This window comes from Corythoichthys intestinalis, chromosome 13, assembly GCF_030265065.1.
Source record: "Corythoichthys intestinalis isolate RoL2023-P3 chromosome 13, ASM3026506v1, whole genome shotgun sequence".
In the NCBI taxonomy this organism is placed as follows: Eukaryota; Metazoa; Chordata; class Actinopteri; order Syngnathiformes; family Syngnathidae; genus Corythoichthys; species Corythoichthys intestinalis.
This window is the reverse complement of record NC_080407.1, coordinates 21418392-21560303: the sequence shown is the minus strand read 5'-3', so window position 1 is coordinate 21560303 and position 141912 is coordinate 21418392. Positions and strand designations below refer to the sequence as shown.

At 40.0% G+C, this 141912-nt stretch overlaps 3 protein-coding genes across 6 annotated transcripts in view; 2 read left to right on the top strand and 1 right to left on the bottom strand.

Annotated features, from left to right (window-relative positions):
• Positions 1-18354, top strand: part of LOC130928021 (oocyte zinc finger protein XlCOF6-like) — a 22052-nt gene extending 3698 nt beyond the window's left edge. The window contains exons 1-3 of one of the 2 annotated variants that reach the window (XM_057854198.1): positions 2818-3041; positions 4889-5281; positions 12316-18354. In XM_057854198.1, the coding sequence (XP_057710181.1) occupies positions 3035-3041; positions 4889-5281; positions 12316-14129 (2214 nt within the window). In that variant the 5' untranslated portion in view covers positions 2818-3034 and the 3' untranslated portion in view covers positions 14130-18354. Of the gene's footprint in view, positions 1-2817; positions 3042-4888; positions 5282-12315 lie in introns of those variants that run through there. The other variant, XM_057854197.1, reaches the window with a different exon arrangement.
• A 26429-nt stretch (positions 18355-44783) lies between these two features.
• Positions 44784-93318, bottom strand: LOC130928073 (oocyte zinc finger protein XlCOF6.1-like). Of its 3 annotated transcripts, XM_057854299.1 has the most exons (5): positions 93042-93318; positions 88861-88908; positions 83657-83740; positions 60900-61022; positions 51871-52162 (listed from the first exon to the last, which is right to left on the bottom strand). In XM_057854299.1, the coding sequence occupies exons 1-5, from the start codon at positions 93145-93147 to the stop codon at positions 52011-52013; spliced, it is 513 nt and encodes a 170-aa protein (XP_057710282.1). In that variant the 5' UTR covers positions 93148-93318; the 3' UTR covers positions 51871-52010. The 3 variants fall into 3 exon arrangements, with proteins under 3 accessions (XP_057710280.1, XP_057710282.1, XP_057710281.1); XM_057854297.1 differs by lacking the exons at positions 60900-61022; positions 88861-88908 and adding an exon at positions 44784-45914 and having other exon boundaries at positions 52040-52162; XM_057854298.1 differs by lacking the exon at positions 51871-52162 and having other exon boundaries at positions 59299-61022.
• A 17270-nt stretch (positions 93319-110588) lies between these two features.
• LOC130928014 (zinc finger protein 271-like) lies at positions 110589-131196 on the top strand. The gene is made up of 3 exons (XM_057854188.1): positions 110589-111047; positions 123043-123435; positions 128647-131196. The coding sequence occupies exons 1-3, from the start codon at positions 110912-110914 to the stop codon at positions 130965-130967; spliced, it is 2850 nt and encodes a 949-aa protein (XP_057710171.1). The 5' UTR covers positions 110589-110911; the 3' UTR covers positions 130968-131196.
• The last annotated feature ends 10716 nt before the right edge of the window (positions 131197-141912 follow it).

Here is a 141912-nt window from a genome sequence, read left to right as displayed (position 1 = left end):
AAAGTTTAATTTTTGTTAGTGACATATTTAGTTTTGCTGATGGGAAATAAAACCGCAGTGAAAAGGCACAGCTTGCGGCAGATAGTACTCTGCCGCACTGAAAGGGGGCGTACGTGAAACTGGACTTTCCGTCAAAAGTGGACGCGATTAACAACACCGGAGCTAAAAGGTTTGCTTCAAACTACGGGACAGAAGATAACTCGCGCTTTTCAAACGGACTGGTACACCCGAAAAGACTGGCCATGTGGCTGTCCTTCGAAAAAATAGGCTTTGCTGCTTTCCCTGCCTTTTTTTCCTCAACTTGTACCAATGTCTGGACTAACACGAGATATTGTGACATTAAAAAACTACCACGAAGCCTCAGCAAACATGAGAGCTCGACCACTCACATTCAAAGCCTGATTGCTTTAAAAACTTTTGGAAGCTCAAGGATCGATTTGGCTTTGACGAACAGCGGAAGCTCAACGGTAGCATCCAGAAAGCTAAGGTAAAGAGTTTGAAATACCTCATTAATGCAACCTGCATCCTAGCTAAACGGGAGTTAACATTTCGTGGTAACGATGAGCGTGTAAGCTCTTCTAAACGTGGCATATATGTAGAACGATTACATGGTTTTGCTAAGAAAGATGAAAGGTTAGCTAGACATTTGGACACATCCACTGTGTGTTCTGGCTTGTCAAATAGAACACAGCGATCTAATTGAAGCAATCCTCTCCATTGAGGTGGAGAGATTTTTTTAAGTAAAGGAAAATAAGGAGGACTTTTACAAAAAGGGCGTAGGTTTGCATAGGGACGGTAGGGACATAACACTACCAACTTTTCAGGATGCTAAAATTGTCCCCACCAACGTTTAAGCAACCTTACCTTTTTTGCATGATATAATGTTCAGTTATATAGAGAATTTAGATCTTTCAATAGTTCCACATGTTGTAAGGATAGAATTGACCCTACCATTACTAAGTAAATTATTTTCATTATGTTAATGCTAATAAAAACCAGACATTTATTCAGGAAGTTTTCAAAATGTTTTAGTATTTTTTGAAAACAAAGGTTTGAATCGAACAGTGTATCATCTGAACCAATGCACATAAAAGTTATTATCAGTAGATAAGGATTTATTTTGCATTGATCATTTTGCCTATTAATTAACTAGGTTCATATAGACCCTACTCACGTGACGTCACAGCCACGCCCCCGTGCCATGTTGTCCGGATACTAGTCATGTTAATGCATTAGCGCTTCGTAAATTCCTCCTATTATGGCGTGTTTTTCTGCTCGTTAACATTAATAATCAAAATGGTGAAGTCGTGTGTGGCGGTCGGTTGCAAAAACAGAGAAGATAGACGGAGAGACTTGAATTTTTACCGTATTCCGAGAGACCCGAAAAGGAGACCGCGATTGACTGCTGCAATTCGACGAGAAAACTGGGCTCCAAACGACTACCACAGATTATGTAGTAGTCATTTTATATCTGGTAAGATGCATTTAATATATATTTAGAGGGTTTTGGGCTGACAACCACAATTAAGATCATTGCTAGGCTAATCGCCGACAACATACACGTATGTATGTAGTGAGTGCTATCGCTAAACCATATAAACATTAAAAGCCCATTGACAAATGACATGAAATACATTAGACTTGACAGTGGATGTTAGCAAGAACAAAAGATTTTGAATTGAACATTTCGTAACTCACCTTCCGAGCACAAGATTCCTGCCGAATTTTCGTGTACGAGGACGTGTTTCACCCAACCAGCAACGTAGCATTTATAAGCCTCCAAGCTCTTAAAGTTTTTCAAACTTTCGTGAGAATAGGCTGATTTTGTGTGGACAAGATAGTTGTAAATATCAGGATATCAGATGACAGGCGAAGCCAGCGGGTCGAAAAACATCGATTTAGGCATCAAATACGGATCTGGCGAATGGATAAACTTAAGCTTTTCCACGTAACGCCTTTTATGCAACGGATCCAATGAGTTTACAGCGTCAGATAACACCAGGGCTTCCATGAATTGCTCTATAACTTGCTCGACTAATTGAAAACAATGAGAATAGGTCTGAAAAAGAGGTACAATATGGCGGCCGGAAACAGCGACACGCCCATTTTGTGACGTAGGTGAGTAGGGTCTATACATGAGAAATGTGGCCCTTTGCCCCCTTCATCCAATCTGTTTGGTCTTATTAATGTCCCGTCCCCAGCAAAAAGTGTACCTACATGCAGGTTACGCTGTTATATCGTCCCTACGAATGTTGAGACCAAACCTATGCTCTTCCAAAGTAACGGCGGTTTTTGTGGTGAAGGACAGGTGCAAGACCACAAACAGTTTTCATTTCAATCTTATAAAAAAAAAAATTTTTTTAAAGAGCTTAGACTAAGAAAAATACAATAGAATATTTAAAAACTAAATTTTGGCCTTAAATAAAATATTCTTTGTTTTTCTTTTCACACTTTTTGTTTAGCAATCTGTAATAAATTGATTAAAGTATCATAATTACAAGTTTTAAAAACAACTGAATATTTCATTAAAGGTCAGAATTGAATTCTGTGGTTTTGTACACCACTCTTTACTCTCATTTATGTTGCATGAATTATCGCAAATGCATGTTATTTTCTTACTTTTACGTATCGATAATATGTACCGTGTGTGCGTGTTTTGTGAAGAATGCTGATGAGATATGAAATAACCAGTAGCCAATTGAATAAGCTACCCTTTTTGGTTTTATATTTGGAAATCTGACACTAAAGGAGTCAGTGCCTCACCAACCATGAACCTCACCGCACGTCACTGCCTTGATGAAACATTGTACAGGTGGTCGTACTTGCAGACCTCTTTGATGATTTCGGGCTGAACCGGTGTTGTTCTGGAAACAACAGTTAAGCGGACCACTCACAGTCAATTTGCGTCACGTCAAAGTCAGGATTTTGTGGAGGTAAACGTCAGACTACGGCGGAGGGTCAAAAAGGGCTGGCTTGACAGCGTAGGTCCGCCACACAAGCATAAACCAGCCTGAAGCAAATATCAAGTCCCAAAATGTCAGGTGAGTAAGGTGACTATTGACTCAATTGTCTGGCAAATACTATACTTTTCAAATTGAATGTTTAAAGAAACAAAATGTATGACTAGTGCCTTCACGCAGCACTCCATTTATGGCTTTTGTTCTGTCTTTACAGTTTTTTTTTTTTTTTTTTTCCCCCGACCGTCCCTTACTAATTTTAATGTGATCTACAACACTTTAATTAAATTATTCTCATGTAACAATCTATATATTTACTAGGCCTGAACGATATTGAAAAAAAACTATGGTTGCGATTCTACGGGGGTTTGCGATAAATTGCGATATTATACTGCGATATAAAAAAAATATATATACATACATATTTCTTTTAAGAAATTTTCACTAGACTACTTGAATGGCTGTTTGGAAATACTTTGGATGACACACCGTGACCACAGTGTATTCATATAATACCATTTAATTTGTGAATGATGAAGATTGCTGCATGAAGGGATCCAGGAAGCCATGTCTGAACAAAATAGATGATTTATTGAACACTTTATTTTACACTTCAACAGCAGCAAATACATTAAATGACAAATAAAAGAGCAGGTGCATTCGTCCCCTGAGTTGTTCACAAAATATAACAATAAATATAAACTTCTGTAAAATAACAACAAAGTTGTAAACATATTTGAACAAAAATATTAAATATGACAAATAAAAGAGCAGGCACAATAGTCCCGAGTTGTTCCCAAACTATAACAATAAAAACCTCAGTAAAACAACAACAAAGTTGTTAAACATATTTGAATTTAAATATTAAATCTGACAAATAAAAGTGCAAGTGCATTAGTCCCCTGAGTTGTATACACAAAATATAGCAATATAAAACTGCAAAATAGCAACAAAAATTTTAAATATAAAAAAAAATATGTTGTGCTGTGCTGTGCCTTTGAGTTATTTGAAAAATACAATTTACAATAAATTTAAATATAAAAGAAACAAACTGAATTGAACTTGTAAAAATTTGAACTGAATAACGAAATAGCTGTGATGAATAACAGAACCATTTTAACTCCCAAATTTCCTGCCTTTCTGATAGCTGTCAAAGGAATATAAAGAAGAAAATACATTCCTGCAGCTGTGTTATGTATTTGTCTGCATATCGGCCACCTTCCTTGCTCAGCAATTCTCAACTGGGTTTCATAGGTTTTTGGGCAAGACTACTGGTTTAACCACCATTGCGGGCTTGAGACAAGAACGTTGGCACGTAACAATGTTCCCACTTGTACTAAAAAGCTTCTCTGATGGGGAGCCCATACCAGGAATGCATAGATACTTTTGTTTCAAATGGTCCAACATGTTCGACATATTACTTCTTGTTAAGGCAACCACGGAGAGGCACTGTCGACAGGGCTGTTTTTTGTTCCTTATCCTCTTGTCGATAGCCAAAATACTTCCAAATTTCGGATGTTGACATTCTTTTCGTCCTCCCTCCGCTCTGCTGTTTGGCCCCTCCTCCCTCCACTGCACTGTTGCAGGGGGAGGGGCCTTTGACTGCTTAGCTGGAGGGAAAGAGCCGTACAGCCACTCTCCTTCCCCAAAACAAAATTTTGTGGATTCAAAAAAAAAAAAAGAAAACTATCGCACGTCCTTGTTATGGGACAATTGCGCATGTGCACATCGCGATGGTGATATTTTAACGATATATCGTTCAGGCTTAATATTTACCAATCGAAAATGGAGAGACGACCTTTCAGTAACATCCGACTAGGATGGAATATTAGGAAGGATTATTTCTGAAACAGTAGATATTTTGGGGACAGAACATGGCAAATAAAGAAATAAAACTTGGCTCATGTGTGATAATGGTCTTGGTCTTGCAGATGTCAGGCAAGTGCATCATCCTGAACGCCAGGAGTGTGCGCGCATGAAAGAAGAAGAGGAGGAAGAGTCGCCATATGTGAAGAACGTGGAGGAAGAATTGGTCCACATTAAAGAGGAGTATTTCATTAGAGTTGAGAACCCCCACTTTGAGGAGCAGCAGCAACGTTATTCCCTCAAAAAGGAGGACGACGACCAGCCATATGTTAAAGTGGAGGTGGTGGACATCCCCAAGTGGACCGATGAGACCTTGAAGGGTGAAGATGGAGATCCGAGTGAGGCCAGCAGAGGGGCGGAGCTTCTGAGTGGCAGCAGTTCAAAAGAAGGATTCCAAGCAGACAACCTCATCGCTCGACCATCAGAAAGTGACGACTTCACATCACGCTCGCTGTTCTGTGAGTATCATGTTATTCAAATTGAGGGGAATGCGGGTCTCTTTCTGAAGAACTGTCATTTTGTGGCATTCGGTCAATCCATTTAGTCTTTATGCGATAGTGTGTCCAGTCCGTGTTGTTTGACTATATTACTTACTCATTATGACGTCGGCACATCAGGGCGAGTTTAAGGTGCAATGCATGTGTGTCTAAACTCATGAAATGGAAGCGCGTATAGACCCTACTCACATGACGTCGCAACCACGCCCCCGCGCCATATTGTCCGTCAACTCGTCACTGTTGATGCATTACCGCTACGTAAATTCCTCCTATTATGGCGTGTTTTTCTGCTCGTTAACGTTAATAATCAAAATGGTGAAGGCGTGTGTGGCGGTGGTTGCAATAACAGAGAAGATAGACGGATAGACTAGAAGTTCTACCGGATTCCGAGAGACCCGGAGAGGAGAGCGAGATGGGCTGCTGCAATTCGACGAGAAATTTGGGCTCCAAACGATTACCACAGATTATGTAGTAGTCATTTTATATCTGGTAAGATGCATTTAATATATATTTAGAGGGTTTTGGGCTGACAACCACAATTAAGATCATTGCTAGGCTAATCGCCGACAACATACACTCAGACGTTGTGAATGAACTACCTGAAAATATATAATTATAAGGGGATAATAAGACAGTTGTCATACAATTAATTTACAATTTCACTATTGAGGTCAAAAGCCAAAAAATAAATTCAACTAGGGACAATCTGGAGTAGTGCTATCGCACTTCATATTTATTACATATTATATATGTATATAGTGAGAGTGCTATCGCTAAACCATATAAACATTAAAAGCCCTAGCTCCATTGACAAATGACATGAAATACGTTAGACTTGACAGTGGATGTTAGCAAGAACAAAAGATTTTGAATTGAAAATTTTGTAACTCACCTTCCCGAGCACAAGATAGATTCCTGCCGAATTTTCGTGGACGAGGACCTGTTTTACCCAACCAGCAACGAAGTATTTATAAGCCTCCAAGCTCTTAAAGTTTTTCAGACTTTGGTGAGAATAGGCTGATTTTGTGTAGACAAGATAGTTGTAAATATCAGGGTAGCAGATGTCAGGCAGAGCGGCGAAGACAGCGGTTCGAAAAACATCGATTTAGGCATCAAATATGGATCTGGCGAATGGATAAACTGAAGCTTTTCCACATAACGCCTTTTATGCAACGCATCCAATGAGTTTACAGCGTCAGATAACACCGGGGCTTCCATGAATTGCTCTATAAATTGCACGACTAATTGAAACCATTGAGAATAGGGCTAAAAAATGACGGTCAATATGGCGGCCGGATACAGCGACACGTCATTTTGTGACGTAGGTGAGTAGGGTCTATAGAGTGACCATCTACAGAACATGCATGTGTGAAAGACGAGCACGTGGCGGAAAACACTCAGGTGGCTTGAAGTTCCATTCTGAGACCCCCAATTTCGCCAAATTTAAAAAAAAGTCAACATGCATGTGTGATACATCATTGGAAAGTTTAAAATAACAAAGTTTTGGACACCCAGACTGGTACATATTAAATAACACTTCAAATTAGATTTTGCAGCTGAAAACTTATTGGGATGATGCCAACGTCTTCATCTTTGCCGTATGCATTGACACTTCTTGAGGTAACGCACGGCACCATTGTCATCATGGACCTTCTGGACCTTCTGGTGGAGTGTGGGAAAACACGTAGACAAAAATGGAAATTTCCTAAAAAATACAATGATTACCAGCTGTAAATCGAGACAGGCTTTCGAGCTGCCGGATTTAGATTACCCGGACCTATTGAATTACCTGATAAACATGAGGAGTACTTGCACCCACCAAACTTTAAAAGCCTTCAAATGCCTTGAGGGCTAGAAATACTTCGTAGCAGGATTTGTCAAGGAGCTTTGATTGGCGAAAAACACGTCAGATGTTTACGTTGCCGTCAGTAAGGTGAGTACATTTTTCATGCACATTGCTCACAAGTACAGTAGATTAATTTCAAGCAGTTAAATACTTACAGAGTGGCCGTAGCCCAGGTTTGGATGGTTTTCCGTCTGAGTTCGATAAAATGTTCTGGTAGCCATTAGCTCCATATTTGTTGGGAGGTGTTTACCGAGGCTTTTTAGCTTGGCGCTCTCCCTCAAGCGCTAGATCAGGCATGTATCTCCGATTCTCAAGAAGCCCATTAAAATGCAGCTCTTATCGGGTTTTCTATGTTGTGTACAACCACTCAACCGAAGCTCGGTCAGAGGCCTTTTCGGCCTTAGATGCTGAGAAGGCCTTTGACTGAGTGGAATGGGATTTTTATTTTTTGTTTGGGAAAATTTGGGTTTGGAATGAAATTTGCATCTTGGATTAGGTTTCTGTACTCGTCTTCACAAGCGTTAGTTAAAACTAATTATACTAATTCCGAATATTTTCACTTATTTCGATCGACCAGGCAGGGCTGTCCCTTAAGCTTACTGTTTTTTGCGGTGGCCATAGAACCACTATCAGCTGCACTGAAATGTCACCCTTAACTATGTTGTATATTGCGACATGGTGTGGAGCTGAAAGTTGGACTTTATGCTGACGATCACCTGTTATTTTTGTCAGACTTATCTCGTTCCATTCCTGCGGCAATTACTGTTTTAAGTGATTTTAGTAAAATCTCATGGTATAAACTAGGCCTGAACGATATTGGAAAAAACTATTGTTGCGATTTTTTTTAGGTTTGCAATATATTGCGATATTATATTGCGATATTAAAAAAATAAAGATCTATCTTTTTTAAAGAAATTTTCACTAAATGACTTGAATAGCTGTTTGGAAATACTTTACATAACACACCGTGACCACAGTGTATTCATATAATACCGTTTAATTTGTGAATGATGAAGATTTCTGTATGAAGGTATCCAGGAAGTCATGTCTGCACAAAATAGATCATTTATTGAATACAATATTTTACACTTCAACAGCAGCAAATAAATTAAATGATAAATAAAAGAGCAGGTGCATTAGTCCCCTAAGTTTTTGACAAAATTTAACAATAAATAAAAACTTCTGTAAAATAACAACAAAGTTGTCAACATATTTGAACAAAAATATTAAATATGACAAATAAAAAAGTTGTTCACAAACTATAACAATAAATAAAAACCTCAGTAAAACAACAAAGTTGTCAACATATTTGAACAAAAATATTAAATATGACAAAAGAGTTCACAAACTATAACAATACATAAAAACCTCAGTTAAACAACAAAGTTGTCAACATATTTGAACTTAAATATTAAATCTGACTAATAAAAGTGCAAGTGCATTAGTCCCCTGAGTTGTTTACACAAAATATAACAATATAAAACTGCAAAACGGCAACAAAGTTGTAAAAATATTTCAACAAAAATATTAAGTATCAAAACTTTATGTGCAGCTGTACTATATATAGTTATTTGAAAAATACGGTTTACAATAAATTTAAATATAAAAGAAACAAACTCAATTGAACTTGTAAATAATTGAACTGAATAACTGCAAATAACTGTGATGAATAACAGAACCATTTTAACTCCCAAATTTCCTGCCTTCCTGATAGCATGAATAAAAAGAAGAAAAGACATTCCTTCAGCTGTGTTATGTATTTGTCTGCATATCGTCCACCTTCCTTGCTCAGCAATTCTCAACTGGGTCTCATAGGTTTTTGGCCAAGACTATTAGTTTATCCACTATAGCAGGCTTGAGACAAGAACGTTGGCACTTAACAATGTTCCCACCTGTGCTAAAAAGCCTCTGATGGGGAGCTCGTAGCAGGAATGCATAGATACCTGCGTTTTAAATGGTCCCACATGTTTGACAGATTACTTCTTGTTGAGGCAACCATGGCGAGGCACTGTCGACAGGGCTGTTTTTTGTCCCTTATAGTCTTGTTCTTGCCAAAATACTTCCAAAACTCCTTTTGGATACAGTCTTCCTTGCTCCTCCAACGTGTTGATTGCTTGCTTTCACTTTGAGAACGGGCCCTCCTCCCTCCGCTCTGCTGTTCGGCCCCTCCTCCCTCCACTCCGCTGTTGCAGGGGGAGGGGGAGGAGCCGATGACTTGCTGGAGAGAAAGAGAAGCTGTGCGCTTTTTTCCCCCTCCCCTTCCTCAAAACAAACGTTTGTGGATTAAAAAAAATGAAATTAAAAAACTATCGCACGTCCTTGCGATGGGACTATTGCACATGTGCACATCGCGATGGCGATGTTTAAACGATATATCGTTCAGGCCTAGTATAAACTGAATCTGGGAAAGAGTGAAATATTTCCTGTAAATCAGCTAGCCAAGGTATATCCATTAGAAACATTGCCATTTAAAGTATCTAAATCAGGTTTTGCTTATCTTGGAGTTTATGTGGCGGACACATTGAGCAATCTTCGTAAGATGAATTTTAAATCGCTGTCCGCACAGCTCAAACAAGACTTCGAAAGGTGGTCCTTGCTCAAGCTCTGTGTTCCAGCTCGGACATTCTTCCTCGATTTCTTTATTTGTTCCAGTGTATGCCTCCGTGAAGTTGGCCCCCCATCAGACGCAAATTTATATAAAAATTATGTCAATCGTTTGTGCTATGATTGTGCTGGTTTGTGCTGCAAAAAGTTTCGTTTGTGCCATCATCGTTTTGCAGTTATTAAACATTGTTTTTTAGGTCATCCAGAGTTCACCCAGCCCCCCATCTGTGGCGGAATGGAACCCCGGTGGTGTCATTTGATTCTGCCTCGTTAGTGCTGGATTGTGCTGCAAAAAGTTTTGTTTGAACTGCTACGGTTTCACGGAGGTCCAGTGTATTCCGATTTTTCTTCCTCTTTCCTTTTTCGAATTGGTGGACATCCTTATTAGGGATTTTATATGGAATAAAAAAAAAACCCAGGTTGCGCTATCAGACACTCCAAAGACCCAAAGAACTAGGTAGAATGGCTCTTCCAAATATTTTATACTATTATTGGGCAGCTAATATTAAGAACTTGATGTATTGGCGCTGCTCTGAGAGTACTGATAGCACCCCATTGTGGCTTGATGTTGAAGCCAATTCAGTTAAACCGGTGATACTGAAATCCCTATTGTTTTCACCGCTCTTGTCATCTACCGGTCAATATTCACAAAATTTTGTTGTATTCTCCTGTCTCATAATTTGGAACCAATTTAGAGCATATTTTGGTCTACAGGCGCCTTCCACTCAGGCTCTAATTTCACCTAATCATGCTTTTCCCCCTTCTCTACTGGATAACACTTTTACTATGTGGTCTAGGCTTGGCATAGAAACATTCAAGGACTTATATCTGAATTGAACATTTGCTTCCTTTCAACAGCTATCTGAAAAGTTTTCATTACCTACCTGCCATTTTTTCAAATATCTTCAAATTCGCAGTTATGTTCGCTCACTTTGGCCAAGTTTCCCGACACTCCCTGCGGCCTCTGTCTTAGATACTTTTTTAAAACCTTTGCCTTCACTAAAGGGTGCAATAACGACAGTATATTCAAATATTTACAAAATCGGCTCAGACTCCACTTTAAATGCCCTTAAGGCGGTATGGGAGTCGGGTTTGGAAATAAATCCTGTGTAGGACACAGGATTTCTCAATTTGTGCTAAACCCAGTTTTACTCAGTGCAGGATTCTACACAGAGCACCTTATACCAAAGCTAGGCTGGCCAAACTATTTGATGCAGTCTCCTCCACTTGTGATCGATGTAAGCAGGCTCCGGCCAATTATGTACACGTTTTGGTTATGTAATTCTCTAACTGCATTTTGGTCTGACATTTTTGCTGTCCTATCAAAAATCATTGCTCCAAATGCCTTGAGTGTTCTATTTAGTATGGTTCCAGCAGCAAGTTTTCTACCCTCTCAGAAAGGGGACCTTATAGCATTTGCAACCTTGCTGGCTAGGAGGCCAATTCTTTTAAGATGGAAGTCTCCAAGCCCATTGGATCAGAGAGATGTTATATTTTCTCAGACTTGGAAAAAATTAGAATGACACTCTGTGGATTGGCAGAGTCCTTTAAGGACGTCTGGAACCCTTTTTTGTGATGTTAGAAGCACAGAATGCCGTCTTTGTGTAGATGTTTGAACTTTGCCTGGGATATCACCAAATATATATGTATTAGTTTTTCTTGATCAGAGCCCTTTTCCCTTCTAAAGGGTAAACAATAACCATAGTTTGTTTTGGAGATATGTGTCGTGGGTAGTAGGGGGGGTTGAGGGTGTTTTTTCTTGGGGTTTTGTTTTGTTTTGTTTTGTTTGTTTGTTTAGTTTTTATGTTTGCAAGAGGGAAAAGGCTCAATTGTCGCCTCATTATGTCATGAGACTCTTGTGACCATCAAACAAAGTCTACCAAAAAAAAAAAAAACTTCGTGCACAACTATCAAATGTCACACATTGTGAACATATGACGGGTACGATGGCACATTTTCATGTCGTTGTCATATCGTTAGATGTAAATTGGTCATCTTTTCATCACGTTCGTTAACGAAATTTTTTCGTTGTCCTCATTGTTGACGAAAACAACACTGCTTGATACCTGAAAATACTTCCAAACCGCGGTCATGTTGGCTGTGAGCCAGGTATTTTTGCAAGACTGCGTCAGCCAGCATTTTCCTTCTCGCTGTGTTTTAATAACATCATCACAAGAGGACTAAGGTTCTTCACACAATTCAATGGTAAATTTTTGGTCTTCAAAACATTTTTGACCGAAATTGCATTCTCGAAATTGCCATTTTTGGCCGATAGCCTTCGGCGCTGAATTTTCGGTCTCATCTCCATGTTAAAAAATGTCTCTTGTGCCTCAAAATTAAATGACGTGTATTTTTTCACTTTTAGTTTTTGATAAATAATTTTTGAAACCCCACAATGCATTGAATCCACGCAACGTGAACCGCGAAGTCGTCAGGGATCACTTACTCGTACTCGTCTTCTCCAAGTTTTGCACAAATTAAAAGTTCGGCCGATGAGACCGTGGTGGTCCATAAAATATATCAGTGGTTTTCTTGTGTCATGCAGGTTTCAGAAGATTTCTTGGTGCTGAGCCAGAATCTCCTGGTGTAAAAGAGGATGTTGAGCTCCCCCAAATCAAAGAGGAGGAGCCAGAGCCCTGTCAACAGAAGGAGAGAGAAGAGCAACTTCCACTCAAAAAGGAGGAGGAGGAGCTGCCATATGGTAAAAAGGAGGAAGACGAGCAGCATATCACCAGTTCTACTGGTGAGCCCTTGAAGAGTGAAGATGGTCTGAGTGAGGCCAGCAGAGCGGCGGAGCCTCCAAGCAGGGGGAGTAGCATCAGCTCAACAGCAGGATTGCAAGCAGACATTTACATTGCTCCATCGGACAGAGACGCCACGTCACACTCAACTTCCAATGATGGTGGTCATAAGACATGTGGTGATGACAAACTCTGCAAATGCTCTCAGTGTGGGAAAACCAAGAGCAACTTAAATCAACACACAAGAACCCTGACTGCCGAAAAACGTTTTTCCTGCTCAGTTTGTGGTCAAAAATTCACTCAGAAGAGCCACTTAGACAGACACACAAGAACCCACACTGGTAAAAAACCTTTTTCCTGCTCAATATGTGGAAAAAGTTTTGTTCAGAAGGGAGACTTAACAAAACACACAAGAACCCACACTGGCGAAAAACCTTTTTCCTGCTCAGTTTGTAGTCAAAGATTTGCTCAAAAGCAAAACTTACTAAGTCACGAAAGAACCCACACTGGTGAGAAACCTTTTTCCTGCTCAGTTTGTGGTCAAAGATTCGCTCGGAAGAATAACTTAGAATGTCACGAAACAACCCACACTGGTGAAAAACCTTTTTCCTGCTCAGTTTGTGGTCAAAGATTCGCTCGGAAGGAAAAGTTAGAAAGGCACGAAAGAACCCACACTGGTGAAAAACCTTTTTCCTGCTCAGTTTGTGGTCAAAGATTCGCTCGGAAGGAAAATGTACTAAGTCACGAAAGAACCCACACCGGTGAAAAACCTTTTTCCTGCTCAGTTTGTGGTCAAAGATTCGCTCGGAAGGAAAAGTTAGAAAGGCACGAAAGAACCCACACTGGTGAAAAACCTTTTTCCTGCTCAGTTTGTGGTCAAAGATTCGCTCGGAAGGAAAACTTACTAAGTCACGAAAGAACCCACACTGCCGGAAAACCTTTTTCCTGCTCCGTGTGTGGTCAAAGATTCACTCAAAAATTTAGCTTGAAAATACACATAAGAATCCACACTGGAGAAAAACCTTTTTTCTGCTCAGATTGTGGAAAGAGATTTGTCCATAAGGGAGACTTAACAAAACACACAAGAACCCACACTGGAGAAAAACCTTTTTCCTGCTCAGATTGTGGAAAGAGATTTGCCCATACGGGAGTCTTAACAAAACACACAAGAACCCACACTGGCGAAAAACCTTTTTCCTGCTCAGTTTGTGGTCAAAGATTTGCTCATAAGCAGCACTTAAAAAACCACACAAGAACCCACACTGGTGAAAAACCTTTTTCCTGTTCAGTTTGTGGTCAAAGATTCGCTCGGAAGGACATCTTACAAATTCATGAAAGAACCCACACTGGTGAAAAACCTTTTTCCTGCTCCGTTTGTGGTCAAAGATTCACTCGAAAAATTGGCTTGAAAATACATTCAAGAATTCACACTGATGAAAAACCTTTTTCCTGCTCAGTTTGTGGGAAACGATTTGTTCAGGTGGGAGACTTGACAAGACACACAGGAACCCACACTGGCGAAAAACCTTTTTCCTGCTCAGTTTGTGGTCAAGGATTCGTTCGGAAGGATTGGATTAAGAAACACTTTTGTTTTGGTGTGACAAGCTGTGGCCAATGAATGTTTTACCTGTCATACAGGCTGGCTTCATCAGATTTTGCATGGAGGACAATTGTATTCTGTAGAGCAGGGTTCACTAAATCCGGACCTCAGTGCCACTTTTCGTGTGGTGTTTTCCATGTCTCTCTCCCCTAACACACCTGAATCAAATGATTATGTCATCAGCAACCTCTACAGAAGCCTGATAATGATCCTGATTATTTTGATTCAGGTGTGTTGGAGGAGGGAGACATGGAAAACACGACAGGAAAAGTGGCACCGAGGTCCGGATTTAGTGAACCGTGCTGTAGAGCTTCCTCAAATCCTGTTGAGGCTTGACACTTTTGGTGCCTTACATGTGCTTTGTCTAATCCTTGTATGATGTGCATCCACACTATTGCCAAAAGTATTGGCTCACCCGATTTAACTCTCAAGCGCCATTATATATATACAAATCAAATACTCTCCCTCTTTCAAACTACACTTTTCACAGATATTTGAAACCGTCGACACCAAATTAAAAAAATTCAAAAGTTATTCTAAAACGCAGCCTCACGAGATGCTTTCATTATTGTTGACTTTAGTGAATTAATAATTAATTGTTATTATTGATTAATTGCTAATTGCAGCTGTTGTCCACCTTTCAGACACAATAACATCATACAAATGGGTAGTAGTGGCACATATGCTCCTTGGGATCAGAGGTGGGAGTCTTTGGGCACCTAACGATTCAATTCCGATTCAGAGGCTCCGATTCAATTATAATTCGATTAATGATACCCCCACAACCCGCTTTTAAAGTTTTGTACATTACTTCCAAAATTGTTTAAAAAAATTTCTCTGGCTAAACCAAACTACTATTTCAGTATCAAGTTAATGGTTAAAAACAACAAATAAAATAATCAAGTCCCAATTCTGTATCAGCAGCTTTAAACTACGTTAAATTAATTTGTTGTCAATCAACCGTTAGTTGTTAAAATTTCTCCCGTTATTCCATAATTTCCCTTCTTTCTACTTTCGACGCGTCAAAGTTTTAATACTGTTTCATCATTTAAAGATAGATACAAGTCAAGATTTTGCAGATTTAGGAGTATTTTAGAAAAAAAGTTAATTAGGTTCACTACAACAGAGACAACCGATCGCTTGTGAGAGGGCAGGTTTGCTGGAGGTCTCTTTTGATGGGCAAAATAAAAAAAAAACGCTTTGAACGCTTTGATGTCGCAACTGGTACCATCCGAGTGAGATAAGTCCGATTTCCCACCTTCCTCGAATGCAGCCTGGTTACGGGTGGCCGAAGCAGTCCTCTCTATTGTGGTCCAATTACACATCTAAAAAAAATAGTCCTGCAGAAATAAATGAATGACGGCAGTTTGGTGTAACATTGTTTTGACCCCATTTGTACTTTGAACAATGATCTGAATTTTGAATTTATTTGACTTTGTTACATCTGTTAATATCATGTTTTATTGGCATGCTACGAAGGGACCATTGACTCGCGCTAGCTTAGCCACTCCGGAGCCCCGAAATGATCAAAACACATACAAACTACACGGAATTTGTTGAAATCAACTGCAAAGACTAATTAAACCCGCGCTATGAATGGCCGAGTCAAAGCCCAGAACTTAATCCCACTGAGATGCTGTGGGGTGACTTGAAACGGGCTGTACATGCAAGAAACCCCTCAAACATCTCACAGTTGAAAGTATTCCGTGTTGAGGAGTGGGCAAACTTTCTTCAGACCGATGTCAGTTAAATGGCTACAAAAAGCATCTCACTGAAGTTATTTCAGCCAAAAGGTAGGTATTAGGTACTAGGTATTAGTTAGTTGGGTGTCTTTTTTCCTCAGTTAGAATATGCATTTTTCATGATATATTTGGTCTCATGAGTAAAACAATGTTTCTTACATATCCAAGAGATCCATATCAAGCTGTGAACTTGTATATGCACCTAAGAGAGGCCATATGTGCAACACTGTAAATCACAGGTATTAATTTTTTATTGGGGGCCTGAAGGTTGAGCTGTTGGTGGGAGGATCGGCTTGCTTTTGCTAAATGGTTGAAAATACATATTTTGTTTTTAGTTTAAATCCAAACAATAACTAAACTAAAATGCATTTACTTTCTGCTTGAGCTATGAAATAAAATACATTATGGAAAATAAACTTGTGTTACATTACATATTAACTTGATTAAAAGCTTAAACATAATCGGTTCATTGTTACAATTCATCAAATGCTGGAAATGACAAAAGAACTTTTTTGATGGGCAGCAGCCATGTTAATTTAAATGGTTGGATTAATCAATAGACTGTATGTAAAAACTGTATTTTTCTTCATATGCAACTTTTTTTTTTTTTTTTTTTTTGCTTAAATAATAAATAAATGCTTTTCCACGGGAAGTGAATTAATCCACACCTTCTAAAGCAACAATTGGATGTTGGACTATTTCTGCAGATATACTGTAATCTCTAGAGGTTTTATGAACCTACATGCAATGAGAGATCTCCATTATCATGTGATTAGATATATTCAGGGGTGAAAGTGGGCCAGAACGGTCAGGAACGCAGTTCCGGTATAAGATTCAGGGCCGGAATGCTGTTCGGGTACACAGTTCTTTGATTCGCAAAATATGACGGCAACTGTCAAAACGCTATGTTAAAAGGGGAAAAAAATGCTAAGCTGCCACACATGCATTTCATCTCCAAGAAGAAAACCATCGACCAACATCAGATTTACATACACAAGTGTTAACAACAAGCATTCTAAAATGCTTCTGTAGCGTAATCCATTTCCACCGATATTTATTATGTAGTTTATTCCACGAACGGCATGGAGGTTTCCCCAGCTGCTGCAGTTATCTGAGTCTGACGATGATGAGTCACGTCAACGTGCGAATGCATGCAGCAAAGAGATACGCCTGGACTCATTTATCCGTTCAATTGGCTGACATACTGACATCTGATCAGCAGAGATAGTTAGCTCCGATTGGTTCAAATGTGCATGTTTTCTGGAACAGCGAAAAAAAAATAAAAAAATAAAATGTTTGTTGAATAGATGCGACAAAAAAAGGACAATGCAACAGAAATGGATCCAATTTTTAAGCGCAGGGAAAGAGTTGAGGCTTATTTATCATATTTAGTTTTATTTGCGCTGATGGGGAGGTTCATGTTCATATCTTAGCTGTCAATGTGCACTTTGGACTTAAATTTGTTCATTTATGTTTGGCTACCTATTCATTTCCTTATGATTTAAAAAAGTCTATGTTTGTGCGATCTTCAAAATATATTCCATTTCACTCTGCATAATATAAGTCATTTGTACTTATTTTTCTGAATGTGTGTTACTTATATCTTCATTTTTAAAAAACAACAAAAAGTAAATGTTTACATTGACTTCAAATTTAATATACATCCTATATTCTTAAATCGTTAAAATTGAGATTTGGCATTTAGTATGTGAGGAAATGGGAAAATAAAAAGTACAATTTGAATGAAAATCAGTTTTTCTACGTGCAATAGAAATAACTGTGCCAAAACAGTTTTCTTTGCATTTCAGTATTTTTAGGAGGTTTGACCCCCACCACCCGAAAAATGAAAATAGATAAATAAATAAACAAAATTTCGGCTCTGTGGCGACCTTTACGTCGGGGAGTTCCGGCAAGAAATTCAAGCCACTTTCACCCCTGGATATATTCCAAAACATTTTTTTTCCCCACAGAGGATCGGAATCAAGTGAAAAAGATGACACTCTCAAAATGCATATGTATTACTAATTACTCCTCAATTTGGTCAACAGGTGGTGTCTTTGTTAAGAGTTAGGCTTTAATACAACAAATATAAAAATTTATAATACAAAGAGTCTTACAAATTTCAATTTGATCTACAGAAACGACTATAAGTCCAAGTATGTGTGTTGAAAAAGCCTTTATTGTGAGCATTTCCTAGAAATAGAAAACATGTTTCAAACAAGGAGACTCTTTTCTGCTACCAATGCAAATTTTCAGAACTATTCTCAATACAACAGATTAACAATTAGTCCAGTGACGACATAGCAATACTAACCGTGGGTCCACCCAAAAAAGGCAACTATCCCAAAAAATAACAATAAAAAAGGATGAGAGGCGTTTAGTTTCAAAGCACAATAACCAGAAAAATACCTTTTTTTTCCTAAGTAGAATAACTAGGTTGCCTCGGTACCCGTCCACATTTTGTGTGTAATTACACTTTTCAAATGCAATTGGCATCATTATTTCAGACATCCAACAAAAAAGGGGGGGGGGGGGTAAATTTACTGGATAGTTTGAAGTCTTCTAGGACCCCATGATACAGAGATAAAAAGTCACCACATTACTCCTGCATGAAACCTAAACATTCCTTAAAAAAAAAAAAAAAAAAAAAAAAAAAAAAAGCATAATTTTAAGGAGCGCAAACTCCATGAATTATGCATAATATTTAGTAACAAAAACTTTCCCGCTTTCCTGTTTCAAAATACAAAATGTCAGTGTAACAAGAGGTCTTGTCTTGATCATTCTTAAGAGAGTGGTGCGCGTGGGGATTAGCAGTCTTTTTTTCTTTCTTATTTTTCCGTTGTTGACATTTCTTTAATGTGACAATGAGGTAAGAATGCAGGCTTTGTAAATTCGAGGGGGGGTGATGACACCAAAATGAAAAGTCCTCATCATCACGTTCCTCAATTGTGCCCTGAAAGCACTTCTCGACAACTTCTCTATGAGAGGAAGGTAGTTAAGAAATGATGACATTAGAGCATCCACATCAACTGAGTCAATGCAATGGATGCAAGCTAAGATGAAAGCCCTTGAGCGCCTCACTGGAATGACACCATGATCTAACAATCCTTTCATCCGGATCCGCACTATTGCTTGCCATTCAGCCTCACAGAAATTTGACCTCAACCTTGGAACTCACTGTTTTCCCTTCACAGTGTTCAAGAAACTCTTCCCAAAATGCAGTGTAAATCTCTCTTGACACTCCGGCATCATCACCTGCGCTTTCAATGACTAAATTAAATGTTAGATTGAACTTCATTATGCTACTGCCCACAAACACAGACAACAGATCATCACCAACCTTAATCCTACAAATGGATGCGTGTCGTGTGCGCTTTGGTTTTCCTTGGTTGTCAGGTGAGGTTGACAGAGACAGCTAGGTGTCTAAATCTAAAGGCAAATCTTGTGAAAGATTCAGCCCACTCTCCTGTAAGAAAAAAACATTCAGGCCGAAATTTGTATAATCAATTAAACTGATGTAATATGTTTACCACACTAGTGTGAAGCCCTATAGAATACACCCCTACAATTACAGTGAAATAATACATTTTGCAGTGTGAATTTCAGAGTACATGTGTTAATCAAAATATTGGAATGTCATGAAACATTTCATGTCACTGATCCCATTCAAAAACTGAAACTTTTGTATTATATTCATTTATTACACAGAGTGATGTGTATCAAGTGATTACATTTTTTTATTATAACTTTCAAATAATAAAATCTACAAAATGAGTATCTCAGAATATTAGAGTATTGTAAAGAGGTTTAATATGAAAGACAATTTACTGAACTTAAAACACCTGCAAATGCCTTTAAATGGTCTCTCAGTCCAGTTCTGTAGGCTTTGCAACCATGGGGAAGATGCAGGCATGGCTGTTGTCCATAAAACAACTATTGACCCCTGTGTCTATTGATGTCCCTGGACACAGGGACATCAATAGACCCTACCCACGTGACGTCACAACTCCGCTCTCCTGACTGGTGCCGCCCACTTGTCCGTCAACACATCGTGTTGACCTGTTACGGCTACGTACATTCCTCCTATTTACAGCGTGTTTTTCTGCTCGTTAACATTAATAATCAAAATGGTGAAGGCGTGTGTGGCGGTCGGTTGCAATAACAGAGAAGATAGACGGAGAGACTTGAAGTTCTACCGGATTCCGAGAGACACGGAGAGGAGAGAGCGAGATGGGCTGCTGCAATTCGACGAGAAAACTGGGCTCCAAACGATTACCACAGATTATGTAGTAGTCATTTTATATCTGGTAAGATGCATTTAATATATATTTAGAGGGTTTTGGGCTGACAACCACAATTAGGATCATTGCTAGGCTAATCGCCGACAACATACACGTATGTATGTCGTGAGAGTGCTATCGCTAAACCATATAAACATTAAAAGCCCTAGCTCCATTGACAAATGACATGAAATACATTAGACTTGACAGTGGATGTTAGCAAGAACAAAAGATTTTGAATTGAAAATTTCGTAACTCACCTTCCGAGCACAAGATTCCTGCCGAATTTTCATGTACGAGGACCTGTTTCACCCAACCAGCAACGTAGCATTTATAAGCCTCCAAGCTCTTAAAGTTTTTCAAACTTTCGTGAGAATAGGCTGATTTTGTGTGGACAAGATAGTTGTAAATATCAGGGTCAGGCAGAGACGGCGAAGGCAGTCGGTCAAAAATCATCGATTTAGGCATCAAATATGGATCTGGCGACTGTATAGAACGAAGCTTTTCCACATAACGCCTTTTATGCAACACATCCAGTGAGTTTACAGCATCAGAAAGCACCGGGTCTTCCATGAAATGCATTTTAAATTCCTCGATCAATTGAAACCAATGCTAATACAGAGACAAAATGACGGACAAGTGGGCGGAACCATACAGCGAGCACGTGGTTTTATGACGTCGGTGGGTAGGGTCTATAGACAAGCGAAGGGAAGGAAAAGATGTGGTAGAAAAATGTGGACAAACAATAGGAATATTCTCAACTTGGAGAGGCTTATGGGACAAAGGTTCTAAAACGTGGGGGAGATTCACAAAGAGTGCACTGCAGCTAGAGTTAGTGCTTCAAGTATCACCACGCACAGAAGTATGGCGGAATATTAGTACAACTGAGTATTAGGACTACGAGATTCAAGCCGTACTGTTACGAGAAAAAAAAGTCGTACCATTACTACGAGAAGTATTATGATGTAGGGGCAATGTAGGTGAATAAACTGCTTACTTTACATAGTGCTTCACCTCCATTGAAAACCAGAATATTGAAGCATGTTGTCTTTTAGAATCGGTTTAAAAATAGGGAAATCCTTAAAATTTTGGCTCAAATAGTACATAAAATTATAATCAATAGAAGTATTTATACAAATTATAATGACTATGCTGCATCTCCTGAGTAGATATTTTAGAATCTTATAATCAATAGAAGTATTTATACTAATGCTTTGTCATAGCCCCCAGCGAAGATCCCTGTACTTAAAGTGCGTAGCGTCTTATTCAGTTACATTATCCCTAGGTAATAATATTACATTGCATTGCATTTTTTTTTTAAACACTTAACGATGCATGCTATAACTCAATTTATATTACAGACACAACGGTAGCGGCAACATACAGTATGAGGTGTCCATATCCATGCTGTTGTTTTGACATCGATAATGTTGACAGTGTGAATACACACCTTGTCTGTTTTCATGTGCGTAATATCCCTGTGTGGAAAAAGTCTTGAAAGCAACAAGTCATCCTCCATGTCGTCCTGCTTCAACTTCCAAAACTAACTGACCTGGAGGCACAATTAGCTTCCAAGATTTTTTTTTTTTCTGTGTGCTCTGATGTAAACTTTTTTTTCCCCATGATTTTTTTTATTTATTGCTTTGATATATATATTATATATATTAGGGCTGTCAAAATTAATGCGTTAACGGGCGGTAATTAATTTTTAAAATTAATCACATTAAAATATTTAACGCAATTAATGCATGCGCGGAACGACCCACTCAAGCATTGCCGCGAACAGACTACAATGGCGCCGTTTGAAGTATATTGAGAGCTCAGGACAGAGACAAGCAAGTGGAGTGGACGCAGGTGTTACCGGCACCCGCCAAGGGGGCCGCTGTTATTTTCAATGTGACCGGCATTTTCAGATTGAGCAGTAGGGATGGGCGGATCGATACCAAAATATCGATATTTCGATCCAGCGCGTTGAGTTTTAGGTATCGATCCCCAGGCAAAAGTATCGATACAGTGATACCTCAGCTCACGAACATAATTGGTTCCCAGAAAGTGTGTGTAAGGCGAAAAGTTCGTCTTCCGAACATTTATTTCCCATAACAAACCATTAAAATGAGAATAATCCTTTCCCAGGTCCCCATAAAACATAATTTTCCACTAAATAAGCCTAAAAACTACACAAAAATATACCTTATTTTATGTATAATAAATGTGCTTTTGTATTGTAATTAAAGAAATAAACTGTACTGTCTAATAGTCGTTTTATTTACCTTTGTGATGGCTTGATGGAATGGAGGGAGGGAGGGAGGGAGGGAGGGAGGGAGGGAGAGAGGGAGTTACTGTTGCCGTGCTTTCTCGGCGATAATACCCTCACTCACACTGTCCCCTGCTAGCTGCTTTTCATTAATCCAAATCAACAGAAGTTTTTGAACGTCTTCTATTGCCTGAGACCGTTGCATCCTTGTTCTTAAGGATGGTAGCAATGGTAGATTTAGCGTACTGGTACTGGGACGCTAAGTCACACAAACGCACACCTCGTTCGTGTTTTTCAATGATCTCCTTCTGCTCGATCGTAATTTTCTTTAATGTCTTCTTAGGCTTAACACTAGCCTGTGGTGGGGTCTTTTTCGGTCTCATAATAGCAAAAGTACACTCAATATGGTCCAAAATGTCTATCAAACACAAACCACGTCCGCACTCAACGAAAGGTAGGGGACGAAGTGGGACGCCGTGAGCGTGCGTCAGCTTCTCGTGGCGCTGTTCGACCGCGTGGTTTGGTTCGTCCGCCGAAAACTAGTTCGTCAGCAGAGACTATATGCTCGCGAATTTAATGTTCTTGAGGCGAAAAGTTCGTGAGCTTAAGCGTTCGTGAGCTGAGGTATCACTGTATTTGGAATATATTATATTTTCTTCGTCTATTTTTTGGGTATATTTTTGTGCACACTTTTTGTACTACTTTTCCCTCAGGCTCACACAAATTGGGAATTATTATTTTCCTGTCCAAACTCAAAAATACAAAATACATATTTTATCTTATTCCACAAAAAAAAAACAGGTATAGGGACTTTAATAAAAGTGTTAAGTGAATGGTTTGTTAAATATTTAGAGATTTAAACTATCCTGCTGCTGACTTCAAGATTCTCAAGGAAACTCACTGACCTAATGCTTTACTTGACCTTATTATTATTTCTTATTCATTTATTATTATTTCTTGTTAATTTATGTTCAGTGTTTATTTTGTTTAATATTTTTCCGTGAATTATATTTTTCCATATTGTTTTGTTTCAAACAATTAAATGCTTGATTTCTTATGTTTTGTTGCTATTTATTTTTATTTTGTTAAAGGTCTGTTTCAATTATTTCAAAATCAGTTTGAAAATTGTGTTAGTAAAATAAAATTCAAAAACGGCAAGTGACTTGTTTATTGGATTTGTTTTTAATGATCAACCATTAGAGGGCGGTAACATGCTACTATTAATTCGTTCTTTAATTAGATCAAAAATATTTAACTTGGGTAGATTAAAATTTGATCAAATACAACGTGTAGCAGGGAAATCTTCTGTGCATATGAATTTAAGGGTCATGATTAAAGAGTGAGACTGACCAATCAGATTTTATTGATAATGGATTGGTTTGTGAGTTTGTAGGGAAACTGCTTTGCCCATTATTAAAAGCAGCAGTTTTTTCATTGCAATGCATATTTGACACAAAGAGACTTTTAATAGTTTTTGAGTACTTGCTGTAGTTGTACATTAGATATCATCAGAACGGCTGAGAACTCGGCAGGGTTGTGTGTATATATAATATATATAAGATATGAACTTCCGGTATCGATATCGGATCGGGATTGCAATATTTGGCCTTGGTATTACCTGGTATCGGATCGAATCCAAAATCACTGGTATCACCCATCCCTATAGACCCTACTCACGTGACGTCACAGCTACGCCCCCGCGCCATGTTGTCCGTATACTCGTCATGTTAATGCATTAGCGCTTCGTAAATTCCTCCTATTATGGCGTGTTTTTCTGCTCGTTAACATTAATAATCAAAATGGTGAAGTCGTGTGTGGCAGTCGGTTGCAAAAACAGAGAAGATAGACGGAGAGACTTGAAGTTTTACCGTATTCAGAGAGACCCGGAGAGGAGAGCGAGATGGACTGCTGCAATTCGACGAGAAAACTGGGCTCCAAACGACTACCACAGATTATGTAGTAGTCATTTTATATCTGGTAAGATGCATTTAATATATATTTAGAGGGTTTTGGGCTGATAACCACAATTAAGATCATTGCTAGGCTAATCGCCGACAACATACACTCAGACGTTGTGAATGAACTACCTGAAAATATATAAGGGGATAATAAGACAGTTGTCATACAATTAATTTAGAATTTCACTATTGAGGTCAAAAGCCAAAAAATAAATTCAACTAGGGACAATCTGGAGTAGTGCTATCGCACTTCATATTTATTACATATTATATATGTATGTAGTGAGAGTGCTATCGCTAAACCATATAAACATTAAAAGCCCTAGCTCCATTGACAAATGACATGAAATACATTAGACTTGACAGTGGATGTTAGCAAGAACAAAAGATTTTGAATTGAAAATTTCGTAACTCACCTTCCAAGCACAAGATTCCTGCCGAATTTTCGTGTACGAGGACCTGTTTCACCCAACCAGCAACGTAGCGTTTATAAGCCTCCAAGCTCTTAAAGTTTTTCAAACCTTCGTGAGAATAGGCTGATTTTGTGTGGACAAGATAGTTGTAAATATCAGGGTCAGGCAAAGACGGCGAAGACAGCGGGTCGAAAAACATCGATTTAGGCATCAAATATGGATCTGGCGAATGGATAAACTGAACCTTTTCGGCATTACGCCTTTTATGCAACGCATCCAATGAGTTTACGGCGTCAGATAACACCGGGGCTTCCATGAATTGCTCTATAACTTGCACGACTCATTGAAAACAATGACAATAGGTCTAAAAAATACGGACAATATGGCGACACGTCATTTTGTGACGTAGGTGAGTAGGGTCTATTGAGCAGTGAGGAAGAAAGTGGTCGAGCGAGAGAGGGAACGAGAGAGTAGAGAAAGTGCGCAGTTAGCGCAGGCCAGAGTGCTGTTTTCCCCACATGCTTTTGTTTTGTTAACAAAAGTATTCACAAAACGCCATCTAACGCCTCCCGATATTTATATATACGCTGCCTTCTTCCTCAGGAGGTAATCGGATGAACCTGGCCATCTGACGACAATGAACTAACATGATTTACCGGTACAATGAGGTCCATAGCACTACCAATTTTCTAACAGGATGTATTGGTAACACAGACGTATTGGAGCCACGCTATTCAACGGGTTATGCATTAGCATCTCTTCCACAATTGCTATAAAAATTGTGGCAAGCAACATGGCTGGGTATAATTAGAGCTGATCATTTACTTAACCATTTATTGTACTCAACGCAGAGAAGATATATCCTTTGCAGCAACCACTGTGACTCATGCATTTGGGCAGTTAAGAACATTCAAATCGCTACAGTATCATTTAGTGAAAGCACAACAAAAATAATATTCCTATCTCTCAAAAATAAAATAATGTTCACAAAAAGAAAAGTGCTCAATGCAAAGAGATCTGGCATTCCCAATCAAAATAGCTATGCAAAATAATACACTATTCAAACATTAAGTTTAGCTAAAAAAAATACACTAGATGGCAATATTTAGTCACAATATACAAACTATCAAAATTACTATAACTTGTATTCACATTTATCTTTTATGAACTAAAAGTATTTCTATCCGTGGATCCCTTTCACAGAAATAATGTTAATGTTAATGCCGTCTTGTGGATTTATTGTTATAATAAACAAACACAGTGCTTATGTACAGTATGTTGAATGTATATATCCGTCTTATCTTTCCATTCCAACAATAATTTACAGGAAAAATATGGCATATTTTAGAGATAGTTTGAATTGCGAATAATTGCGATTAATTATGATTAATTAATTTTTAAGCTGTAATTAACTCGATTAAAAAATTTAATCTTTTGACAGCCCTAATATATATATGAAAATTTTTTGCATTGACTTCTTTTTTTTTTTTTTTTTTTTAATTCCAAGGTGGGTTCTTGTGTGCATTTTCAAGTTTTGGTTTTGAGTGATTTTTTTTTACCACAAACTGAGCAGGAAAAAGCTTTTTTGCCAGTGTGGGTTCGTGTGTGTATTTTCAAGCTTTGCTTTTTACCACAAACTGAGCAGGAAAAAGCTTTTTTGCCAGTGTGGGTTCGTGTGTGTATTTTCAAGCTTTGCTTTTTACCACAAACTGAGCAGGAAAAAGGTTTTTCGCCAGTGTGGGTTCTTGTCTGTCGTTTTAAGTTGCTCTTGTGACTGAATTTTTTTACCACAAACTGAGCATGCAAAAGGTTTTTCGCCAGTGTGGGTTCTTGTGTGGATTTTTAAGTTTACCTTCTCAGTGAATCTTTGATTACAAACTGAGCAAGAAAAAGGTTTGTCACCAGTATGGGTTCTTGTGTGTCTTTCAAAGGTGTTCATTTGACTGAATCTTTGACCACACACTGAGCAGGCAAAAGGTTTTTCGGCAGTGTGGGTTCTTTTGTGTTTTTTAAGGTTCTTTTTTCAGCGAATCCTTGACCGCAAACTGAGCAGGAAAAAGGCTTTTTACCAGTGTGGCTCCTCATATGTGTCCGACAAGTATACTTATTAGCAAAGGTTTTCCCAGACTGAGAGCATTTGCAGAGTTTGTCGTCACCGTGAGATGTCTTATGCCCATCATCATTGTAAGATGAGTGTGACGTGGCGCCATCTCTGTCTGATGGAGCAATGTCTGCTTGCAATCCTTCTGTTGAGCTGCTGCTACTCCCCCCGCTTGGAGGCTCCGCCCCTTTGCCGGCCTCACTCGGACCATCTTCACTCTTCAAGGGCTCACCAGTCGACCTGATGATATTCTCCTCCTCTTCCTCCTTTTTAATGCATGGCAGCTCTTCCTCCTCCTTTTTGATTGGAAGTTGCTTCTGTTGAAAGGGCTTTGGCTCCTCCTCTTTGATTTGGGGGAACTCAACATCCTCTTTCATGCCAGGAGATTGTGGCTCCTGCCGCTCAGCACTATGGTATTTTCTGAAAGCTGCAAGACACAAGAAAACATTGATATATTTTATGGACTACCACTGCATCTTTCCTTTTTGCAAAACTTGGAGAAGACAAGCACAGTGGTCTCTTGCGGTTTCGTGGATTCAGTACATGGTGCGGTTTTGAAAAGTATCCACAAAAAATAGTGGGAAAAAATATGCAGTTTCATTTTGAGCAGCAAGAAACAGTGTTTCACGTATAGATGCGTCCGAAAAATTCGGCGCCGAAAACTATCTCGGCCAAAAACAGCTAAAAATCCAATTTCGGTTGAAATGTTTTAAAGACCGAAAGTTCACCATTGATTTGTGTGAAACACTTTCGTCCTCTTGTGATGAGGTCATTAAACTACTGCTTATGGAAGCTTTGTACTCGTATTTACATATTTGTGTACCTATATAAAAAATTTGTTCTCATTTTTATGCATTTGTGTTCGTATTTAGGCATTCGTATCTGAAACTACCAAATTCTGACGTTGGATTTTTTTTTTGCGGGTGCGTGAACTTTCTTTTCGACGACTAGGAATCTTGTCTGTGGACTATTTCAAGTTTACCGCTACGAATTAAAAGCGTTGAAGGCCGTCAAGTCGATCTCGGGGAAAACTAATCGATCCATGAAAAAAACAAAAAAAAAAACTGTCTGACTGCAGTGTTGTGCGCGGAGCTAACTTGTCAGTTGGAAGCAATGAATCACTGGTAAACACAATAACGTGTATGTCCAATATCAATTGGTTGAATATAAGCATTTGATTGTTACTAAATGTTTTCTATTGTCACTGCACGATGCCTTTGTATGTCAGTGTACTTGATATTATGTTTATAAAACATTTCTAAATGATTAGACCAGGGGTCAGGAACCTTTTTGGCTGAGAGAGCCATGAACACCACATATTTTTAGATATAATTTTGTGAAAGCAATACAATGTGTTTAAAAATAAAAATACAATACGTGCATTTTATGTAATTTCAACATTTTTAAAGTACAATAAGTCAATAAGTCTAAGAATTTGCATTTTAGAGCGAATAAGACTACAAACTTACAAAGTATCACAATATACCACCTTTTTGATATATTTTTACTAGAGGTGGGAATCTTTGGGCACCTCATGATTCGATTACGATTCAGAGGCTACGATTCGACTATAAATCGATTATTCAAAAACAACACCCCCCCCCCTCCCCACGCCACGCCCCCCACCCCAGCTATTAGCTGCTTTTAATGTTTCGTACATTAGTTACAAAAATAGTTCAAAAATCCTCTTGGGCTTAAATGAATAACTATTTCAGTATCAAGTTAACAGTTCAAAACAGTAAATAAAAAACTCAAGTCCCCATTCTGTATCAGCAGCTTTAAACTACATTCAATTAATTTAATGTCGTGAATTAACTGTTAAAGTTGTTAAAATTGCTCCCGTAATTGCAGTAGTTCCCTTCCGTCTACTTTCTACAAGTGAAATTTTTAAAACTGCTTCATCATTTAAAGATACAGTAGATTCAAGTCAAGATTTCGCTGATTTAGGAGTATTTTAGGTAAAAAGTTAATTAGGTTCGCTACAGCATAGCGTTAAGATGTCTGTCATTTCACATCTAGTTCTATATCCATGTGATATCTACCGTAGCATTATGTGGGCGTAGTTATTAGCAACGTGGGTGAAGTTTGTAGCAACCGGGCGTTGTTTGTAGCGGCTGTCGGAGGATTTTTATCTAGCGGCATGAGTTGTGGTGGATGTTTACTCTTGGTCCATTCCTTATTGCGTCCCGAAGACCGCGCTGACTGTGTTTTAGTTCCAATTTACGTAGCATATTTAAATAATCGCAATTTGGATGTTTGTAAATCCTTCTCAAATCTTCAGTGGCCGACTCGCGAATAATCTAAGAACCAGATATTTCACACACCTTTAACTGTCAAACCCTATGAGTAAATGTTCCACTTGATTTGGTGTGATTGGAGTGACCAGATGTTTGCCGTCAGTGTGTTTGACACAGCGTTACGCACTTCTTTGCGCAACTCAGTGTGTCTGTTACACACTTGAAAAGCACGACTAATGAAAATACAAGGGGAAATATCAGCACACATGGACATCAAACTGCAAAATATTCGTCAAACTACAGGGTGACCCAAAAAAAAGTTTACACTGCCATAATACAACTTAAATGCCATGTTTATTCATCTTAGAATTAGAATTTAATCACAAATTATACATTATTGTAAAGAACATGTACAGTACACTCTATTTTTCAATGTGTCCTCCCTTAAGTGTCACAACAGCCTCCAGGCGCCTGCGGAACGCTTGACAGGTCTTTATGTAGGATGCTGTCATCTTTTCCCAAGATCTAACAATGGACCTCTCCAAGGCTGCCACAGAAGTTTGTGGCTTCTTACAGGCACTGTCCTCCACAGTTGCTCATATGCTATAATCCAGGGGATTGGGATCTGGACTCTGGGGTGGCCACATATCACCTTGTCAATTAACTTTTTGGTCCGCACAGATCGGCACTTCCAGACCCAGGTTTTCGTGAGGCTGTTCCAGTATCTTTCAGCTTCTTTTTAACTTTGTAGACTGCAAATCTGGATATTCTCAGATTTGCTGCAATCTTAGTAGGTGTCAGACCGGCACGCAGCAATTCAGGTACAGCTAAAGTTTTTTTTCATTTTCAGCAGAAGCACAGGAATTGTAGAGACGAGAGATTACCAGCTGCATTGAGTGACCTTAATGAATCACTTAAGCATGACAACCTATTTAGATATGTTTTGTGACTAGGTTTACACGCAGTGGTGGCAACCTCTCGTCCGTGCGTGGTCAGTGCGTGGAAAAATAGAAAGGACTGCGTGTCTTGTAGTCAGCCTTCACGGGCGTATTTATTTGTGCATTAAACTTACAAATGCAATAACAAAATGCTGACCTTGGCGCGCTCCACACAGCTCTCTCTCACTCTGCTGGGGAGGACTACGTCACATAAAGAAAAGTGAAACTCAAATTCAGCCACTTATCACCGTAATATACTGAGTAAGGGCGCATATTTAAAACAATGCTTAACACCCCCACTCGCACTTAGCTCAATTTTGTAAAACACATTTTTATACAAATGAAATACACTTTGTGAACTGTACACTTAAACACCAAATAACTCTGGGTAGAACTTCCTCAGCTTTAACTTAGTTGCTGGTTTTTTTTAACACGTCCGCTACCATGTTTTCAGTAGGGCAATATTCCAAAATGATCCTTCCACTATTTATATGTTCCCTAATGAAATGGTACTTGATATCGATGTGTTTACATCTTTGCCTGCTTACTGGGTTTTTAGCAAGTGCTATTGTACCCTGATTGTCTTCGCACACTTTTGGTTTTGTATACTGACATTTGTCAATACCTTTAAGTAGCTATTCTAAATAGATACATTCTTGTATCGCTGATGCCAGAGAAATGTACTCGGCCTCACAAGTAGACAAGGCTACTGTCGGTTGTTTCCTAGTTTTCCATGACATGAGGGCACTTCCCTCACTCATGCTGACGCAATGTCCTGTAGTACAATGCTCGTCTGTCGCATCAGATGCCCAGTCTGCATCACAGTACACTTTGAGACCTAGTTTCTCTGTGTCATTTCTTTTGAAGAGTAAATTTAGCTCGGTTGTACCTTTCAGATATCTAAATACGTGTTTAACTGCACTCCAGTGTTCTTCTGTCGGATTGGAAAAATATTGAGACAGTTTACTGACCGGATAACTGAGATCTGGTCTTGTGCATGTTGAAGAGTAAATTAGACTCCCAACTGCTTCTCGATATTTCCTTGGTTCTCTCATTTTTTGAGCGTCTTCTGAGAAATCAAGTTTTGCCTCACATGGGGTCTCTCTGGGTTTGCAATTTTGCATGTCAAATCTTGACAGAAAAATGTATGAAGTACAACATACCAGTTTCTGCCTGACTGCTTCAGTCCATACAGAGACTTTTGCAACTTACATACCAATTTTTCACCATTTTCAGAATGTTTTTCATAACCTTGTGGTTGCTCCACATATATTTCACAGTCGATTGGTGCGTGCAAATAGGCCGTCTTAACGTCCATCTGGTGTAAGACAAGATTCTCCTGCGCTGCCTTTTGCATAAGAACTCTCACACTTGTCATAGCTGCAGTAGGTGAGAATGTCTCTTCATAGTCAAGTCCTTGTTTCTGGCTGTAGCCCTTCGCTACAAATCTTGCTTTATATTTATCTGAACCATCAATGATAGCATAAACCCACTTAGCCCCACTGCCTGTTTACCTGGTGGCAAATGGGTAAGGTTAAAAGTTTTGTTCTCTTTTAGTGATCGTATTTCTTCGTCCATTGCATTTTTCCATTGTGCCGAATTTGTTGATGCTATGGCATCCTGGTAAGTTTCGGGAATTTCACATACAGCTCTGTAACAAGAATCCACGCATGTTACTAGTTTGTCAATTGTGTCATCAGTTTCAAATTCCTGAAGGTAACTTGGAAGCCGCCTATTTCTCTTAGGATTCCTTCTGATTACGCTATCACTAGTTTCATGTTGTGGTGTAAGCTCAATTTTGTCTGGTGAAATTCCAGAGATATCACTTTGATCACACCGTTTTGATATGTTTTCACATTCATCAACATTTTCTTCTTTGTTGACGCTGTGATGTACATCTCTATCACTCAATTCTATTTGTGACAGGGGCGTCTGCGTTTCTTTTTCTTTGGCTACTTCAGGTGCAAATTTGACCAACCTGTGTTTGTGAATCTTTTCAGTGTTTGGATAATACACCAACAAAGCTGGACTATTTTTATCGTAGCCCACAAATACACCCTGTTCACATTTCGACTCCAGTTTGTCTTTGTCTTGTTTGTAAACAAAACAGACTGATCCGAATTTTTGTAATTTGGCTACATTTGGTTCGTTGCCATTTAGCAATTGATATGGTGTTTTCTTTGTACGTCTACTGTAACACCTATTTCTCACATAGGCTGCTGTTTGAATTGCGTAATTCCACAATTCGTCTGGAAGTTTGCTCTCTATCAAAAAGCATCTGCCCATTTCATATAGTGTTCTCCATCCTCTCTCCGCAGTGCCATTTTGGTGCGGTGAGTAGGGTGAAGACGTTTCATGTCTAATCTTATTTTTTTGTCAATAGTGCTTGAAATTCTCTATTTGTGAATTCAGTGCCATTGTCTGAACGAAGACATCTGACTTCCCCATAAGGTGCTATGTCTGCCAAAAAAATTTCGGTCGATTGTACGGTGTCACTTTTAGACTTTAGAAAATACACCAATATGGTACCGGAAAAGTCATCGGTAAAAGATTGTGCATATCTATGCCCTTCTATGCTTGGTGTTCGCATAGGACCTGTCAAGCCAGCTCTAAGGGTTTCTTAGCTTTTCTATCTGGCTCCCTATTTCTCGATTGTGTAATTTTTCCTTTTGTACACACTTCACAAAATGTCGGCTTTGCATTGCTCATGATTTTCATACCTTTGACAACACCTTGTAATTTTTGTACATCTTGGTAGTTGCAGTGGCCCAAAATTTCGTGCCAGGTCTGTATATCATGGCTCACACATTGTTTACATTGATCAACAACATTGTTTTCAATAGTTGGTAAGTAAAACAAGTTGCCACTTTCATGGATGTCAAACCTGGTACCGTCCTTGGTAATGATGTGACTGTTCTCCTTTTCAAAGATGATTTTGGCTCCTCCATTTGTCGCTCTTGCCACTGAAAATATATTGTGAGGATATGAAGGCATGTACAGCGCCTCCCGCAGGTGCGTTGTGTGTCGACGTCCGTTGCTGTCTTGGAGGTAGATCACCGCTGTTCCTCTGCGTTGCGCTGTTCCGCTGCATCTTGTTCCATCCGCCAACTCCACTGAATGGGATTCCGGCTTGAATGAGTCGTCGAAACTTTTAAATTTTTCGATGTCATTCACGATGTGCGATGTTGCTCCTCCGTCGACCATAATGCCTTTCTTCTTCACGTTGTCCGCTGGTTTCTCCTGCTTTCTGTGGTCGACCTTGAAGAACTGGTCCTGGTCACTCGTTTCTTCCTCAGCGACTTGTCTTGCTCCATCTTGAGCTCCTTTTTTCTTGCAAATTGATTCGTGGTGAGTGTTGCTCTTACAGTGTCCGCACCACACTTTTCTGGAACATGTTCTTGATTTGTGTCCTTTTGTCCCACATCTATAACAGATTATGTCAGCAGCATTCTCATCGTTCTTGGTGCTGGTGTGCTTCTTGCTGAAGTTTCGTCCTGGCTTCACACAAGTTTTCATCACATTATCCGCACAGTCTGCTGCTGATTTCATTTTTTCTGCTTCATCATAAATCCGCAGTCTTCTCTTGAAATCAGTGAATGTGATATTGTCTTCATTCTGCGTTACGTGTACAGCAAGGGGTTTGAAGGACTCTGGTAGGCCGTTCAACATCATGGCTCTAGTCAGCCCATCACTCATTGTCTCACCCGCATCTCGCAGAGCAGTAATGAGGTTTTCTGTTCTTATCATGTAGTCTGTTACAGTCTCATTTTCAGCCATGCTTAACTTCGTCAGCGAGGTATACAAATTTATTATTCTAGGTTTACTTTTACCTGAATAATGTTCCCTCAGGATTTTAAGGGCTTTTCTTCCATCCTCTGCTGCCTCATGTCTGATCAGCGATAGGCTTTTATCATCCAACAGCCTTATTAGCTCAGCATAGCAATCTGCATTTTTCGCCGTATCTTCAGCAAGCTGTTCAGCGTTGGTGCCATCCCCGGGCTCATTCAGAATTGTCCCTTTCAGCTTACGAATGTGCAAGTGGCCCAAAAATCTTGTTTCCCACAACTCATATTTGTCTTCTGAACCGTCGAATACAAGCTGCGTCGTGATTATTCCAGCCATCAAACTTGCCGCCATCTTTACTGACTCGCGCCGTCGCCGCCTGAGGCCCGTCAACCGTTAGCTTGACTTTCACTTGTTGCGCTAGCTCGTTAGCATTCACGCTTAATGACACGCCACTTTTTCCGTGATATTTAACAAGTCCACTTATCTCCACCTTGATACACGTAGCTTTACTGGTGGTCACTCTCACAGGAGTTCCACGTCTCTTCTTCGCGTTAGCTCCCTTGGTAACTTCGTCCGACGAGACAACTTTCACTTTTGCTTGTGTTCAGGCTTCGCACCGTGCTCTGGGCCCATAACCTGTGACGAGGTTACACACACTGGTGGCAACCTCTCGTCCGTGCGTGGTCAGTGCGTGGAAAAATAGAAAGGACTGTGTGTCTTGTAGTCAGCCTTCACGGGCGTATTTATTTGTGCATTAAACTTACAAATTCAATAACAAAATGCTGGCCTTGGCGCGCTCCACACAGCTCTCTCTCTCTCTCTGCTGGGGAGGACTACGTCACACAAAGAAAAGTGAAACTCAAATTCAGCCACTTATCACCGTAATATACTGAGTAAGGGCGCATACTTATAACAATGCTTAACATGTTTCAATGGCTTTTAAACAAGCAGTCAACTGAGTGTAAACTTTTTTTTGGCTCACCCTGCAAATGGGACATCAGAAGAAGCCAAAACATTGGTCGTCAGGAGCATGGACGGGGTCAGGTATGAATGAGCAACATGGACTGTGAGGTATGAGGAAACACACCATCATGACACAACCATCACGATCTCGAGACAACAGGAATATATTCCAAAGGATTGCTGATCATGGGAAATTAGGGCTCAGATCATTTCAACATGCCGACCATATATCACTGGATCTGGAGTATGATATAGATCCAGACAATAATTTCTTTTTTAATAACAACATCAACTGCGGCTATGACACAGAGGAACAGTGCAACTCTACCATTAAATGAACAATAAATTATCAGTAATACAGCAGAAGTATGTATGCTAACTTCAGTAATATGAGAGAATATCTGAATCAATTTATAAAACCATTCAGATTAATTTCCATATCTGAAACATGGCTCAAAGCAGACAAAAGAATGGATTTTGAACTGGATGGTTATGAATTTAACTGTTTAAACCAAAGGTTTAATGTCAAAATCTGCTGTATATTTCGAGCACCAGGCTCTAGTATTGAAACATTCAGGGACTGGATAGGAGAAATGTTTTCAAAAGCCATTCAAAAGGTTGTTCATTTGTGGGGATATCAATATTGATTTGCTCAATTCGACCAATGCTCAATTCGACCAAGCACAAATCGGTTGATGAATTTATCAATACCATGTACAGTATGAGTTTGTATCCAAAAATCACCAGACCGAGTCGAATCACAACCCACAGTGTGACTTTGATAATATATTCACCAATGACATTAAAAGTAATTCAGTAAGCTGACTTTTAATTAACGATACTAGTGATCACCTACCAGTTTTTACAGTTTATAACGGCACCCAGCTAAGAAATTACAGTACAGGCGAGTGAGGACAGAGGAAACTCAATTAAAAAGGATTTCCTGGCACCAAATTGGGAAAATGTATGTAGTGGAATTGACATTGACTTGGTATATGAAACATTTTTCAATATATTCACACCATTATATGATAAAAACTGTCCAATACAACGGTACAGCGGAAAACAAAAGTACAAAGATCGACATGGTTCACGAAGGGATTACAAAAAGCTTGTAAGAAGAAAAATACACTGTATAGATAATTCATAAAACAAAGAACTACAGGGGCAGAAAAAAATTATAAAAATAAACTGACCAATATCATAAGGGTATGTAGGAAACAATACTATCGTAAAATATTGTATAACAACAAAAACAACATGCAAGATCTAGCATGAGGGACAAATGCATGTTTCACCCCCCCAGCAACAGTTGCTAATGAATATTAAAGGGTATGATAACACCTGGGGAAATGCTAATATTCCATCATTTATCCATCAACGCATGCCTTTTGAATTCATATCATGCCACTTCGTGTAATTACACACATCGCAACACCAAGAAAATGATAGAAATTAGGTCGATTGTCAAGCTAAAAAGACCCGCCCCCGAGATGCCGGAAATCTAGCATATTGTGTGCGTGACGTCACTATAGGGACACAACCGGCTCAGTGCTTAGTACTGAATGGCGGCGATGATGGCGGACAATTTTATTTCTATTTGCAGCAATGAATCCGACGTAACGAACATTCTTCTAATGGTGACGAGGAGAGTTATGAACCTTTCTTTGATGTTTTGGGTTAGCAATTTGAGCCCAAACAAAAGCCAATGCAGCCTAATGAAAGGATCATTGAGGGGAGCAATCACACTGATGAAACACCGGCGGCAACAGAATCACCGAATTTTTTTTTTTTTTTTGTGAAGCTGATACACCGTGACCGCAAAATAATGTATAGAATAATTATCATTTAATATGCTATCATCGGTTTCGCTCTGCCAACCGACACAAATATGAATGGGATTAGAGGATTTGTTCTATATAGTTTACGAGCGATAATTTATACATATATCCAATGCGTGATATGTTTTTTATTATAAAAGAGTACTCACTCTGGCCATTTCCCTCCTTTGCTTTGCCTGGAGTGGTAAGGTGGTCTCATCAGAGCCAGTCATCGTCCTCTTTCACCGGGCACCGCATCTGCTTTCAGCAGCAATATCTTAGCAAAACATGATTTCATTTGCCCATAGTTCGTATAGCTTTCAGGTGTAAAATGCGCACCTTACAAAACCGTGCCGGAGGCTGGGTCTGCAAAATTAGCCCTCTTAGCACTGATGAACTTTACTCATTGTCTGCGTAGTCCAGCTCTTTTTCTCGCGTTCGGGAACTCATGGGTACTACATTGCGGCAAATGGCTATTTGTAAACCACATAGCATGACAGGTTTGAACCATTTTAGCGATTTTTTGATATAACACGAACGCAACTCTCTCGTCGATAAACAACGATGGCACCTGCCTCGACCTTTTGTGTCCTTGTTATGACGTCTCCGCCCAATTCGGCTGTTTCCGGAACACTTTCGGAAATGTTCGTCATTTTCGATCTATTTTCGATAATTGCTTATTTATGTGATATATTCATTCATTCATTTTCCATGCCGCTTATTCCTTATGTGATATATGTTTTTGTTAACTTAATCAATATTTGTTATCTTGGCACATAACGGTTCTATTGATGTCTCACACCCCCTTTGCGTTTTCATACCCTTTAAAAAATGATTCACTCGCATATTTTAAACAAATGACGTCACAATGAAAAAACATGGTGTCAGTAAAAAAGTCACGGATATCTACCTCATAACTATCGCTTAATTGTATTTTTTTTGTTACTGTCGCATTTCCCCCGATATGTCAGATGGTAAATAATCGATCCAAAGAAAAATTGAAAAAAAAAAAAAAAGTTTAAAGGATAAATATATGAAAATGAAAATCTCGACCACTCCTTGATGTATGCGATTTCTGCATCGCGACCCTTGTTGTATCACCATGTTTCACCCATAAAATCCCCCCAAAATCCGGCAGTGGCCATTCACAGCTGTGTCTTGACACTCTGTGATACATGCTACATTGAGTTTTTCGATCGAAACAAGGTAAGTACGCAATAATATCTCGTTAAAGTCATGGCGTCTGTAATTTTGCTCTCGCGTGCTCTCACCTTCAGATAGGGTTTTGCTGTTTAAAAAAAAAATTTTTTTTTTGAAATGCCCTCCTGTTCAAAATTTTTCTTTCCCCAGAAAATTGAGATTTTGAGCTTTCTAATGATGTATCACACATGCATACGGGACAATTTTGAAATTTAGCCAAATTGGGGGTCTCAGAGCGGAACTTCAAGTAACCTGAGTGTTTTCCGCCATGTACAGTGCCTTGCAAAAGTATTCGGCCCCCTTGAACCTTTCGCCACATTTTAGGCTTCAAACATAAAGATATAAAATTTTAATTTTTTGACAAGAATCAACAAGTGGGACACAATCGTGAAGTGGAACAAAATTTATTGGATAATTTAAACTTTTTTAACAAATAAAAAACTGAAAAGTGGGGCGTGCAATATTATTCGGCTCCCTTGCGTTAATACTTTGTAGCGCCACCTTTTGCTCAAATTACAGCTGCAAGTCGCTTGGGGTATGTTTCTATCAGTTTTGCACATCGAGACTGACATTCTTGCCCATTCTTCCTTGCAAAACAGCTCGAGCTCAGTGAGGTTGGATGGAGAGTGTTTGTGAACAGCGGTCTTCAGCTCTTTCCACAGATTCTCGATTGGATTCAGGTCTGGACTTTGACTTGGCCATTCTAACACCTGGATACGTTTATTTTTGAACCATTCCATTGTAGATTTGGCTTTATGTTTTGGATCATTGTCCTGTTGGAAGATAAATCTCCGTCCCAGTCTCAGGTCTTGTGCAGATACCAACAGGTTTTCTTCCAGAATGTTCCTGTATTTGGCTGCATCCATCTTCCCGTCAATTTTAACCATCTTCCCTGTCCCTGCTGAAGAAAAGCAGGCCCAAACCATGATGCTGCCACCACCATGTTTGACAATGGGGATGGGGTGTTCAGGGTGATGAGCTGTGTTGCTTTTACGCCAAACATATCGTTTTGCATTGTGGCCAAAAAGTTCAATTTTGGTTTCATCTGACCAGAGCACCTTCTTCCACATGTTTGGTGTGTCTCCCAGGTTGCTTGTGGCAAACTTTAAACGAGACTTTTTATGGATATCTTTGAGAAATGGCTTTCTTCTTGCCACTCTTCCATAAAGGCCAGATTTGTGCAGTGTACGACTGATTGTTGTCCTATGGACAGACTCTCCCACCTCAGCTGTAGATCTCTGCAGTTCATCCAGAGTGATCATGGGCCTCTTGGCTGCATCTCTGATCAGTTTTCTCCTTGTTTGAGAAGAAAGTTTGGAAGGACGGCCGGGTCTTGGTAGATTTGCAGTGGTCTGATGCTCCTTCCATTTCAGTATGATGGCTTGCACAGTGCTCCTTGAGATGTTTAAAGCTTGGGAAATCTTTTTGTATCCAAATCCGGCTTTAAACTTCTCCACAACAGTATCTCGGACCTGCCTGGTGTGTTCCTTGGTTTTCATAATGCTCTCTGCACTTTAAACAGAGCCCTGAGACTATCACAGAGCAGGTGCATTTACACGGGGACTTGATTACACACAGGTGGATTCTATTTATCATCATCGGTCATTTAGGACAACATTGGATCATTCAGAGATACTCACTGAACTTCTGGAGTGAGTTTGCTGCACTGAAAGTAAAGTTTAAATTATCCAATAAATGTTGTTCCACTTCACGATTGTGTCCCACTTGTTGTTGATTCTTGACAAAAAAATTAAATTTCATATCTTTATGTTTGAAGCCTGAAACGTGGCGAAAGGTTGCAAGATTTAAGGGGGCCGAATACTTTTGCAAGGCACTGTATATGTGTATATATATATATGTATATATAGACAGTGGGGAGAACAAGTATTTGATACACTGCCAATGGGTTTTCCCATTGACTGTGTATTAAATACTTGTTCTCCCCACTGTATTATTTATATTAAGGGTGTAACGGTACATGTATTTGTATTGAACCGTTTCGGTACGTGGTCCTCGGTTCGGAACGGGGACGTACCGAACGAGTTTCTGACATAATGTAAAGTGCTGTCAAATTTAGCGCGTTAATGGGCGGTAATTAATTTTTTGAATTAATCACGTTAAAATATTTGACACATTTAACGCAAGCGCGGAATGCCCGCTCATGCTTCCCATAATCCCACTGTTACGTCCCAGGGACGCCTGCTAAGGAAGTAACATAAAACGAGCCACGCACACAAGTTGCAAGTGGACACAAATTTATTCACACAAGTCGAACTCGCAATGAACAAAACATACAAAATGCGGAAGAAGCTGGCTTCAGCGTAAGCCCAGGCCAAAACAACAAACAAAATGAAACTACACTTGAACCCCACCCGCAAAGTAAACCTTGATCGTAAAAAAGAAAAAACAATACAGCCACTACCCTGGCTTCTACACTAAACAAAACAGGTTGAACGAAAACGGCAGTTTACCTCTACTGCTGTGGTGCTCTTATTTACAGTGGTGAACATAAACAATCCAATAACGAATGAACACAAAATACCTCACCGAAAAAGCGTGAGTGTAACAAAATAGCGATCAAATGCACAGGTGAATGAATGGTGAGCAAACAGCTGGCGAAGAGGTATGCGGCACGTATGCTGTCAAATGCGAAGTTGCGAACTCTGAGTGTTGACTGTAAAATGACGAACGGTCAGATGACTTTTGTTAATGCTGCCTTTACTTGGTTAACAAGACTCAAGCACAATACAACACACACGCGGGTATGCAAGCTCAAACAACGGCTTAATAGTATTACGCAGAGCTGTATTACCGTGTATCGGATTCGCTGCCGGAAAGCAAGTGTTGAGCGCTGCATAATGGATACATGTCAGACAGCGGCTAGTTCGGGTGGCCCGTCAGCGGCGGTGACATCATCTGCCCGTCCGGCGGCAATCAGAGTATGCCACGTTGGGAGGGGAGGCAGCCAGCTGGCGGACGCGGCGATCAGATGACTGACATTCTCAAAAAAGATAACAATTAAACGGCCAGGGCCGTCGCACCACTCAGAAGTGCAGTGAGCGGCGTGGGTAACGGTTAAATGTTAACATGGAAGATGGTTGGCCCTCTGGGTGGGGAATTCAATTTAAAAAAGAATATAGATGGAACAACTCTTGACTTCAGTGTTGCAACTGTTCAAGTTTGCACATCAGATATTTATTTTAAAGAAAAAGTCTTAGCCAAAGTTATTTTTATTTTGTTTTTCAAAATATCTACATTTCAGAATATTGTATTTTCTATTTTTGAGCAGAATTCTAGCTTTGTGTAGGCTAATGTTCCTATTGTTGAAAGCACAAAAGTGTCTAATAAACAGCTAGCACATTTATATTTTGCATTTTGTTTTCTTACTGTACCTAAAATGAACCGAACCGTGACCTCAAAACAGAGGTTGCGCTAGACTTTTTCGTTGTCTGTCATTTTGACTGACAGGGTCATAAAAATCCGGTCATAATCTATTTTTACCCGTCGCTTAAATTTTTTAAATGATGATAATGACATTGTGGTGACCCTTTGTTTGGCATAATTCACCTTCCGTACTTGTGTGTCCATTTGGCCGAGCGCGTTACCGGCTACGACAGTCACGTGACAGACACTTAAGAGCCGCGCGCGGTTCGCTCACTATCCACTCGCTCTTGCTATATGATTGGCCGAAGAGTCGAAATGCTCTCCCGTGAAATGCCTGTTTAAAAATGTTCCCATTGTTACTTCTTGCGTTCGCTTATAAGTGCCCATTTAAAAAGGAAAAGCAATGGATGATACTACACACAGAGCGTATTATTAACAAATGTTAAAGTTGTATAATCATATAGCGAGAATAAGGAACGTCACTGACAAGCGCAGGCCCCCGCGAGTGGAAAGTGAGGGGAATAGGATAGTGCGCCTACAGCTAACAAGACTCTTAACATTGCAAACCGCTTCAACATATTCAATAGTATTTAGTTTTCATTCATTTTAAATTAAAATTCTGTCCGAACAAGCTTAACAGAGAATCCACACCGTGCCATCACACATCAAGCAGATGAATATGTAACATTTTCTCGGCAGTGACAAAAACAACTGACTGTGGCCCCATTAGGTAGGTAGCCTACCATATGTAGCATATAGAACAATGAAATTAACAGTTCACCTGCTGTGGCCTGAACGTTGTCTCACTTTCCTCCTGGTGCGCATGGACTTGAATTGCATGCCCGCTTGTGCAGTCCCTGTTTTTTCACCTCTTTTATCAACACCATCGTCATTTTGGGGCTTTTTGAAGAAACTTCGGACACTCAGTTGCCTTGACATTTTTCAGAGTAAGGCCAACGACGTCATGCATCAAGAGAGACAATAGCTAATTAATATGCTCACTCGCCACCCTGTGGTCTGGGGTGTGAATTGCAACCGGTCAAAATGACGGATGGACTTGTTTTTTCCGTCACTGTTTTTAAAAAATCGGTCAACGACGGAAAATATTCAGTTAACGCGACCCCTGCCTCAAAACCGAGGTAGGTACCGAACCGAGATTTTTGTGTACCGTTACACCCCTAATTATATATATATATATATATATATATATATATATATATATATATATATATATATATATATATATATATATATATATATATATACACACACACATATATATATCAGGCATGAAAATGGGTCAGGGGTTAAAAAGGTGAGAAGGGTGTGGAGGAAATATGTTCCAGTACACTGTACACCCCAACAAAATATTGAGCTCTGTCGACCCACACTGTGTTTCAGCAGGGCCGTGCAGAGACCGGTGGAGGGGCGGGTGCTCGTAGATCAAAAGGGGCACATGAACAAGTATTTAATACACCTTAAAACAACATAACTTCAATTTTAACCAGCTTTAGATAATAATTGGCTGCGACTGTGACATACTTTAATTGGGAGGGGGCAACAGTGAATAGAAATCAAAACTGTCATCAACACTTTCTGGCTGTGACTCAGTCAGTCTGCCTCTTTTCTTCCTTCAACCTCTGCATCAAAACTTCCTTCCTCAATTTGTTCATCTGAGAACAAACCACATCAGATGGTCACTGAGCCACCAACAGCACAGTTTTCTTAAAACTATTATTTCATTATAATCCATACTTAACAACTCTAGCACCTAATGATCAATAAAGCAATGACATAAAAATCTTATAGAAAAATAACATTGTAATTGTGTTTATAATTGTATTTAATACCCGACTATCCTTGCAAACTTGTTCTTACCAGGTCTGCTATTCACCCAGCTGATGAGGTATCCACTGCCTTTAGCAGCCTCATCTAACTCCTTTTTTTATCCCTCAATCTCCCTTCCCTACGACGCATGTCTATGTAATGAAATATAAATATTTAAAAAAACAAAAAAACAGACTCCCCGGTGGCTTTTAGTTTTAAAGCTTTCTTAATTTCTTTCTCTCTCAATAACGATGGAGGTAGATTTGTGTTTTTATTATTCAATCAAAAAACAAAGTTGCTTCAATCAAAATACAGTATATACTTTTAATCCCCAAAAAGTCACTTCAATTAAAAAAAAAATTGTTTTTGATTGCAAAAATAAATTTGAGACAAAAAAAGCATTTGAAAACTATTTTTCTTGATTGAAACAAATTTTTCCATTGAAGTAATGTTGTTTTGCGTTTGGGCCACATTTTGGCTAGGACATTTGTGTCTTTATTATTCAATCAAATAAGTTGCTTCAAACAAAAAATATATATAAAAAGAAAAACTTCGCACATGTGTCAATCACCGTTTACCAAAGCCTGAGAGGGTTTGAGTAGACTCACTATGAAGCATTTAATAAAGCCAAGCATTTTCTTACTACTTTATTCTTGTTTAAAAATAATTCGGTGGGGCAGTAACATGTTTAAAACTTACCATAATTCTTACATTTTGAAGTGCTTGAAAACCATTTATAAATGATACTTTGGTGAAAAAACATGTCTTATCTTATCATGTCGTATCTTTTTTCCAATGTAAAATCTGAATAAATGCATTGAACACGCACAAAAAAAATGGGGGGGGGGGGGGGGGGGCGCTACTTCGCGGTTATAATTTATTGCGGCGGGTTCTGGTCCCCATTAACCGCGAAAAACGAGGGATCCCTGTATTTCTGAAAAGCTTTAAGAAGCAGGACTCATTCCCACAACTCGTCGGGCCGGTGTTGGGCCGACAGCTCAAATCCAAGCCGAAAATAACGCGTCACCGGCGGACGACGGGAGCGATGTGAGGCGCCCCCTCCACCCGAGAGCATGCCGCTTAATTTGACTCAACAGTGTGTTTCTTCATTTATATTCCCGCTAAATACACAAGCTTGACGCCAATTTAACGGGAGCTATTTTTTTTCATGGGAGATTTGGCTACCTCTGGCAGTGTTCAACGCAAGCTGCAACGAATGGCAGTAACTTTTTTATATCGCAAAATGTGAAAACGATTGAAACCATTACTCACCAAATTCAATCTGCTGGCAAATACAGGCAAGTGTGTGTGCTGCGCTCTGGTCTGCCCCGGTGTGGATAAGGACTGCTTTTTTTTCGCAGCTTTGCAATGCAACCAAAGGCTCTCCGAGCACTCCATGTACAGTAAGGAGTGCGCGTGTTTGGAGTAATGGAACGCAGCTTAGACCGATGATTGGTTCTCGTCAGCGAAGCATCTAGAAGGATTTGCTGACTGTGTTCTTAAGTGCTCAGTTTACGTACTAAGTTAATCACATGATAATCATAATAATAATAATTAAATAAAACCTCCCGACCCCCCCCCCCCTCCTCCCAAAAAGAATTTCTCCTCGGATCTACGCAATTCACGTAGGTCGCCCTTTTTGACTTCAAAACGGCGAATTTCGCCGAAAGGTGAGAGATTTTCATGCTATAAAATGGCACTTGAGAGTTAAATCGGGTGAGCCAATACTTTTGGCAATAGTGTTGATGCACATCATACAAGGATTAGACAAAAAACATTTTCCTGCATGCAAAATCTGATGAAGCCGCCATGCATGACAGACAAAAACAGTCATTGACCACTGCTTTTCACACCAACACACGCATGTCTCTTAATTCGATCCTTCCGAGTGAATCCTTGACCACAAACTGAGCAGGAAAAAGGTTTTTCACCAGTGTGGGCTCTTTCATGACTTTGTAAGACTTGCTTTTGAGAGAATCCTTGACCACAAAATGAGCAGGAAAAAGGTTTTTCGCCAGTGTGGGTTCTTGTGTGTCTTGTTAAGTGTTGCTTTTGAGAGAACCCTTGACCACAAACTGAGCAGGAATAAGGTTTTTCGCCAGTGTGGGTTCTTGTGTGTTTTGTCAAGGCTCCCGCCTGAACAAAACCTTTTCCACAAACTGAGCAGGAAAGAGGTTTTTCGCCAGTGTGGATTCTCACGTGTCTTTTTAAGTCTCCAGCCTGACGAAAACCTTTTCCACAAACTAAGCAGGAAAAAGGTTTTTCGCCAGTGTGGGTTCTTGTGTGTTTTCTTAAGTCTCCTGCATGAACAAAACCTTTTCCACAAACTGAGCAGGAAAAAGGTTTTTCACCAGTCTGGGTTCTTGTGTGTTTTGTTAGGTATTCCTTCTGAGCGAATCTTTCACCACAAACTGAACAGAAAAAAGCGTTTTCACCAGTGTGGCTCCTCATATGCTTACGACATGTATACATATTAGCAAAGGTTTTCCCACACTGAGAGCATTTGCAGAGTTTGTCGTCACCGTGAGATGTCTTATGACCATCATCATTGTAAGGTGAGTGTGACGTGGCGCCATCTCTGTGTGAAGGAGCAATGTAAATGCCTGCTTGCAATCCTTCTGTTGAGCTGCTGCTACTCCCCCCGCTTGGAGGCTCCGCCCCTCTGCTGGCCTCACTCGGACCATCTTCACTCTTCACAGGCTCACCAGTCAACCTGATGATATGCTCCTCCTCTTTACTATATGGCAACTCTTCCTCCTCCTCCTTTTTGATTGAAAGGTACTCTTCGGTCTCCTTCTGTTGACAAGGCTCTGGCTCCTCCTCCTCTTTGATTTGGGGGAGCTCAACATCCTCTTTTACGCCAGGAGATTCTGGCTCAGCACCAAGATATTTTCTGAAACCTGCAAGACACATGAAAACCACCGATATGTTTTATGGACCACCAACAAATCATCGGCCAGTCTTTTCTTTGTGCAAATCTTGGAGACAAGTACAGTTATTCCTCACGACTTCGCGATTCACGTTGCGCAGATTTAGTCCCTGATTTATGCACACCCCAACCCTCCCCCGATGCAGTCTAGATGAGCAGTGATCTAACATTAACAATAATGTCGGCTCCAGGCGTGTCGATTAATGGTTGCATTCTAACTATAATCCAACCGAAAGAAGCATGGAATGCACTGTCCCCGTGGGAGACAAGTGTGGCGGCTGTGGCCACACACTTGGTGGAGAAAATACCTGTACTACGAATCTGAAGCGGCACATCAAAGTTCGACACGCTGATATTTATGCAAAGGTAAGTTGTTACAAGTCATTTTAAAGGGATCTACGGATAGAAAGACGTGGTTCTTAAAAGATAAATGTTAGTACGAGTTATACTAATTTGAGATGACCCCTTTTAATGTTTTCGTTTTCTTAAAATTTGTAACATTATTTTAACTAGTAGGTCGCCATTGCTGATTACGTTGCAAGGCAATGACGTCACATGAACACGCTGCCGGACTTCCACAGTTTCACTCTAACTACATAAACATGTCGTCGGTTCTGCCCTTCCAATTTGAACCCAAGCGGAATATTAATGAGAAGGACAACCCTGTCGATATTTTACAAAACGAGCAGCAAAAGCTGAATGAACACGAAAGACTGGATGAGAGGAGTAGCATCTATGTGTCAAGTTCGCAAGTGACAGCTAAGACTCTCCTGCTCTAGTGACGGAAAAGGAGATTGATGTAAAAAAATATTTGCATATCTTCACAGTAAACTATTGTGAGTTCCAACTTATTCTAATATTATCGAGATACTTAGCATCCACAGCTGTCGTGTGCTTTGCATATGATTAAAGTGCGTACGACAAGATAAAAAAAAAGTCTTAAATAGCATTATTATGTGAATTAGAATTATATTTTGAGACGATTCGACTATATACAACAATTTGGCAAAACGCAGATGACGAGAAATTAGTCTTTTAAGCTGCCAGTTAGCCACACCTACCATTATAGACCCGACCCACATGACGTCACAACTCCTTCCTCCTGACTGGTGCCGCCCAATTGTCCGTCAACACATCATGTTTCCCTGTTACGGCTATGTACATTCCTCCTATTTACGACGTGTTTTTCTGCTCGTTAACATTAATAATCAAAATGGTGAAGGCGTGTGTGGCGGTCGGCTGCAATAACAGAGAAGATAGACGGAGAAGACGGAGAGACTTGAAGTTTTACCGGATTCCGAGAGACCCGGAGAGAAGAGAGCGAGATGGGCTGCTGCAATTCGACGAGAAAACTGGGCTCCAAACGATTACCACAGATTATGTAGTAGTCATTTTATATCTGGTAAGATGCATTTAATATATATTTAGAGGGTTTTGGGCTGACAACCACAATTAAGATCATTGCTAGGCTAATCGCCGACAACATACACGTATGTATTTAGTGAGAGTGCTATCGCTAAACCATATAAACAGGGGTGCACATAAGTGGTCCGCATGCGCGCATGCGTACTGGACATAGACAACGCGCGGGCACTCAACGGATTCCATACGCTTTTGCGTACCGATGGCTGACCACTGTAGTTGCGGCGGACACGAGAAAATCACTTCTCAAAATGTCAAAGAGGCAGGCCCCACTGAGTACCGGTAATTATTTCCGTGTTCCCCCACCCCCGTCAAAAGACAGACAGACGAGAGAGACGTCACCGGAGCTAGCGAAAAAATAGGACATTTGCTGAAAAGTGGTTGCAGGAGGTAGGTACCATGGCTAGAAGCAAATGATGCTTGCACGGAAATGTGGTACAAAATTTGCCGTGAGAATTCCAATGTCGCTAATAAAAGCAGCGCGTTTTATGTAGAAGGGTCAAAGAATTTCAGCCATCCAAACTTTGAAAAGCACGGAAAAAAAACAGAGCATGTGGCACTTAAGCAAACTATCGATGTCAGACAGCACCCCACTCGGCCTGCACAGCGCTATGCACTGACAAACGTGTTTTTGCTCGCATTTCACAAAGCTAAACATGTACGTTCAATGAGCTCTTATGAGGAGGAGGGCATCCCACTTTTACAAAGGCTTGGAGTTAATATGGGAGCCGCATAATGCCCTTTATTTTGAATTGGTGCTTTTATGTTTATTTCTTTACATTTCACTTCGAAGTAATGGCAATTTTGTTGTGCCAGTTGATGTTAATCGAGCATTAACTGTTAATATAATTAATTAAAGGTAATTGGCTCTAAATAAAGCTTGTCATAATTTTATCGCATCAGGCGGGTCGGCTCTCAAGCTCAATGAGGACCAAGTCACAATTCCAGGTCCTCCTCTGAGAACCTGGGCAAAAAAATTATGTGCACCCCTGCATATAAACATTAAAAGCCCTAACTCCATTGACAAACGACATGAAATACATTAGACTTGACAGTGGATGTTAGCAATAACAAAAGATTTTGAATTGAAAATTTCGTAACTCACCTTTCCAAGCACAAGATAGATTCCTGCCGAATTTTCGTGGACGAGGACCTGTTTCACCCAACCAGCAACGAAGTATTTATAAGCCTCCAAGCTCTTGAAGTTTTTCAAACTTTCGTGAGAATAGGCTGATTTTGTGTGGACAAGATAGTTCAGGGTAGCTAGCAGATGTCAGGCAAATACGGCAGAGAAGGCGGGTCGAAAAACATCGATTTAGGCATCAAATATGGATCTGGCGAATGGATAAACTGAAGCTTTTCCACATAACGCCTTTTATGCAACGCATCAAGTGAGTTTACGGCATCCGAAAGCACCGGGTCTTCCATGAAATGCATTATAAATTGCTCGATCAATTGAGACCATTGATAATACAGACACAAAATGACGGACAAGTGGGCGGAACCATACAGCGAGCACGTGATTTTGTGACGTCGGTGGGTAGGGTCTATAGGGCTCGAGCTTCCCCAACAGGAGGATGACGTCGGCAGGAGAATGGTTTCATCTGATTCAGACTTCAGCCCATTGAGGGGGAATTATTCATAACGAGGAAAATGCGACGAAGACAGCCGCAAAATGTAATTTTTTCAATCTCTCTACTCCAATATTTTTTACAGGATATTATTTTTATCCATTTTTCCCCAATTGCTAAATAAATGGTATGATCATGACAAATAACAGTCTTGTGCTAAATGGAATATGAAATATCAAAAATGCATTTATTCAGTACGACATGGCAAAATTACTCCATAAGGGGCAAAACTGTCGACTTCACTTTTTCTGTCGCACCTCCCGAACGATATTTTATGCCACCGGAATTAGTCAGGCTTTTGTCATTTCCCTTCCCCCGGCTTCGGAGAGCGTAAACAAACCAGGAGCCGTGACAGCTAGCCGACATGCTAACCCAAACCATGTGATGTTTCAAAGTCTATTATCGGCTTTCGAAGCGAAAAATCACTCAAAACTACTCAGGATAATGTCACTCAGTGGCGGGGTTGTCCATTGTCTTCGCTGATCGGCAACCCACGCAGCGGCGAGCAAATTACAGCTCGTCCCCTGCTGCAGGCAGGAGAGCACGTTTGCTGGCGCAACAGCTAGAGAATTACTCCGCTGTGAAAAGTGTAGTTTGAAAGAGGGAGAGTATTGTTTAAATAATGCCACTCAACTTGAGAGTTAAACAGGTGAGCCAATACTTTTGGCAATAGTGTGGCTCCACATCATACAAGGATTGGACAAAGCACATGTAAGGCACCAATACTGCCAATCCTCAACAGGATTTCAGGAAACTACAGACTACAATTGACCTGCATGCACAATCTGATGAAGCCACCATGCATGACAGACAAAACAGTCATTGACCACTGCTTCTCACGCCAACACACACGTGTCTCTCAATTCGATCCTTCCGAGTGAATCCTTGACCACAAACTGAGCAGGAAAAAGGTTTTTCGCCAGCGTGGGTACTTTTGTGTACTTTTAAGGCACGCTTATAGACCCTACTCACCAACGTCACAGAATGACGTCACTGTATCCGGCCGCCATATTGTCTCTGTTTAGCTCTATTCTCAATGGTTTCAATTAGTCGTTCAGTTTATAGAGCAATTCATGAAAGCCCCGGTGCTTTCAGACGCTGTAAACTCATTGGATGCGTTGCATAAAAGGCGTTATGTGGAAAAGCTTCAGTCTATCCATTCGCCAGATCCATATTTGATGCCTAAATCGATATTTTTCGACCCGCTGTCTTTGCCCTCTCTGCCTGACATCTGCTACCCTGATATCTACAACTATCTTGTCCACACAAAATCAGCCTATTCTCACGAAAGTTTGAAAAACTTTAAGAGCAGCACTCTAAGCAACATCACCACGTGTGACCCTTTACTTCCAATTTTCTAAAATAGCGACAATCAATAAAAAAAAAAAGTTGACTGCGATGGCCGACGCTTCGAGGATAGGTGGATATTGGACTATTTCTTCAATAAAACACGCAACAACTGTGTCTGCCTCATTTGCAAAGAGACAGTCGCTGTTTTTAAAGAGTTCGATGTGACGAAATAATATTACCGAACAAGACACGCTGACATGTACAACATTACAGGGAAGATACGCAGCGAGAAATTGTAGCAACTAGAAGCTAGTTTAATTTCACAGCCGCAGTATTTCGCAAGAGCCCGAGTGTCGAAAGAGAACGCCACAAAGGCGAGATTGTTGAAATTATGAATCAATTAAAAAAATAAATGTGACACACAGAAGGGCTTGCTAAAATTTGTTTAAATATATTGTTCTATGTGAATCAGCCAAAGTAGCACCCCACATTTTTACCACACCAAATCTGGCCCCCTTTGCAAAAGGTTTGGACACACCTGTTTAACTGATGATCCGTAGACGAGGCCAGCTTCTTTCACTTGGTACCAGCTAAATATTATTCAAAATGTAATGATGGTGGAAGAAATAAGCACCTTGAATTTGAAACTGTATGTTGTCGGCGATTAGCCTCGCAATGATCTTAATTGTGGTTGTCAGCCCAAAACCCTCTAAATCTATATTAAATGCATCTTACCAGATATAAAATGACTACTACATAATCTGTGGTAATCGTTTGGAGCCCCATTTTCTCGTCAAATTGCAGCAGTCCATCTTGCTCTCCTCTCCGGGTCTCTCAGATTACAGTAGAACTTCAAGTCTCTCCGTCCATCTTCTCTGTTACTGCAACCAACCGCCACACACGCCTTCACCATTATGATTATTAATGTTAATGAGCAGAAAAACACGCCATAATAGGAGGAATTTACGAAGCAGTAATGCGTTAACATGACGAGTAGACAGACAACATGGCGCGGAGGCGTGGTTGTGACGTCATATGAGTAGGGTCTATGACTGAATATTTTTTTAGAGAATTTTTTACCACAAACTGAGCATGAAAAAGGTTTTTCACCAGTGTGGGTTTTTGTGTGTGTTTAAGGCGCTCTTCTGAGTGAATCTTTTTCCACAAACTGAGCAGAAAAAAAGGTTTTTCACCAGTGTGGGTTCTTGTGTGTCCTTTTAAGTGGTGACGTTGAATGAACACTTGACCACAAACTGAGCAGGAAAAAGGGTTTTCACCAGTGTTGGTTTTTGTGTGTACTTTTAAGTGGTGAATTTGAGTGAATCCTTGACCACAAACTGAGCAGGAAAAAGGTTTTTCTCCGGTGTACGTTCTTATGTGTATTTGTAAGTTATGCTTTTTAGCGAAACCCCGACCAAAAACTGAACAAGAAAAAGGTTTTTCACCAGTGTGGGTTCTTGTGTGTCTAAGATGCTCTTCTGAGTGAATTTTTTACCACAAACTGAGCAGACAAGAGGATTTTCACCAGTGTGGCTCCTCATATGCATACGACAAGTATTGTAAGCAAGCAAAGGTTTTCCCATGGTGAGGTTTCTTCTGACCATCATTTTTGTAAGGTGAGTGTGACGTGGCGCCATTTCCATCTGATTGTGCGATGAAAATGTGTGCTTGCGATCCTTCTATTGAGCTGCTGCTTGGAGGCTCCATCCGTCTGCTGGCCTCACTTAACCATCCTCACTATTCGAGGGCTCACCAGTCGTCATGGTGATATCGTTCTCCTCCTTAACGTATGGCAGCTCTACCTCCTCCTTTTTGATTGGAAGGTTTACTTCTCTCTTTAGCTGTTGAGCGTCAGGACAAAGATATTTGCTGAAACCTGCAAGACACAAGAAGACAAATGATATATTTTATGAACCGTCTTTCCAGCTACTAGGCCGTGAGGTTAGACTGGCTGAGAGAGCAAGAGAGAAGAACCCTAACAAAGATCTATTTGAAATATTTCATTAGCCAGGCTAATGACGTAGCTCTTAGCTACAGTAGATGTAGGTAAAATGCGTGATTACTTCTCCGTTACCCTTCGTAATAATAGGGCTTTTTTCTCGTCGCAATAGTACGACTTACATGTCAAAGTCCATTTTTCCTCTCTTTTATTAACATCGGGGTACCATTTAGCTTAGCAAGGAGAGGTAAGAGTCATTTTTTGAGTGTCCAATAGCTTGCGAAATTTTTTTTAAAAAAAGCATTTATCAAGGTTTCATCAGCCATGATTACGTATCCGTCCGCCAAAACAGCCTGATATCACAAATACAAGTACACCTGCCCCTCTGCTATTGGATGCATTGTCGATGTTAGCGCAACGGCGCTCTGAAAATAGCGCAAGGCTCTATTTTTGGCCTTGCCTCTAAGCGCAAATTCATTCACGCTTGCTGTTCCGTCCAAGACGGCCCTCCACCGCTTACTCTCGCCGAAAAGTCCGATCCAAAATACTGCAATATCCCTGATGGGGAGAAGAAGGACAGGAGTCAGGTATTGGCTTCCCCACTTGATTGTAGCAACAATAATGAAGAAAAACAATAACAAATAACAGCGGGCTGCAACGACCTGTGAATGGTATCTCGCCCATTCTCCCAACTCGCTTGCCCCAACGTCAAAGCTCTCCACTCTAAAGGGGGCCATGCTTTGTTATGGATATTACAATACACAATAGGTTGCAGCTGAACCCTTCACACGAAGCTGCCGCTAGTTTGAAACGGCCTTAAAGAAAAAACATCTCATTTTCAGGGAGTGGCGTTTTTTTATCTTTGTGTGGCGCTGCGCCACAAACTATTATATGTAGGGGAAACCCTGAAATCAGACTTCGTATTTCAATAATTTCAATAACGTGACAATTCTCGATTGACTGATAAGAAAACGCACACTGCAAAATGATGGGTTCCATGCAAGAACTCCCAGTCCCCCCTCCCCCCGCTGACACCAAAGCACCAGAAGTATGCCAAAAACCAAGTGGACAAACCACAAAGGTTTTGGGATACTGTTCTCTGGAGTGATGAGACCAAACGACCTTTTTGGGCCAATGGATCAACGGTACGTGTGGAGGAGAAAGAATGATGCTTATAAAGAAAAGAAAACCCTATCTACTGTGAAGCACAGTGGGGGAGCCAGTCATCCACTGAGGTGGTTTTTTGCTTTTTCATCTACAGGGAATCTTCAGCGTGTGCAAGATATTATGAATTCAATTCAATACCAAGAGATCTTGGATGCAAATGACATGCAGTCGTTGACAAAGCTGAGGCTTGGGTGAGGTTGGACAATGATCCTAAGCTCAGGGTAGCCAACTCCGGTCCTCGAGGGCCCCCTATCCAGCTTGTTTTCCATGTCTCCCTCCTCCAAAACACGACTCAAATAAACAGGATCGTTATCAGGCTCCTGCAGAGCTTACTGATGAGCTGATCATTTGATTCAGGTGTTTTAAAGGAGGGAGACATGGAAAATAAGCTGGATAGGGGCCCTCGAGGACTGGAGTTGGCTACCCCTGTCCTAAGCAAACCTCAACATCTACCACATCTTGGTTGCATAAGAAGTGCTGGAAGATTCTGGAGTGGCCATCGCAATTACCAGACTTAAAGGGTATGTAGTGCCCTGGGAAAATTTTAATATTCCATCATTTATCCATAAACACATGCCTTTTGTATTCATATCATGCCACTTCGTGTAATTACACACAAGAAAATGAGAGAAATTTGGCTCGATTGTCAAGCTAAAACGACCGGCGCCCGAGATCTGGCAGATTGTGTGCGTGACATCACGACAAGTGAAGAGAGTGCCACCAGCCACAAGGGGGGCAGCGCCTGTCTGAATCAATATAATTCCTTCTAGTGAGGGGAGAATTAGGGGTGTTTTGAGCTGTTTATGCTGATGCATTGTGTTCGTCCTGCACATATTCCAGGTTCCCTCATGAAGAAACACCCCTCGTTGTCAATAAAATAATTCAGAATTGACAGTGAGGGGTGTTTCTTCAACAAGAAAAAGGCTCAGTGCTTAAATACTGAATGGCGGCGATGATGGCAGACAATTTCGTTTCTAGTTTCAGCGACGAATCCGACGTAGAAGGACGTAACGAATGTTCATCTAATGGTGACGAGGAGAGTTATGAAGCTTTAATCGGTGTTTTAGGTTACCAATTTGAGCCCAAACGAACGCCAATGCAGCGTAATGAAACGGTCATTGAGGGGAGCAATGACTCTGATGAAACACCGGCAGCAGATCGTGTGGGAAACACCAATGATTTGTTTTGCATTTCTTTTTGTAAAGCTGGTACACCGTGACTGCAAAATAAAGGAATGCATAGAATAATTATCATTTATTGCGCTATCATAGCTTTTCGCTCTGCCAACAGACACAAATATGAATGGGATCAGAGGATTTGTTCTATATATTTTACGAACGATAATTTATACATGTGTCCAGTCCTGTATCCAATGTGTGACATTTTTTTAATTATAAAAGAGTACTAACTCTGGCCATTTCGAGCTTGGCTGCTCCCCCCCTTTGCTAAGCTTTAGCCTCCTTTACCAGTCATCATCCTCTTTCTTGATATCTCGGGACATTTAGGTGGCTGCACCTGTATGGTCAGCACCGCATCTCCTTTGAGCAGCAATCTTTTAGCAAAACCCGATTTCTCTTGTCCATAGTTCGAGAAGCTTTCAGGTGGAAAATGCGCACCACAGAAAAGCGTGCCGGAGGCTGTGTCTAGAAAATTAGCCCTATTTGTACGGACGAACTTTACCCATTGTCTGTGTAGTCCAGCTTTTTTTTTCGCGTTCAGGAACTCATGGATACTCTATTCCGATAAATAACTATTTGTACACCACATAGCACAGCAGTTTTGAACCATTTTTGTGATGTTTTGGTCAAACAAACCCCAGCGCTACTCTCTCGTCGTTAAAAAAACAATGGCACCTGGCTCCGCCTCGACTGTCAATCACTTGTCGTGACGTCTCCGCCCCATTCGGCAGTTTCCGGAACACTTTCGGAAATGTTCGTCATTTTCGATCTATTTTCGATAATTGCTCATTAATGTGATTGATTTTTTTGTGAACTTTATCAATATTTGTTGTCTTGGCACCAGGGGCGGACTGGGACTAAAAAGCAGCCCTGGACTTTGACTCAGCCCAGCCCACAAGAATCGCTTTACGAAGGGAAACAGACCCCCTAGGGGTGTCCGGGGGCATACCGCCCAACCCCGGGGAGAATTTTTTTTACATTTTATTGTAAAATGCATCAATTTCTTGCACTTTAAGAGAAAATGAAGAAAATATGTCTAGACTGTCACTGTCTGGGTGGCACGGTGGCTTAGTGGTTAGCACATCTGCCTCACAGTTCTGAGATCAAGGGTTCAATCCCGGGCTTCGGCCTTCCTGTGTGGAGTTTGCATGTTCTCCCCGTGCCTGCGTGGGTTTCCTCCGGGAACTCCGGTTTCCTCCCACATCCCAAAAACATGCATGGTAGGCTGATTGAACACTCTAAATTGTCCGTAGGTATGAGTGTGTGCGTGAATGGTTGTATGTCTCCTTGTGCCCTGTGATTGGCTGGCAACCAGTTCAGGGTGTCCCCTGCCTACTGCCCGTAGTTGGCTGGGATAGGCTCCAGCACCTCCGTGACCCTCGTGAGGAAAAGCGGCATGGAAAATGAATGAATGAATGAATGTCACTGTCTGACTTGGGGCGCTCAAAGTACTGCAAGGCTGAACTGGAGTTGGGTTCATTTTCTGTACTAGCTCTATGATAGACCTAAATAAACAAATGAAAGAATGTATTTTTCAAAGCAAGTTTTAAGTATTCGGGCAAATTCCACATTCTGAAACTGTCAATGATGATGACAATGACAATAAATTCATTCATTCATGTATCCGATTGATTATAATATATCTCTATATATCTCTGTCTATAAAACAATTTCATTGTTTATGCCATAATTCAGTGGTCTCCAAACTATTCCACATAGGGCCGCAGCGGGCACAGGATTTCATTCCAACAAAACAAGACAACACCTATGCACCAATCTGGTGTCTTACAAGTGTAATCAGTTGATTGCAGTCAGGTGCTGCTTGTTTTAGCAGAAACTTCATTGGTTAAACCAGGGGTTCCCAACCTATTCCACTAAGGCACACTGTGGGTGCAGGATTTCATTCTTACCAAACAAGATGACAACACTTTTTCCCCAATCTGGTGTTTTACAAGTGCAATCAGTTGATTGCAGTCAGGTGTGGCTTGTTTTAGCAGAAGCCTCATTGGTTCAACTGTCTCTGCTGGATCGGCTGGAACAAAAACCAGGACCCACAGTGTGCCTTGAGGACTGGGTTGAAAACCCCTGGGTTAAACTGTCGGTACTCGATCGGTTGAAAGAAAAACCAGGCCCCACAGCGGCCCTTGAGGACCGGTTTGGAGACCCCTGCCATAATTAATCTTGCCATACAAATAATAAATTTCAATGAAAATACAATAAACATTTCAAGACAAATCCTGTATACATAACCTTCATTGGAAAGTATTAACCAGAAAACAAAACGATATATAAATGATTAAAAATATATATCAATTTAACTACCTAAACTGTAAAGTAAAACCATTCATTTTATTAATATTTTGTTATATTTCTTCTGAATTAATATTGCTGCTGCGTGTGCATACGTTGTTTTACAGCTAAAATATTTTTTCTTAGGAGAGTGATAGTAGGACTAGCATATTGTAACTTGACACGATTGCCAACGGGTACATCGACTAGCTGGCACTAACCCTTTAATTGTCATTTATTTCATTTAAAATGTACCTACCTGGTGGATAACAATTGCCAGTATACCGAACAAGTGACCCTCTTCATCCATTTTTACTTGCTCTGCGCTTGTCTGGGGAACTTCCACCAGTTTATCATTACCCCCTCCCTCTTTTTTTCTCTCTCCCTGAACCGGCTGCGCGTCAGAGCGGCTGCCGCTCCCCCTCTCACGCCGGGAGTGGGCTGCTGTTACCCGACGTGGCCGTTGCAGCCAGACTGCTGCTTGCGAAAATATTTGTCAATTTATGACATTTTGATGCTTCGCTCTCCAGTTTAATTTTTTTCTTCCTAACCTTCTTCGCGCCACCCTTCTCTTTTCTTTTTTTGCCACCACCATCCATATTGTGCATTAACGCTCGTCGCCATTTTGCTTCCACAAGGAACCAATGAAGGCAACTTTGTGCTTCTTTCGTTCTTCTATCAGACTGGCGATGAACAGCCAAGCGCATTGCTGCCACCTGTTGGATTGGATGCGAACTGTAGATAATCAGAGGCAAGGGGGGACAAAAACAGTGATGTATAATGAATGGCGGCCGCCGGCCGTCCAGGGCACCGGCCGTTCTGTGATCCTCCAGAACCCACAGATTACCAGTCCGCCGCTGCTTGGCACATCACGGTTCTATTGATGTCTCACACCCCCTTTGCCGCTACATACTCTTTAAATCCCATTGAAAATCTCTGGTGTGGTACTTGAAGGCAGCTGCAGCACGCAAGCCCAAAAATGTTAATGAACTGGAGGCTTTTGCCCATGAGGAATGGGGAAAGAAATATGTGGATCACTGCAAGAAACTTATGTCAAGCTATGCTTCACGTCTAAAGGATGTTATTGTTGCAAAGAATGTTGTACTAAGTACTAAAGTTATACATACCTGAGGGGTTGAATTATTTTGTCAATTAAGTAATCACAGAAAGGCCAAAAAAAATGGTCATTATTTGATGTGATTATAAAGAAGACGAAAAATGAATTTCTAACTTGCAAAAACACCATCTACTTTGGGGGGTTCAAAAATTAGTTACACAACTGTACATGTCGTAGTATACTATAATATTAATACTACATATTTTAAATATGTATTTTGTAAAACGATTTTTTTAGAATCATGTTCGAAAGGTGAAGTCACAGTGTGTTGCCTATATGCACCAGTAAGGGAAATCAGTTGACCATTTGCAGTGCGTTGGTGCCATCTGCCGGTCAGAATAATTCGCTGCATCTTTTTTTGTCACAGTTTGGCTCATTCACTTACACAGTCAGGTGTCTAGCGGTAGCATTGACACTCGTGAATGCTTTGTGTTATGTTTGTGCCCATTTGTGTTTTCATACCCTTTAATAGTAAATATATTCATCAATGACATTGACAGTAATACAGTAAGCAGACTGTTAATTAACAATATGAGTGATCACCTACCAGTTATTACAGTTTGTAACAGCACCCAGCTAAGAAAGTTGCCAGAGCAGAATGTCAAGTACAGGCGAGTGAGGAACTCATTTAAAAAGGATTTATTGGCACAAAATTGGGAAAATGTATGTAACGGAATTGATATCGACTGTGTATATGAAACATTTAATATATTCACATCATTATATGACAAAAACTGTCCAATACAGCGGTAGAGAAGAAAACAAAAGTACAAAGATCGACCATGGTTCATGAAGGGATTACAAAACGCTTGTAAGAAGAAAAATACACTGTATAGAGAATTCATAAAACAAAGAACTACAAAGGCAGAAAAAAATATAAAAATAAAATGACCAATATCATAAGGGTATGTACGAAACAATACGATCGTAAAAAAATAGTATAACAACAAAAACGACATGCAACATCTAGCATGAGGGACAAATCCATGTTTGACCCCCCCTAGCAACAGTTGCAAACGTCATGAATATTAATGAGCAAAAGTGACGTGTTACGTATGGTACGCTATTTTAATAAACATCTTATGTTCTTAAATAGTTAAAATTGAGGATTTGCATTGAGGAACTGTGTGGGGAAAAATTAGGAGATGGAGGTTGGGTTTACTGTTTGTTCTGTTGTATTTTTTTTTCCAATGATTTACAAAAATAAAAGTTAATTTTGAATGAAAATGTGTTTGTGTTATAGGAATAACTGTACCAAAAGCAGTTTTATCTGCATTTCAGTGGTTTTCCGAGGTTTGACCCCCCCCCCCCCCCCCAAATTCTGGCTCCATGGCGATCGTCATGTCAGGGAGTTCCGGCAAGAGGCAGAGGAGGAACTGCCACAGGCAGTTCTACCAAGGCTTCTGAGGAATCAAAGACTAAAAAATGAATATAGTTTTCATTTTATGGCCTGTTTTTCACAGTGAAAGGCAAAGTATCTAACACATTTTATATTGTAGTTTATACATAAATACGGATATAATGTATTACATCCTGTGTATGATATTTTTATATATATAGTCACTATTTTGCACTCTTGCCTTTGACCATACCTGCTTTTTTTTGTTGGATTATTAATTATAAAATTATTCATTCTCATTTTTTCTGTTGAATGTTTATCCAAACAAGTTGAATAAATATCACGCTTAAAAATGTTTCGTCGAGCATATTGGGTTGTCAATGGGACATCAATATTACAAATTTTGACAAAAACTGTTTGTCTTTTTAGGTCCAAAATGTTGATGATAACTGGTTGAACAAAACAACAGTTTGGACATGAAAGTTATGGTGTCCTAAAAAAGGGACCCTTTCATCAGTGTGGGTTATTGTGTGTACTTTTAAGTGTTGCATTTGAGTGAATCCTTAACCACAAACTGAAAAGGAAAAAGGTTTTTTGCCAGTGTGGGTTCTTGTGTGTACTTTTAAGGTACTCTTATGACTGAATCCTTGACCACAAACTGAGCAGGAAAAAGGTTTTTCACCAGTGTGGGTTCTTGTGTGTGTGTGTTTAAGGTGCTCTTATGACTGAATCCTTGACCACAAACTGAGCAGGAAAAAGGTTGTTCACCAGTGTGGGTTCTTGTGTGTGTGTTTAAGGTGCTCTTGTGAGCGAATCTTTTTCGACAAACTGAACAGGAAAAAGGTTTTTCACCAGTGTGGGTTCTTGTGTGTACTTTTAAGGCACTCTTATGTCTGAATCCTTGACCACAAACTGAGCAGGAAAAAGGTTTTTCACCAGTGTGGGTTCTTGTGTGTACTTTTAAGACACTCTTACGACTGAATCCTTGACCACAAACTGAGCAGGAAAAAGCTTTTTCACCAGTGTGGGTTCTTGTGTGTAATTTTAAGGCACTCTTGTGACTGAATCCTTGACCACAAACTGAGCAGGAAAAAGGTTTTTCACCAGTGTGGGTTTTTGTGTGTCTGTCTAAGGTGCTCTTCTGAGTGAATCTTTTTCCACAAACTGAGCAGGAAAAAGGTTTTTCACCAGTGTGGGTTCTTGTGTGTCTGTCTAAATGGTGCTTATGAGCGAATCTTTGACCACAAACTGGGCAGGAAAAAGGTTTTTCACCAGTATGGGTTCTTGTGTGTCTGTCTAAGTTGCTCTTCCGAGTGAATTTTAGACCACAAACTGAGCAGACAAGAGGATTTTCACCAGTGTGGCTCCTCATATGCATTCGACAAGTATAGTTTCTAGCAAAGGTTTTCCAACGGTGAGATTTCTTATGACCATCGTCTTTGTAAGGTGAGTGTGACAGGGCGCCATTTCTATCTAATGGTGCGATGAAAATATGTGCTTGCGATCCATCTGTTGAGCTGCTGCCTAGAGGCTGTGTCGCTCTGCTGACCTCACTCGGACCATCCTCATATTTCAAGGGCTCACCAGTCGACATGGTGATATTGTCCTCCTCTTTAACGTATGGCAGCTCTACCTCCTCCTTTTTGATTGGAAGTTGTACTTCTCTCTGTAGCTGTTGAGCGTCAGGACCAAGATATTTGCTGAAACCTGCAAGACACAAGAAGACAAATGATATACAGTATTTTATGGACTGTCTATCCAGCTACTCGGCCATGAGGATAGACTGGCTGAGAGAGCGAGAGTGGATATAGACCCTACTCACCAACGTCAAAGAATGACATGTCGCTGTATCCAGCCGCCATATTGTCCGTCATTGTTTATCCGTTTTCTCAATGGTTTCAATTTGTCGTGCAATTTATAGTGCAATTCATGGAAGCCCGGGTGCTTTCAGACGCTGTAAACTCATTGGATGCGTTGCATAAAAGCCGTTATGTGGAAAAGCTTCAGTCTATCCATTCGCCAGATCCATATTTGATGCCTAAATCGATGTTTTTCGACCCGCTGTCTTTGCCCTCTCTGCCTGACATCTGCTACCCTGATATCTACAACTACCTTGTCCACACAAAATCAGCCTAGTCTCACGAAAATTTGAAAAACTTTAAGAGCAGCACTCTAAGCAACATTACCCCGTGTGACCCTTTACGTCCATTTTTCTAAAATGGCGACAATCAATAAAAAAAAAAAAAAGTTGACTGCGATGGCCGACGCTTCAAGGATAGGTGGCTATTGGACTATTTCTTCAATAAAACACGCAACAACTGTGTCTGCCTCATTTGCAAAGAGACAGTCGCTGTTTTTAACGAGTTCGATGTGACGCAATAATGATAATACCAAAAAAGACACGCTGACATGTACGACAACATTACAGGGAAGATACGCAGCGAGAAATTATAGCAACTCTAAGCTAGTTTAATTTCACAGCAGCAGTATCTCGCAAGAGGCCGAGTGTCGAAAGAGAACGCCACAAAGACGAGACTGTTGAAATTATGAATTTAAAAAAATAATAGAGCAAATGTGACACACAGAAGGGCTTGCTAAAATTTGTTTAAATACAGTGATACCTCAGCTCACGAACATAATTGGTTCCCAGAAAGTGTGTGTAAGGCGAAAAGTTCGTCTTCTGAACATTTATTTCCCATAAGAAACCATTAAAATGGGAATAATCCGTTCCCAGGTCCCCATTAAACATAATTTTCTACTAAATAAGCCTTAAAACTACACAAAAATATACCTTATTTTATGTATAATAAATGTGCTATTGTATTATAATTAAAGAAATAAAATGTACTGTAGAATAAAGTCGTTTTATTTACCTTTGTGATGGTAGTTGATGGCTTGATGGAATGGAGTGGAAGGAGGAGGGAGGGAGGGAGTTACTGTTTGGATGGAGAGTGTTACCGGCAAAGTGCGCAGTTAGCGTAGACTCCAGCGCTGTGTCCCACACATGCTTTTGGTTGTTAATAAAAGTGCCCACAAAAAGCCATCCGACGCCTCTGGGTGTTTGTATGCACACCGCCACCTTTCTGGAGAGGAAATCGGGCGAACCGAAGACAAGCGACGACAACGAGCCAACGTGACTCGCCGGTCCACTTCTCACTACGGTGGGAAGCTGAAAGCACCGCCAATTACCAGTCGAGGGCGAATTGATAACACGAGTCACCTTCCATAATGACTGTAGGTAACTCTTTTTCGGTCCCATAATAGCAAAAGTACACTCAATATGGTCCAAAATGTCTATTAAACACAAACCACGTCCGCACTCAACGAAAGGGAGGGGACGAACTGGGACGCCGTGAGCGTGCGTCAGTTTCTCGTGGCGCTGTTCGACCGCGTGGTTTGGTTTGTCCGCCGAAAACTAGTTCGTCAGCAGAGACTATATGCTCGCGAATTTAATGTTCTTGAGGCGAAAAGTTCGTGAGCTTAAGCGTTCGTGAGCTGAGGTATCACTGTATATTGTTCTATGTAAATCAGCCAAGGTAGCCCCCGGCATTTTTACCACACTAAATCTGGCCCCCTTTGCAAAAGGTTTGGACACACCTGTTTAACTGATGATCCGTAGACGAGGCCAGCTTCTTTCACTTGGTCCCAGCTAAATATTATTCAAAATGTAATGATGGTGGAAGAAATAAGCATCTTGAATTTGAAACAGTATGTTGTCGGCGATTAGCCTCGCTATGATCTTAATTGTGGTTGTCAGCCCAAAACCCTCTAAATATATATTAAATGCATCTTACCAGATATAAAATGACTACTACATAATCTGTGGTAATCGTTTGGAGCCCAGGTTTCTCGTCGAATTGCAGCAGTCCATCTCGCTCTCCTCTCCGGGTCTCTCGGAATACGGTAGAACTTCAAGTCTCTCCGTCTATCTTCTCTGTTATTGCAACCAACCGCCACACACGCCTTCACCATTTTGATTATTAATGTTAACGAGCAGAAAAACACGCCATAATAGGAGGAATTTACGTAGCGGTAATGCGTCAACACGACGAGTTGACGGACAATATGGCGCGGAGGCGTGGTTGTGACGTCATGTGAGTAGGGGTATAAGCGCATGTACAAGATGCATTCTGGGCTGCCATTCCCATGACAATGCTGCACCGATTGGCTGTTAGTCATCGTGCATTCACACGCCTACATCCTTCAGGCGCAAGCAGTGGCAATTTTATTTATTGATTTTATTATTATTATTATTTATTGATTTAAAAAAAAAAAAATCAAACAAAAATGTAAGCAGTTACAATTTTAATCATGACTTGAGTATTTTTTTTTCTTCTGGGAAAGTATTTCTTTGTATTTCGTGTTTAATGTAATTGATTGTATGTTATTGTATGAGAATACTATAATATGCGATAAATCACCTTTACTGCTCTTATAATTTTTCTTATGATTGTCTTAATTTACGCAGGCTTTGAGTAGCTTCTTAAAAGGTATGACAACACCTGGGGAAATGCTAATATTCCATCATTTATCCATCAACGCATGCCTTTTGAATTCATATCATGCCACTTCGTGTAATTACACACATCGCAACACCAAGAAAATGATAGAAATTAGGTCGATTGTCAAGCTAAAAGGACCCGCCCCCGAGATGGCGGAAATCTAGCATATTGTGTGCGTGACGTCACTATAGGGAAACATCCGGCTCAGTGCTTAGCACTGATAGCGGCGATGATGGTGGACAATCTTGTTTCTATTTGCAGCGACGAATCCGACGGAACGTACATTCTTCTAATGGTGATGAGGAGAGCTATGAACCTTTCTTTGGTGTTTTGGGTTATCAATTTGAGCCCAAACGAAAGCCAATGCAGCCTAATGAAAGGATCATTGAGGGTAGCAATCACACTGATGAAGCACCGGCGGCAACAGAATCACCGAATGGTTTGTTTTGCATTTCATTTTGTGAAGCTGATACACCGTGACCGCAAAATAATGCATAGAATAATTATCATTTAATATGCTATCATCGGTTTCGCTCTGCCAACCGACACAAATAGGAATGGGATTAGAGGATTTGTTCTATATAATTTACGAGCGATAATTTATACATGTGTCCAGTCCTATATCCAATGCGTGATATGTTTTTTATTATAAAAGAGTACTGACTCTGGCCATTTCCCTCCTTTGCTTTGCCTGGAGTGGTGAGGTGGTCTCATCAGAGCCAGTCATCGTCCTCTTTCACCGGGCACCGCATCTGCTTTCAGCAGCAATTTCTTAGCAAAACCTGATTTCATTTGCCCATAGTTCGTATAGCTTTCAGGTGTAAAATGCGCACCACACACAGGGTCCCCCCAGGATTGATCCATCTAAATTCAAGACTTTTAAGACCTTTTTTAATGCCATTTCAACTGAAAATTAATACTTTTCTCGCACCCATTATTTAGATAATATTGAATCATATTTAAAAAATAAAGCACTGAACATCAAATTTAACCTCAATTACTAAGTGTGTTTGACAAAAGAATGCACATTTACTGAAGACACAATTAAAACACATTTAAATATAAGGTCTTTCAGATTTTTTTCCCCCAGGATAAAATGGATTTTACACTATTTTTGTAAAGCAACTTCAGAAATTACATTTGCAATACAACAGGTTTCCCTTTTAAGACGACCTAGTCAAGGTGGTAGGTTGGTGATTGTCAAGTGGGTCACCTTTAACTGGTGATTGTCAAGTTGGTCACCTTAACAGTAAAGTGCTTGGGAAGATCTTGCAATTGGCATTGAAAGTTTAAAAAACAGCCACTAAATGGCAGTAGTTTACCATTAATTATCACAAAATAAAAAAGCGGTGACCATTTCCCTCGGTAATTGTTTTTTTCTAATCACATTGCAAGTATACAAAACACATGTTAATCGTTTGTTAGCTATTGAAGACATTTCTTTTAATCAGATAGAGAAAATCCATACTCTTATTCAATCAAGAAAAACATTTAAATATACCAGGAGGTGTTTTACTATCACCTACATTATAATTTGCCTATCACCATGCCATGTTATTCAGATCAACGTTAACACGCACTCGTTTCAATAATAGTGTCAACCGTGTTGTGCCGAAAAATGTCCCCCCCGCGTGAAATGTCCCCCCTGACGGGAACGCTTATTTATAACGCTTTATTGAGGTGAAAACATCAAATGTTTTCATGGACGCATTACAGGAATGGATTTATGACTGTAAAATCAGTTTTAAATAAATAAATTACACAAATTAGTAGTACTGTATTTTAGTAACAAATCGTGGACTGGGCCACATAACCATCTTACAACAGAAATGTATTAGTCTACAGGTTTTCACGACCATATCCCAATGACAATCACAAAGGTATGACATTTATTAGTTCAAGCAGAGTATAATAATACATATTCACGGTACAAGAAAATTGTTTCCATGTCCGTCGTTTGGTAAGAAAAAGCTGTTTGTACGAGTGACGTGTGGGCGCTCAATAATAAAATTAAGCAAATAAATAAAATAAAATAAACGCTCAATTAAGCGTTATAAATAAGCGTTCCCGTCAGGGGGGACATTTCACGCGGGGCGGCTATTTTTCGGCAGGGCGGCTATTTTTCGGCACAACAGTTGTTATCTACGACTCCGGTTTATCCATGCTAAGGCTTGTGCACCTGCCAATACCCCATTGAACATGGGTAACTCTTGAGTTAAAACTACGAAATTCACATTCAGTCGAAAGGCAAACCGCGCAGACATACATTATTGCATTTAACACATTTTAACTGGAGAAATTGGCAACTTACTTTGAAATGTTAAGCAGGTCCACTGCCTTCGCATGACCCATAAACTGCGACCCAAAGTATCTGGATGCGACTTGGTCGCCGATCCAATACCTCACATGCTGGTCCAACTGTTTGGACTTGGTTGTCTTGTTGAGGCTTTCGTCGAACATAACTACTAAGGTATCTGAGCAGTTCCTTACGTTAGCACACAGTACTGTGCGATTGCCTGCTGTTGTGATGTTGATGCTAATGATGCTAACAGCGCGCACACACGAGGTGCATTATGATTTGTTGTGCAGTGCATCGTAAAAATTCTACGCGTCATCTTCGTTATAGATTTAAAAAAAAAAAAAAAAAAACTTTGTCACGTATATAATTTAGGTTGCACTGAGATGTTCTTCAAAATTAAAACCACGGTGAAAAGATTCCAGACTTACGACAGCTAATTTAATACTTTTAATACCTTTAATAATGGAAAACTAAATTCAGAGCTTTTTTAATACTTTTAATAACCCGCGGGTACCCTGCACACAAAACCGTGCCGGAGGCTGGGTCTGCAAATTAGCCCTCTTAGCACTGACAAACTTTACTCATTGTCTGCGTAGTGCAGCTCTTTTTCTCGCGCTTGGGAACTCATGGGTACTACATTGCGACAAATGGCTATTTGTAAACCACATAGCATGACAGGTTTGAACCATTTTAACGATTTTTTGATAAAACACGAACGCAACTCTCTCGTCGATAAACAACGATGGCACCTGCCTCGACCTTTTGTTTCCTTGTTATGACGTCTCCGCCCCATTCGGCTGTTTCCGGAACACTTTTGGAAATGTTCGTCATTTTCGATCTATTTTCGATAATTGCTCATTAATGTGATTGATTTTTTTGTTAACTTTATCAATATTTGTTATTTTGGCACATAACGTTTCTAATGATGTCCCACACCCCCTTTGCGTTTTCATACCCTTTAAGGAGACCAGACTCACACATGATCCTAGCTCAGCATTATGAGATGATGTACACTTTGTGAATATGAATGTGTGTGTGTTTAAATTGAAATTGAATTAGTACTACTTTACCACAACAATAATAGTCCTTCTGTTCATGGACCTTTTTGAAGGAGTAGGGGGAAATTGTAATACCCGTGTAAAGAGTTTCCTAGCTTCGGTGAGAAGGTGAATAGTTTTTTTGTTGTTGTTTGTGAACTACATTTCCACATAAACGAACATCGGGGTACCATTTAGCTTAGCAAGGAGTCATTTTTCGAATGTCCCCGAGCTCGCGAAACTAAAAAAAAAAAAAAGCGGATTAATAAATGTTTCGTCAGCCATGATTACGTATCCGTCTGCTGAAACAGCCTGATAGCACAAATATTAGTACGCCTGCCGCTCTGCTATTGGATGCGTTGTTGACGTTAGCGTGGCAGGGCTCTGAACATAGAGCAAGGCTCTATTTTTGGCCACGCCTCTCGGCACAAATTCATTCACACTTGCTGTTCTGTCGAAGATAGCCGTCCACCGCTCACTCTCGCCGAAAAGTCCGATCCTAAATACTGTAATGCCCCGGATGAGGGAAACAAGGACAAGAGTCTGCATTGGCTTACCCACTTTATAGTAGCAACAATAATAAAGAAAAACAATAACAGCGGGCTGCAATGACCTGTGACCGCTATCTCGCCTATTCTCCCAACTCACTTGCCCAGACGTCACAGCTCCCCAGTCTTAAGGGGGCAGTGCATTGTTACGGACTTTACAATACACAATGAATAGGTTGCAGCAGAACCCTTCACACGAAGTTGCCGCTAGTTTTGAAACGGCCTTAAAGAAAAAACATCTCATTTGCAGGGAGTGGCGTTTTTATCTTTGTGTGGCGCTGTGCCGCAATCTGTTATATGTAGGGGAAACCCTGCAATTAGACTTCATATTTGAAAGAAAAAACGTGACAATTCTCGAGTGACCGATAACAAAATTTTTATTGCGATAACAATTTTTGCCATACTGCCCAGGCTGACACCCAACATCCTCTTTTGCCTGGACATGTCCACTTTTTACATCCTGACAGGGGCGCCCGGCGGGGTTTTATAAATTCATGAAAATATCCATTTATTATTTTTCACAGGACCAATTAGCGCACGTTGCAATTTACTAACGCTTTGCACAGAATACTACGGTACTGTACTGACTGTGATGCGTTCCCCGAGAGTAGATAGCTTAGTAGTGCTTGTCTCGGTGGTTCTTCCATTTTTTTTATGCAATTGCTGACCTTGCATCTTGGCAATCTTTATGTCTTGACGAGACTTGCTCTTCGATGATACTCCAGTCGGCTTGGTCCATTTTTGCGTGTAGCAGAACACTGTTTGAAAATGGCAGTGATTTTGGGCTGAACCGGAAACAACAGTCTGAGCGGACCAATCACAGTCCGTTTCTGCTACGTCATACGCGTCTACGCGACGCGAAGATAGAAAATTCGAGAGGAGCGCGTAAAGCTACGACGCAGGGTGTAACTCGGGTCTTCCTTGACGGCGCAGGTCTGACGCGGAAGCATAACTCCGCCTTTACTCTATGAAGTATTTATGATTATATTCAACTTAATAATGACAGGGTATTTGATCATTGATTTAAATTGATATTCTGGCATCTTCATAATGAATATTACATTTACAATACAATACATTATAATACATTTCTTGTAATGTTATTTTTTTAAGAAAACAACACCAAATTATTTAGGTTGGTTTAAGAATATTTTAGGGGGGCTGAAGCCCCACTCAAACACCCTTGATTACGTCACTGGGTTCAATAAATGATTATCTTTGTGATTCAAAACGATAGACGTCCAATTCAATCAAACAGGGAGGCCTGGCCTTGAATGCTCATCTTTCAATTCAAATTCAACACCATGGGGACGGAAAAAAATGAATAGTATTTCATGAATCGGTGAACCAACCTGCTAGTCTGCGGAAAACAACTTTTACTTGCATCTTACAAGCAGTCGAGAGTTGATGTCGTCGCTAAGCTTTTGCGCCACAAAGTAGTGACCACTACCTCCTCGTAACAGAATTCACCGAGGGAACTAATGTGGGGCACGTGCGCAAGCAACTGGGTGTTATCTGGTCACGTACGAATGGATTGAATGAACTGCAGAACACCGGTGAGTCAGCGTGTGTGTGGGTCGGGGGGAAGCGCACATGAGTGAGACGACCAAACACTGCTATGATGCGACTAACTACACATACGATAAAAAAAATCTCAGATTGTGAACTAATGAAGGAAACTGTGGCGAGTTTTCCTCTCGTCTTGTCAGACGACAACTGGCATCCGTTTCGTTATGTTTTAGTCTCTCCCAAGACACGTTTTCAGCGCATCATCATGACGACATCATCATGAAAAAAATGACGAAAACAAAACTGCTCCCAGCATACCAATATCTTCTGCGGTGCAGGCTTTGAGAGGATAAAACCATTTTCTCAGGATATTGCCGATGCAAAGGACATTTATTTGAAATGAATGAAATAAAATCAATTTTAAACTAGCCCTACAAGCAGGACTGAACGGGCCCGCGCAGTTTGGCAAAACTCGGACGTCTCGCAATTTGGATGGCATGCAGGTCAGGGTGGTGGCAGATCGGCCCCCTCTCATCATCTCATGAGAACCTATTTTCCTGGAAACGCCTCTTTTTTGGGGATTAGAAATACATTCACACATCTGGGAGAAAAAACCCTATTGAAGAGGGTCCTACAAAAACGGGGGTGCAGCCACGCCCTTGTTCAAAACCAAAATGTATCTTCTAATTGGGCCATATCGACCAAGTGTGCCAAATTTCATCGCTCTAAAAGCTGCCTACGTCCCTGAGAAAATCTACTTCCTTTTAATGGCGAACAAAGGGTGAACAGATTTAGTGTAAACAATCAAAGGTGTATCCCGTATGGCTTAGTGTTTCACTGGGCTCCAGTGTGTTTCACACAGTGCTACGTAATATACCTACAGGGATTCCCCTTCATTCAACAGATTGTGGCGCACCACCACATCAAAATCAAAGCCGCCACGACTTGCGAATGAGATTCATTTGATTTATTTATTTTAAAAAAAAAAATGTTAAGGCCCTTTCAAACTAGCGGCGGCCAAGTGTGAAGAGTTCAGAGGAAACCTATTCATTGTGTATTGTAATGTTCGTAACTATACGGGGCCCCCTTAAGAGATGATCGGACTGGTGAGCTGTGACGCAGGGGGAAGCGAGTAGGAAGAATGGGAGAACGCGCGAGATAGCGCGAGATAGCGAGAGATAGCGGTCGCATGTCGTGGCAGCCCGCTGTTATTTTGTTATTGTTTTTCTTCAATATTGTTACCACAATAAAGTGGGTAAGCCAATATAGACTTCTCTCCTTCTTACCCATATCCGGGTCATTACAATAGTTTGGATTGGATTTTTCGGTGAAAGTGAGCGGTGGACGTCCGTCTTGGACGGAAAGTTAGACTGGATTTGCGCGGAGAGGCGGGGCCTAAAATAAAGCCTTGCTCTATTTTCAGAGCGCCAGTGTTCCGCGCCAACTTCGACAACGAGGGGCAGGTGTACTTTATCTGTGTGCTAACAGACTGTTCGGCTGACGGACATACCCAATTACGGCTGACGAAACTTTGATAAATGCGCTTTTTTTCAAGTTTTGCGAGCTCTGGGACAATCGAAAAATGACTCTCATACCTCTCCTTGCTAAGTTAATGGTACCTTGATGTGGGTTTGTGTGCAAATTTAGTTCACGAACGGAAAAAAAAAACTTCACGTTGTCACCGAATCTAGTAAAACTCTTTACCAGGCTATTAGAATCCCCCCCACTCCTTGAAATGGGTCCGTTGACAGAAGGACTGTTATTGTTGTGGTAATGTAGTACTTATAAGAGCCAAATGAAAGGAAAAAAGGACTACAGCAGTGGTCTGCAACCCGCAGCTAGGGCCGCATGCGGCTCTTTAGCGCTGCTCCGGAGCTTTTTTTTTTTTTTTTTTTTAAATGGATAAAGATGGGAGAGGGAAATATATTTTTTGTTTTAATAGGATTTCTAGGAGGACAAACATGACAAACATTCTTCCAATCCATTAATACAGTAATGAAAAACTTAAGGTGGCATCGTACAACAGAGTAGTCACGTGGTGCCTCATTCTCTATAGCAGTGGTCTCCAAACTATTCCACATAGGGCCACAAAAGGCCACAGTGGGTGCAGGATTTCATTCCAACAAAATAAGGCCACACCTTTTCCCCAATTTGGGGTTTTATAAGTGTAAGCAGTTGCTTGCAGTCAGGTGCTGCTTGTTGTAGTAGAAACCACATTGGTTAAAAGGTCTGTGCTTGATCGGTATGAACAAAAACCAGGACCCACAGCTGCCTTCGAGGACCGGTTTGGAGACCCATGCTCTATAGCAGGGGTGGGCAAACCGGTCCTCGAGGGCCGCAGTGGGTCCTGGTCTTTGTTCCAACTGATTCAGCACACACAGTATAACCAATGAGGTTTCAGTGGAAACAAGGAGCACCTGACTGCAATCAACTGATTGCACTTGTAAGAAACCAGATTGGTGAAAGGCTGTCCTCATGATGGGTATGAACAAAAACCCGCACCCACTGCGGCCCTTTGTGGAATTAATTGCCCACCCCTGCTCTATAGGATCCACTGCAGGGAAAATAAACATTTAATCATGACGGCTAATTATGTGTTTCTAGCCAACTTAGTCATTTCGATAGTAGGCTAATATAGCTAGTATCGGTACATACAGCCAGTGTTGCTAACATTATAAGGCTTATACAAGGCTTTTAATTTTTTTGTGGCTCCAGACATACAGTATCAGTTTTTTGTGGGTCGAATATGGCTCAACATTTTGGGTTGCCGACCCCTGAGTCACTCCCGAGATGTCAGTCGCACTATTGCTACGACAAAAAAAGTCGTATTACATATTACGGCAACCTACGACACGTGTGTCAGCACTGGCACGCGAAGGGTTAACCAGTGACACGCGAGGGCATGGCAAAAAAAAAAAAAAAAAATGCGTGTTATGTTTATTGTCGGTTGTATCTTTATCACTTGCTCAAGCGCCCCATCTTGTGGCCGTTTTATTTATTGGTTCTAAAACAGTAGAAGAAAAATGCAAATAGGAAGTTCTTCAAATGGGATTCAGTGTGTTACATGTCAGCTCCACTCTCACAACTTGAGTGGCATTTGTGTTCTTTAGAGCAACGTCTGTGAGTATTTTGTTGTCAAATTGAGAATTACACTCTTTATATTGTCTTTAGGTTGCATGTTTGAGGGGAAATGTGTTTGATATTTCTAATTAAGAACTACTGCAGGGATTCCCCTATATTCAACAGATTGTGGCGCACCGCCACACTAAAATGAAAGCCGCCACGCCTGGCAAATGAGATGTATTTTATTTATTTATTTAAATAAAATAAAAATTTTAAGGCCGCTTCAAACTAGCGGCAGCCGAGTGGGAGGAGTTCAGCGGACACCTATTCATTGTGTATTGTAACCTAATGTTCGTAACTATGCAGGCCCCCCCTTAAGAGACGCAAGGGGAACGAGTAGGAAGAATGGGAGAACGAGCGAGATAGCGAGAGATAGCGGTCGCATGTCGTAGCAGCCCGCTGTTATTTTGTTATTGTTTTTCTTTATTATTGTTACCACAATAAAGTGGGTAAGCAAATACAGACTTCTCTCCTTCTTGCCCATATCCGGGGCATTACAATAATTTGGATCGGACTTTTCGGCGAAAGTGAGCGGTGGACGGCCGTCTTGGACGGAAAGCAAACTTTGACTAACTTGCGCTGAGAGACTGCGGAGAGGCGGGTCCCAAAATAAAGCCTTGCTCTATTTTCAGAGCGTTGGTCACAGTAAACGATTTATCAGTTCAAGCAGAGTAAAATGATACATATTCACGGTACAAGAACGTCGTTTCTGGTTCCATCGATTGGTAAGAAAAGGCTGTTTGTACGAGTGACGTATGGGCGCTCCCGTCAGGGGGGACATTTCACGTGGAGTGGCTATTTTTCGGCACAACACCGGCGCGCCAACTTCAGACAATTACGGCTGACGAAATTTTGATAAATGCGCCCCCCCACCCAAATTTCGCGAGCTCTGGGACACTCGAAAAATGACTCTCATACCTCTCCTTGCTAAGTTAATGGTACCTCGACGTGCCTTTGTGTGGAAATTTAGTTTACGAACAACGGGGAAAAAACTATTCACCTTCTCACCGAATCAAGTAAAACTCTTCACACGGCTATTAGAATTCCCCCAGTGCTCTAAATGGGTCAGTTGACAGAAGGACTGTTATTGTTGTGGTAATGTAGTACTTATGAGGGTCAAATAAAAGGAAAAAGGAGGACTACGACGGTGGTCTGCAACCCGCGGCTCTCGGGCCGCATGCGGCTCTTTAGCGATGCTTCGGAGCTTTTTTTTTTTTTTTTTTTTTTTTAATGGAAAAAGATGGGGGAGGGAAATATATTTTTTTTGTTTTAATAGGATTTCTAGGAGGACAAACATGACACAAACATTCTTTCAATTCATTAATATTGTAATGAAGTTAAACTTGTGGTGGCATAGTACAACAGAGTAGTCACGTGGTGCGTCATTCTCTATAGCAGGGGTCCCCAACCTATTCCACTAAGGCACACTGTGGGTGCAGGATTTCATTCTTACCAAACAAGATGACAACACTTTTTCCCCAATCTGGTGTTTTACAAGTGCAATCAGTTGATTGCAGTCAGGTGTGGCTTGTTTTAGCAGAAGCCTCATTGGTTCAACTGTCTCTGCTGGATCGGCTGGAACAAAAACCAGGACCCACAGTGTGCCTTGAGGACTGGGTTGAAAACCCCTGCTCTATAGGATCCACTGCAGGGAAAATAAACATTTAATCATGAAGGCTAATTACGTATTTCTAGCCAACTTAGTCATTTCTATAGTAGGCTAATATAGCTAGTATCGATAATTATAAGGCTTGTACAAGGCTTTTAATTTTTTGTGGCTCCAGACATACTGTATCAGTTTTTTTTTTTTTTTTGGGGTCAAATATGGCTCTTTCATCAGTTTGGGTTGCCAACCCTGAGTCACTACGAGATGTAAGTCGTACTATTGCCACGAGAAAAAAAGTCGCATTAGTACATCGGGTAACGTAGCTGTAATCAGCTACGCATTTTACATACATGTACTGTAGCTGAGAGGTACAACATTAGCCTGGCTAATGAAATATTTCAAATATATCTTTGTTATGGTTCTTCTTGGGGGGAAAAAATGAAGAAAAAAAAATTCGCTGTGGCATGACATGGTGAGGCTGTCCGACTCCGATGCAGCCCACCACCACAGCTTCAAAAAATCCTAGGGGAAACACTGTACTGAATACAGACTAATTGTGTTTGCATATATGGATGGCATTTTTGTTATTTGCAACATTGTTGCTGATTGCATGTATTTTTTCATTGTTTTAGTTTCATAAAAAAGAAAACAGACACATAAAGGATTACTGAAAACATCCGGAGTGTGAACCTTTTCATGTTTAGCTGTTTGGATAGCGGAAGCGAGCCCATTTACAATGTGCCTTTTTACCGGAAATTAAGGCATTTTCAGTTGCGCGCCCTGTTATTTAGGGGCTTTACGGGACCGCCCCTCTCACCCACTCTGCCTGTGGCGTTATATGCGAGCAATAATGGATTTTGAGCACACCTCCAGCTCTTCCCCAATTTCTCGACGCCTGCGCTTGTCGGTTTTTTTTCTCTGCGCGTTTAATTCAGCCCACGCTACTAACATGTCACGAAGCCGACCAATCAGAGAGCTGGCGGAAGTACACTGTGTTACCAATTGCAGTTTTTGGTAATTGCAACTCTGCACCGTAGGGTGTAGTGGACAGGCGAATAACTTGGCTTGTTGTCGTCGATTTGCCCAGTGCTTATTACTTCAGAGAGGTGGTGATGTGTATAAAAACACAGTGACACGTTGGATGGTATTTTGCTGGAGACTTTTATTAACAAAACTAAAACCAGCATGGGACACAGCCACTTTTCATGGCGCTCTTCGCACAACTCTCTCAAAACACCTTGCTCCCTGCCTCTCTTTTTCTTACGCTTAACTAGTAAGCTGGTCATACTGTAGGGGAGAGCGGCCCCTTGGGGGTGCCGGTAACAACTGGTTGGCTGGTTACTTCCGCTTGCTCTGTGCATTATGCCTCGGGAGCGTTGTGTGTGTGTCGCACAACAAGTGTCAAACGCAACTACGAGACGAAACATGAAATTCATGAAAAACAGGGCCAGGGATCACATTAAGGTAGGCATCTTTTGTATTTGTTGTATAAAGTCTAAAATTGTGCATAGAATTCACTGTTAGTGAAAAAGACAAAGTAGTCGCCTGACTTTGAAGGTTAAAACAGCCCGCTCTGTACTGTGAGAGACCTGCACTGAGAATCACGCTCTTTCCCCTTTTCTTGCTGGGTTGTGTGTGTGTGATATGTTTACATAAGATGATGCTCAAGTTTTGATATTTTCTACAATATACTTTTATTTTTTAGTTATTTGATAAAGAAGAATGGTAGTTGTAAGATTTCAACGTATGTTCATGTTGTTTTCTTTGGTGTAAAATTACAGCTCTGTTGGATATAAAAATTCGGATGTGCGTCATTAATCTCGGTGTGGCACATTGATTGACAAGAAAATTTGAAAGTGGCACGCCACACCAAAAAGGTTGCTGACCCCTGACGTAGTGTAACGTGGCTGTAATAAGCTACGCATTTTACGTACATGTACCGTAGCTGAGAGCTACGACATTAGCCTAGCTAATGAAATATCTCAAATATATCTTTGTTATGGTTCTTCTTGGGGGAAAAGAAATAATGAAAAAAAAATTCACCGTGGCACGACATGGTGAGGCAGTCCGACTCTGATGCAGCCCACCACCACAACCTCAAAAAATCCTCGGGGAAACACTGATCTACATCATGTAATTACTTAAAGCAAATTCGTTTACATAAAAAAGAAATCTTTCAATCTACAAATACAGGTAGTCCCCGGGTTACGAACGAGTTTTGTTTCGAAGCTGGCGACGTATCCCGAATTTCTGCGTAAGTGTGAATGAACCCTTTAAGTACCTCTAAATATAAAATAACTGTCCAAAAACACGGACTATATGTCATATTAATAAGATCAAGTAAAAAATAAGACTGTGAGGTATGTTGTGTTAAATGCTCTTACTATATTAAATGACTATTAGGGCTTTACTGGCGGGTGAGTCACTTTGCTCAGAGAAAAGCACGCAGTGCAAAGAATACTGGAGATGACAGCGGCTGGGCCCTGACGCCGTAAGGAATTGCAGGACGGCGGCGACGCAGCTGGGAAGGAAGACTTTTTTTTCCTCGTAGCAAGAGTACGACGTTAATCTCGTAGTGCTTTTTAAAATTTATTTATTTGGCCTCAATAGTCTGTCGTTATATATAATTTTCAAACAAGAGCAGTCATAGTAATTTTTGAAATTGTATAATGTGCATCATTAAGTTTTTTTTCCCCCTACTTCACTCCACTGATCCGTGACATTTATTTATCTACTCTGCTGGTGCTTGCTCTAATGCCTTACAACAATATAAACAAATACCACAAAAAGATAAAGTAAAGAGTGAAGTCACAGTGTTCTGAATGCCATCAGCATTTGACCTATTTTTTCGTTATGTGTTTATTTGTACCTTAAGAACGAATTTAAGCGCTCCAAAATGTTTTGTGAATTAAAAATCGTGAACAAAAATGTAATCGCAAGTAAAAAAAAAAAAAAAAAAAAAAAAAAAAAAAATTATTAGACTAGTCGACTAATCGTTAAAGTCTGCAGACTAATCGGGAGAAAAATAAACGTTTGGGACTGCCCGAGTTACATAATCCATTCCAGTTTTTGCTTCGGTTTCCCCAAAAATCCGGTCCGCATTTTACGGCACACCTTCTACACACTACATTTACATTACCGTCTCCCAATTTACCGAGAGACTATCGGTAAAAATGTCAGCTGTGTAGGATCATTTCACCTTAAAGGACGACAAAGATGAAGAGGCAGAGTGCAACATATGCCACAATAAAGTCAAGCGTGGTGGTAAAGCTGTAAGAAGTTTTAATACAACCAACCTAATCAAGCATTTAGCGAAATACCATCACAAACAATATAAGAAGTATGTTAAGAAAACCGAAGACAAAAAGAAAGGTCCTAAGCAACTAAAACTGGCAGAAACTTGCTATGCGTGACAAACTGGCACTCGACAGTCCCAAAGCCCAGGGAATAACAAGAGTCATTGCCGAAGAATTCATTCTGGATGACGAGCCATTAACTCTTGTGAGTAAAGACGCACCATCCAACACTTAGAACCACGGTACAACATGCCCAGCCATCATTACATCCTTGAGCGATTCGGCCGTGGAAGATTCGAGAACGATTCACAAACATCCAAATTCCGATTATTGAAATATGTCAAGTAAAGCGGAACTAATACACAGCGCGGGCTTTGGGACACAATAAGAAATGGACCGCATTGCGTTCCGAGAGTAAACATCATGCTTGTCATAGACCCGGGTAATGCCAATGCTCAACCCACAGCTTTAGTTTAACTCATGCCGCTGGATAAAAAACACAAGAATACCCGACTGCTGCTGACAGCCGCTACAAACTATGTCAATATTGTTTTAATGTAGATAATAGATATCATATTTACATAGAACTGGATGCAAAATGACAGACTCGATGGCGTTAGCAACAGCCGCCATCCTAAAGCAGGAGACTTCCCTAGTAGGCTGTTGTGAACCTTCCAAGCGAACCTAATTAACTTTTTATCTAAAATACTCCTAAATCGGCAAAATCATGACTTGAATCTATCTTCAAAACAGTTTTAAAACTTTCACATGTCGAAAGTAAACAGAAGGGAAATTATGGAATAACGGGAGCAATTTTAACAACTTTTACAGTTGATTCGCAAAATTAAATGAATTGAATGTAGTTTAAAGCTGCTGATACAGAATGGGGACTTGAGTATTTTATTTACTGTTTTAAAATGTTAACTTGATACTGAAATAGTCATTTGTTTAAAACTGAGAGGCTTTTTATACAATTTTTGTAACTAATTCACGAAACATTAAAAGCATCTAATAGTTTGGGGGGGGGGGGGGGGGGGGGGGGTTGTGGGATTTTCCACTGAGGTTGTTTGTGTGTTTTGCTTTTTCAAGACAGTTTTCAATATTATTCGCACGTTTTACTGACTGACTATGCCATTTCTGTTTGTTATTCATAATGTTTTGTGTTTGTCACTGAATAAACAGGTCAGTTTCTTGTTACCAACCGGTGTGTGTTATTCAAACTCACCTAATTCAGCTGGCTAGTTGTTATCAAGAGTACTAAAACCTTTTTCAACATGAGTCTGACAACTAAGTAAGGAGGCTAAATACCTTTAAACTTTATCACATGCTCAGATAGGCCGGTATCGGTATCGACCAGTATCGGTATCGGCTCGGAAGTGCAAAACAATATCGGTATCGGATCGGAAGTGCAAAAACCTGGATCGGGACATCCCTAATTGAAACAACTTTTTGATTAAAGTAACGTAATAATTCAATCAAAAAATAAGTTGCTTCAAACAAAGAAAAAATATTTCCAAAAGAAAAATCAATCCAAAAAAAATATATATATTTTTTTTCAACCCAGGGCTCCAGACTGCCCCCAATTGGGGGCATTTTATGACTAGAATTAGAGCCTGTGCGAGCATTATTTTCATCTACTCGCACTCCTTCACGGTTAAATTGACTAGTTCGCTGTAATGAAACGAGCTGGTTTGCCAAGGGAAAATACAACAGAAGAAAAGGACTTCCAGGCCACTTTCAGGAGAGAGCGAGACTTGCTAAACAGCCGCTCCGAGAGGCACCATCTTCCAAGTGTTGAGTACGCATTGATTGTAACATTCTAAGTAAAGATGTTAAACTTTTTTGTTTTCTCAAAATTTATTTCTTTCGCAACTCTGCGACTACTTGTAAAAGCAGAGTGTGACCACGCTCTCCCTCCCGTATGATGCATTCAAATGAGTTCACGAAAGAAACAGTGCTCTTTTTAAAATATGTTGGGTGTTTTTGCTCTCTCGGTCAAAAAGGTTCCCCACCCCCGACTTTAACGCATGACTATCTTAAGATTCTGCATTTTTAAAACGTTTTCATATTTATATTTACAGTGGGGCTAAAAGTATTTGGTCAGCCACCAATTGTGCCAGTTCTACCACTTAAAAAGTTGACAGAGGCCTGTAATTTTCTTCATAGGTGTACCTCAACGATGAGACAGAGAATGAGAAAAAAAAATCCAGAAAATCACTTTGTCTGATTTTTAAAGAATTTATTTGCAAATTATGGTGGAAAAGAAGTATTTGGTCACTTACAAACAAGCAAGATTTCTGGCTCTTACAGAGCTGTAACTTTAAGCGGCTCCTCTGTCCTTCACTCGTTACCTCTATTAATGGCACGTGTTTGAACTCATTCTCAGTACAAAAGACAACTGTCCACAACCTCAAACAGTCACACTGCAAACTCCACTATTGCCAAGACCAAAGAGCTGTCAAAGGACACACCAGAAACAAAGTTCTACACCTGAATCGTGCTGGGAAAACTTAATCTGCAACAGGTAAGCAATTTGGTGTGAAGAAATCAACTGTGGGAGCAATTATTAGAAAACGGAAAACATGCAAGACCACTGATCATCTGCCTTGATCTGGCGCTGCCCGCAAGATGTCACCCTGTGGGGTCAAAATGATCCCAAGAACAGTGAGCAAAAATCACAGAATCACACGGGGGGGGGGGGGGGCTTGTGAATGACCTGGGGAGAGCTGGGACCAAAGTAATAAAGGCTACTATCAATACCACACTCCGCCACCAGTAACTCAAATCCTGCAGTGCCAGATGTGTCCCTCTGCTTAAGCCAGTACACGTCCAGGCCCATCTGAAGATTGCTAGAGTGCATTTGGATTATCCAGAAGAGGACTGGGAGAATGTCATATAGTCAGATGAAACAAAAAATTGAACTTTTTGGTAGAAACACAACTTCTCGTGTTTGAAGGTGAAAGAATGCTGAATTGTATCCATACCTACTGTGAAGCATGGGGGTGGAAAAATCATGCTTTACCACATTTTTTCTACAAAGGGACCAGAACACCTGATTCGTGTAAAGGAAAGGATGAATGGGGCCATGTATTGTTAGATTTTGAGTGAAAACCTCCTTCCATCAGCAAGGGCATTGAAGATGAAACGTGGCTGAGTCTTTCAGCATGACAATGATCCCAAACATATTGCCCGGGAAACAAAGAGTGGCTTCGTAAGAGGCATTTCAAGGTCCTGGAGTGGCCTAGATCAGGGGTCCCCAACCTTTTTTGCACCACGGACCGGTGTTATTTCTGTCTTTTTTTCCACGGACCGGTGTTCTGACAAATTTTGCAACCCATCAAAAATTGCAACGATGCAGTTCTGCGCATGCGCGCAACGTTAAACAGCCGAAAATGCGCAAATGCAGCGATTCCAAAGTAAACACTACAAACTTTCTTGAAAGAAAGGAATATTAACTTACGTTTGATCGTGGAATGACTTGTAGAAAAGGTCTCCTCAGATACATTCTGCCTTGTAAGCGGCACACAACAACTAGAGCCTAGTTCGGGCCTAAAAAATCCAGCCCGACCCGACACGGCCCGCTGGTATTGAGGCCCGACCCGGCCCGAGCTCGAGCACTTAACTAGATTTGCAGGCCCGAGCCCGAAAAACCCGATTTTTTTTTTTTTTTTGAGTGACGCGGAAAAAACGCAGCAGCAGCAATTTATTTTCATTTCTTCGAGTTGGCAGAAAAAAAACGCAAGTTTTCTTAATGTTTAAATAATCTACATATTTTTTTTAGAATTATCAAAGCATTCACACAACGAAATAACGCTGGGAAAGTTTGTTAAACATATTTCTGAGTGTGTGGGATATTGTTCTCACATGGACGCGCCTCTCTGACAAGGAATTGAAAATGAGGGCGGCGCCTCGGCCGTGCGCAAACGGTACAGCGGGAGGACAAGAATAAAGAGCGGCCGGCGCCACGGCGTTCGTGCACACGCACAAGCAAAAGCGCAATACAGAGAGCCTGCTCTCCATTTTTTTTTTTTTTTTTTGAGTGACGCGGAAAAAAACGCAGCAGCAGCAATTTATTTTCATTTCTTCGAGTTGGCAGAAAAAAACGCAAGTTTTCTTAATGTTTAAATAATCTACATATTTTTTTGAGAATTATCAAAGCATTCACACAACGAAATAACGCTGGGAAAGTTTGTTAAACATATTTCTGAGTGTGTGGGATATTGTTCTCACATGGACGCGCCTCTCTGACAAGGAATTGAAAATGAGGGTGGCGCCTCGGCCGTGCGCAAACGGTACAGCGGGAGGACAAGAATAAAGAGCGGCCGGCGCCACGGCGTTCGTGCACACGCACAAGCAAAAGCGCAATACAGAGAGCCTGCTCTCCATTTTTTTTTTTTTTGAGTGACGCGGAAAAAAACGCAGCAGCAGCAATTTATTTTCATTTCTTCGAGTTGGCAGAAAAAAACGCAAGTTTTCTTAATGTTTAAATAATCTACATATTTTTTTGAGAATTATCAAAGCATTCACACAACGAAATAACGCTGGGAAAGTTTGTTAAACATATTTCTGAGTGTGTGGGATATTGTTCTCACATGGACGCGCCTCTCTGACAAGGAAATGAAAATGAGGGCGGCGCCTCGGCCGTGCGCAAACGGTACAGCGGGAGGACAAGAATAAAAAGCGGCCGGCGCCACGGCGTTCGTGCACACGCACAAGCAGAAGCGCAGTACAGAGAGCCTGCTCTCCATTTTTTTTTTTTTGTAAATAATTTATTAGTCCGGCATGGCGGCCCGACCCGAACTGACCCGAACGTGAATGCTTAAAATGTGGGCCCGACCCGACCCGAATGTTGGGTCGGGTCGTGTCGGGTTCGGGCACAAAATCTAACCTCTAACAACAACTGCACACCGCTCTCACCATTAATGACTTCGCCTTGTCGTTAAACATTAATTATGAAGCCCGCTTCACATAGGTACGATGTTGGAAATTGTAGCAAGATTTTCAACTTGTAGCGATGTCAGGATATTCCAGAATGACTTTAATCCAGAACCTCGGTAGAGTTGTCTCAAATGTACGTTTAATAAGGTCGCCGTCATTTGCGATCTCGACAAGTTGATCTTCCTTTTGCACAGACATGCTCGAATCACTCTGTTTATTCACAAACGGGTCACGAATCCACTCCTTCGCAATTCGTGGGTCTTCGAGGTTGTAGCTCGTCAGGTGCCCTTTTCGCAGTAAAAATATCTCCAAAGACTTCTGTTATCCAGTCATCTTCGCTCGTGTGGGGGCTAATTATTTCCAGGAACAAATGTGCTGTGCCCGCGGCCTAGCAATACATTATTATCAAGGACAAGCGCACATAGATATATTATATACACAAACAAGATGTACTACTAGCAGTCCAATCAATGGATTTCTATGACGACATTGTAATCTATCCCGTACTATCTTGAGTAGACAGGGATATTGGTGTGTTAAGCAGGGGCACAGGGTTAATTCAGTCAGAATGCAGTCGTTATTAAATTATTATTTTTATGCAGCCCGATAGCAAATGCGTCACGGACCGGTACCGGTCCGCGGCCCTGCAGATGGGGATGCCTGGCCTAGATGGTCTCCAGATCTCAACCATATATGAAATCCTTGGGGGGAGTTGAAAGTCCGTGTGTTGCCCAACAACAGCCCCAAAACATCACTGCTCTCGAGGAAATCTGCATATAGGAATGGGCCAAAATAACTGCAACAGTGTGTGAAAACGGGAATACAACAAAGTATTAAGATGAACTTTTGTTCTTGACCAAATACTTATTTTTTTTATCATAATTTGCAAATAAATTATTTAAAAATCAGAGGATCTGGATTTTTTTTCTCATTCTGTCTCTCATCGTTGAGGTACACCAATGAAGAAAATTACAGGCCTCTGTCATCTTTTTAAGTGGGGGAACTGGCACAATTGGTGCCTGACTAAATACTTTTTTGCCCCACTGTATTTTCTGTCATGAATGGGACACTTCGCATCCATGATACAGCTGGGTCTCCCGAAAAAAAAAAAAATCCCATGTTAAAAGGGAATAGGCATGTGCCAGTATGAGATTGTGACAGTATAATAACCTTAAGCAAAAATAGGCATGGCAAGAACTAGGTACAGTTTATAAACAAAACTGGAGACAGAATGGCGGACAAGACTTCCGCATTGTAAAGTCGAAATCAGGTAAGTCAGGTACGTCGTACCCCCGGAACTACCTGTAGTCAAGTTGATGTCATGGCACAAACCTTATGTCCGTTCACAAGTCCATTGCACCACGACTAAGCAAGCAAAGCCACTACCAATATATTAGACTGAAAGACATTTCTGTACCTATGAGAAAGTACCGTATTTGATACCTGCCATATGTGAAGAAAAAAAAAAAACGCTTAGAATGACCTTGGATGGGTCCGGACTCTTCCTCCTCCTTGATACATGCAGGCTCTTGGTGCTCAGGACGATGGGCTTGGCTGACATATTGATCTGCAAGACCACAAACAAATGGGCAAAATCTTATTTCACTTGCAAACTTGTGTCCCCAAAGTTGTTTTCTGCTAGGGAAAATTCCAGAGCCATATAAAGAGTCGCGACACTCTTTGTTCTCACTGCCGGTGGTCACGTGGCGGCGAGAACATGTGGGGAGTGAGTAGTTCCAAGCACAAGCAGCGCTGTAGTGGTTTGCAATGGAACTGACAGCGGTAATTGTGACATTTATGGAAAAATGGATAAAATCACGTATCTAAGTACTTGTTTGATCATGTCATTGCATTATGACATATGTAAGTGCTAGTTTGCTAGTTTTAAATTTGGAGTGGTCAGGTGCCAACTGAAAACGATGTAAACTAAGGCAGAAGGGAACTTTCCCATTTCGTGGAGTGAACATATCATGTTTCTGTTAGCATGAGCACGAGAAATCGAATTTTACATTGAAATGCAAGATGATTTAGGTTTGTTTTTTTTCACAACTAGAATACTATTTTTCCAGAGAATGTCTAGATTTCCTTGATTCACCTACCTGTGGTAATATATTAAAGATAACGCCATGTATAACATATTTTGTTTCCAAGTTCTAAGTTGTAGTTCAAACTTTGTTTTGTTGTGTTGACATATAAAAACACTTGTTTCCCAAAGAGTTTGGGTTTGTGGTCACGACTTTTAAATTCTATTTTCCACGTTCTACTGCTTATATTATATATACAGTGGGGAGAACAAGTATTTGATACCCTGCCATTCCCATTGGCAGGGTATCAAATACTTGTTCTCCCCACTGTGTGTGTGTGTGTGTGTATATATATATATATATGTGTGTGTGTGTGTGTGTGTGTTTGTACATTTTCCTTTTTATTTTATAGACAGTTTGACCTGAAACACTAAGAAATGACATTCAAAAATATTTCCCGCTTTACTCCACTATATTTTGAATATACAGTGGGGAGAACAAATATTTGATGTGTATCAAATATTTGTTCTCCCCACTGTAGCCTCTAATTTTAGCAAAACCAAACCTGCACCTCTTTAAAGCCATTTTTCATTTTGGACCCAAGCAACACAAAATGATTACAAGACAGGAACAACATTTTATGATTTTCCTCAACATGGTGTAATGTATAACAAAAACAACTTATAAAACCCTTTGACAAAGACAATCACATTTATTGAACGATTGGGGGAAACTGGTGTCATGGTTCATTGTTTACACCTAACGTTTGATAGATCAGTGGCCTGTGATGGTTGGTTGTGCAGCATGGTTTCCCCAAGGACCAAAAGCAACAGAAAAAATGGATGGCAATGGTCAGTCGTCAAAACATGAAATAAAAGGCTTTTTTGTTAGTTTGTTGCTATTTAAAAATAGGCTTAGTGCCCACAGCCAGTAGTCACCATCAGCAGGCACCAACAACAGCTTGATGTGGATCATGAAAATGTAACCTAAAAAAATAATTTACATTAGTTTTTCATTTTAAAAATGTGTCTACTATTTGTTGACATCATTTTTCAATCTATACTCCTCTCTAAAATATAATCATGTCAAACATTTTGGTGTAAAGAATACAGGTTGTCATGCATTGACTTGGTACTCTTTCACGAGCCTTTGTTCAAAGCTTACAAAATCGTGCTAATAAGCACGTGAAAGCCGGTCGTCTACCAATACTCACAAATACAGATGAATGTGTATGTCACAAACGGCCTTTGAAAGAGTTCACAATTTAAAAGAGGTTGTGACTTAATGAATTTATCCCTGGCAATACATTCCCAGTTAGCAGACTAAGCGTAAAAAAAAGTAAAAGAAAATTGCTCGTCAACAAAGATAAAATATATGTATAATTACACCACGCACATACAAATAAAGCTCAACATACAGTGTGCATCGTAAAGCGCCTCTGATAGAATACAGACTGTTAAAAATTCAAAAGGGATCGTTTTTCTCATCAACTCACCTCCGAATATACTTTACAGCCAGTCATTCGTATGAATGCGGTCCGCCCTCGAAGCCATGTTTGGAACTACCCCAACTGGTGCCACCATATTGTCTGTCAGCTCATCGTGTTTACATATTACCGCTACGTACATTCCTATTACTGCATGTTTTTCTGCTAATATAAGGAATCACCGCCTAGTAAACGAAACCAAAAACCTTCCTGACAATCGTTAACATTGATTAATCAAAATGGTGAAGGCATGTGTGGCGGTTGGTTGCAGTAACAGAGAAGATAAACGGTCATTTTAGTAGTTGCTGTGTGCCCATTGTTAAAAGGGCAAATCTCGAAAGCAGCACGGTTTGTTTATCTCGGTCCATGATGCGTTTGTGTCGATAGTCGTCAGACAGCGGCGAAAACATCAATATGATGCCAACACAATCGCAGACATCATCAGACAGAGACAACGAAGCTCGTCGCCACGGTCGCGCAGCAAGAAGGTGAGCGCAACAACAGGTGTTGTGCCGAAAAATAGCCGCCCTGCGTGAAATGTCCCCCCTGACGGGAGCGCCCACACGGAAACTACTTTCTTGTACCATGAATATGTATTATTTTACTCTGCTTGAACTAATAAATGTCATACCTGTGTGACTATCATTGGGATATGGTCGTGAAAACCTGTAGACTAATACATTTCTGTTCAAAGATGGTTATCTGGCCCAGTCCACGATGTTACTAAAATACAGTACTAATATTTTGTGTAATTTAATTATTTAAAACCAAAGTTACAGTCGTAAATCCATTACTGTAATGCGTTTTCACGTCAATAAAGCGTTAGAAATAAGCGCTCCCGTCAGGGGGGACATTTCACGCGGGACAGCTATTTTTCGGCACACACCGGCCCGTTGTCGATCAAGTTTCATTTTACAATCGTGACAACGGTGACGCTCAGCTGACCAAATGTCGGTTTATATTCGGGCCGGTGACGATTTTGGGTACCCGACTCCTCATGGTGACATAAACTGGAGTATGATTGGAAATTTTGTGGTCTCAGGACGAGCTCTGACGCACGGGACTGGACCAGACGGGAGGAAACATCGGTTTGGGAATCAAATATGGATCTGGCGACTGGATCGACTGAAGCTTTTCCAAATAACGGCTTTTATGCAACTCATCTAATGACTTTTCAGCGTCTGAAAGCACCGGGGCTTCCATAATTTGCGAATGAATCCACCTTTAGAAACTACGATCAATGACAATACGGACACACAATGACGGACAATATGGCGGCACAACACAGCGATCACGTGATTGTGTGACGTTGGTGATTGGGGGTCTATACGTTACATAAATGTCCATTTTAAGGTAGTTTTCACAGGCTTAAACCAGAATTACATTGATTTAGTTGAAATACGTTCCTGAGGATTTTTCTTAACTCCACGCCAACAAAGTCAGGTGCAAATTCAAAAAAAAACCCATGTGATTTTTAAAATAAGGTGTGTAAAGGAACAATTTGTATTTGACGTGCTATTTCAGACGTCTTATGGCAAATAGTGCGTAAATAATGACCTATGTATTGTATATTTTGTTAGATATCATTCTAAATTATAAAAATTTGAAATTAGAATGTATCCTTAAAGCGGAAATGTGAAGTAAGGTTGGCCAACCATGTTTTTGAATAATATCAATGGCTAAACAATTATATGCATATTTTCGTTTTTTTTTTTTACGCAACCCTTCCAGATTCTTTGTTTAACCCATAGCAACGCCCTTGACAACGAAAATGCTTTTCTTCGGCAATCTTCGGAAATGACGTCACACCTAAACGTGCGAGGGAAGTCCGCCATAGAACAGCATTGTTTGTTGCATTGTTTCTCGGTAAGATGCCACGGCGGTGTGTGGCGATGTTTTGTTCTCACTCTAACGAAAAGTTGTTTGAGTGGCCAAAGGATAGCAGGGCACGTAAATGGACATCTTTCGTTCTAACGAAGCGAATGAATTTCACGCCATCATCGAGTAGTTGTCTGCTACAAACACGTTGAAGATGCCTGCTTCTTTAACCGGTCTGCTTATGATCAAGCATTTGCCAAAAAATAAGTGTGATTTTTGGATAGAGGACTGATGACTTTGTCAAAGTAGAGCTGCCAACTGTTGTGGAATGTACAGTAGAAGCTAGCGACGTTAGCCGAAAGCCAACTTGTGGCAATAGTCGTGGCATAGTTGTTGTGTTCGCTAGGTTAAGCGTGTTTAAATTGTGCTTCATCTACGATCTTGTCCGAAAGGGTTAATCCACTGTCAATCGGGAAAGGGGTGTGGATGTGCATATAAGCGGGTCGGCATCGTGGTAATTCACGGTCACGTTACCGTAAGAGACACACACCGCCGGTGAGATTGTGCACATTTATTTGTATTTGTATTATGTATTTCCGCCTTCATGCTTCAAGCATTGCATTGCATTTGTACGGTTCGGCGTTTCTTTCACGGTGATCGCTTGATAGCCTTCTAGTTTGTGTTTTACGAGAGCCGCTGACCGGTGACAACTAGCGTGTTGGCATTGAGTCAATCTCGCAGCGAATCAGCGAGCGGCTCAAGTCACGCAGTGAATCATGGGAAATGTAGTCTCGGGACAACACTGAAGTGGTGCTTTGTAATCTGTTCGCTTGTGTGAAAAAACTACGTTTCCTCACGCCATTAAAAGCCACTTCCTGCCAAGAGCCCCAAGCTTTGTTTGTACTGTTAGCTCCATGTGTTAATAAAGAAACAAAGTTGTCAGCACGTCGTGTGTTCGATACCTTTGTCAACAAAAAGCTCATAACAAGACACTATGCACAATCCGTTGAAGAGACTCTGGGACTGGAAGTAGTAGTAGCTGGTAGTATGAGGCGAGGCAGAGATGAGCGAGAAGCAAAACTTCGCGGTCGAATGTGAAGGCAGTCCGCTATTATTTTGTTTTCTTATTGTTGCCACAATAAAGTGGAGACAGCCATCAACGACTCATCTCCTTCTTTACCCCCAACGTTTTTATATTATTATTTTATATGCACGAGAGCTGCCGGATCTGCCAAAATGAACATGCAGTCTGTTTATTATTATTTTTCTAAACCATGTCATCAGATAGAAGAAAACATAAAATTATTTGCAAATGCCTGGATCTTCAAATCATGAAAATAATAACAGCCTATATCATACCAATCTTGTAATCTCGATGGGTCTTGTCTTCATTCCGTGTCAGGTAGTCTAGGCACATTGTTTGCATTCTGATTAGCGTCTGGCTAACACATGTTAGGTCCAACATAAAATTCCAACCTCCTCTTCTTCCTCCAACTCTTCAAAAACTTGGATCTCCTCCCTTGCGCTCGATCTATCGCTTATATCACTGTTTGAATTATTGTTTGAAGGCTTTGTATGGCGGCCGTATGTATGGAGCGCTGCCATCGCTGTTCACGGAGTGACGTATCACTTCCGGGTTAGTCCCCTTTCAGGCTCGAACTTCAGAAACGCGATTATTTTGTCAAATATACAACATATAAATTATTTTTTCATGCTTAAAAAAAGTTTTCAAATGCTTTTTTTTTGTCTCAATTTTTTTTTGCATTCAAACCAGGGGTCGCGTTAACCGTAGGCCTGTCGAGATAACAAATTTTAGTGTGCGATAATTATTCTCATAAATCATTGCGATATGCGATATTATTGCGCCCCCCCCATTTTTTTAACCAATTTACAATAACACAGTGCGAATACAGTATATATTAATAGATCAAGTACAACCATTTAAACACAATAAATATTTACTCTTAAATTCAAATATACTTTTTAAGAAATCACAACTAAAAACAATAGACCCTGCCTCTTAAGTAAAAAACAACAATATTGATACCGCACAGAAACAGAATAAATAAAATGTGTTTAAAAAAAAAAAAAATTGCACTTAATAACTTAAGCATTTAGGAAAATGAAAACTTTTCTTAGCTTCTGCAATGGTGTTCCATAGGGATGCCACGATACAGTTAAGTCATGGTTCGGTGCGAATTTTGATACGGGGACACGATTTTCGATCCGATTCAATACATTTAATGCTCTGTAAAAAAAAAAAAAAATAATAACAATTGTATTTTTTGTTTCTTTTTTTTTTTCTGCAAATGAGCAAAAAATAAACTGCCATCATATAAACATGCATTTTAGTGCATAGTATTTACGTGCTTACTTCTTACTGATATGAAAAAAATTTGTATAAAAGTGCTGAGAACAATCTTTACTGTTTGTAAATTGAGGCAGGGCACACTGTTGATTGCTACAGCTCTCTTAGCAGCTAGGTTTACTACATGAGCAAGACATCCTATTTATGGTCCGAATCCATCTGTGTCACGTACTGAATTAACCATATTTGCAACATTATCTCTAGTCACTGGTATGGGTTGATTTGGCCTTCTTAACCTCATGTGACAAATGACAGTTTAGAATTCATCGATGTAGTATATGGACTACATGTCCCATAATCACTCTGGGCTCACGTAGCCAATGGCATGGGACTAAACACATCTAGTTTGCCTTTTCATGATATCTAGTGTGTGCGCGCAACCGCGCATTAAAAAAGTTAGCATGCGCCGCTGAAGTCAAGTCTGCTCATTACTACACAACACCAGCATATGACGGCTTTCATAAACAGGACGAGTTTGAAGCACAGCGCTCTTAATTTCATTCAGCTGTTTGTTGTCAAAATGAGGTTATTCGTTGCAGCCAAGTCGGTAACAATGTTTTGGCGGAGTTCGTTGTAAATATCCAGCGTTGTGTCGAAAAATAGCCGCCCCGCGAGAAATGTCACTCCTGACGGGAGTGCCCACACGTCAACAACACCGGCGCGCCATAGATGGTCCACAGTCACTCCTGAGCGCTGATGAGGCCGGTATACATTTAACAATAGGATATAGTGGGAACGATTGGCTAGTTTTTGCCGGACCTGGAACGAAGATGCATTTTGCGCAGTTGGTCACGAACTTTTAACAGCACGTCTGCCGCACGCGCGCACGCACGTCCACGCGAGGCGATAAATCGCAGCGGAAAAATTATCGCCTTCATTTTTATATATCGCGCGATAAATGGAATTATTGCATATTGCGACAGGCTTAGTTAACCGAATATTTTCCGACTTTGACCGATTTTTTTTAAAACGGTGACGGAAAAAAACTGAAGTCCATCTGTCATTTTGACAGGTTGCAATTCACACCCCAGACCACAGGGTGGCGAGTGAGCATATTAATTAGCTATTGTCTCTCTTGATGCATGACGTCGTTGGCCTTACTCTGAAAAATGTCAAGGCAACTAAGTGTCCGAAGTTTCTACAAAAAGCCCCAAAACGACGATGGTGTTGATAAAAGAGAAAAAAAGTAAAAAAACAGGGACTGCACAAGCGGGCACGCAATTCAAGTCCATGCGCACCAGGAGGAAGGTGTAAGACTCCGTTCAGGCCACAGCAAGTGAACTGTTAATTTCATTGTTCCATATGCAGCCTGCCTACCTACTGGGGCCACAGTCAGCTGTTTTTGTCACTGTGGAGAAAAAAGTTACATATTCATCTGCTTGATGTGTGATGGCACGGTGTGGAATCTCTGTTAAGCTTGTTCGGACAGAATATTAATTTAAAATGAATGAAAACTAAATACTATTGAATATGTTGAAGCGGTATGCAATGTTAAGAGTCTTGTTAGCTCGAATTGCTGTGTCCAGCCATTGTAGCGCTGCTGCTCTCTGTGAACTCTCTATTCAAGCCGGAACGCGCACGGCTCTTAAGTGTCTCTGTCACGTGACTGTGTCGTAGCCGGTAATGCGCTCGGCCAAATGGACACACAAGTACGGAAGGTGAATTATGCCAAACAAAGGGTCACCACAATGTCATTATCATCATTTTAAAAATTTAAGTGACGGGTAAAAATAGATTATGACCGGATTTTTATGACCCTGTCAGTCAAAATGACAGACAACGAAAAAGTCTAGCGCAACCTCTGATTCAAACACATATTTGTTTTTAATTGAAGTGACTTATTTAGATTGAAGCAACTTTTTATTTTTGATTGAATAGTAAAGACACAAATCATAGAGCAAAATTTAACTCGAGGCCGTAACAAGTGTCCATTTTTGGAAATCAAATTATGGTCAATCTAGCCAATGGCGTACCGCAAGCAACACGTCACTTCTGCTCATTAATATTTATGACATTAGCTACTGTGGTTTGTCCCTAATAGGAAATGAATGGAAATCGTGTATGGAGGAGATGTATAGAGCTAAACCTACCAATTCTCTCTGAAAATGATGTGCCTGGTGCCAAATTGACTGGCAAAGATGTGGAAGAACATAAAAATGTTCAGTTAAAGAGATGGCTTTAGTGTCGAAGGCTGAAAAAGACGGGGGAAAAAAACGAGCCGACCTAAGCATAACTTTATCTTTTTTATCGACGCGACTGACAATGACATTCTCCTGTTTCAACAAGCGATCCTTTACCATCAGTCCTGACTTTCTTATATAACCTCTGGTTGTCCTACGTCTCTTACGGTTCCTGGGGGTAATTTAGTTAGCTTTGTGTAGCGATCGCAAATGCTACTCAGTGACAGCCAACGAACACTTTTTTTTTTCCCATTGATAACAAATCTTAATTCTATAATTTATTTACAATTCCCCCTTACTAAAGTTGTTTTTTTTTGTATATATAACAGAAATGGTAACAGTCATCAGGTCATTCATTATCAGACAGAAGCAGTACGGCACAACGTTACGCTAAAAAAATAAGTTAAAAATATAAAAATGGCTTACCTCTTTGTCCTCTGAAAGACCATGCCAACCCAACATAATGTTTACTGCATATGAAATGTGAATGGATTAACCGAGCTGGTGTTAAAGTCCGCGCAAGTTGATTTGGTCTTCACATTTTTTCCTTCCAAGTTTTTGGTTTCCGGAAACGTATGAAGAAGACATCCTTCATGTGTCGTAATGTCTAGAGTCGTTTCTACAAGTTCCAAAAAAGCAATGCGTGATGTGCATGTTCGTTTTTGAAAGATTACCGGAGAAAAGTAGCACAAATTACGTTGTGTCGATGCGAGGGCGGGTCTATAATATCCCACTTCGGCTTTACGATGCGACGTCACGGTCTAAAAATAGCTAGCGTACGGTATGCCATTTAGGGTCGGAAGAGCGGAACTTCAAACCACCCGGGTGTTAAAATTTCCCCTATGGGGGATCAATCAAGGATTATTTTTATGATTCAAAACGATAGACGTCCAATTCATTTAACCAGGAAGGTCTAGCCTTGAATGCTCTTCTTTTAATTCAAATACCATGGGGACGAAAATGAATAGCATTTACCGAATCGGTGAACCAACCTGGTAGTGTGCAAGGCACAACTTTTACTTGCATTTTGCAAGAAGTCGAGCGTTGATGACAAAGTTCCGCCTCGAACTTTGCGGCTGGCGTCGTTCTTGCGCGCATTTTGCACACTTCAGAAGGCTCCAACTTGATGTTCAAGCGTCGAACCACGTGCACTGTGTTCGCAAGCTAAATTAAGCTAAGTATGCTCCGAAGCTTCAACACGCACAAAGACCACTTGAAGATGGACGGACCAAAATTTTCGGTTTTGTTCCACTCAAGTAGTTCTGAACTTCCTGCGTCGCGACCTTAGTGGGTTAACTGCGCACAAAAAGCAGCGTGTTGCTGAGCACGTTTTATTTTCTGCAAAGGTAACCAACCGTGTGTGTGGCGACCGGATGGCGGCGCGCATGGGCAGACAAATCCAAGAGAGACTAGCTCCGTGAGTAGCTCCGCTACTGCGCATGCTCCACTCAAATCCTGTCGGGACTCACATTGGGTTGCGACACGCCTACTTAAAGGGAGGCTGAGGAGTTCAATTCTTGTGCGTTTTACTCGCTTAAATGTTCATTTTCCTTCTTATTTTATAGACTTAGTTTTACCTGACACACAAAAAATGACGTTTGACAAATACTGTATTTTCCTCAAAACTTAAAAAGCGTAATGACGTAAAATCAGAAATCTTGAAGCCTCTAATAGGGAATGGGACGTACTACGTCATTGTTTGGACGCACCTCCATGCTGGTAATATGATTCACTTCCGGTCCGGCAGACTCAATGCGGATTGTAACGTGTGGTAGTGCTAAGGTAACTCCTTCGGTGTTTTAGAAAGAAAATATGGGTGCTTATTGTTGCGTTACCGGGTGCAACAGCGTCTCCTACGACAAAAAAGAAGGGGTTAGGAAAAATGGACTCACTTTTCACCGTTTTCCTGCATGGAAGACCAAATATCAGATCACGAAGGTACGACGGATGGCTGGATTGCAGCGGTTCGTCGGAAAAGCATTTCTTATGATCATATTTCTGCTGGAATGAGAGTGTGTTCCTGTCATCTCTACTCTTGTAAGTTGAACGATTTATCCACTTTTGGTTTCAATACGTTTTTGTTTTTTTACACCGTTGTGTAAACCTGCCTCGGTAGCAATGCTCGCCTACTACGACTCACCTACCTGATGTGTTCCTAGGTAAACCTGCTGACGACACATCCCGATTGGTCACCATCTCTCTTCTTGGATCATTTGACAAAGAAAATTTGTTCAATGGAGTGGTTCCATTTGTCCTGTGTCGGACTCAAGCAAGCCCCTGCAGCAGACGCCATCTGGGTCTGCCCTTCTTGTCGAAAATCTGCGGGCTTTTAACTTGTGAAAATGCAAGAACTTTAATGCACATATTTATTCTGCCTGGCTATTTAACTAAGGCCAGTGAAGGTTTTTTTTTTTTTTTCTTTTAACCACTTTGACAAAGACACGTTTCATTGTAATGTTGAATTTATATATTCTATTATTATTTTTAATTTATAATATTCTTATTTGCACTAATGTAGACTTTAAACTGTCAATTCAAATAGTGTTGGAAAAGTTGCAATACCTAAAATAGAAATGCAAGAACTGTAAAGTAGATATTTATACACCATTATTTACCTAAGGCCACTGGATGTTTTTTAACTGCTTTGAAAAAAAAAATACAGGTTTTGTTGTGATCTTGTATTTATATAGTATATAGCTTTTTATAATATATTATGTATTATAATATTTGCTGCCCCCTGCCAAAGTGTGGGCCATTTTGTACTAAAAGGATTTTAAATTGTCAGTTCAAATACTGTGTTGGAGACTAGTACTTGCAATACTGAAAATGGAAATGCAAGAACTTTAAAGCACATATTTATTCTGTCTGGCAATTTACCCAAGGCCAGTAAATAGTGTTTTAAACTGCTTTGACAAAGACACGTTTATTGTAATCTTGTATTTGTATATTACTTATAATTTATTATATAATATTTGCTGCCCCCGTCAGAGGGTGGGCCTTGTTTGCACTAATTTAAAGATTTTAAACCGTCAATTCAAATATCGTGTTGGAGAAATTGCATTACTTGAAATAAATCTATTGCAACGTATCAATCCCAATTCTTGTCTACAACACTGTCCAAAAATTGTCAATGCATATTCCAAATAGAATAACAAAATTAAGTCACCTGACTTTGTAATTATTACACCTGTTTATTATGAAGACCTGAAGTAAACAACAAGCAGTTACAGTTTGTCAAGAAGTTGTTCGAGTCATGTTTTGGTATTCATATTTTATTGACTTTTCACAACAACACTTGGGCTCGTGTTTGTAAGAGCACAGCAAACAGAAGTTTCAGCGTGCATTCAGGTTAGCATTGCTACCAAGGCAGATTTACACAATGGTAAAAAAAAAAAAAAAAAAAAAAAACGTATTGAAACCAAAACGGATAAATCGTTCAACTTACAAGAGTAGAGATGATGGGAACACACTCTCATTCCAGCAGAAATATGATCAAGAGAAATGCTTTTCCGATGAACCGCTGCGCCCCAGCCATCCGTCGTGCCTTCGTGATCTGATATTTGGTCCTCCATGCAGGAAAACGGTGAAAAGAGAGTCCAGTTTTCCTCGCCCTTTTTTTTTTGTCGTAGGAGAAGCTGTTGCACCCGGTAACACAACAATACACACCCATAATTTCTTTCTAATACACCGAAGGAATTAGCTTCGCACTACCACACGTTACAATCCCCGTTGAGTTTGGCGGACCGGAAGTAAAGCATATTATCAGCATGGAGGCGCGTCCAAACAATGACGTAGTACGTCCCATTCCCTATTCCTCATTTTTTTGTACATCAAGGAAGATTTGGATGAATGTAAGGCAATTACCGGCACACCACCCTGTTTACAATTAGTCCTTACAAGGTGTGGCGTTTTTGAACGCTCTTGATCTTATTTCCGATTACAACAAAGGATGCTGTGAGGCTCTTATGTGGGGTATAACTTCACACGTCTTTATTTTGCGTCCGCCATTCATTCACAACAACACTTCTGCGTGCTCGTGCGCATGTGCGCTGTAGCTCAGGCATATAAACGTAAGCACGTCTGTGAAAAGACCCTACTCACATGACGTCACAACCACGCCCCCGCGCCATATTGTCCGTCAACTCGTCACGGTTGATGCATTACCGCTACGTAAATTCCTCCTCTTATGGCGTGTTTTTCTGCTCGTTAACATTAATAATCAAAATGGTGAAGGCGTGTGTGGCGGTCGGTTGCAATAACAGAGAAGATAGACGGAGAGACTTGAAGTTCTACCGAATTCCGAGAGACCCGGAGAGGAGCGCGAGACTGGCTGCTGCAATTCGACGAGAAAACTGGGCTCCAAACGGTTACCACAGATTATGTAGTAGTCATTTTATATCTGGTAAGATGCATTTAATATATATTTAGAGGGTTTTTGGCTGACAACCACAATTAAGATCATTGCTAGGCTAATCGCCGACAACATACATTCAGACGTTGTGAATGGACTACCTGAAAATATATAATTATAAGGGGATAATAAGACAGTTGTCATACAATTAATTTACAATTTCACTATTGAGGTCAAAAGCCAAAAAATAAATTCAACTAGGGACAATCTGGAGTAGTGCTATCGCACTTCATATTTATTACATATTATATATGTATGTGGTGAGAGTGCTATCGCTACACCATATAAACATTAAAAGCCCTAGCTCCATTGACAAATGACATGAAATACATTAGACTTGACAGTGGATGTTAGCAAGAACAAAAGATTTTGAATTGAAAATTTCGTAACTCACCTTCCCGAGCACATGATAGATTCCTGCCGAATTTTCGTGGACGAGGACCTGTTTCACCCAACCAGCAACGAAGTATTTATGAGCCTCCAAGCTCTTAAAGTTTTTCAAACTTTCGTGAGAATAGGCTGATTTTGTGTGGACAAGATAGTAGTAAATATCAGGGTAGCAGAAGACGGCGAGGACAGCGGATCGAAAAACATCGATTTAGGCATCAAATATGGATCTGGCGAATGGATAAACTGAAGCTTTTCCACATAAAGCCTTTTATGCAACGCATCCAATGAGTTTACAGCGTCAGATAACACCAGGGCTTCCATGAATTGCTCTATAAATTGCACGACTAATTGAAACCATTGAGAATAGGGCTAAAAAATGACAGACAATATGGCGGCCGGATACAGCGACACGTCATTTCGTGATGTAGGTGAGTAGGGTCTATAGGCACATACGTAATATTTCACTTTACGTGACACAAGGAACTAGCCCTTTAACGTCACCTCAAGAACAATAGCTTGAATTCTCCTTCCCTTTAAATCACTCCAAAACCTCATCTGTTCAGATCTACTTTCTGATTCTCACATTTGTGTCTCTGTCTTCTTCTCTTATTTATGTGATTCTAATCCACAAATTTAACTTCTAATTCTATGATTGTTTTATTTTAATATTTTATTGTTATTTTTATGATTACGTTTTTATCCTTCTTCTAAAGCATCATTGAGCTTCATGAAAACCACGAACTAAAATGATTATTATTAAATACATAACTGCTTATGAGTAGGTTGACAAATAGTTAAACACACTTTAAAATGTTGGATTGATAAATTAATTAATTTACACAAATAGCATTTTTATTAAGATTATTAATATAGCCTTATTTGTTTTTTATGGTTAGCCTTTTTGTGTATGTGTAATTACAATCAAACTTTTCTCATGTTGTAACCTTTCACTGTCTTATTTAAAACCATAGCCTTCCATTTCTTCCTCCGGGAGACCACATTTGACAGCAGTGTCTCTCACAGCTCTGTTCGCAGCACTGTTAAGAGATCATTGGATAACATGGACTCAAGTGGGCTTCGGAAATAGACCCCCGGTAAACTTGCATTTGATCAAAGACACACTGATGAATTCATCTCTACTTTTACATAAGTTTTGTAAGGATGTTTTTGTGTGCTTTTTTGCCAACATAATCGATTCGACCAAAGAGGAGTACCCGGTTGGGAGGCAGTGGATGATCTGGCTGTGTTTTTTAGCCTGAATTGAAATGTCACAGCACTGTCAACACATGAAATCTCCCAGATATTGAAGCTGTACTCCCGACTGCATCCATCAGACAAGGCTTCTCCAAAATATTCATTAAAATCAAAAAAGAAACTCTTGCCCGGGCCCTGGTGAACTACTCGCAAGTCTGCTGTTTCTGTGCCTGGCCAGCAAGCAGCTGAAAGGTTTGTGTCTATTTGCGTGTGTCTGATCTGTTTGCAGTATAGACAAGTTTCCTGAGCGAAACATGGGCGGTACCATCTTTGACATTATTCTGCTACAGATTTCCAACTTAGGCAGAATGACATGAAGTGTGGCTGAAGTAAGGGGTGTTAGACAAATTGTAAAATCAAACCAGAGCAACCCACAGAATCATCAAAAATGGATTCAGCATTTTCTGTGCTGTGCGTGGTTGTGTCAACTCGTGGAAGCGCCTACATACACTACTTGGTTGGAAGCTGAATGTTTTGACCAGTGACCAGCTGTTAGAAAAGGAGCAGTGTGGATCTAACTCGCCATACTCCTTAAATCTAAGGCATCAGTAGATAATAAATTAAGGATGTGGCTCGCTTAAAAATATTTTATCAGTTCGTTGATCGTTCGTGGACAAAATTCTAACAGTTTGTGCAACCTGTGTTGACATGAGGTGGATATTGATACACCTGCCACCTGAGTGACCAAAATGAGGCGAAATTACAAATAATATGACAGATAGATTAGATTATAGTTATGATATTATGAGCTCATTACCCATGTGGATCCATATAAACACAAGCAATATGTAATTCTTTTATTTACTACAGATATTGGTCACAATAAAACTTTTGGACAACATAATTCCATTTCTTATCTTGTTTTTAACAATTTTTGCATGTGCAAAACAGGTCAATAAATCACAATTTATAAAATTATTAGAAAAATATTAACGTAGGTGGAGCATAACTCGAGCCTTCCATCATCAGTCATCCACAACTTAAGGCAGCACGTGTAAAAAGTTGAATGCACGTCATCTCGATATATGTCCATCAACGTACAGTAAGTTGTTCATCAAATTGTCTTCCTTTGCCTAACAGCGTTTCCACCTGTAAACAATTAAATTGGAACACTTGCATTTTGTGTGACTTGTAATCGATGAGTGTTTTACATTTCTTTATCGTTGTATAACTACCGTTTAGCAAAGCGAATGATGTCTCAGCTGTGACGCAAAACAGAATTGTAGTCAAATTGAACATAATTGTTCATTCTTACTCAGGCATTACACGTACAGATTAGCAGCAGTTACGAATATAGCTTAGTAGTTAGCATGTGTTGCAGCCACAACAGTAGTTGCAGTAAATAATATTAAATATCATCATAATTACAATCATCGTCTTGGTTCCACATCTACCTTCATGAAAACAAAATTCCCGTGTTCATATATTAGGACACATTCAACTTTGATGCTGTGCCTCCGAGATTTTCAGGTTCCTCATTGCGTTTCCTTCCACTTCCTTCCTTCCTTCCACTGCCTTTAGCTCAATAAAATACTAAAATATTTTGGCTGTGGTGACTCTTAGCCTAGGGTGACCAAACGTCCTCTTTTGCCAGGACATGTCCTCTTATTACGTGCCCTCCGGAGGGTCCGGCCGGGTTTCATAAATTCATGAAAATGTCCGGTTTTTATGATTTTTCACGGGACCAATTTGAAGAGAATCCCTCCGGCCGCTAGGGGGCAGCGCCTCCCTGCGTTGACATGGCTCCTACCAGTAGGGGCGGGAGAAGGAGTAGATCTTCTTCTTCTTTTTTGTTGGCAGTTTACCCTTTCTTTCATGGGGAATTACCGCCATCTACTGACGGTTTGGCGAGATATCAGACTAGTGTTAGGGCCTCTGCCCCTCCTTCCTGAGCCCTGCCTCAGGTGAGGGGGTTTGCTTGATTACAAATCAATTGTCAGATGGGTGGAGCGGCCAGCTGTGACTCATCATCAGCCAGCTTAAAAACTCAGCGGACGCACCACCACATCGCCCGATCAACTCGTCTGTTACGCACGTCAGTTGTATCTCGCATTCCTTACATGATATCTTTGCTCACTGGCTCACGACTACCTTGCTTTCGTCCCAGGTCCTGTTTTCTGCGCGCCCCTCTTCGGATTCCACGCCTGCCTCCCTTCCGAGCTTCCTCGTCAGCTCAACTACCCCGAGCCAAGCAAACTTCCACCTGCCACGCTATTCTCGCGATCGCTAATAAAATACTGCTCGCCAGAAGTTGTCTGCTTTGGGATCCCTTCCTGCTCACGCACATCCTAACAACTACAGTAAGGAGTTCTAAAAGACGTGGCTCCATACACCTTTCTGTAAGTTTATCTACTGTTAATGTCGATCATGTGTCTTCTGATGTATATAGGGTTATATGTGTACACAGAGATGCAGTATATTGTATGAGTCTCGTAATTGTTCTGCGTTAGTTTGTTTGGTTGAATGCTAGTATTACATTCTAAACAGCAGTGTTTCTTACGAGTTTTTTTTTTTTTTTTAATGATAAATACGTATATAATGGCAACTGTTGACCTCTGTTGGAGATTTGTACTGGTGTAATCTGTAAAATCCCGTTTGGTGTCGCATCTTTGCGCTGCCGATGATAGTAAACTTTTATAGCAAAGTCTAGTTTTGCCTCGACTCCCGTACTCGCAAACAGGGTAGCAATCAGTGAACTCAGTCGCGCTAGGCATTATGAGCAATGTAGTTTTGAACTGCTGCGTTTGGAAACATGCTGGTTGAATAGCTTGTCAGTTTATTTCGGTTATTGTTTGCGTACAATCTAGAACATTGAATGAGAATAAAAATTGAGTGGGAATAACAATTTGTCAACGACAATTGTCGTGATAGTAATTTTAAAAATTGTTGAGTTGGCACATAGCCTACTGTGTGTGTGTTTTGACTGGACTACATTTCCATGGGTCTGCATTATATACATATTTTTTTTAATCATTATTCGTTTAATTTTTTAAAAATTGTTTGAGTATTTATTTTAGGGAAGAATAAAGCCTGTTGAGTAAAAAAAAAAAAGTGGGTGATATAGGTATCCTTGAGTGATCTTCGAGTAAAATTCAAGTATCTCGAGGTCGGGCTGATGAAGGTAAAGTAATTTCAAAATAAGAGAAAACAGTGTTTTACCATGCATAACTTTAATCAACAGTCAAATGTAATGGCAGAGGCATTCCTACAAGTGTCAGGAAATAACATAACAGATGTGTGTGAAGGCACAATTACAGGACTTGCAGAACAAGCCCACAGTTAACCACAACAAGGGGGGCAGACGCTCCCTTTTGTCTCAAAAGGCGGGAAAACAACCCGGCTGTCCCACATACTGAGAGGGAGCCCCCGGAGATAAAGAGAGAAGACCCCGCCATCCTGCAGGGGAATTTAAACCAATCAGAGCAAGCTAAGAGTAACTGCAGGTATCACATAGCCAATCAATAGTCGATAGGAACATGTATTTGCATATTGTGTAGTATGAATCATTCTTGAGCAACTCGGGGTGTGTGCTTCTCCTGATAGACACAGGGGAGTACGAGGCTGTACTGAGGGACCTGAGACCCAAGTGCTGTATTAGATTTCCTTGTTAGGAATAAATCCACTCGTGTGTGAAAATGCCGGCTTCCTGACGCCTTTCTTTTCAGAACGAATACGCGTAATTGTTGGAAGAGTGTTTGGTGATAAGGTAAAACTTATATAACACTAAAACGGAGTCAGGTAATTATTGCGTAATATTTTAAGGTATGAATGATTCCCAACAATTCCATGGTGACCCCGACGTGATGAAAGAAAGGGAATAAAAAGGAAAACCGACGACCAAAAGTAAGGAAAAGGGTCCGGGACCCGATGTCCACACCAGGTGACGACCTGAGGCGCGAGGCAGCCAGACTTCTCACTTTCTCCTCTCGGTGATCACCACGAAATAGAGGTAAGCAGAATCCTTTTAAAATCTGCATTTTATTGTTTTATTGAGGAGAGGAGTGTTGAAGTATAAAAGAGTAAGGTGTAAAATCTGGGATTTACTTACTCCGTTAAATACGATTTAAAATCTGGGATTTGCGTATTCAACGTAATTGTGTGGACTAGTGCGTTATAAAATCTCTGGGAGTTACGTACTAATAACGAGGTATAAAATCTGGGATTTACTCGTTAATAGGTAGTGAGGTATAAAATCTGGGATTTACTCACTCCACCGTAAGGTTTAAAATCTGGGATTTACTTACGGCCGTTTCGATCTTCGTCGTGTCAAATAAATATCGCAGGTGTTTGATTTTGTCCACCACCCTAAAATAAACGAATTCGTGCGTAAAACAGAGTGTCTGTTGTGAGTGTGACTGAGAAAAGCGATACGATCTGGTCAGTTTGGTTGTCGGGACACACACGGGTGGAACGGAAAGGTTAACACGGAAAATGGCAGACGACAAAGACTCGGGTGTTGGTTCTGGAGATCGGATGGAACGTAGTAAAGTGTGGTGTGAAATTAATGATCATTATGCGAAATTGGAAGCACAAGTGTTGAGCGGAATTGAAAAGAAAAAGGTTACAAAGGAGAAAAAGAAATATCAAAAGGCATTCATGAATTTGAGAAATGATAAATTATTTATGGGAGATGTTGGTACGTGGAAGTTGTCAAAGGTTGCGAATAAGGTGCAAGGAAAGAATAGAGGACGAGCTCAAAGTCCTCTCCGTGTGGGAAACTCAAAGAAAAAGAAGGTTCGAGCAAAGTGAACGAGAAGGCGAAGAGGAAGCAAGCATGAAGAGAGCAAGAAAAGTCTACTCTGGCAACGCTGAAAATCAAGCCAGAAGAGGAAATCACACGTTTGGCCCTTCGCACAGAGCAAAGAGGAGCTGAGAATGTAGGGCTTGGAAATTTTGGGGCGTGTGAGACGAACGTCGATAAGCGAGGGAATTGTTTGTGAATAGCTGACCGTTTATTGTGCAAAATCGGAAAAACCTAGAAGTTTTTCAACATGAGGAGTGCGGCCCTTCGGTGGCCCCTATTTGCAACATGGGGTCCTCGACGGCATCCGCTGGGTTTTTGCCCAAATTATAATGGAAGGTTGTAATTGCAGCTGGGAATATTCCAGCCTTTCCTTTGTACTATTTAGGATAGAAGTTTGAAATGGAATCTCAATAGAGATAAAATTAGACTATTGAGCTAAATTCAAAATAAGAACGCTCTTAAAAGAAAATGAGAGAATGGCTAAAAGAGAAAGAAAATAGTTAATGTTTTGAAAAAGGAAAAGATCAACTGTTGATAAATAGCTATTTGAAAACAAACTTAACAGATTTATTTTAAGCAAAGAGCTAGTATACTTGATAAAAAGAAAATTAGATTGTTAGAAAAGTTCTTCATTCAAGAATAGATATTGTTCATAATATTATTTGAAAGTAAATTCTGAATTCAGGTGAAAAAATGACCAACTTTTAGATGTATCGAGCTAATAAGAAACAAATAATAATATGTACTCCAAGTAAGTAGAGTAATCTGACGTATTAATCTTTGAACTAGTTCTTAACATTCAAAGTAAGATGGAGAAAATTATTCGGCTAGATTTAAAAGAGTATTACGTTATAAAAATTTACAATGAAGAAGGTGATTCAGAAATAGAGAAATGTCATTATTGGCAGATTTAAAGAGAGAAGGAATCACACATAATGACATAATGTATAGATTGACTAAATTAGATTTTGAAGTACATGGCAAAATACTATAAGAACGGTCAGAAAGACTTCCCATTAATTTTTGGGAACGATAATAGATATCAATACAAGTCTTATAGATAAAGATAGGTCCAAATGTTGGTTAAGCAAACTCCTGTTGAGGAAGGAGCAGCGGTTTGGTATATGTCACAAAATGAATAAATATTAATAGCTGATGAAAAATCAGTTTTAGCAGACGTTAGAGCAATTCTAAACCTTGCCGCTTTTTAAGAATGGCAGGAATAGTTTAAACTAGCGAAATAAGTTGTTACAAGGAGTGTATAAATAATGATCACAAATCAAAAATTGGGATTAAAAAACCGTTCTAAAATTCACATGGAAGCAGATAATTCTACCAACCTGGAGTGAAATACAAATGGATGTTTTTTAGTGCACGAAAAAACATTCTTTGTTCTCCTCTGGACTGTTGAATTATCCTCCATTATAAATTATATGATGTCAATTGGAAAGGTATATTTATATTAACAGCGCTAGTTGAAATCATGATCAGAATTAACAAATTGAATTGAATGCTATAAGAGGTAGTGTTTTAAGTGTTAAAGAATAGCAGAGAAGCCATAGTGGAATAAAAGAAGAAAGTTAAAACATTTTGTGAAGTAAATTGATCCTAAAGAATCAGATTCTTACTGAAATAAAGTACTGTAGCAAGCACACCAAATGTTAAAATGCTTATTTCATCCACACTTTGTGAGACAGTGGAAGTGTCGAATGTAACCTGATGTCCATTTGATCACAGGAGCTGTCCCTTACAATGTGTGGAAGGAAAACAAGGTGTTATCTATAAACAGTATGGGGGAGCAAAATTGAGTTGAAAGGAAGGTAAACAGTAATAAAAGTTTATGACCACAGTTCATCTGGAAGGAAGCTGGATAATTGTAAAACTTTATGACAACTGGTATGTCTGTAAGAGGTAAGAGTAACATGAAACAATTTAGACTTGAATGGGTTTTGAATAAGAAAAGATCTAATTCTTTAAAAGAGTATTGTTGTCCCTAAATACTCTCCCATGCAAATGAAAAACTTTGCCTGGGTAAAAAAGTCAGATTTTGACTTATGTGGACAACACACTGTGATATGGAAAATTTAAATTTGAAATAGAAATTTAAATTGATTACAAAATTTACCCAAAAGATACCCTAGGCCTATTGAGATACTAAATTTGACTAAAAACAATTAATTGAATAGTATATAATTGAGTAGTGGAATCGTAATTTTTGGATCACGTGTTGATGAATCTTCAACAGTGACCCAACGGTGAAAAGACATTTTTGTCAGCTCTAAAGAAATTCCAAAACAAAGACAAATTCATTCCATTTTTGTAATCTTGAGTGGAACATTGCGCGATATAGTAATGCCACTGCAAAACTCAATTAACTGATTAAAATGGGAGCTGACAAAAAATTGATCATAAGCAAATATTGACATTTGCCAAGTGGAAATTATTATACTGGGAGAATTGTAACTGTAACTTTGGGTTGATTGCGGAACGTAAACTGTTTTGATAACGGTAACACTAATAGTATGGGGTTTAAGAGATGGGTTCGTTGTTCTCAACTTTGCGATATATGATTACAGTTCTCCCAAGATAAGCTTGATTTATTGACCTAGCCTTTGGTTGATTTTGTGGATTTGTTTAACGTGGAGTTTATAGAAGCTAACTAAGTAAACAGAGAAACGTAGGTATGGTGCCTCTTGTGCCATCAAAGAGGACATTTAGCAAAGGAATGTGAGTGGGAGATAGAGGAAGAAAGGGAGGGGAACAGAAGGCCGAGGGGGAGAATCTGAAGGCCGTGTGGCAACATTGGCGCCTCGGAAAGAGCGGTTTCGGAGGAAGCCCTCTCTAAGGAAGATGCCGATGGTGAGCCCCCCCCCCGAGGGAGAGGCCTCTGAGGAGAGGTTCTTGCCTAAGGGGGTGGCTGATTTGTACCTCTCCATAAATGACGAATTTTAAACGAAGGCCAGAGATGATAATCTTAATGGGAAATACTCCAACCTTTTTTCTTATAGATTCAGGAGCGGAACATTCGTGCGTTAAAGACATTGCACGTTGAAGACCAAGTAATAAAACAATCCGCGTCATGTCAGCTAACGGGAACACAAGTTACAACAATTACTGGATGTAATGAAATTACTAAATGCGTTAGTTATTCGTAAATGTGAAAGCCAAAAATAATGGGCTTGATAACGTGTCAATCGGTAAGAGGCTAGCAGATGAAGCAGCCAAGGTAGCGGTTGTAAATCAACGCAATAAAGCTAAAATAATAGATGAAAAACTTAAAAGGCTATCAAAACATAGTATTGCAAACAGAAAAGCAAAAATGGGCAATGAAAGGTTTCTATCAAAATTATTGATCTTATGGGTAGCTGAATTGAGCCACATGATTGTCAAGTGTCTACAGGGGGAGGACTGAGTTGGTTAATAATTAGTTAATAGACACTATGACAATTGTGGCCCAATGGCTGTAATTTAATTCATACTTGAAATTTTTTTTAATTCAATTCATACTTGAGATGTTTGTTTTTTTTAATTCACCAACTGAACTATTTCATACATTGCACATGGATTACATTAAGTTAAATAGAGCATTGGGGAAAAGATATTGCTTGGTGATAATAGATATATTTTCTAGATTAGTAAAGATTTTTCGTAACGCACATGAGGACGAAAAAACAGTTATTGCATGTACAGACCCCAGTCTGCCGGACTATTGGAAAAGACAAAAGGACAAATTAGTAACAGACTGATGCAGAAGGAAAGACTTTGCCACCTTTTAGACTTCCAGGTTTAACTCCAGGACCTGTTAAAGGTTCTGGCAGCATTCCAGCTCACATAAAGAAACAGTTTGATCTAAGACAAGTTCGAGACAACAATGATCTGCCAGAATGTTCCGATCCATAGACTCTCAAGGTGCGGGTCGGAGACTTGGTGTTCCTGAAAGTGTTGCAGTGTGCCAGGTGGGACAGTGAACGCTGGGACGGTCCTTAAGAGATGGTTGGCGTCAGCCCGACTGCAGTGAAAGTCTCCGGAGGCACTGGGTGAATTCGTCAGTCCCAGTACAAGCTTTTCCGGTTGCCAGAAGGACCTAGCGACGCCAGTCCACCAGGCCCTGATTCCTAATGTCCCGACCTCACCTAAAGTCATCAACAGCGGCGGAAGGGTTTTCCGCTCTGCTGGCAGTCTGTCCGCTCCTACGAAAGACCACAGCCTGTCACTCCAGGGGGCCAAGTCTCCATCAAAGTAATCAGAAGAAGGCCCCTGGTCCAGCCGCGTTGGGAAGGCCCCTACAAGGGCTGTCCGAAATGGGAAAGCAACTACCAGCAGTCAACTAGACGCAGGTCTTCTCTTGCATAGCAGTGACGACAACGGGTGTTGTGGTTAAAGAATAGGTGTTCACGGCTCAGTGTTTTTACGCATCAGAGCAACGGGCACCTGACCACAACCCCGCTACGTTAGACAACAAGGTGTTCTTATGGCCCAGCGCCCGGCACCCTACTAGACCTCCTAGACGTCGTTGAGGATAACACTGCACCCGAAGAAAAGACAGACTGGTGCACCTACACACACCCAACATACACTAAAGGTTCTATTAGCGATGATGTAACTACTTGTGTGTAAATGCTAACAGATAAACTAATGGTTTATGAAGGATTAACCGAAACGCATTGTCAAGAGTTCTAGCTGGTGCTATGTACATACATTTATAGGAAAATGAAGAAAGAAAGAAAAGAAAAAAAAGGGAAAAACAGCGTATAATGAGAGTTTGGTTTCCATTTTTTCCTTTGACTGTGTTTTAAATTTAATAAACAGGGGGGAAATGTTAGGGAAATATTAGGAAGGAAAAGGGAATTGCATTTATTTTAGCTAGGGGTTTTATTAAATTGTAACCCATGAAGTTTGATGTTTTATATTGATTTACATGAGTAAGTTGTCCTGCTCTACTCTTTTGCCTGGGGAAAAAGGTCACAAGTCACATACCAAAGTGGAAGGGGGGGGTGATGAGCTGGCCACTCATGACCTCCCCTGGGGATAAAGTTTACAGAACAGATGTTGCTTCAAACAAATGGTGTTCCTTGAACCACTCAACCGCTCAAAGGGGAAAAAACACATGTGACTGAGAAGGACTTGGAAAAGGAGGATGACAACGTGGATGTGCCCCTTCGGGACATGGGTGTCTGAAGAAGACAATATGGATCTTTTCAATCAATATATCCTTTTGTTGTGGTGATTTACGATCAAATATTCATGCACTCATTAATCAATGTGGAAAATGTGATGATGACCTCAGTGGTCTGAGGTCATGAGAGGGAATGAAGGTAAAGTAATTTCAAAATAAGAGAAAACAGTGTTTTACCATGCATAACTTTAATCAACAGTCAAATGTAATGGCAGAGGCATTCCTACAAGTGTCAGGAAATAACATAACAGATGTGTGTGAAGGCACAATTACAGGACTTGCAGAACAAGCCCACAGTTAACCACAACAAGGGGGGCAGACGCTCCCTTTTGTCTCAAAAGGCGGGAAAACAACCCGGCTGTCCCACATACTGAGAGGGAGCCCCCGGAGATAAAGAGAGAAGACCCCGCCATCCTGCAGGGGAATTTAAACCAATCAGAGCAAGCTAAGAGTAACTGCAGGTATCACATAGCCAATCAATAGTCGATAGGAACATGTATTTGCATATTGTGTAGTATGAATCATTCTTGAGCAACTCGGGGTGTGTGCTTCTCCTGATAGACACAGGGGAGTACGAGGCTGTACTGAGGGACCTGAGACCCAAGTGCTGTATTAGATTTCCTTGTTAGGAATAAATCCACTCGTGTGTGAAAATGCCGGCTTCCTGACGCCTTTCTTTTCAGAACGAATACGCGTAATTGTTGGAAGAGCGTTTGGTGATAAGGTAAAACTTATATAACACTAAAACGGAGTCAGGTAATTATTGCGTAATATTTTAAGGTATGAATGATTCCCAACACTGAGTGTCCTCTTTTTTGGAAATCAAAATATGGTCACCCTATCTTAGCCATTTATTCATGTTGTCCTTCCATGTCGTGATGATGGCAGATGGATGCGGTATTTCCAAATTGTCATCTTGAGGGATTTTGATGAGTGATGCCACTCCAGTTTCATTGTTGTTTTGGTTAGAGAACGTGTAAAATGGAAGCCGCGAGCAGAAATATGGAACCTCGGAAACTTGTCTGTACTGAGTATTACTGACTACAATCTTGTCTAATCACAGATTCTTCCACTCTTTATGAGCAGGAGCGAGAGGCAAGAGGGGAAGCGACAAAGACAAGGCGATATAAAGAAAATCATCAAAACCACTGCTAAAAATGTAGAAAGGCAAAAATGACACAACATTCGGATTAGATGCACAGTTTTTGTTGTTGTAGTATATTGTGCTCTGTTTTTTGACTCATGACAGGTAGATTTGCTTCAGCTTTTGACACCAATCTGTAGAAAAATCATGTTCTCACGATGCAATTTGAATTGGCTCTGGAAAATATGGTCCCATTTTACAATAAGGGTTCCTTATTTAACATTAGTTAATGCCTTTTTAAACAATAATCTTTCTGTAAAATTATGATAATTTATATTAGCCCTTATCTAACAATAAAAAATATATTAACTAACATTGGTAATGCATTACCAGACTAATGGTTAAGTACCAAAGTGTATTTTTTGCATCTAACTGTGAAGATGTCACCTCAAATAATGTTTTGTTTTCAATCAAATATGCACAAATCTCTGGTTATGATTGCTTCAACATCATTGATTTGAACTAATTAATGGTCCCATTTATTTGCTACCCAGAGGTTACATGTGGTCCAGTTTACAATGAGGGTCCCAAAAGCATTCAGTAATGGTTAATGATTTCTTAGTTAAGGGACACTTGTGCTACACTTTACAAAAAGGGTCCAGAAAGTATTCATTAGTAGTTAACTATGGTGAAGCAATACTAATGAGGCACCAGTATTTATATTTTAAGATTAATAATAGGTAACTAACTTTAAATAACACTATACTTAGTTAGGTTCGCAGCACCAAATGACTCACGGAGCAATGTTTCCAAATTTTGTAGAACACTTACTCGGACCAGTATGCATCAATAATTGTGTAATAATGCACTGAAGTATATGTGAATTAATGTTAAGTATTGCATTATTTTTATTGTTTTAATAGTACTTCACCATGAGTTTAGTTACTCTCTTGTTATGCATGAACTAATGTTAGATAAGGGATTATATGAATTATTATAATGTTACGTAATCATTAGTAATTGTCTATAAATGCATTAACTAATGTTAATTAAGGGACCCTTATTGTAAAGTCTTTGCGAAATTATTGTCTAAGTTGTACTTCTACAGTGATTTTTATTGAAAAACATGTAATTTAGATGTTTATTCATGACTAAATAGACCGCTAAATATCGTGTTGCTTGAAATGAAAATGACACAATCGTTCCATTTTTCATCCCTGCTCTGCTGACCGCCAGAAGGCGTTGATGAACGCACTGAATGATTTCTGTGAAGAACTACACCTCCCATGATCCTTTATAGGAGAAATGATAACGCTACAATCACACTGTTGATTTTTTCCCCTATCATGTCCAAATATAGATTAAGTTGTATAAGAGAGACATTTTTATCTTGGAAGAGAAGCTGTAATGTAGGCTGTTTTTGGTTTTTACGTTTAAACTAGGCGGGTTTTACAGTGTGATTGGGCTGGAGGCTGTCTTTCCCATCATGCAATCCTCGTCGGAAATGAAAAAGATATCGACTGACAAAGGTGGAACGTTGTTCTCCTCGGATTTTTTTTTTTCGTCTTGTCTTTTCTCTATTTCAGCCACTTAACTAAACCGAAGCCTCGACGACGTGTCCAGCACGAGCTACATTACGGACTCAAACATCAGTCATCTTCAAGTCTCGGCAGTCGCTGCTATGCGGCCTTCATTAGCCTAGCCTAGCCTAGCTGGCCGGTGTCGGTAAACAATCTGCACTACACCGGCCGCTAACAAAGCTACAAGGCACGTCGTCAAGCGTTCAGAATTCAAGTGAAGAAAATGTTCGCGAGGATCACACCGGCTGCAGTAAAGTTCCAGGAGGAACTTTGCGGAGTAAAAGAGGAGCCTCCACGTCAGCAACACTCGAATGTGTCCAAAATAATGCCCGCAGAGGTTGTTCTTCACAGACTAGAAGGTTGGTTCACTTTGCGTATACTGTACATGACAGATGTGTTTATGATTCATTTTTAATCTTAAAAAGTAGTGCTGTCAAGGGATTGGAATTTTTCATTCCCATTATACCACTTATAGACCCTACCCACGAGACGTGACAACTCCTTCCTCCTGACTGGTGCCGCCCAATTGTCCGTCAACACATCATGTTTACCTGTTACGGCTACGTACATTCTTCCTATTTACTACGTGTTTTTCTGCTCGTTAACATTAATAATCAAAATGGTGAAGGCGTGTGTGGCGGTCGGTTGCAATAACAGAGAAGATAGACGGAGAGACTAGAAGTTCTACCGGATTCCGAGAGACCCGGAGAGGAGAGCGAGATGGGCTGCTGCAATTCGACGAGAAAACTGGGCTCCAAACGATTACCACAGATTATGTAGTAGTCATTTTATATCTGGTAAGATGCATTTAATATATATTTAGAGGGTTTTGGGCTGACAACCACAATTAAGATCATTGCTAGGCTAATCGCCGACAACATACATGTATGTATGTAGTGAGAGGGCTATCGCTAAACCATATAAACATTAAAAGCCCTAACTCCATTGACAAACGACATGAAATACATTAGACTTGACAGTGGATGTTAGCAATAACAAAAGATTTTGAATTGAAAATTTCGTAACTCACCTTTCCAAGCACAAGATAGATTCGTGCCGAATTTTCGTGGACGAGGACCTGTTTCACCCAACCAGCAACGAAGTATTTATAAGCCTCCAAGCTCTTAAAGTTTTTCAAACTTTCGTAAGAATAGGCTGATTTTGTGTGGACAAGATAGTTGTACATATCAGGGTAGCTAGCAGATGTCAGGCAAATACGGCGGAGACAGCTGGTCGAAAAACATCGATTTAGGCATCAAATGTGGATCTGGCGAATGGATAAACTGAAGCTTTTCCACATAACGCCTTTTATGCAACGCATCAAGTGAGTTTACGGCATCCGAAAGCACCGGGTCTTCCATGAAATGCATTATAAATTGCTCGATCAATTGAGACCATTGATAATACAGACACAAAATGACGGACAAGGGGGCGGAACCATACAGCGAGCACGTCATTTTGTGACGTCGGTGGGTAGGGTCTATAGCCGTTAATGGTGAAAAAATCGTGTAGTGTCACCCCGAACCATTTTTAACATTGTTTTTTTGTGTATATATTAGACATGTGCCGGTTACCGGTTTCACGGTTTACCGTGGTGTGAAAACGTCGCGGTTTCAAAACCACTAAAATTTTCCGTCATACCTTAGTACGGTATTCGCTATTTTTCATGTGCCAAAATGCAGCAGAAGTGGCTTGGTGCAGCACCGCTCACCCCTTCCTGTTTGTTGCCGTGAGTGTCACTAAACAGCCAGCAAACCCAAAAGCAAATCCTCCAAACACAAGGCGTACTTTTCTTCAATTTATTGAGCTCTCAAATCGTGGTGAAATATACAAATAAATACATTTAAAACGCTGTACAATTGTATTTTTCCATGTGTGATTAGGTTCAACAGGATAGCAGTAGCTCCATTAAAAAGTTCGCCAAAAACAAAACACACATTTTCCTTTCAAATTCAATATACAAACTAACTAAAACTTACAAAGACGAATGTTAGCCTAGGCTAAACTGGGAAAGCAGCTTCTTTTATGTCTCACAGCCGCTGAGTGAGAGAAAAGCTTGAATGCAGGGGGGAAGAAAAAGAAACGCGTCAAAGATCGCTAATTGAGAGAGGAGGTCTCGCTCCTCACTTTTTTTTTTCTTTTTTTTAGATGAAACCTTTCCTCAACAATATTTACATTTTAACAAATTTATAAAACTAACTTATACATTTTTAACTAACTTATTAACTTATGAATGCTTTGTTCTTTTTAACACAAAGGCATGGCATCATGTAGACTAGAGTTGACACAGTGGCTGAAAATTGTGAAACTTCACTTGAGCTTCCCCCCTAAAAAAAAAAGTCATACAGTATATATTTTTAATTTTATTTAGAAGTGTTTTTACTTTTTATAGCAATTATTTTGTTCTTACTCTAAAATTGAGCAACTTGAGCTGTGGCTGTGGGTATAGTCTAGGTTCTATTTATTTTAATTTTATATAATATTTGTTATTTTTTGTTTATTTATTTTCACATTATATTCATGTTCCAATTTGCAAATATGTTTTGAAAAAAATCCTGTTCAATGGATTTTTTGTTTTTTTAACCCATACATCTCAAAATTTTGGAGCTATAATTGCAATACCGTGATACCGTGAAACCGCGGTATTTTTGCTCACGGTTATCGTACCGTGAAAATCTCATACCGGCACATGCCTAGTATATATGTAATATCAATCAGTTAATATGAATCCCTAGAAATACATATGTTATCAATAAAACATTACAAAACAGCCTGAAAGATGTCAATAGAATATTAATAGCATACTCAAAATTACGTATAAATATAATGACGATGTCCCGATCGCATATTTTTGCAGCCGAGTCTGAGTCCGAGTCACCCGGTTTTGAGGATCTGCCGATAGCGATTACTGATCTGATACCGAAAAAGGTTTAAACATAATACCGTCCCACCAAGCCTCCTTCATAATGTGAATAACTTTCCAACAAGAATAACATAGACAAAAGCATGTCTTTATTAAATGCTTCATTGAGTGAGCATACTCAAATCCACTCATGCTGAGATGTTCACTCTGCTGAGAACAGCCTCTCATAAGTCAATAAAGATTTATGTTTGCATTGATCATTTAGCCTATCAATTAATTAGGTTCATATTGGTGAGAAATGTAACCCTGAGCCCCGTTCACCCAATCTGTTTGATCTTATTCATGTCCTATCCCCTGTTATACTGTTCCGATCAATATTGAGACCAAACCTACGCCCTTGTAATGGACCCGTTTCAAGGAGTAGGAGGAAATTCTAATTACCGTGTAAAGAGTTTTACTTAATTTCGGTGAGAAGGTGAATAGTTTATTTCACTACATTTCCACACAAACGCACATCGAGGTACCATTTAGCTTAGCAAGGTGAGGTATGAGAGTCATTTATCGAGTGTCACAGACCTATTGAAAAAAATAGCACATTTATCCAGGTTTCGTCAGCCGTGATTGTGTATGTCCGTCCGCCGAAACAGCCTGATAGCACAGATTTAAGTACGCCTGCCCCTCTGCTATTGAATCCGTTGTTGACATTAGCGCGGCGGGGCTGTGAAAATAGAGCAAGGCTCTATTTTGGGCCCGTCTCTCGGCGCAATTTCATTCAAACAAGACGGCCGTCCACCGCTCACTTTCGCCGAAAAGTCCGATCCAAAATACTGTTATGCGCCGGATGGGGGGAGGGTGGGGGGGGTGGGGAGAAGGACAGAAGTCTGTATTGGCTTGCCAACTTTATCGTGGCAACAATAATAAAGAATAACAAAAACAAAATAACAGCGGGCTGCCGCGACATGCGACCATTATCTCTCGCTATCTCGCCCGTTCTCCTCCTCGCTTCCTTCTACGTCACAGCTTCCAGTCCGATCGTCTCTTAAGGGGGCCGCGGGTAGTTACGGACATTAAAATACACAATGAACAGTTTACCTCTGAACCCTTCACACTAGTCCGCCGCTAATTTGAAACGGCCTTAAAAAAAAAGAAAACATCTCTTTGCAAGGCGTGGCGGCTTTTATTTTGGTGTGGCAGGGCGCCACAATCTTTTATCTGTAGGGGAAACCATGCTTTAGAATGCCTTGAGGAAACATTGTACAGGTGGTCGTACTTGCGGACCTCTTTGATGATTTCGCGCTGAAACGGTGTTGTTCCGGAAACAACAGTTAAGCGGACCACTCACAGTCAATTTGCGTCACGTCAAAGTCAGGATTTTGTGGAGGTAAACGTCAGACTACGGCTGAGGGTCAAAAAGGGCTGCCTTGACAGCGTAGGTCCGCCACACAAAAATAAACCCGCCTGAAGCAAATATCAAGTCCCAAAATGTCAGGTGAGTAAGGTGACTATTGACTCAATTGTCTCGCAAATACTATACATTTCAATTTGAATCCTTAAAGAAACAAAATGTATGACTAGTGCCTTCACGCAGCACTCCATTTATGGCTTTTGTTCTGTCTTTACAGTTTTGTTTTGTTTTTTTTTTCCGACCGTCCCTTACCAATTTTAATGTGATCTACAACACTTTAATTCAATTATTCTCATGTAACAATCGATATATTTACTAGGCCTGAACGATATTGAAAAAAAACTATGGTTGCGATTCTACGGGGGTTGCGATAAATTGCGATATTATCCTGTGATATTAATATATATATATATATATATATATATATATATATACAGTGGTACCTCTACATACGAATTTAATTCGTTCCAGGACCTTGTTTGTAAGTCGAAATGGTCGTATGTCGAGCAGGATTTTCCCATAGGAATACATTATAATTCCATTAATTCATTCCAAAGCCTAAAAACATACACTAAATTCTTAATAAATACTGCTGGTACTGTTACAAATGGCAATTAAACATAGAAAAACAAATAAGTTATAAATAAATAATTCAGAATAATATAATAATAATAAGAATAATTATTCCTGTAAATAATGTAACGAATCGGATTCTAATATGGCGGACACTTTTTACTGTCCCTGAACGCACGGCGAAGCTGACGTCTCAGTGAGATAGGTCGGTGCGGTAGAGATAATACTTTTGCTTTCTTGAGAGCAGTCAACTGCTTAAGACAATGGGCGTTTTGTGTTGGATAAGTTCTTAAATAAATGATAAAAACGTGACGAAGCTGGCGATTTCCTTGGCAATGTTACCACAATAATAATTGTCACCTTAACTTATAAATAGTGGCGAACGGTGGTCGGAAGAGGACCATGGAGCTGTATTGTTGAGCCAGTTCAGGGACGTGCACCCCAAGCTCATATTTTTCTATAACTTGCATCTTCATTTCAAAGGTAAGCATAACTTTTTTCCTTGTTTCTCCAACTGTATCAACTTTTTTTGAAAACTGTGTTGATTTCTCACACAAGAAAATCCACCGTGCGTTCGTTTGCAGTGCTGTCATGTCGTCGTATTTCGAGCATGTCGTCGGATGTAGAAACAAATGGAGAGTAAAATTTTACGTCGGATGTCGAAAAGATCGTGTGTCGAAGCGATCGTATGTCGAGGTACCACTGTATATATATATTAGGGCTGTCAAAATTGTCGCATTAACGGGCGTTCATTAATTTTTTTAAATTAATCACGTTAAAATATTTGACGCAATTAACGCAGATGTCCCGCTCAGACAGATTTAAATGACAGTACACTGAAACGCTCACTTGTTGTTATGGAGTTTTGCCGCCCTCTGCTGGCGCTTGAGTGAATGACCATCTCGCATATTGCCTCAAACAGATTACAATGAGGCCGTTTATGGACATTAAGAGTGAAGAGAATGCCACCGGCCGCTTGGGGGCAGCGCCGTTCCATACTCATGTTATATCTTCTAAACGTGGGAGAATTAGTAGTTGTGAGACGTTTATGCTGTATTCACAATGCAATGCAAATGGCTATTTGTGCTCCACACATATTTCGGTAAGTTTTCTTTCTTTTAGTGGCAATTATGTTTCTCTTGTTGTATTTTGGGTAAGATATGTACAACATACAGTGGGGAGAACAAGTATTTGATACACTGCCAATGGGAAAACCCATTGGCAGTGTATCAAATACTTGTTCTCCCCACTGTAAGTATCGTTTAGTGAAAGCACAACAAAAATAATAGTCCTATCTCTCCCCAAAAAAATAATGTTCACAAAAAGAAAAGCACTTCAGTCTATAGTAATGAGGCCCTATTCTGACACAAAGTTAAACAACAATGCAAAATGAACTGTCATTCCATATCAAAATAGCTCTGCAAAATACACGTAAAACTTAGACTCTGGCCACTCTATTTTTATTATTGTTATTTTTATTATTGTTATTATTACATTAACTCTACTTTTGATAGAAAATTTTACAAATTTTATTAAAAGGAAAACATGAAGAGGGGTTTTAATTAGGGCTGTCAAACGATTAAAATTTTTAATCGAGTTAATTACAGCTTAAAAATTAATTAATCATCTATCCAAAAGATTGAATATGTTAATTAAGGAATCCAGCCTGTTTGACGTGTGGAGGGACCTGCATCCACTAGAGAGGGACTATACACACTACTCAGCAACTCACAAAGTTCACTCCAGAATTGACTATTTCTTGATGAATACCACAGAGAGACATCGGGTTAAAGAATGTACCATAGAGACTGCAGACGTATCGGACCACAACGCAATCTATTTGACCATAAATCTGGATAACATAAATAAAAAAACTCTATGGAGATTGAATTTAGGAATTCTAAACAATAAGACAAATGTGGAAGATATAAAGAGAGAAATCAAAGAATGTATTAACATAAATAGAGATAACGAGGTTGCCCCAACAATAGTCTGGGACACTGTCAAAGCAGTAATAAGAGGTCGTCTGATCTCAAGGACATCCTATATAAATAAAATAAAAAGGCTTAAATATGAAAAATCACAACAACAGCTAAGAAAACTAGAAACACAGCAACAAACTGACCATAGTGACGAACTGGCCGAACAAATAAAAATAGTAAAAAAGGACATAGACGATATAGTATCTGAAGAAATGGAGAAGAAATTACGATTTACAAAACAAATATTCTATGAATCCGGACCCAAAGCCACAAAGATTCTGGCAAAGCGTCTCAGAACACAAAAAATTAAACACTCAATACACAAAATCAGGGAACCATCCAGCAATGAAATAATATATGAACCAGACATAATTCAAAAAACCTTCAAAGATTACTATAAAAAGCTGTACTCGTCACCCGAGAATATAAACGAGATGGAGATTGAAAACTATTTGTTAAAACTGGATCTTCCCTCCATAGGTACTACCCAAAACAAAGCTTTAACCTCACCAATAACAAAAGAAGAGCTAGACAAGGCCATCAGTAAACTGAAGAGTAATAAAAGCCCTGGAAGTGATGGGTACCCAAATGAGTGGTATAAAATCTTCAGGCAAGAGGTCTCCTCTTTATTGTTGGAGTCTTTTAACTGGACACTCAAACACGCTGAAATCCCCCCTTCCTGGAATGAAGCAGTCATATCTGTAATCCCCAAGGAAGGTAGAAATAAAGAGTACTGCGAGTCGTACCGACCAATCTCTGTCCTCAATGTCGATTACAAATTATTTACTTCAATAATTTCCAAAAGACTGGAACTTTTACTGCCAGAGCTGATAGAGGGAGACCAGACAGGTTTCATAAAAGGCCGACAAACCCAAGATAATATTAGAAGGACAATACAACTAATAGATACAATTAATAAACAAAAACTAAGTGCAGTCTTAATCAGCCTTGACGCAGAGAAGGCCTTTGATCGCGTCAGCTGGCCCTTTCTTTTCTCTGTTTTGGGGAGGATGGGTTTCAACAGTCAATTCATTAAATGTATCCAATCCCTCTATAATGAGCCAACTGCCAGAATTAAGATCAACGGCACCTTAACAGATAATTTTACACTTTATAGAGGCACCCGGCAGGGATGTTGTCTGAGCCCCACTCTATTTGCTCTTTTCATAGAGCCACTGGCCCAGGAAATTAGACAGAATGACGAACTTAAAGGAATTACAATAGCACAAGAAGAACATAAAATAGGATTATTTGCTGACGATATAGTCACGTACTTAAAAAATCCAGACTCAGCATTTCCCAAACTTCTGTCAGTCCTGGATAATTTTGGCCAGAAATCTGGGTACAAACTAAATATAACTAAAACACAGGTCCTGTGTGTGAACTACACACCGAGCAGCTCCATCAGACAGAAATATAAATTAAAATGGGACTTGGGAAATATAAAATATCTTGGAGTCTTTATTACACAAGACCTGAATAAGCTATATGAGATAAATTACCATAAAATCAACAACAACATACAGAAAGACCTGTCAAAATGGCTATCAATAACTTCAGATTTCAGCTCAAGAATAGAGGCAATAAAGCTGAATATACTACCTAGACTGTTGTACCTATTCCTCTCTCTACCGGTTCGGATCCCAGACTCTCAATTTACAGCATGGGATAAGCAGATCTCGCGATTCATTTGGGAAGGCAAAAGACCTAGAGTCAAATTCAAAACACTCCAACTAGAGAAACTAAATGGAGGCCTTGCGTTACCCAATTTAAGAGAATACTTTTATGCTGCTCAGTTGAAATACATGGTATGTTGGTGTTCTCCAGAATATTATGCTAAATGGAAAAATATAGAACTCACCCAGAACAAAAGTTTACCTCAGACCAGGTTAGGAGGAAAACACTACAGACACCAGGAGGACGACAACTTCACTCTTTCCGAAACACTAAAAACTTGGACGGACATAGTTAGAAAATATAAACTTGAAGGGGACTGCAGGTTATTGCTATGGCCCTCACAGACAACTCTTTTCAGACCAGGACAAACTGACAAAACCTTTACAACATGGACAGATAGAGGTATCACAGCCATATGCACACTGACAGAAGGTAACATTTTTAAATCATTTGAAAAGGTTAAAAACGAATTTGAACTAGAAAACAAAGACTTGTTTCGTTTCTTACAACTCAGACACTTTTTTGATACACAAGTGAAAACTGTTATATCATCAGAGAGCAATGTGCTGGTTAAAATGATGACGGATGCCTATAAGGAAATGCCTTCCAAAGCTGTCTCTAAACTATACACATGCCTACAGAAATGTAATGGCAACACTTCACTGTATATAAAATCTAAATGGGAAGGTGAATTGCAGACCAAAATTTCAGAGTGTGATTGGAGTCTATTATGCAAAACACAACACAGCTCTACAAGCTCCAAACGCTGGCAGGAGTTTGGCTGGAAAAATCTGACACGTTTCTTTATCACGCCTCAAATTAAAAGCAAACAGACTGGACTACAACAAAAATGTTGGAGACAATGTGGAAGCTATAACGCCAATCACAGTCATATTTTCTGGTCATGTGCCAAACTACAATCTTTCTGGGATGATAGTATTGGACTTTTGGAGGACATCTTAAATTATAAGGTTCCCAGGGACCCACGGGTTCTGTATCTGGGATTGATCCCAGAAGGAGTTGTTATGAAAGAAGATAGGTACCTCTTCAAAATAATGATTGTCGCCTATAAGAAGGCCATTACAAGAAACTGGTTAAAAAGTGATGCTCCACAAACAGGACACTGGATGGACATTATGGAGGAGATCTACGTGATGGAGAAAATGACCTTTCATCTGCGAATCAAAGCAGGTGACTTTACGCAAAACTGGAGAAAATGGACATTATTCAAAGACAAAGACAATGCTCACTCAACTAAATGAGAATTTATATTCCCCCCTTGTACTATTTTATTTTGTTATTTTATGTTAGTTTGTACTGTCCTTGTTCCTGTTGTTCATATATATATGTTAGTTTGTACTGTCTTTGTTCCTGTTGTTCATATATATATATAAAAATAACAAAATAAAGAGTTTAAAAAAATAATAATAATAATAATTAATCATAATTAATCGCAATTCAAACCATCTATATAATATGCCATATTTTTCTGTAAATTATTGTTGGAATGGAAAGATAAGACACAAGATGGATATATATATTCAACATGCGGTACATAAGGACTGTATTTGTTTATTATAACAATAAATCAACAAGATGGCATTAACATTATTAACATTCTGTTAAAGTGATCCACGGATAGAAAGACTTGTAGTTCTTTATGAAAAATGCTAGTACAAGTTATAGAAATTTTATATTAAAACCCCTCTTAATGTTTTCGTTTTGATAAAATTTGTAAAATTTTAAATCAAAAAATAAAGTAGTAGCCCGCCATTGTTGATGTCAATAATTACTTACACTATAAAATCTGCCGCACCCAAACGCCAGCAGAGGGCAGCAAAACTCCGCAAAACAAAATTAACAAGTGGGCCTTTCACTCTACTGTGATTTAAATCTGTCTGAGCTGGGCAAGTGCGTTAATTGCGTCAAATATTTTAACGTGATTAATTTAAAAAATTAATTAACGGCCGTTAACGTGATAATTTTGACAGCCCTAGTTTTAATATTAAATTACTATAACTTGTAACTATAACATTTATCGTTTAAGAACTGCAAGTCTTTCTATCCGTGGATCACTTTAACAGAAAGAATGTTAATGCCATTTGTGGATTTATTGTTACAATAAACAAATAGAGTCCTTATGTACAGTATGTTGTATGTATATATCCGTTTTGTGTCTTATCTTTCCATTCCAACAATAATTTACAGAAAAATATGGCATATTTTAGAAATGGTTTGAATTGCGATTAATTACGATTAATTAATTTTTAAGCTGTAATTAACTCGATTAAAATTTCTAATCGTTTGACAGCCCTAATATATATATATACATTTAAGAAATTTTCACTAGACTACTTGAATAGCTGTTTGGAAATACTTTGGATGACACACTGTGACCACAGTGTATTCATATAATACCATTTAATTTGTGAATGATGAAGATTGCTGCATGAAGGGATCCAGGAAGCCATGTCTGAACAAAATAGATGATTTATTGAACATTTTATTTTACACTTCAACAGCAGCAAATACATTAAATGACAAATAAAAGAGCAGGTGCATTCGTCCCCCGAGTTGTTCACAAAATATAACAATAAATATAAACTTCTGTAAAATAACAACAAAGTTGTAAACATATTTGAACAAAAATATTAAATATGACAAATAAAAGAGCAGGCACAATAGTCCCGTGTTGTTCCCAAACTATAACAATAAATAAAAACCTTAGTAAAACAACAACAAAGTTGTTAAACATATTTGAATTTAAATATTAAATCTGACAAATAAAAGTGCAAGTGCATTAGTCCCCTGAGTTGTATACACAAAATATAGCAATATAAAACTGCAAAATAGCAACAGAGTTGTAAAAATCTTTAGACAAAAATTTTAAATATCAAAAAAATATGTTGTGCTGTGCCTTTGAGTTATTTGAAAAATACAATTTACAATAAATTTAAATATAAAAGAAACAAACTGAATTGAACTTGTAAAAATTTGAACTGAATAACTGTAAATAGCTGTGATGAATAACAGAACCATTTTAACTCCCAAATTTCCTGCCTTTCTGATAGCTGTCACAGGAATAAAAAGAAGAAAAGACATTCCTGCAGCTGTGTTATGTATTTGTCTGCATATAGGCCACCTTCCTTGCTCAGCAATTCTCAACTGTTTCTCATACGTTTTTGGGCAAGACTACTGGTTTAACCACCATTGCGAGCTTGAGACAAGAACGTTGGCACGTAACAATGTTCCCACTTGTACTAAAAAGCTTCTCTGATGGGGAGCTCATACCAGGAATGCATAGATACTTGCGTTTCAAATGGTCCAACATGTTCGACATATTACTTCTTGTTGAGGCAACCACGGCGAGGCACTGTCGACAGGGCTGTTTTTTGTTCCTTATCCTCTTGTCGATAGCCAAAATACTTCCAAATTTCGGATGTTGACATTCTTTTCGTCCTCCCTCCGCTCTGCTGTTCAGCCCCTCCACTGCACTGTAGCAGGAGGAGGGGCCTATGACTGCTTAGCTGGAGGGAAAGAGCCGTACAGCCACTCTCCTTCCCCAAATGAATTTTTTGTGGATTAAAAAAAAAATAAGAAGAAAACTATCGCACGTCCTTGCGAAGGGACAGTTGCGCATGTGCACATCGCGATGGCGATATTTCAACGATATATCGGTCAGGCTTAATATTTACCAATCGAAAATGGAGAAACGATCTTTCATTAACATCCGACTTGGATGGAATATTTATAAGGAAGGATTATTTCTGAAACAGTAGATATTTTGGGGACAGATCATGGCAAATAAAGAAATAAAACTTGGCTCATGTGTGATAATGGTCTTGGTCTTGCAGATGTCAGGCTAGTGCATCGTCCTGAACGCCAGGAGTGTGCTCACATGAAAGAAGAAGAGGAGGAAGAGTCGCCATACGTCAAGAACGTGGAGGAAGAATTCGTCCACATTAAAGAGGAGTGTCTCATTAGAGTTGAGAACCCCCACTTTGAGGAGCAGCAGCAACGTTATCCCCTCAAAAAGGAGGACGACGACCAGCCATATGTTAAAGTGGAGGTGGTGGACATCCCCAAGTGGACCGATGAGACCTTGAAGGGTGAAGATGGAGATCCGAGTGAGGCCAGCAGAGGGGCGGAGCTTCTGAGTGGCAGCAGTTCAAAAGAAGGATTCCAAGCAGACAACCTCATCGCTCGACCATCAGAAAGTGACGACTTCACATCACGCTCGCTGTTCTGTGAGTATTATGGTATTCAAATTGAGGGGAATGCGGGGATCTTTCTGAAGAACTGTCATTTTGTGGCATTCGTTCAATCCATTTAGTCTTTATGCGATAGTGTGTCCAGTCCGTGTTGTTTGACTATAATACTTACTCATTATGACGTCGGCACATCAGGGCGGGTTTAAGGTGCAATGCATGTGTGTCTAAACTCATGAAATGGAAGCGCGTATAGAGTGACCATCTACAGAACATGCATGTGTGAAAGACGAGCACGTGGCGGAAAACACTCAGGTGGCTTAAAGTTCCATTCTTAGACCCCCAATTTCGCCAAATTTAAAAAAAATGTCAACATGGATGTGTGATACATCATTGGAAAGTTCAAAATAACAACGTTTTGGACACCCAGACTGGTACATATTAAATAACACTTCAAATTAGATTTTGCAGCTGAAAACTTATTGGGATGATGCCATTGTCATCATGGACCTTCTGGACCTTCCAGTGGAGTGTGGGAAAACACGTAGACAAAAATGGGAATTTCCTAAAAAATACAATGATTACCAGCTGTAAATCGAGACAGGCTTTCGAGCTGCCACATTTAGATTACCCGGACATATTGAATTACCTGATAAACATGAGGAGTACTTACACCCACCAAACTTTAAAAGCCTTCAAATGCCTTGAGGGCTAGAAATACTTCGTAGCAGGATTTGTCAAGGAGCTTTGATTGGCGAAAAACATGTCAGATGTTTACATTGCCGTCAGTAAGGTGAGTACATTTTTCATGCACATTGCTCACAAGTACAGTGGATTAATTTTAAGCAGTTAAATCCTTACAGAGTGGCCGTAGCCCAGGTTTGGATGGTTTTCCGTCTGAGTTCTATAAAATGTTTTTGAAGTCATTAGCTCCATATTTGTTGGAGGTGTTTACCGAGGCCTTTTAGCTTGGCGCTCTCCCCCAAATGCTAAATCAGGCATGTATCTCCGATTCTCATTCTAGCCCATTAAAATGCAGCTTTTACTGGGTTTTCAATGTTGTGTACAACCACTCAACCGAAGCTCGGTCAGAGGCCTTTTTGGCCTTAGATGCTGCGGAGGCCTTTGACTGAGTGGAATGGGATTATTTTTTTTTTTGTTTGGGAAAATTTGGGTTTGGAACAAAATTTGCATCTTGGATTAGGTCTCTGTACTCGTCTTCACAAGCGTGAGTTAGAACTAATAATACTAATTCCGAATATTTTCATTTATCTCGATCTACCAGGCAGGGCTGTCCCTTAAGCCCACTGTTTTTTGCGGTGGCCATAGAACCACTTTCAGCTGCACTGAAATGTCACCCTGAACTATGTTGTAAAGTGCGACATGGTGTGGAGCTGAAAGTTTGACTAGGGCTGGGCGATATGGCCTTAAACATGTATCACGATAAATTGAGCAGATTTATCTCGATAACGATAAATGACGATAAATTCGCCCAAGCGGACTGTTATATAATTTGAAAATCTGAATCAATGCATGAAATACAGATTAACTATTTCTTGATTTATTTACCAGCATTCAATTTGATATACTGTATTTAACAATTGTACATGCAGTCTAAACATTATGTTTATAAAAATGTATTGTAAGCAATAAGAATTCAAGTATGAACATTTATAACAGCGTGTATGACTTGAACAATGTACATTGTCAAAATCAATATGCCTGTGCAAACATGTCATTGTAACACAAATGACTTGCAGCTTGAACAGTACACTTCAAAAAGACAACTTATTGTTAATGGCTGTTGTGACATAATTATTAAATACAAGTGTTTACTTTGTGGTTTAAGGGTTTTTTTTTCCCCCCAGGGCATTTTTTAATAAATGCACGCACAATAAAAATAGCTGGGGCCATTTCTCGGTCATTATAAGTTTCGCCGTTGGATTGTACTTTATGCTGAATGCTTTACCATCACAAAAGCTATCAGAGGAATCACACACAGATACAAAATAACGCCACATAGGAATTGCTAAATGCAGTCCATGCCCAATCCACTCATTAAGTTCAGCCGTTTCGACAAGGTTAGAGCCGCTATCCGACTCCATAACGTTCATTTGTAGCGTTAGCCGCTAGCTAGCGTTAGCCTGGCTACCAGTAGAAAGCACTGAAAGCACCATCTCTGGAAATCGTGAGAACAAAGGAGGACAGCGGGTGAAAGCCCGTCTGGATGCCACCAAGAGTCTACTAAATGTCGGTTGAAAGTTTGGTGACCCTCCCTTAAGCCACACTCCATCACGTTTTGCTTGTAGCGTTAGCTGCTAGCGTTAGCTTACCGGGCTTTTGTTTGATTGGCTTCCTGATGATCATGTGACTCCCTACGTAAGCACATTCACTGCTTTCTTAAAGGGGAATGAACATAGACGAACAACACAGAATCAAAGCGGGATGAAAAGACTATATTTTCTTGTTTTATTAATTTACCGAATTTACCGACATGGTCAAAATTACGTCGGTCATCGTTAAGAATTTCGGTGACGGTAAATTTTCGGTTTACCGCCCTGCTCTAAGTTGGACTTTATGCTGACGATCACCTGTTATTTTTGTCAGACTTATCTCGTTCCATTCCTGAGGCACTTACTGTTTTAAGTGATTTTAGTAAAATCTCATGGTATAAACAGAATCTGGGAAAGGGTGAAATATTTCCTGTAAATCAGCTAGCCAAGGTATATCCATTAGAAACATTGCCATCTAAAGCAAAACCTGATTTAGATACTTATCTTGGAGTTCATGTGGCGGACACATTGAGCAATCTTCGTAAGATGAATTTTAAATCGCTGTTCGCACAGGTCAAACAAGACTTCGAAAGGTGGTCCTTGCTCAATCTTTCTGTTCCAGCTCGGAAAAATTCAGTTAAAATGAACGTTCTTCCTCGATTTCTTTATTTGTTCCAGTGTATTCCGATTTTTCTTCCTCTTTCCTTTTTCAAATTGGTGGACATCCTTATTAGGGATTTTATATGGAATAAAAAGAAACCCAGGTTGCGCTATCAGACACTCCAAAGACCCAAAGAACTAGGTGGAATGGCTCTTCCAAATATTTTATACTATTATTGGGCAGTAAATATTAAGAACTTGACGTATTGGCGCTGCTCTGAGAGTACTGATAGCACCCCATTGTGGCTTGATGTTGAAGCCAACTCAGTTAAACCGGTGATACTGAAATCCCTATTGTTTTCACCGCTCTTGTCATCTACCGGTCGATATTCACAAAATTTTGTTGTATTCTCCTGTCTCATAATTTGGAACCAATTTAGAGCATATTTTGGTCTACAGGCGCCTTCCACTCAGGCTCTAATTTCACCTAATCATGCTTTTCCCCCTTCTCCACTGGATAACACTTTTACTATGTGGTCTAGGCTTGGCATATAAACATTCAAGGACTTATATCTGAATTGAACATTTGCTTCCTTTCAACAGCTATCTGAAAAGTTTTCATTACCTACCTGCCATTTTTTCAAATATCTTCAAATTCGCAGTTATGTTCGCTCACTTTGGCCAAGTTTCCCGACACTCCCTGCGGCCTCTGTCTTAGATACATTTTTTAAAACCTTTGCCTTCTCTAAAGGGTGCAATAACGACAGTTTATTCAAATATTTACAAAATCGGCTCAGACTCCACTTTAAATACCCCTAAGGCGGTATGGGAGTCGGGTTTGGAAATGAGTATACCTTAAGAGGTCTAGAGAGAAATCCTGTGTAGGACACAGGATTTCTCAATTTGTGCTAAACACAGTTTTACTCAATGCAGGATTCTTCACAGAGCACATTATATCAAAACTAGGCTAGCCAAAGTATTTGATGCAGTCTCCTCCACTTGTGATCGATGTAAGCAGGCTCCGGCCAATTATGTACACGTTTTGGTTATGTAATTCTCTAACTGCATTTTGGTCTGACATTTTTGCTGTCCTATCAAAGATCATTTGGATAGACATTGCTCCAAATACCTTGAGTGTTCTATTTGGTGTGGTTCCAGCAGCACGTTTTCTACCCTCTCAGAAAGGGGACCTTATAGCATTTGCAACCTTGCTGGCTAGGAGGCTAATATCTTTTAAGATGGAAGTCTCCAGTCCCACCTCCGCAAGCCAATTGGATCAGAGAGATGTTGTATTTTCTCAGACTTGAAAAAATTAGAATGACAATCTGTGGATTGGCGGAGTCCTTTGAGGACGTCTGGAACCCTTTTTTGTTATGTTAGAAGCACAGAATGCTGTCTTTGTGTAGATGTTTGAACTTTGCCTGGGATATCACCAAATATATATGTATTAGTTTTATTTGATCAGAGCCCTTTTCCCCTTCTAAAAGGTAAACAATAACCATAGATTGTTTTGGAGATATTTGCCGTGGGTAGTAGGGGGGTTGAGGGTGGTTTTTCTTTTGGTGGAAGTGTTTTCGTTCATTTGACTTGGAGTTTTTTTTTGTTTTGTATGTTTGTTTGTTTGTTTGTTTAGTTTTTATGTTTGCAAGAGGGAAAATGCTCAATTGTCGCCTCATTATGCCATGAGACTCTTTGTTAAACAAAGTCTACCAAAAAAAAAAACCTGCGTGCACAACTATCAAATGTCACGCATTGTGAACATATGACTGATACGATGGCACATTTTCATGTCGTTGTCATATCGTTAGACGTAAATTGGTAATCTTTTCATCACGTTCGTTAACGAAATGTTTTCGTTGTCCTCATTGTTGACGAAAACAACACTGCTTGATACCTGAAAATACTTCCAAACCGCGGTCATGTTGGCTGTGAGCCAGGCATTTTTGCAAGACTGCGTGCGTCAGCCAGCATTTTCCTTCTCGCTGTGTTTAAATAACATCATCACAAGAGGACTAAGGTTCTTCACACAATTCAATGGTAAATTTTTGGTCTTCAAAACATTTTTGACCGAAATTGCATTCTCGAAATTGCCATTTTTGGCCGATAGCCTTCGGCGCTGAATTTTCGGTCTCATCTCCATGTTAAAAAATGTCTCTTGTGCCTCAAAATTAAATGACGTGTATTTTTTCACTTTTAGTTTTTGATAAATAATTTTTGAAACCCCACAATGCATTGAATCCACGCAACGTGAACCGCGAAGTCGTCAGGGATCACTTACTCGTACTCGTCTTCTCCAAGTTTTGCACAAATTAAAAGTTCGGCCGATGAGACCGTGGTGGTCCATAAAATATATCAGTGGTTTTCTTGTGTCATGCAGGTTTCAGAAGATTTCTTGGTGCTGAGCCAGAATCTCCTGGTGTAAAAGAGGATGTTGAGCTCCCCCAAATCAAAGAGGAGGAACCAGAGCCCTGTCAACAGAAGGAGAGAGAAGAGCAACTTCCAATCAAAAAGGAGGAGGAGGAGCTGCCATATGGTAAAAAGGAGGAAGACGGGCATATCACCAGTTCTACTGGTGAGCCCTTGAAGAGTGAAGATGGTCTGAGTGAGGCCAGCAGAGCGGCGGAGCCTCCAAGCAGGGGGAGTAGCATCAGCTCAACAGAAGGACTGCAAGCAGACATTTACATTGCTCCATCGGACAGAGATCGCGCCACGTCACACTCAACTTCCAATGATGATGGTCATAAGACATGTTGTGGTGACGACAAACTCTGCAAATGCTCTCAGTGTGGGAAAACCAAGAGCAACTTAAATCAACACACAAGAACCCACACTGGCGAAAAACGTTTTTCCTGCTCAGTTTGTGGTCAAAAATTCACTCAGAAGAGCCACTTAGACAGACACACAAGAACCCACACTGGTAAAAAACCTTTTTCCTGCTCAATATGTGGAAAAAGTTTTGTTCAGAAGGGAGACTTAACAAAACACACAAGAACCCACACTGGCGAAAAACCTTTTTCCTGCTCAGTTTGTAGTCGAAGATTTGCTCAAAAGGAAAACTTAAAAAGTCACGAAAGAACCCACACTGGTGAAAAACCTTTTTCCTGCTCAGTTTGCGGTCAAAGATTCGCTAAAAATGTAAACTTACAAAGTCATGAAAGAACCCACACTGGTGAAAAACCTTTTTCCTGCTCAGTTTGTGGTCAAAGATTCGCTTGGAAAGAATTGTTAGAAAGGCACGAAAGAACGCACACGGGTGAAAAACCTTTTTCCTGCTCAGTTTGTGGTCAAAGATTCGCTCGGAAGGAAAAGTTAGAAAGGCACGAAAGAACCCACACCGGTGAAAAACCTTTTTCCTGCTCAGTTTGCGGTCAAAGATTCGCTCAGAAGGAAAACTTACTAGGTCACGAAAGAACCCACACCGGTGAAAAACCTTTTTCCTGCTCAGTTTGTGGTCAAAGATTCGCTCGGAAGAAAAACTTAACAAGTCACGAAAGAACCCACACTGCCGAAAAACCTTTTTCCTGCTCCGTTTGTGGTCAAAGATTCACTCAAAAAATTAGCTTGAATATACACATAAGAATACACACTGGAGAAAAACCTTTTTCCTGCTCAGATTGTGGAAAGAGATTTGTCCGTAAGGGAGACTTAACAAAACACACAAGAACCCACACCGGTGAAAAACCTTTTTCCTGCTCAGTTTGCGGTAAAAGATTCGCTCACAAGGAAAACTTACTAGGTCACGAAAGAACCCACACCGGTGAAAAACCTTTTTCCTGCTCAGTTTGTGGTCAAAGATTCGCTCGGAAGAAAAACTTAACAAGACACGAAAGAACCCACACTGCCGAAAAACCTTTTTCCTGCTCCGTTTGTGGTCAAAGATTCACTCAAAAAAGTAGCTTGAAAATACACATAAGAATACACACTGGAGAAAAACCTTTTTCCTGCTCAGATTGTGGAAAGAGATTTGTCCGTAAGGGAGACTTAACAAAACACACAAGAACCCACACTGGAGAAAAACCTTTTTCCTGCTCAGTTTGCGGTCAAAGATTCGCTCAGAAGGAAAACTTACTAGGTCACGAAAGAACCCACACCGGTGAAAAACCTTTTTCCTGCTCAGTTTGCGGTCAAAGATTCGCTCAGAAGGAAAACTTACTAGGTCACGAAAGAACCCACACTGCCGAAAAACCTTTTTCCTGCTCCGTTTGTGGTCAAAGATTCACTCAAAAAATTAGCTTGAAAATACACATAAGAATACACACTGGAGAAAAACCTTTTTCCTGCTCAGATTGTGGAAAGAGATTTGTCCATAAGGGAGACTTAACAAAACACACAAGAACCCACACCGGTGAAAAACCTTTTTCCTGCTCAGTTTGTGGTCAAGGATTCTCTCAAAAGCAAAACTTAAAAAGTCACGAAAGAACGCACACTGGTGAAAAACCTTTTTCCTGCTCAGTTTGTGGTCAAAGATTCGCTCGGAAGAAAAACTTAACAAGTCACGAAAGAACCCACACTGCCGAAAAACCTTTTTCCTGCTCCGTTTGTGGTCAAAGATTCACTCAAAAAAGTAACTTGAAAATACACATAAGAATCCACACTGGAGAAAAACCTTTTTCCTGCTCAGATTGTGGTCAAGGATTCGTTCGGAAGGATCGGATTGAGAAACACTTTTGTTTTGGTGTGACAAGCTGTGGCCAATGAATGTTTTACCTGTCATACAGGCTGGCTTCATCAGATTTTGCATGGAGGACAATTGTATTCTGTAGAGCAGGGTTCACTAAATCCGGACCTCAGTGCCACTTTTCGTGTGGTGTTTTCCATGTCTCTCTCCCCTAACACACCTGAATCAAATGATTATGTCATCAGCGACCTCTACAGAAGCCTGATAATGATCCTGATTATTTTGATTCAGGTGTGTTGGAGGAGGGAGACATGGAAAACACGATAGGAAAAGTGGCACCGAGGTCCGGATTTAGTGAACCGTGCTGAAGAGCTTCCTCAAATCCTGTTGAGGCTTGACACTTTTGGTGCCTTACATGTGCTTTGTCTAATCCTTGTATGATGTGCATCCACACTATTGCCAAAAGTATTGGCTCACCCGATTTAACTCTCAAGCGCCATTATATATATATACAAATCAAATACTCTCCCTCTTTCAAACTACACTTTTCACAGATATTTGAAACCGTCGACACCAAATTTAAAAAATTCAAAAGTTATTCTAAAACGCAGCCTCACGAGATGCTTTCATTATTGTTGACTTTAGTGAATTAATAATTAATTTTTATCATTGATTAATTGCTAATTGCAGCTGTTGTCCACCTTTCAGACACAATAGCATCATACAAATGGGTAGTAGTGGCACATATGCTCCTTGGGATCAGAGGTGGGAATCTTTGGGCACCTAACGATTCAATTCCGATTCAGAGGCTCATTTTCAATTATATTTCGATTAATGATGCCCCCCTCCCCCCAACCCGCTTTTAAAGTTTTGTACATCAGTTCCAAAATTTTTTAAAAATCCTCTCTGGCTAAACCAAACTACTATTTCAGTATCAAGTTAACAGTTAAAAACGACAAATAAAATAATCAAGTCCCAATTCTGTATCAGCAGCTTTAAATTACGTTAAATTAATTTGTTGTCAATCAACCGTTAGTTGTTAAAATTGCTCCCGTTATTCCATAATTTCCCTTCTTTCTACTTTCAACGCGTCAAAGTTTTAATACTGTTTCATCATTTAAAGATAGATTCAAGTCAAGATTTTGCTGATTTAGTAGTATTTTAAATAAAAAGTTAATTAGGTTCACTACAACAGAGACAACCGATCGCTTATGAGAAGGCAGGTTTGCTGGAGGTCTCCTTTGATGGCCAAAATAAAAAAAAAACGCTTTGAACGCTTTGATGTCGCAACTGGTACCATCCGAGTGAGATAAGGCCGACTTCCCACCTTCCTCGAACGCAGCCTGGTTACGGGTGGCCGAAGCAGTCCTCTCTATTGTGGTCCAATTACACATCTAAAAAAAAATAGTCCTGCAGAAAAAAATGAATGACTGCAGTTTGGTGTAACATTGTTTTGACCCTATTTGTACTTTGAACAATGATCTGAATTTTGAATTTATTTGACTTTGTCACATCTGTTAATATCGTTTTTTTATTGGCATGCTAGGAAGGGACCATTGACTCGCGCTAGCTTAGCCACCTCGAAGCCCCGAAATGATCAAAACACTTACAAACTACACGGAATTTGTTGAAATCAACTGCAAAGACTAATTAAACCCCCGCTATGAATGGCCGAGTCAAAGCCCAGATCTTAATCCCACTGAGATGCTGTGGGGTGACTTGAAAGGGGCTGTAGACGCAAGAAACCCTTCAAACATCTCACAGTTGAAAGTATTCCGCATTGAGGGGTGGGCAAACTTTCTTCAGACCGATGTCAGGTAAATTGCTACAAAAAGCATCTCACTGAAGTTATTTCAGCCAAAAGGGGTAACACTAGCTATTAGTTGGTAGGGTGTCCTAACTTTTTCCTCAGAATATGCATTTTTCTTGATATATTTGGTCTAATGAGTAAAACAATGTTTGTTGTTGTTGTTGTTTACCCGCAACTAAATCACTTTATTTTCCAGAGATAAAGAAAAACAAGATCAGACATTGATATCTGAACATTTCTTAATAAAGAACTGAATATTTATTGGGGTGCCCTAATTTTTCCACATGACTATGCCTTATCATTAATCTCGCCATTTTATCTGACATATCATCATTCAATAACTTTTTTTTTTTTTTTTTTACTTGAAGAGATATCTCCAGGTAGGTTGGTTAATTTAATACACAATTACATAATTTCAAAGGATTCAACGGCATCCGCTGCGATGTTAGAATGCCGTCAACATGATAACTTGGGAGAGGGTGTGAAGCCATCTTTATATGCCAAAACTAGCCATTCCGCTGACCCACTGTGAGCCGTTCATGTTCTGGTGACGTGCCTCTTGGAAGCGCAGTATTGATCACGAGATGTCACATACTCCACCTTTCCACCGAGGAGAATGGCCAGAGTGGATCCCCTTGGATATGCCGTCCAAGAATGGGCATTCAGCCACAAGGCGGGTTGGCTCATGACATGTCATCCAAGAGTTGGCGCCTTTTGCAAGCCACGTTGGCTCTGCGTCTCTACTCTCACAGTCCTGTTGGTTCGCTTACTCACATTGCAGTGAATATGATTTTATCCTGTCAACAAACTCTTAAGGTGTTACAGGAAACAAAAATAATAGCAATAAAACTTAATTTAACTTTGTTGGCCAATTCATATTTTTATTCTTACAACCAGGTGGCTCGCAACTGCATCAATTCCTATAACATGACAGTTAATAATTATCCAGGAAAAAGGTAACTTTTAACCGTTTCTTTCAACAATATTGATAACATAATGAAATCCCATTATAACTTATAAAGTGCTATATCGAGGGATAATGTGCTTGCAAAAGAGTTTGTCGCAATAGACAAGTTTCCTGAGCGAAACATGGGCGGCGCCATCTTGGAAAATTTCTGCTCCGAACTTCCGGTTTAGAAAGAACAACAAGAATTGGGGTTGAAGTAAGCAGTGTGTTGACTAAGTTAAAACTGCAAAATCAAACCAGAGGGACCCATGGAATCTCCAAAAATAGATTCAGCACGGCGTAGATGAGACTCCGAGACTTTCTGTGCCATGCGTGAACTCCAGTAAGCGCATATATATATATATATATATATATATATATATATATATATCAGAGGTTGCGCTAGACTTTTTCGTTGTCTGTCATTTTGACTGACAGGGTCCTAAAAATCCGGTCATAATCTATTTTTACCAGTCACTTAAATTTTTAAAATGATGATAATGACATTGTGGTGACCCTTTGTTTGGCATAATTCACCTTCCGTACTTGTGTGTCCATTTGGCCGAGCGCGTTACCGGCTACGACACAGTCACGTGACAGACATTTAAGAGCCGCGCGCGTTCCGGCATGAATAGAGAGTTCACAGAGAGCAGCAGAGCTACAGCGGTTGGACACAGCAATTCGAGCTAACAAGACTCTTAACATTGCATACCGCTTCAACAGTATTTAGTAGTGATGGCCAAATGAAACCTCATGAAGCAATGAAGCTTTGCAGCCAATCGGTTTGCACATGTAGCAAAGCTTCATTGTGCTTCATTTACTCTATGGCGCCATCAAGTGGTCTACAACAGGGGTCCCCAACCTATTCCACTAAGGCCCACTGTGGGTGCAGGATTTCATTCTTACCAAACAAGATGACAACACTTTTCCCCCAATCTGGTGTTTTACAAGTGCAATCAGTTGATTGCAGTCAGGTGTGGCTTGTTTTAGCAGAAGCCTCATTGGTTTAACTGTCTCTGCTGGATCAGCTGGAACAAAAACCAGGACCCACAGTGGGCCTTGAGGACTGGGTTGGAGACCCCTGGTCTACAAGTCCAAGTGGTCAACATTGTTAAGAATTCAATGGTTATTTGATTATGACAAAGATATGAATGTGCTTATGTTAGTAATTTAGTATGTGAACAAAATACAACAAGTGCTAAGGATAATTTGTTATTCATTTTTGTTGAGAAATAATAGCTTTCCCACAGTGGCTGGCTTTAAACGGTTTCTTTTTTTGGACAATATTTCACCAGCTTTAGAAAATATTCTTTCACAAGGCACAGATGAAGCTGGGGTGCAGATAAATGTGAGTGCCAGTTTATATAAATTTGGGTAGGTATTCTTTTGTGCCTCCCAGTACACTAATGGATTGTTCATTCTGTTGATGTTTCGTTCAGATAGGTACGCACACTCACATTTGTATTAATGTAGTTCTTCTCCCTTACCTAATTGAAAGCAATCAAAAGAAAATGTTCCCATACAGGGGAGGGTCGCTTTTTTTGCGCGGTTTCCATCGCAAGCAAAGGACAAGGCTCGAAAAAAGATTGCACTGGTTGCACTGTTGCGCACAGATCATGTAACAAGTACAGCTGCCCGAAATGCACAAAATGTGAGATAACAGGCGATCGCCATTGCGTTTTGCAACCAATTTATACCGTAGTCTGTAGCCTACTGTGTTTGCAATGCGCGCCGAACGTCGGATCACTTCCGAAGCGTTCACGACATCATTTCCGGGTTCTGCCGAAATGACGCGCGCCTCGCTACAAGCTTCGTGGAAACACCCCTCCCATTACCCGACACAAGCTTCGGAACCTCGGCCTATTTCGTCCCATCACTAGTATTTAGTTTTCATTCAAATTAATATTCTGTCCGGACAAGCTTAACAGAGAATCCACACCGTGCCATCACACATCAAGCAGATGAATATGTAACTTTTTCTCCGTAGTGACAAAAACAGCTGACTGTGGCCCAGGTAGGTATGGAACAATGAAATTAATAGTTCACCTGCTGTGGCCTGAACGCAGCCTTCCTCCTGGTGCGCATGGACTTGAATTGCGTGCCCGCTTGTGCAGTCCCTGTTTTTTCACCTCTTTTATCAACACCATCGTCGTTTTGGGGCTTTTTGAAGAAACTTCGGACACTCAGTTGCCTTGACATTTTTCAGAGTAAAGCCAACGACGTCATACATCAAGAGAGACAATAGCTAATCAATATGCCCACTCGACACCCTGTGGTCTGGGGTGTGAATTGCAATCTGTCAAAATGACGGACGGACTTCAGTTTTTTCCGTCACCGTTTTAAAAAATCGGTCAACGACGGAAAATATTCCGTTAACGCGACCCCTGCGCATTACTGTCCACACATGGCTCATTTCTTATTCGCTCTGAAATGTGGATTCTTACATAATTATATTTATAAACAAATCCAAGTTTTTGTGACAAAACATTTAACTTCTGCATTACGAACACATCTGCAGTCACATATAAACATACTGTAGCGGCATCCGCAACATGCTAACTTCGCTCTCACGCCATACGCTCTCTCCTCCTTGCTTCCCGCTATGTCACTACTCTGCCAGCTGATGGCCTCTTCAAGGGCCCACAAATAGTTACGGACATTACAATACTTAACGATAAACATATTTCTGAACTATATTAACACACAGCACACATCACAATCATCATTAAATAAAGCAATCCGCTAATATACACAGTCAAGTTATATTCTTTTTGACACCTCAAACAAGAAAAAAAAAAAAAAAATAGCTTACAACGTCCATCTCACATTGCTGCCAAGACGGCTGATTTCTTATTCGTTCTAAAATGCGAACATTTATTGCACATATACGCCACGTAGCGAACGCCTCCCCCCTGCTGGTTTAAAAGTAAGTAAGTACAACAGTCTATCTGTGGAGACAAAATTTTAAACCATTTTAATATTATTCAATAATTGTGATTAATTTTAATTATCATTATTTATATAAGTTAGTAAAAAGAATTAAGAGACTTATTGTACTTTAAAAGTGTTGAAACTACATAAAATGCACATATTACTTGTATTTTTAGATTTAAACATATTGTATGGCTCTCACAGAATTACATTTAAAAATATGTGGTGTTCATGGCTCTCTCTCGCAGAGTTGGAAATGGAGAGAAAGATCCACAGAAGGGTATTTCAAGTTAATGAATCTAATTCTGTTTGAAGCCTGTTTGTTTGAAGCCTGTGAAAACGACCTTAATATTGGCATTGACGTAACGTTTAAGTTTTTTAATATTGTGTCTTTCTTTGTTCGTTGCTGACGTCACTGGTTGTAATTTCAGATGAGTATTTTGGAAAGATAAAAGCTGCCAAAGTACGAGGGTCCGTTAACAGAAGGACTATTATGGTTGTGGTGATATAGTACGACAGCGTACTAGGGCCCCCCCCCCCCCCCCCCAAAAAAAAACACGACTAGATTGAAGTCGTACTATTGCTACCAGAAAAAAAGTCGTGTTATGATGTCAGGGTAATGTAGCTGTAAGCCGCTACGCACTTTGCATACATGTACCTTAGCTGGGCACTATGACGTAGCATTAGTATAAATCCATCTTGTTTATAATTTGATGTTGATGACGAAAAATATTAGATTTCCTTATTTGTAAAACCGATTCCAAACGACAAGATGCTTTGGACTTCTATTCTCGTAATAATAATTTGACATTTATTCTCGTAGTAATAGTTCGACTTTTTTCTCGTACTATTACTACGAGAGAAAAAAAACTCGCAATATGACGTAGGGCTAATGTCGCTGAGTAAGCAGCTACGTCCTTTATCTAGCGCGTTGCTACCTCCGTTAAAATCAACTATATAAAAGGTATATTGTGTCTTAAAATCAGTTTTGCAAATAAGGAAATCCTTAATATTTTGCTGACTATAAATGGACCGCCCATATCCGATTTCCCAAATAAAAGAGCCCTCAAATTGTTTTTTGGTGTTGATGTAAATCCAGGAAAATCAAGTGTTCTAAAGCAGAATACAAACTTTGCAAATCCATCTTTGTTATGGTTCTTCTAGGGGGAAAAAAAATGTTGCAAATAAAACAATTTTGCTGCGGCACGACCTGGTGGGGCAGACTGCCTCCGATGCAACCCAACACTACTACCACAGCTTGAAAAAAATCTTAGGGGAAACCTTGCAATGTAAACAGTAACGTTAGCTGCTCTTGGCTGTGTGCTGCAAGCAACGACGTCTTTGGACAGCTTTTTTTTTTTTTACGGAGAAAGAGCCAGAAGAGGAGCCTGAACAAAGTCCATTTTGAATAATATGTGGTTAAAAAGCTAGCAAACGTGGCAACAAAACCGAATGCTCCGAGAGCATCATACCTTGTGGCATCATGCCTGCGACTTAGTCATGTTTTACAGAGGCCGCTGTTTAAAAAAAAAAAAAAAATTAAAAAAAAAGGTTGACTCCGCGTATGGAGAGCTACATTTTCCCTGCACTTAAAGTTTGTTTTCAACCCCTTCGTGCTTATTTTATATTTACTGTCATCCATTACCAGTCCAGGAAAATAAGGCTAACATCACAGTGGACTGTAGCGCAAAAAGCTTGGGAAGTCTTTGTCAGTCACGTGCCCAAACTAGTGGACACGCCCCCATGCACCATTTTGAGTGTACCACGGATGTAAACAAACCAGAACAGGAGTAGCTCCGACGCCACATTACCGCCTCCATCTTCATCACTGGATGTAAAAAACTCCCTCGTTTACGGTATCAGCGCTTACATTTTAAAAACTATAAATCTCTCGAAGCTCACGGACATTTCACGAATGGCTGGGTGCAGGATCTCTTCTCATTTCGACCGCAGGACTGCGAAAACACAGTCGTCACTCTCGTTGCTCCTCTCAGAAACATGATACAGCTCTTATTTGAACATTGTTGTACTTAAATTTGTACCTTGAATATCATCTTAAACATCACATGACTAAAACAGGTGAAGGAACTGTCATAATGGCATGCAAATTCATGTATATTGCACAATATATTGTTTCAGTGTTGACATTGCTATGCAAAGATGTGCAATTCTCTCAATGTAGGACTTATCATGTGAAGTGGGACAAATTTACTTGAACACATTATTCTACAACTAGTGTTATTTATTTTACTTCATATGCACGTTTTATATTTCCTTGTATTGCTATTTTCTGTTTACCATTGTGCTGCTGCTTTGTCTTGAGAATTTTAGTAAAAATTATATATCTACAAAAGTAAAACTGTCAAACTTCTCGTTTTGTTAGCAAACATCGTATTTCCTAGTCAGTGTTTATTCCCACAAAATTGTTTGAATTAGTAAAAAAAAAAAAAAAAGTACTTTTCATTAGCAAAACCAACACTAGTTCTTTATGTACCAAAGAGAGGCAAATAGTAAAGAAGACTTCAAAATTGTCATTGACATACTTTATTAAACAGGTTTAAGTCATCTAAAAACGTATTTAAAAAAAACTTTGTACAAACTCTACGAAAAGAAAACTAATTGTATTAAACTACTGTTGGGCAATGGCTTATCAGGGCACAGCAGAAAGTGACCTTATCCAACATTGTGGCTTCTTCACCTTCACATGGAAGAATCATGTTTATGGGTATGGTTCCTGTTAAGATTTTATACTTCTGACAAACATTTCCGATGACCCTTTCAACATGGATTCTCAAATGTGCTGACAGCGGCCTTTTGTAAATGCTGGGAGTATGACATCTGAACACTACATGCTCACACATTCTTGTATGTCAAAACCTCTGTCAGCCAAGACAATGTCCCCAGGTAACAAATTATCAAAAAAAAAAAAAATCACTTCAGGGTTATATGTTTGTCACTTGTAAGCCCTCCCCAGCCTTTTGATAAGAAACAAATGGCTCCCTTGGGTGTAATCAGGCCCGGAGTGACTAATCGGGAGCTTCTGGACGATTCCAGAAGGGCCGGCCGGCCAGATGGGCCGGTCCGGGTTTTATTTAAAAAAAAAAAAAAAAAAAAAAAATTACACTGTTATCATTTTTTGTTTGGTATTTATTTGTGACAGTGTCACTGAGTATAACTTACATTATGTTACCGCTGTCCCTGTGGGCCGTCTTAAAAAAAAAAAAAAAAAAAAAAAAAACAGTATTTTTTTCCCAGACTCATCCTCACGTGTGCAGACGAAAAATACAGCATGCAGCTCCGCCCCCTAATTGTAGTCTGTATTGAGCCAAATTAGCTGCTAACTCGGTGCTCGGATGGATAAAAAGAGCAAGGGTGGCGCTGAAAAATAAGAATTAAAAAGAAAAGCACTCGTGAAAGAATCGGCAAAATGCGCAAAAATAGCTAATTTTTTTCATGCAACGACCTTGCTGCCTCAAACTACAGAGGATTACAACGAAAGTGGTAAGGCCAGATGGCGAATAAAATGCAACTTGCACCGTGTGATACGACAATATGTAATTGTGGAAACTTTGGCTTCTTGTAGCACCTCACAAGGGATATGTAGCAGCAAGCATTAGCCATAATGAACACACCACAGGTGCAGAGCTGGAAGGTAAGATTGCCATGTCGTTCAGCGAGTTAACATTAGAATTAATATAATCAATTACGTGGCGTTTTTAAAGTGGAAATGGAAAATGGATAATAGTATCATTAGAAGTTGTTACAACAATGTGCAATACGTATTCTTTATTTTTCATATTGTTATGTTGCTATGTTTGTTTTATCTGTAAGCACTCATTTTGTTAATATTTGATGTTGCAGAAAAGGTCTTATTGATTCATTTATTTTAGGGCTGTCAAAATTATCGGGTTAACGGGCGGTAATTAATTTTTTAAATGAATCACGTTAAAATATTTGACGCAATTAATACACATGCCCTGCTCAGACAGATTTAAATGACAGTACAATGACATGCCCACTTGTTAATTGTGTTTAATGGAGTTTTGCCACCCTCTGCTGGCGCTTGGGTGTGACTGATTTTATAGGCTTTAGCACCCATGAGCATTGTGTAAGTAATTATTTACATCAACAATGGCGGGCTACTAGTTTATTTTTTGATTGAAAATTTTACAAATTTTATTAAAACGAAAACATTAAGAGGGGTTTTAATATAAAATTTCTATAACTTGTACTAACATTTATCTTTTAAGAACTACAAGTCTTTCTATCCATGGATCGCTTTAACAGAATGTTCATAATGTTAATGCCATCTTGTTGATTTATTGTTATAATAAACAAATACAGTCCTTATGTACCTTATGTTGAATGTTTATATCCATCTTGTGTCTTATCTTTCCATTCCAACAATAATTTACAGAAAAATATGGCATATTTTATAGATGGTTTGAATTGCGATTAATTACGATTAATTTTTAAGCTGTAATTAACTTGATCAAAAATTTTAATCGTTTGACTGGCCTAATTTATTTTTCAAATGTATCATTTAATATAGTTTTTTTTTTTTTTAAATCCATTTTTAAATTTGTTCAAAATATGTTGTGTTGCACTTGTTAAAATAGAGCCACCTTGTTAAACAACCATTACCTGCACTGAATTGGAATACACAGAATTACAGTACACGGCTTTAGAGAACACTGAACTTAACACGTGTATGCATAATGACATAATTTTAAATGAGTGGGCCGGTCTGAGGCATGAAATTCCAGGGCCGAAAATGAGTCCCACTCCGGCCCTGGGTGTAATACATATTAAATACTTCATAGTGTGGTGGTGCTTGTAGCTGGAAAACATTTGGGAACGTGCTTTCAGATTTGATGGATTTTCTGTGAAAATTTCAAAACAGTCAATAATCACATTCTGTGTCACATCCTGATTGGTGTTGTGCGTCTCATCCTCTGTGATTAGCTGACCACCTTCTTCTCCAGCTTCATGTGTCCACTCTTCAGTCTGTAGCTGACCACTTTCTTCTCCAGCGTCAGATGTCCCCTCCTCATTCTGTTGGTGACTGTTTATTTCACCAGGCTCAGATGGTCCCTCCTTGGTCTGCAGCTCTTGAATGTTTGCATCCTGCTGGACCCCCATCTCTGGTGCTTGCAGTGTCTCTTTCCGTAGCTGTTCACGCCTACTCCATCTTGCAGAGCGTGCAGTGTTTGTCAGTGTAACAGATGTGTGTCCCAGATGTAGGGATGGTGCCTAGTCTGGGTCAGTTTCCATCATTTCATAAGCTGGTTCACCTGCAATCACAGGTTTTATATAGAAAGCTAGGTAAGATTTGATA

Bases quoted from the DNA above. Each gene is read 5' to 3' on its own strand.
- LOC130928014 (XM_057854188.1), top strand. From the start codon at position 110,912: ATGTTCGCGAGGATCACACCGGCTGCAGTAAAGTTCCAGGAGGAACTT. The intron at 111,048-123,042 runs GTTGGTTCACTT...TTGGTCTTGCAG, and splicing joins TGTTCTTCACAGACTAGAAG to ATGTCAGGCTAGTGCATCGT. The intron at 123,436-128,646 runs GTGAGTATTATG...TGTGTCATGCAG, and splicing joins CACATCACGCTCGCTGTTCT to GTTTCAGAAGATTTCTTGGT.
- LOC130928073 (XM_057854297.1), bottom strand. From the start codon at position 93,147: ATGCGCGCAAGAACGACGCCAGCCGCAAAGTTCGAGGCGGAACTTTGT. The intron at 83,741-93,041 runs GTTGGTTCACCG...GTGGTCTTGCAG, and splicing joins TGTGCCTTGCACACTACCAG to ATCAATATGTCAGCCAAGCC. The intron at 45,915-52,039 runs GTGAGCCCTCGA...TGTGTCTTGCAG, and splicing joins CGATATCACCATGACGACTG to GTTTCAGAAAATATCTTGGT.